The sequence below is a fragment of the Triturus cristatus genome, chromosome 6 (genome assembly GCF_964204655.1).
Source record: "Triturus cristatus chromosome 6, aTriCri1.1, whole genome shotgun sequence".
NCBI lineage: Eukaryota > Metazoa > Chordata > Amphibia > Caudata > Salamandridae > Triturus > Triturus cristatus.
Genome location: NC_140589.1, coordinates 168,207,618 through 168,351,796, shown reverse-complemented (window position 1 = coordinate 168,351,796; position 144,179 = coordinate 168,207,618). Strand labels below are relative to the sequence as shown.

Sequence of the window (144,179 nt, the reverse complement as noted above, 5' to 3'; positions counted from 1 at the left end):
CGGAGACGTAGGAATTCCCCGAAGGGAATATTGTCTCTTTGTGCCGTAGGGTGATTGCTTTCGTAATGCAATAGTGTGTTCTTGTCGGTTGGCTTGGAGTATAGTTCAACTGCCAATCCATTTTCACTGTTTTTAATGGAAATATCTAAAAAGTTGATTTTCGTATTGCTCCATTGTGATGTAAATTTAAGATTTGGGTCACCTAAATTAAGCCAAGAAATAAATTCTTCCAAATCTTCACTGGTACCGCTCCAGATGAAAATAATATCGTCTATGAAATGGTACCAGCGACTCACATTTTTGAAAAAAGGCGCTAGTTCATTAAAAACATGTACCTGTTCAAATTTGCTGACGTAAAGCCATGCCAGACTTGGGGCGCAAGTTGCCCCCATGCTGGTACCGTTAATTTGTTGGAAAAGATCTCTTTTGTATAAAAACAAATTATTCTTCAGTACCATGCTAACGCAACTCATTATAAAATCAATGTTGCCGCCACCTAGGTCTTCTGTTTCTAAAATAGATCTGACAGTTCTGATGGTGTCATCTTGGGGATGTTTGTATATAGAGCTTCAATATCTAGGGTGACCAAAAGCTGGGTCACCCCATAAAAGCCCAACCCCTCAAACGTCGAGATAGCATGTGCCGAGTCTCTAAAGGTATGATCTTTGTTTTGAGCCAATACTGCTTACTATGGGTCGCATAGGGGGGGTCCCTCACATCCTTATGGATTTTAGGTAACCCGTATATCGCGGGTGTAATCGGATTTGTGTTGTATAAAAATTTAAATTCTTCTTCTTAGACCCATTCTTCCTGTCTAACTGTCTCTAAAAGCTCATAAACTTCTTTCTTCAGTTTATCATTGAGTGAGTGTGATACCTCTTTATACTGCTCTTGAACATTAAGAAGACTAGTCATTTTATCATTATAGTCCTTACTATCAAATATAACCACTCCCCCACCTTTATCAGCAGGTTTAATGGTGATACTTGAATCTTCTTTAAGACCTTTTAGTGCTATCCTGTGATTTTTTGAAAAATTGTGTGTTTTGTGCGGACAGGCCAGCAAATATTTCATTTCAATGTCTACGGTTCTTTCAAAAGTTTCTATGTTTTTACTAACCTGGCCAAGAGTGGGAGTGAATGAAGATTTGCCAAGCAGACCCGAAATATTAGTACTGGGGCAACTCTCCCTGCCTTAAAAAAAATCCTTTAGTCTAATCTTTCTAAATAATAATTTGAGATCTTTCTCAAATTCAAATGGGTTAAGGGATTCTGTAGGAGCAAAACTACATCCTCTCTCAAGAACTTCTTTCTCAGCTATAGAAAGATTTTTGGAAGATAGATAAAATAATGGAATTTTATCTACCGTCAATATCTGCGGTTTCTAGTTTTTAGGAAATCCTGGGGGGGATAGTTTCTGGCTAGCCCACCTCTGTTTGAACTCCTGAAGTCCCCCTGATCTCATTTTTGGCGTTGCCCTAAAAAAGGCTCATGTTCCGGATTAAATCCCAGTCTGCCCAGAGCTTCATGTTGTTGGTCTTCCTCATCACTACTTTAGAAGGAGGTATCTGAGAAAGTGATCCTCTTTTTGCCTCCTCTAGAATAAATGGGCTTCAGATAATTGTTTTTTTCCCATCTTTCATCCCTTTTGGAGTTATAATATTCATTTCCTAGATATGGGTACATTATCTCTGCGCTGAATTTGTCAATGACTTTTCTAAGTTTATTTTTTTTTTATTGACCAGATATTCTCCGTAGCCCTCTGTTTCTTGTTTCATCTCGTCCAGTCTCTTTCTGATATCATCCACTGTCGTAGTATCTTTTATTTTGCTCTCTAGTTCTTCTATGGCTTTCCTTTCTATTATTATAATCTCCTGTGCCGTCTCAATGATAAGAATAAGCCAATCATGGCTACAGCGGTTAGCAATGTGTGACCATGTTTCAATTTTTTTTTTATGTTCGATAAATCATCCAGGCTCATTTTTTATATGGGGCCCAATCGGTATCACACCTGCTTTAAGATACTCGATGAGAAATTCCGCATGTAGTTCAGTGCGGATTAGTTTTTTCTTAAGGTTAAAAAGTTTAACCAGTTGTTCTTGATTCGACTGGTTCGTAATGTTAGTGGTCCAGTTTCGGGAGTTTTGATTGATAAGTTTGTTGAATTGATCCTCTGAGAAACTGAACGTTTTGAAATTGTCTATGTTTCAACAGATGAATATAAGTTAGGACCTCATATATTACAGAGGATCCCACAGAGACTCAAAACTGCCTCTTCAAGCCACTGGGTTGTGCCAGAAATTGTAAAAAACTAGAGGAACCCCTTTCTACCAAAGGAATAGGGTATTATACAAACGTATCGCTAAAGAAATTTCCTTTGGATTAAATAGGCAGACTCTAAATATTATTAACTCCATGTATTCAAGAACATCTGAATCACACTCATTCAAATTCACATCATGAATCTGGGGAAGATATAACCATATACCCAAGGTTAACAGTCTAGACAATGTTATTATAAAAAATAGAAATCTATATATTATTTAAAACCGATCCTACAATACATAGGTCAGAAAGTGTTATGGATAGTCAATTATATTGTTTTTTCTACTAACATCTGGAATTAATTCAGAGTAGTACACATCTAAACGCTTTCTGAACAAGCACATAAAAAATACATAACAAATTCAAAATTAAAAAGCGAGTACATGCAATAGACAAACAAATATGTCATCAAATGGCACACATCTGATTTCTTAATTTTAATGAGCTGGAACCCGGTACTGTCATGTCAATAAGTACTCAGTAGTCCCAGTCTCTTCACAGATTGTGTTTTTCTTTAGGGACGTCAACGTGTTTAGATGAAAACCTTATAATACAATCTTTATCAAGACTTTTAATTGTAACTCTCATGGACAAACCAATTCGAACCATTAAAAACCTGAGTGGTAAAATACAATAATCAATAGATGTGTCTAAAAATATAATATCATCAACTGACAATACAGTAAAATATTCTTTCATAACACACAAGAATAGTTACTGATGTTACACACTATATCCTGACATGGCCTCTCATTATTTAACACCTAAACTTATCTAGACAGTAAGGGAATTTACACAATAAAGAAAGTCCATGTATACTCCACGATTTGTGCATAATAAACAGCTAATGGTGAGAAAGTCACCAGAATCAAAATGTACCTTGGTATATCCGTTATTAATCCCCTCACTCCAATTTACACATCCTCAGATTACACTACGCGTATTTCTTTCTTCACATTATGTTTATACACACATCAACCACCTAGATGCCCACTTACAGGGTTTATTTAGTTTATTCATTTACTTCACAAAATTCTCACCTCTTACTGATTGGAGGTGACCACTGTTAGACCTGCCAGCCCTTTGGCTGTCCCCTCCTCATTGTTTCTTCCTTTACCCTCAAATTTTTCTGTCCACTAGTTTTTTTTGGTGTTGACTTAGAGGCTCTGGGTGCCCCATCATCACTAATTGATTATGTGGCGCAAGGCGCTTCCCTAAAATGGAGGGAGGGAGAGAGCTCCTCCACAAAATGGTGGCCTAAACTGTCACCTTAGAACCTGGGCCATAGGCTGGCATGAGGTGTTCCAGAACCTTCTGGGCCACTCTAGCCAGTCAGGGCCCAGGCTATATATAGAGGTGAGGTGCGACGGCCATTTTGGGTGGTGAACTGAGGTAGTCAGGAGTAAGGCACCTGAGTGGGGAGGTAGGAGCACCAGAGGGGGGGAACTGACTGTTCTTAGGGCCTGCTTTTTCTCCCCCCTCGGTTGACACCACCTCCTACCTCGTGACCTAGCCCTGCCTTCAGCCTCTGACCCTGGAATCACGTCAACTTTTTGTGCTCCCCGCCTAGTCAGGACCCCTGAAGAGAACTGGGGAAGAGAGTGACCATTTCTGACCTTATCCACCATTTTCCTGACTGTGCCTGGGTCCCCCCTATCTTGTTCCGCCACTGGCGTGAGGCCTGCCGCATTCCAACCAACCTGTCCTGAGCCTGGGCGTCGCTGTGAGGAGGCAGGGGGCGCTAGGCGCCGAACACTTCGCCACCCTCGAACTGCCGGCCACCCCTTAATTTGTGCCACCCCCATCGGGGCTGTCCCAGAGAATAGCTCACCGCTGCGGCCCAGGGCCGGAAAGATCGCCCCCATAGTCATCGGGCCCGTGGAGAAGCCCAGGGCCCCATCACTGCAGTCGGAAGGCAGGAATGTCCACTGGAACCCTGCGAAGGCCTCACCAGGCCTGGAGCCATCCTGTAAGGGCCACGCAAGGCCGTGAGGCGGATTCCCCCCATCACGTGACGGGGGCGGACTGCGAGACGCCGCCCCTGCCGCCGGGTGATTTGCCGACTGGGCCGCGCCCCGCAGGTCGCACTGCATCGGCGGCTGCAGGTGCGGGCCCTGGAAGTCTGAGGGAAACTCCGGAGCCGTCTGGAGTCCTGCGGAGCCCCCACCACCTCGCCGGATCGCGCAGAGCGGAGCGCTGACTGAGAGGAGGCCCGTGAGGGGCGAAAACCAGCGCAGGGGCCGAGAGAAGGCTGAGGAGAAAGGTAACCCCTGGGGAAGGCGGGCGGAAGGCCGTAGAGAGGCCCAGAGTTCGCCTCTCCCCTGGGAAGGCCCAGTGAGCCACAATATTTACCCCTGACCTGGGACCCACCTCACCAGCATCTCCTGCCTCTGTAGAGCTCCAGGACAAGGGAGTTTGGGGCCCGAGGACCTCGCCTCAGACGGAGAGTCCCATTAAGGCCTTAGGTACTTGCCGGGGATAGCACTAATGAGGTACTGAGTACACCGCTAAGCGGAAGGGCCACTTTTAAGGCGCTATGAAATTACCAAGTGCAGTGCTACGTTAATTACTTTATTTAAGGCACTATGAAATTACTATGTGTAGTGCTACGTAAATGACTCTATTTAAGGCGCTATGAAATTGCTATGTGCAGCGCTATGTTAATGACTCTATTTAAGGCGCTATGAAATTGCTATGTGCAGCGCTATGTTTAATGACTCTATTTAAAGCGTTATTGAATTTGCTGTGCTGTGTTTGACCACCAGGTGGCGCGCTTGATTTCACTTCAGGACTAAGGTACTTAAGTTCTGCCAATTTAACCACAACGAAATGTTTTGACCCTAATGTGGTGTAGATAAAAACTGATTGGTTTCATTTGAAAGAAAAGAGAAACCTGATAAAAGGAAAGATAAAGCTTTTCTAACTTTTATAATACCTTGGTGCAGTGTCGTTTTTAGTGGTGATACGCTGGAGTGCTGAGGTGAGTGTGATGCAAGCACGACATGTTACTCCGGAACGAGGCCTTTCCACCTGAGCCAAGCTACCCTAGGGCTTTAGGTCCAACAAGTTGGTGTTCAGCGGTGGTATTCTGAGCTTGTGCTTGCGTCCATTCATCAGCAATTCAGTGTGTGCCACGCACCCTACACCTGATTTTTGTTTTTATTGGAGTTTTCTCCAGGTTGTCTCCCTGATTGGATTCTTTTTGGATTTTCTGAAATTATCCCTGTCCTGTGGTGTGGCTTTCTTTTGAAAGAAGGTTCTTCTTACCTTGAGAGTTCTTTTCCGCATTGTTTAGGGCCCCACCTGTCAGGATGGAGTTTGAGCTGGATAGTCTAGAAGAGTACACTGTAACCCAGCTAAAGGAATTCTGCCAGGAGAGGGGGGTATTTTTCAAGCGGGGGTAAAGAGAGAGGAGCTCCAGACTAGCTTGAGAGCCTGGGTAATGGCCCACCCTAGCGGGGGTCGGGAGGAGGGACCGGGACCGGACACCACGGAAGGGGCAGAGTCACTTCTTCCCCCTGAGAGCAGCAATATGGTTGCAGGACCCAGGGCGCCTTCAAGCGCCGGTAGTAGCGCTTCAGGGGGAAGCCTGTCTTCGGCTGATTTAGCCGACAGGAGGGAGGAGAGGCAATTCAGGATGGAATTAGCCCGCTTGGAGAAGAAGAGGGAAGAGCGGAGGTCCCTTCATGAGCTCCATTTGAAAGAATTGGATCTCAAGGCCCTTCAGTTTGGGGCCCCCAGTAGTCCTGTTGGTGGCAGCGTACAGAAAGAAGTCACCAGGGAGCCCAGACCCCACTTACCAAAGGACGTAGTTGCCAGCTACGGTGTTGGGGACAACATCGCCAAGTGGTTGGCTGCCTATGAGGTATCCTTATGAGCCCATGGGATCCCGGAAGCTCAGTGGGGGGGGGGGTGGTCTGTATAGGTACATGCCTCCGGTGGGGAGGGATGCCCTTTTAGCCCTAGAACAATGGGAGCAGACCAATTACCCCACCATGAGGGTCGCCTTGAGTAGGAAGTTTGGGCTGACCCCTGAGAAGTACAGGCAGAGATTCCGGGGTAGCCAAAAGCTGGCCAGCCAGAATTGGGTGGACTTCCTGGACTACGCCAAAAAGGCTTTGGAGGGCTGGGTGCAGGGCAGTGAGGTAAAAGACTACGAGGGGTTGTATAACCTGTTTTTGAGGGAGCACCTCCTCGAGAAAAGTTTTCCGGAGCTGCGTCAACACCTGGTGGACAGCAAGCTGACTAATCCTAGGAAGCTAGCAGAGGAGGCGGACATCTGGGCTAGTACCCGGGTGTCTTCTAAAGGAACTGGGAGGGATTCCCAAAGGACTGGACAGGGCGCTTCCCAGAAGAAAGAGGGGGGAGACAAAAAGAATGAGTTCCCTACAGGCCCCCAAAAGAGTTCGCAGGGAAAGGGATCAGGATTCCCTCCTAAGGTTGGCCCCCACAAACCCCCTTATCCTGACCGTGGTCAGCAGCCTAGGGTTGTCCGTTGCTATGAGTGTGGCGAGATTGGGCACTACAAGGGGGATACCAAGTGTCCCAAGAGACCACACCCTCCCACAGGAGGAAAGACCCCCGGGGTGGCGAGTGTAGTGCTCGGGGAGGAATTGCCCCTAGATAAGGAGGTGAGTGGGCAGGGCTAACATTAGTGTCCCTGGGAGACTGCGAGATGGTTCCTAAGACCCATGTGCCCTCGAATACTACCAAGTACAGGCAATGGGTCACCATCAATGGCCAGAGCGTGGAGGCTCTGAGGGACACAGGAGCCAGCATGACTAGGTAAGGAGTCAGCTGGTGTCCCCAGAGCAGGTGGTTCCCAACGTAGTCCACCCGGTTGTGATGGCTGACAACCGAGAGGGTCACTATCCGGTGGCTCAGATTCCCTTTGAGTGGGGAGGGGTTGCGGGTCCTCTTCGAGTTGCGGTAAGCCCTGCCATGCCGGTCGACTGTCTGTTGGGAAATGACCTTGAACATACGGCCTGGAAGGAGGTCGAGTTCAAGGCTCATGTGGAGATGTTGGGGTCGCCTGAGTGGACTTGTGCCAACACGCGCTCCGTGACTGCCCAGAGGGGGAGTTCACAGAGGTTGGAGCCTGGGACAAAGGCCCAACCAGCTGCCAAAAAGGGTAAACGGGGACAGGGGAAGCCTGCCCCGGCATCTGCACCTCGTAAGGTGGATGGGGCAACTGAGGTGGTCCCGGAGTCCACAGAGGGGGATGTGACTTCCCTGGAGGGTTTACCTACCCCTGCAGAATGGCAGGTGGAGGGAGGACCTACCAGGGAGGAGTTTTGTCGGGCCCAGAAGGAGTGCCCCACCCTTGAGGGCTTACGGCGGCAGGCCGAAGCCCAGGCAGCGGGTAACGATTTGGGGAACTTCCACATATATTGGGAAGATGGTCTCCTCTATAGCGAACCCAAGGCTCCGGGGCATGGATCATCCCTGGCCTTGGTGGTTCCCCAGCGTTACCGAGCCTTCCTTTTGGAATTGGCTCACGAGATACCCTTGGCAGGACACTTGGGACAGGACAAGACCTTTGCTCGGCTTGTCCCTCACTTCTACTGGCCTCAGATGAGGATTACGTCCGACACTTTTTGTAGGACATGTGTCACCTGCCAAGCTAGTGGGAAAACAGGGGTGAAGCTGAAGGCTCCCCTGGAACCACTGCCTGTCGTTGGCATCCCATTTGAGAGGGTGGGCATCGACATTGTTGGGCCATTGGATCCACCAACGTCTGCCGGTCACAGGTTTATCCTGTTTCTGGTGGATCACGCCACCCGGTACCCAGAGGCTATTCCTCTGAGGACCATTACCGCACCTGCGGTGGCATGGGCCCTGATGGGGATTTTCACCCGGATGGGGTTCCCCAAGGAAGTTGTGTCTGACAGAGGTGCCATCTTCATGTCGGCATACATGCAGGCTATGTGGAAGGAGTGTGGAGTCAGCTACCGGTTCTCCACCCCTTATCACCCTCAGACCAATGGTCTGGTGGAGAAGTTTAATAAAACCTTGAAGGGCATGATCTGGAGTCTGCCCGAGAGCCTGCGGAGGAAATGGGACGTCCTCCTGCCTTGTTTGCTGTTCTCCTACAGGGAGGTACCGCAGAAGGGAGTGGGCTTCAGCCCCTTCGAGCTGTTGTACGGGCACCCTGTACGAGGACCCCTCAGCCTGGTGAAGGATGGATGGGAAAAGACTCCAAGAAAACTTCCCCCGGATGTGGTGAGCTACATGCTGGCCTTTCGTAGCCAAATGGCTAGGTTGTGGAAGCAAGCTTCCGAAAACCTAGAAGCCAGCCAGACGGTCATGAAGGAGTGGTATGACCAAAATGCTCACCCGGTGGAGCTGGCGCCTGGCCAGAAGGTGTGGCTCATGGAGCCTGGAGAGCTTAGCGCCCTCCAGGATCGCTGGTCAGGCCCCTTTGAGGTGATTGAGAAGAGGGGCAAGGTCACCTATGTGGTGGATCTTAAGACCCCCAGGCAGCCCCATCGGGTGCTCCATGTCAACCACCTCAAGCCCCACCAAGAGAGATCAGAAGTCACTTTGATGATGGTGACTGATGGGTCAGAGGAAGAGGAAAGTGAACCTCTCCCTGATCTTTTCGCGTCCCAAGAGAAGGATGGGTCGGTGGAGGGAGTGATCCTCTCACCATCTCTAACTCCCGAACAGTGGAAGGACTGCCGCCAGGTTCTGGAGCAGTACGCTTCACTGGTCTCACTTATCCCGGGAAGGACTCATCTTTGTACCCATGATGTGGACATAGGGGATAGCCCACCTGTGAAGTCCAAGTCCTACCGCTTGTCGGATAAGGTGAAGGCTAGCATCCATGGTGAAGTCACCAAGATGCTGGAGCTGGGAGTGATTGAACCTTCAAGCAGTCCCTGGTCCAGTCCGGTCGTACTGGTACCTAAAGCTGCCCCACCGGGCACTACCCCAGAACTCAGGTTCTGTGTGGATTACTGAACTCTGTGACGAAGACCGATGTTCATCCTATCCCGAGGGCGGATGAGCTCATTGACCGGCTGGGAGCTGCCCAATATCTGAGTACCTTTGACCTTACATCCGGGTACTGGCAGATCTCCCTGACAGATGGAGCAAAGGAAAGGTCAGCCTTCTCCACCCCTGAGGTTCACTACCAGTTCTGCGTGATGCCCTTTGGGCTCAAGAACGCCCCTGCCACTTTTCAGCGGCTGGTGAACCAGGTCCTCTCCGGGATGGAGGCTTTCTCGGCTGCTTACCTGGATGACATCGCCGTCTTCAGCAGCAGCTGGGAGGACCATTTGTGTCACCTTCAGGCTGTCCTTCAGGCCCTGCAGCAGACGGGTCTGATGATTAAGGCTAGCAAATGCCAGATCGGGCAGGGGCCGGTAGTGTACCTCGGTCACTTGGTGGGTCGGGGCAAGGTGCAACCCCTCCAGGCTAAGATCGAAACCATCATGGCCTGGGAACCCCCCAAGACTCAGACGGAGGTCCGAGCGTTTCTGGGCCTCACCGGTTACTACAGACGCTTCGTCAAGGGGTATGGAACTATCGTGGCTCCCTTGACTGAGCTTACATCCAAGAAGCACCCTCGACGGGTAATCTGGACCGAGGTGTGTCAACGAGCCTTTGACACCTTGAAACAAGCAATGTGTGCGGCGCCTGTCCTCAGGGCCCCTGACTTCTCCAAAGAGTTCATCGTCCAAACGGATGCGTCGGAGCATGGCATCGGGGCAGTGCTGTCGCAGCTCAATGAAGAGGGTCTGGACCAACCGGTGGTTTTGCTATCCAGGAGACTACTCCCCCAGGAACAGAGGTGGAGTGCGATTGAGAGGGAGGCTTTTGCGGTGGTGTGGGCTCTGAAGAAGTTGCGGCCATACCTGTTTGGCTCGCACTTCCTGGTTCAGACCGACCACCGGCCCCTCAGGTGGCTGATGCAAATGAGGGGCGAGAATCCTAAGTTGTTGAGGTGGTCCATCTCCCTACAGGGAATGGACTTTAGGGTGGAACATCGCCCAGGACTGGACCACGCCAATGCTGACGGTCTCTCCAGGTATTTCCGCCTTAGTGAAGAGAACTCCAAGGGATTGGGTAGCTCTCCCCACTTTCAGCTGGGGGGGACGTGTGTAACACCTGCCAGCCCTTTGGCTGTCCCCTCCTCATTTTTTCTTCCTTTACCCTCTAATTTTTCTGTCCACTAGTTTTTTTTGGTGTTGACTTAGAGGCTCTGGGTGCGCCATCATCACTAATTGATGGTGTGGCGTAAGGCGCTTCCCTAAAATGGAGGGAGGGAGAGAGCTCTCCACAAAATGGTGGCCTAAACTGTCACCTTAGAACCTGGGCCATAGGCTGGCATGAGGAGTTCCAGAACGTTCTGGGCCACTCTAGCCAGTCAGGGCCCAGGCTATATATAGAGGTGAGGTGCGACGGCCATTTTGGGTGGTGAACTGAGGTAGTCAGGAGTAAGGCACCTGAGTGGGGAGGTAGGAGCGCCAGAGGGGGGGAACTGACTGTTCTTAGGGCCTGCTTTTTCTCCCCCCTCGGTTGACACCACCCCCTACCTCGTGACCTAGCCCTGCCTTCAGCCTCTGACCCTGGGATCACGTCAACTTTTTGTGCTCCCCGCCTAGTCAGGACCCCTGAAGAGAACTGGGGAAGAGAGTGACCATTTCTGACCTTATCCACCATTTTCCTGACTGTGCCTGGGCCCCCCCTATCTTGTTCCGCCACTGACGTGTGGTCTGCCGCACTCCAACCAACCTGTCCTGAGCCTGGGCGTCGCTGTGAGGAGACAGGGGGCGCTAGGCGCCGAACACTTCGCCACCCCCGAACTGCCGGCCACCCCTTAATTTGTACCACCCCCGTCGGGGCTGTCCCAGAGAATAGCTCACCGCTGCGGCCCAGGGCCGGAAAGATCGCCCCCATAGTCATCGGGGCCCGTGGAGAAGCCCAGGGCCCCATCGCTGTAGTCGGAAGGCAGGAAAGCCCACTGGAACCCTGCGAAGGCCTAACCAGGCCTGGAGCCATCCTGTGAGGGCCGCACAAGGCCGTGAAGCGGATTCCCCCATCACGTGACAGGGGCGGACTGCGAGACGCCGCCCCCGCCTCCGGGTGATTTGCCGACTGGGCCGCGCCCCGCAGGTTGCGCTGCATCGGCGGCTGCGGGCCCTGGAAGTCTGAGGGAAACTCCGGAGCCGTCTGGAGTCCTGCGGAGCCCCCACCACCTCGCCGGACCGCGCCAAGTGGAGCGCTGACTGAGAGGAGGCCCGTGAGGGGCGAAAACTAGCGCAGGGGCCGAGAGAAGGCTGAGGAGAAAGGTAACCCCTGGGGGAGGCTGGCGGAAGGCCGTAGAGAGGCCCAGAGTTCGCCCCTCCCCTGGGGAGGCCCAGTGAGCCACAACATTTCCCCCTGACCTGGGACCCACCTCACCAGCATCTCCTGCCTCTGTAGGGCTCCAGGACAAGGGAGTTTGGGGCCCGAGGACCTCGCCTCAGACGGAGAGTCCCGTTAAGGCCTTAGGTACTTGCCGGGGATAGCACTAATGAGGTACTGAGTACACCGCTAAGCGGAAGGGCCACTTTTAAGGCGCTATGAAATTACCAAGTGCAGTGCTATGTTAATGACTCTATTTAAGGCGCTATGAAATTACCAAGTACAGTGCTATGTTAATGACTCTATTTAAGGCGCTATGAAATTACCAAGTGCAGTGCTATGTTAATGACTTTATTTAAGGCACTATGAAATTACTATGTGTAGTGCTACGTAAATGACTCTATTTAAGGCACTATGAAATTGCTATGTGCAGCGCTATGTTAATGACTCTATTTAAGGCGCTATGAAATTGCTATGTGGAGCGCTATGTTTAATGACTCTATTTAAAGCGTTATTGAATTTGCTGTGCTGTGTTTGACCACCAGGTGGCGCGCTTGATTTCACATCAGGGCTAAGGTACTTAAGTACTGCCAATTTAACCACAACGAAATGTTTTGACCCTAATGTGGTGTAGATAAAAACTGATTGGTTTCATTTTAAAGAAAAGAGAAACCTGATAAAAGGAAAGAAAGCTTTTCTAACTTTTATAATACCTTGGTGTAGTGTCGATTTTAGTGGTGATACGCTGGAGTGCTGAGGTGAATGTGATGCAAGCACGACATGTTACTCCGGAACAAGGCCTTTCCACCTGAGCCAAGCTACCCTAGGACTTTAGGTCCAACAACCACACAAATATAAAAGTGCATGATATTGCAGAGGGCGATTGGGGCAAATACCTCAGTGCTCCTCTCTAGTATCCTGATCACAAATTAAGAATTAATCTGGAAAACAGTTACATCTGAATTATCCTAAATTGCAAAGGCTTCGCTGTCTGGATAACCTGAAGGAAGACTCTACCTGCTTGCCTTAAACCCAGGACCTCAGAAGTTACTCCAAGGCTCTGATGGTTGACCTCCTGTTTATACTACTAGGGCAAAACAAGATTCCAGAGGTCTCTTTCCTGCAACTGACTTGCTCCAACTGGAAATGCCCTGGACCATACTTCTGGCCTCTGTTAGATAGAGTCCTAACCACCAAGTGGTGCCCCCCAAGTCCTAGATGCTTAGCTGGTGTTAGAGGGTACTCTGCCTGTTCCCAAAACTGCAAGAAGTGGGAATTAGAAACTTTTTGATAACTTTGTACCTGGAAAACAGATGGAGACCGGGATTGCCACATAAGCCGCAGTCGTTAAATTGACGGTTGGCATCAGCTAACTGGTTTGCTTTGCTGAAGGAGATCTGATCTCCAGAAAAGCTTCTAAGTCTGAATGTAGATTACTTCATCTGGACTGATGTCAAGCAGCAGCCGATCGATTTCACTGTCTTCCCGGGCACGTTCTGAGATGTCCTTCTTTTGTTGACAACCGTACTAGGACCCTACTCTTCAGCAGTCTCCTGCTGTAGAGCTCTGCTTCAGATCCACCCTGCAGCTTGTCCCACTGACTACTTTTCGGCGACCACTTATTGTCCATAAAAGTTTCTAAGTCAGAAGGTAAACTTTCCACCGTTATGAACTGGTTCCCTTGATCCTACCAGCGCTCCATCACAGTCAGCTTTAACTTTTGACTTTGACCAGATACCAGCAGTTTTACGCTTTTTGCTTTTTGGCACTTTTTTTTATTCTGAATTTAAAAATTCATATGTTTTGTTCTACTTTTTTGACTTTTGTCACTTTGGTGTCATTTTATTTTTAAAATTATTCTGAATTTTTCAGTATTGGTTTTCAATTGTTCTTGTGTTGTGTTTTCAATTTATTACAGTTTGAGTACCGAATACATTATTTACGCATTGCCTTTAAGTTAAGCCTGGCAGCTTTGTGCAGGTTACATTAGTGACTTTTGTGGTTCACCCTAAAAAGGACTGTGAATATTATTTAAGGTGGCTTCTCACTTTCCTCAACTTATACTCTAATGTTATACACCCATGGAGTAGGGATTTAGAAAACTGATATTTCTCAGCTGTGATGGACAGGTTCTTGGACAAACAACAGGAAAACGGGGCAGAGTAGTCTGCCCAGTTGCTGCAGACTTCTATAGTAATCAATATAGTATACATATCATACACCCAGTCTGTAGTGGGCTACGCATTCTAATCACATCTCTTTTCATACACCAAGCTTCTGGGTGCACAATGATACCCGCTGCCGGTGGCTTCTATTTCATGCCTGAAGCAACTCATTCCACTGTTCAAGTACTGTCATGACACTTGTGACTTAAAAAGGCTGACTGACTTTTTACCAAAGCTCGTACTAGAAAAGCCTATAGCTTTTGGCTTACTGATTGGCACATACAAATAAAAGCATGAACAAAGTCGTGTTGCATGCGTTAGTACATAATGTATACGCACATTGTCCATAATTGTCATGTATGAAACCAAAAGAAGGCAGAATGTGACCCAAATGTTATTTGCAAGACTTTTGTTAAGCCTGCACGTAACAATATTTAACCTGCAAGCCACAACTTAAATCAAAAATGTATAGGAAAAATACAGACAGTATAAAGCCGACTAGTTACCGCGCCACATGTTATGATGAATGCAAAGCAGATGAGAGAGCATGTAAAGGAGGAAACCCTGAGGAAAACGATTAATTTCTGTGACATAGCTATCAACTTTAAGCAACATCAGAAATAGTGTTTCCAACTAAAAAGAAAACACCCCAACAGTGCCATTCCACATGCAACAAAACCACAGCCCGCACCCTTCATGAACTCTGTGGGGTCTGGACATACAATATGATAGAGTCCAGAAAACTGATGGACTTCAACTGAAGCACTAAGAAGCAATTGCCAAGTAAACAGGAAGAATGGAGCGAAGAGCAGGAGGCCATTCTGTGCCCATATATATACTGGACCCAGGAGCTGATGATCTCACCTTAGCCAGGATGGTGAGTTCGTATTCCGTCTGAACGTTGGTGCATTTAGTTCTGTGCATATCATTGTATCTGTCTTTGCTTACAATGTAAATTTGTGTCATTCAAATATAGAGTCTGATAGGTGTAGTGCCTAGGCTAATACTTGAGGGACATCAGTGTTGGTAGGTGTGGAAAATGGGAATAAAGGCACCACTGCCTAAAAAGAGTCATATGCTGCACATGCCTATGTTTCCTACATGAATTCTGGCCAATCACATCAAATATTGACACATACAAATACAAGAGAGCCCGGCTAGCTTTGTGTCAGAACTGAAAGATCCCAATCCGCAAATAAGCACTATTCAAATTCCACATGTACACATACAAAGCCTTTCACATCATTGGCCCCACATACTTCAACAACTGTATGAACTTCCACAAACCTATCCAAGACCTCCACTCAGTCAGAATCCTATTCGCACACATACTCAGCTTCAGCAGTTGTGCCTTCTTCTACCTCGCTCCTAAGCCCTAGAGCGACCAACCATTGCACTTTAGAGCCTCCCCCTCTGATCTTGCATTCTGCAAGAAACTGAAGACTCTGTGACTCTTCACTTAGACCTGACTCTGGTCTGGCTTATACAGCTCCTGCTTCAGCACCAGGATATCCTCCAGGGTGACTTGTGCACTATACAAATAGGCATAACTAACTACTACTAATGTACCCTGATTTGTGCTAGAACAGAATGCGCCCTCCAACAACTCCTGATAGCAGCGGCCATTGTTTACCTTCAACCTCACTCACTCACTTGTACTTTGAGGTTATGACAATTCTACCCTTACACCTTGAAACATTGGTGATATGAATGGACAATTAAAGTGACAGGTTGTGCATAAATTGCACAACAGATGCTGTCAAACGGAGTCAATTTGCTTAAAAAACTATATGTATACATGCTATTGATGATAATGACAAACTTCTTGATACACAATAATTGTGTCACTAGTAGAGAGCAATGTAGTGGGACACAGAGACACCTAGCACAAAAGTATGGAGACTTCACAAATGTCCTGGTGACATCTAAGGGGAACTTGGCAAACAAACACAGTAAGGAGCACAGGAGGGAAAGAAAGTAAAATAAATTGCTTTATCTCTTGACAGCTTTACAAATCAAGCAAGAACAGCTAAGCACAATATGATTCTCTGGTCTAGACATATCACTCATGATTGTGGGTGTTAAGAGATGCTAGGTATGGGGTTTAGCCTAAGAGCACTGAAGTTTAGAAAGACGGGATGCATTGCATCTTAACAAGTTCATGATATGAAGAACTGTGCTGTTGTCTGATTTGGGAATGCATAGAAATTTAAAATTCATGTTAAATACAAATAGTATGTACGAGATGGGTAAAGATAATTTATGCCCTAAGACGACCCGCTTTCATCCATGTAAGTAGTTTTTAGGTTTTTGCCATCTAATCCTTAGTCAATGATCTTGGCGCCTCATTTGTTTGCATTCTCAAAGTAGGTGTTAATTATGTGTAGATTTGCTATATCTGAGTTCTGTCAAATTCAGACTATCTACAAGGGAACTTGCACTTTGACCTTACCATTTATATAATCATTTATTTCAGGGTTGTGCTCCGATATGTGGATCTGATTTTTAGCTTTATTGTTAAAGTAGAAGAAAGCGGGGTTAACGGCGGACTCCAATGACTGCACCTCCTTACTGTGTTCCCAGTGTGTTTAAAATAGTATAGTTGATGATGGTGTGCATACTAGCACCCCTGCATCCGCCGTTAGTAGATGCCAACTGCCAGGCAGATCAATGAATTTCCAAGAGGGGGTTGGGGTGGTGCACCACCAATTTGCTTGTAAGTATATTACACCAAGTGGTCAGTAGTTGGTACACAAAAAGTCTTTATTTTAAATTAATTGTCCAAACAAAGCCTCAGCCAACGCGTTTCGTTCAGATTGAACTTCGTCAGGGCTGGAAAAATATAGAAAAATATCACATAAATGGACGCACCTTACATAACATTTAAAAAATACATTAAAAAACACCATTAAAAAGTTAACACATACTAAGAGAATATGCACAGGACAGATCGTGGATACACCCTAGGCTGTGAGTATATAAACATTGCCAAACAAAGCGATATTATGTAGAAAGACACATAACAGTACAAATGAAAACAAATCATTAGTAACAGGGGAGGCTTGAGTATGCCGTTGTGATTCCAGAATGAATATATTTTTGGAAAACCCTTATTTCTACAGAGTGTCTTTTAATCAAAAATTGTCCCCAGTTTGAGCATAAATCCCATGTAAGTGGTTTGTATCTTGCTGCCCCATCCAGCCATGTGAGGTATAGAATATTTTGCCAGAAATTGGAGGGAGAGGGATGGGGGAGGGACATGCATGTGTCTGCGTCGTTTAAAACTGGGAATGGCCCAAGCTGACAATGAACTATTATGTATAGAAATAGCGAAGAGCAAGTTAATTCGGGAAACGAAAGCAGGAAAAAACTTTCAAGAAACCGTCTCCCGTGGGGAGACACGTACCATGCGTAGAAGTGCGAGTGCAATCCAATAATATGACCGAAGTCTATGTAGACCAGTGTCCGTCTCGCGAAGAACTGTGAATCACGTTGTATTTTATAAGGTAAGCAGTCCTGATTGTATTTTCAGTGCCACCTTGATAAGGGCACTGTACACGTTTCTGTCAAAACAAATGAGAACGGAAGGTAAGTATAAATATTTGTTATTATATTTATTAAAATTAAATATCACTAGGTCATGAAACTAGATCCGAACATAGTGTCAGTCCAAAAACGTGGATCTCCATTCAAATGTTTCTGACTGAGAGAGTTAAAAAGCGGTCTATGTACATCATGCTGGTGAACGCTACATGGAAGTTATAAATTCAAAGTTCCCAATCTACAACCAGTAACCGAAGATAAGAAACACGTAAATAAAAATGCCAATAGGACTGACAATAATACGTTTGAGGCTGAAAACACAAAATAAGTTCGGCCCGCATGTGAAGTAAAAAGACCCCTGTCCATGCAAACAAGGCATCCGCCCTGTGGACACAAGCGTGAGCAGAGCCGTACCTCCGCACAAGGAAAGAGAAAGCAAATGACAAGTCCCATTAATCAGTCCACAACAAGTGGTTGCTCACTTCTCGGAATTGTCCTAAGTACAGGTCTCTGCTATGAACACACGAAACCCAATCCAGCAACCTGCGAAATCCAAGCAGCTCGCAAAAGAAAAAGATCTTCGCAAAGCATAAAGAACGCATGTAAATGCGCCCAAAGATCGAATCAAGGCCATACCTTTAATGAGGCAACCCCCTGTCACATGACGGCAAGGTCAAATAGTTGCCAAGACTTTGCAAAAGTAGCTAATGCTTCAAGCCCACAGAATCGCATAGGTGCCAAGAGTTAAACCGCATACCTGTAACGAAAAGGTAGTCCGTGCTCTCCCCTCCGAGTGTCCCGTAATGTGACCTAGGGCAGACGCCGGGTTTTAACAGCAAGCGTGCGTATGCAAAATTCGGCGTACGTCAGGGCGCGTCACAGGTTGAGAATGGGCGTGTGGCAAGCGGCCAATGCTGACCCTGCTTTTACGGTTTCCTAGGAAACCCGGTTGTATACCATAAGGGTTGACAGAGGCCGGGCCGGCGTGAAGGTTCAGAAGAATACGTCAAGGACGTCAAAGCTTGTCACGAGTTGTCAGTAGGTGTGTCAGGTGTCTGGCCAATGTGTGCGAATCAGACGCCACGTCAGAGGCTCAAAACGCGCCAGTTTTGAAAGGCAAATATGCAACGTCAAGGGCTTAGAACGAGCCAGGATGTAAAGGAAATAACGCATGTGTGATCAGGACGATGCGGGGCGTCATGAGTTGGAAATGAATGTGTCAAGGGTACGGTCAATAATAACAGAGTAAAACGATGTCGGAGATACAAATTGTACCCAGTGAAGATGCAAATAATGCATGGTCATTCAAAACGGTTGGTAAACTGTTGTGAACCGCATGGGGGTCCTCACACGAGAAGGACAGGTGTGTCAAGACATCTTGCAAATATATGCATAAGTAAATAACGCAATGTCGGAGGTGTAAAATATGCCCAATTAGAAAGCAAAATTGTGCCTATTCAGACAAAGCGGTAGGTGAGCAGTTGTAAACCGAGTGGGAGTCCTCACAAGAGAAGAACGGGTGTGTTGAGGTGTCATGCATGTAATCGCATAAATAGATGTAGCAATGCGTCCATGAGTAGTGGACGCATTGTTGGACTACAGCCTATTGGCTCCCTCCGTAGACAATGTCATGGTTCTGAAATATGCAGTCAAGTGATCAGAGTACAATGGATCACTTTAAACCGAGGATCTCAAAAGACATTATTCTAGTTCTGAATAACGCAGAAAGCTGATCAGAGTATATAGGATCACTGATAACTAAGAACCTCTTTAACACGAGCAAACTGAGAAAACGGAGGTCGACCATAGACATCTGGAGATATGAGGGGATGGTGTCACATGGCCACTCATGGGCTGAGTCTGACGAAAAGTATAAACAAAAAAAAAAAAAAAACACGTTAGACGGTTCAAAGAGCGAAAAGATAGGTAGAATATACCCAAATGATATGTTGGGAAAGTATTTTTAGTCATATTGAGCTGCAGAAATACACTTGCCAGATGATATCAAGTTGGTATGGTGCACACATGTACAAATTCTAAGGTCTTCTCATAGTTCCAAAAATTGAGCGCATGCAGTTCAAGTGTATCTCTCATCTACGAGGGTAAGTTCATGTGAGGAAATAGTGAAATTCATGATCTGAGTTGTGCCCCATGGTGACCGACCGTAATCTACATATCCATTTGGATTCAGTCTGCCTCAATGTGAGGTCTCTATTACCTCCTCGTTTGTTCACAGGAATGTGGTCTATACCACAGAAAAGAAAAGACCTGTCACCCAAGTGTACCCTATTGTAATGTTCCGTCATGGGGTATCGTGTGTCATTGTTGATGAGGGCTCGTCGGTGTTCTTGAATACGGGTTTTCAGACACCGTGCCGTGCTCCCCACATAGACCTTACCGCACGGGCACTCAATTATGTATATTACATATTTGGTATTGCAATTGATGAAGTGCCTAATATGATGTATCTTACCAGTGTTGAAACTAAATTCTTTGCATTTATTACGTCCCAAAGTACATACATTGCAAGAGGTACATGTGTAAAAACCGACCGGCGGCTTAGGTAACCAGATGTTATTTGTCTTCTGTGTGGTCACATAACTCGGACATAAGGAGCTTCTGAGTGTGCGTCCTCTTCTATACACCAAAGAGGGTTTATCACTAATGATGGGGCGCAATCTCGGAATGTCTACCAGTAAATGCCAATGCTTTCTAAAGGCTTTGAAAATTTTGTCACTATGTGCAGTGTAGTTCGTGAAAAAACTGATTCTTTCCCCTGTTTTGTGACTTGTGCACGGGTTCCTGGCAGCCCCTCTATCAGTTTGCAGAAGAGTCTGAGATCTGGGAAGTTTTAAGACTCTACGTTCAGCTCTGTCCAGTATACTGGGATTATATCCCCTGTGTGTAAACCGCTGTTTGATATCATTGATGTTCTCCCTGAATCCTTGTTCCTCACTACATAACCGTCTGGTTCTTACCATCTCCCCATACGGAATGTTGGAAATGACGGAGCTGGCATGCGCACTTGAAGCATGCAAGATACTATTGCATGCTGTCTTTTTTCTGAACATTGTGCTGTGTATTAGGCCCTCTTTAATATAAAAATGGATATCCAGAAAGTCAATATTTTCTTTGCTGTGTGACATTGTTAGTTGTACATTAAAGGAGTTATTGTTGAGGTATGCTAGATATTCCTTGAGCTGGATTTCTGAGCCTGACCATAGACACACAATGTCATCTATGTACCTCCCCCAGAACACGATGTAGTTCGTCCAGGGGGAGGCATTCTTGCTCCATGCATGCTCCCTCTCATACCACCCCATGAAGAGGCCTGCATAAGAGGGAGCAAACCTGGTACCCATGGCCGTACCTTGGAGTTGGTGGTACCACCTTTCATCATGTTTGAAAAAGTTGTTCGTGAGAATAAGCTCAATCATTTCCATAATCATGAGGTTATAAGAATAATGGTCAGCCCCTTCCTTGTCCAGGTAATGGCCAAGTGGTCAGTAGTTGGTACACAAAAAGTCTTTATTTTAAATTAATTGTCCAAACAAAGCCTCAGCCAACGCGTTTCGTTCAGATTGAACTTCGTCAGGGCTGGAAAAATATAGAAAAATATCACATAAATGGACGCACCTTACATAACATTTGTTTTTTCATGTATTTTTTAAATGTACTTTTTGTGTACCAACTACTGACCACTTGGTGTAATATACTTACAAGCAAATTGGTGGTGCACCACCCCAACCCCCTCTTGGAAATTCATTGATCTGCCTGGCAGTTGGCATCTACTAACGGCGGATGCAGGGGTGCTAGTATGCACACCATCATCAACTATACTATTTTAAACACACTGGGAACACAGTAAGGAGGTGCAGTCATTGGAGTGCGCCGTTAACCCCGCTTTCTTCTCAAATCTATTTTGGACTGATCTGCACTCCATTACGCATCCCCTCATATCTCAAAACATGCCCAAACTCATCGACAGAAGAGAAGAGATCGCACAGGACCTATTTGGGAAAGGATTTAGTGCAGTAACCTCTGCACCCATTGTGGAACAGCAAAATACAGGATTACGCTCATGTTTTGTTAAACTTGAAAGGATAAAGAAACAAGAACTTGCCCGCTGGTGGGACGGTGTGACTCTCCAACAATACATCGACAACAACAAAATCCCCAGGGGGCTGCGAATCCTCATCTTTCCCACGTTTGAGGATTTAAGTGGTACATTATTGGGAGAGTGGGAACAAAATTTGGAAAAATCCTCACAGACCATGATGAGGATACTAATTAAACATGCAAGTGAACAGGGGCAGAAATTGCAGGAAGAAATTGAAGAGTTAGAAAAAGCAATTGAAGCTATGGAATGTAAGGAGTTAGTGGAAAAGAAATATGCTATCCTTAATAAAGTAATAGAGGATCATCAGCAATATCTGAGAGACAAGAAGATGCGCAAAATCAAAAGAGACGACAAGGACTATAGGGATGGTAGGATATATACTTTTGCGAAAAGGTATGACAATACCGAGACTGTGGCAGATAGAAAAAGCGTTAGAGAAGACAGTATGGATAATAGATCTAACAGTACAACTTCACTCACTTCCACCGAAAGCAACAGCTCAGTCCCATTGAATAGTGAGATCCCTTTAGGGGAAGGAGCAACCAACTTCCAGAAGGAACTAGAAAGATTGAGGGAGGGCGACAGACAACAGAGAAAGGGTCCCAGAAAACAAGGAGAGGCGGGAGGCGCAACAGGAAGAGCAGACAGTCACAACATGCGACTACGCTCCAAGAAGGATTAAGAACAGAGGGGGCCCTGGTCCCGCTGAACCAAACTAGACTTTCCACCACGGGGGTTAATACTAGTTTGAAAGTTGCCCAGAATTCATTAATGGATCTTCAAATTATCAATCTCTCACACAGGGAATTAGATGCGAATGAATGTACTGTTCTTAAGAAAGGACTAGGCTTTTGTCCAACTCAATATGGTGATTTGGTGGATGTCCATGTTGATTTATACAAATTTCTTCGTTTGTTAAAATTAAAAGAGTTTTTTTCACAGCAAACAGCCTATACTGTTCCTCATGTCTCAAATGTCTCTGCTACTGATAAAACCATTGAGGATATTAGACATGTACAAACTTTATTATCACTAGAGAATGATGAAATGCCTGACATACAAACCATTTTGAATGATTTAGATATTGCTGAGGATTGCAACCGTGACACAGGTTTGAAATGCAGATCTAAGTTCGTACCACAAGGGGGGTATCATCCCAACATAGATAGATTTGGAGAAATGATCACTGAGGAACTATACAAATTGGAGATCACTAGCCCACATAGACAACATCGCTACAATCTGACCAGATCAGAGAGGGAGGCCTTGAATAGATTACAGAAGGACGACAAAATTGTGATTAGGGAGGCTGACAAGGGGGGCAATGTGGTGGTAATGGACATCAAGGATTATATGGAGGAAATAGCACGACAACTAGGGGATCAACAATGCTATGAGCCCATTGAGTACAACCCCATAAAAGATTTACAGGCTACTATTAATGGCCGATTGACAGAATGGAAGAATGAATGCCTGCTAACTGACAATGAATTCAGATACCTTTTCATCTACCAGGCACGCTTACCCTGTATATATATCCTTCCTAAGGTCCACAAGGGTGGGGATTTCCCCCCGGGCCGACCAATCATCTCGGGGGTGGGATCTCCAACGGAACGAATATCTGAATTTGTTGACATCACATTGCAAAAACATGTCGTCAATCTTCCCTCCTACCTTAAGGATAGTAAGGACATTCTGGTCAAATTGAATGGCTTTGTATGGTCCGATGACCTTATGTTTGTCACATTAGATGTGGTAGGACTATATACCTGTATACAAAGGGAATTGGGCCTATTGGCAGTCCGCCATTACCTGGACAAGGAAGGGGCTGACCATTATTCTTATAACCTCATGATTATGGAAATGATTGAGCTTATTCTCACGAACAACTTTTTCAAACATGATGAAAGGTGGTACCACTAACTCCAAGGTACGGCCATGGGTACCAGGTTTGCTCCCTCTTATGCAGGCCTCTTCATGGGGTGGTATGAGAGGGAGCATGCATGGAGCAAGAATGCCTCCCCCTGGACGAACTACATCGTGTTCTGGGGGAGGTACATAGATGACATTGTGTGTCTATGGTCAGGCTCAGAAATCCAGCTCAAGGAATATCTAGCATACCTCAACAATAACTCCTTTAATGTACAACTAACAATGTCACACAGCAAAGAAAATATTGACTTTCTGGATATCCATTTTTATATTAAAGAGGGCCTAATACACAGCACAATGTTCAGAAAAAAGACAGCATGCAATAGTATCTTGCATGCTTCAAGTGCGCATGCCAGCTCCGTCATTTCCAACATTCCGTATGGGGAGATGGTAAGAACCAGACGGTTATGTAGTGAGGAACAAGGATTCAGGGAGAACATCAATGATATCAAACAGCGGTTTACACACAGGGGATATAATCCCAGTATACTGGACAGAGCTGAACGTAGAGTCTTAAAACTTCCCAGATCTCAGACTCTTCTGCAAACTGATAGAGGGGCTGCCAGGAACCCGTGCACAAGTCACAAAACAGGGGAAAGAATCAGTTTTTTCACGAACTACACTGCACATAGTGACAAAATTTTCAAAGCCTTTAGAAAGCATTGGCATTTACTGGTAGACATTCCGAGATTGCGCCCCATCATTAGTGATAAACCCTCTTTGGTGTATAGAAGAGGACGCACACTCAGAAGCTCCTTATGTCCGAGTTATGTGACCACACAGAAGACAAATAACATCTGGTTACCTAAGCCGCCGGTCGGTTTTTACACATGTACCTCTTGCAATGTATGTACTTTGGGACGTAATAAATGCAAAGAATTTAGTTTCAACACTGGTAAGATACATCATATTAGGCACTTCATCAATTACAATACCAAATATGTAATATACATACTTGAGTGCCCGTGCGGTAAGGTCTATGTGGGGAGCACGGCACGGTGTCTGAAAACCCGTATTCAAGAACACCGACGAGCCCTCATCAACAATGACACACGATACCCCATGACGGAACATTACAATAGGGTACACTTGGGTGACAGGTCTTTTCTTTTCTGTGGTATAGACCACATTCCTGTGAACAAACGAGGAGGTAATAGAGACCTCACATTGAGGCAGACTGAATCCAAATGGATATGTAGATTACGGTCGGTCACCATGGGGCACAACTCAGATCATGAATTTCACTATTTCCTCACATGAACTTACCCTCGTAGATGAGAGATACACTTGAACTGCATGCGCTCAATTTTTGGAACTATGAGAAGACCTTAGAATTTGTACATGTGTGCACCATACCAACTTGATATCATCTGGCAAGAGTATTTCTGCAGCTCAATATGACTAAAAATACTTTCCCAACATATCATTTGGGTATATTCTACCTATCTTTTCGCTCTTTGAACCGTCTAACGTGTTTTTTTTTTTTTTTTTGTTTATACTTTTCGTCAGACTCAGCCCATGAGTGGCCATGTGACACCATCCCCTCAGATCTCCAGATGTCTATGGTCGACCTCCGTTTTCTCAGTTTGCTCGTGTTAAAGAGGTTCTTAGTTATCAGTGATCCTATATACTCTGATCAGCTTTCTGCGTTATTCAGAACTAGAATAATGTCTTTTGAGATCCTCGGTTTAAAGTGATCCATTGTACTCTGATCACTTGACTGCATATTTCAGAACCATGACATTGTCTACGGAGGGAGCCAATAGGCTGTAGTCCAACAATGCGTCCACTACTCATGGACGCATTGCTACATCTATTTATGCGATTACATGCATGACACCTCAACACACCCGTTCTTCTCTTGTGAGGACTCCCACTCGGTTTACAAGTGCTCACCTACCGCTTTGTCTGAATAGGCACAATTTTGCTTTCTAATTGGGCATATTTTACACCTCCGACATTGCGTTATTTACTTATGCATATATTTGCAAGACGTCTTGACACACCTGTCCTTCTCGTGTGAGGACCCCCATGCGGTTCACAACAGTTTACCAACCGTTTTGAATGAACATGCATTATTTGCATCTTCACTGGGTACAATTTGTATCTCCGACATCGTTTTACTCTGTTATTATTGGCCGTACCCTTGACACATTCATTTCCAACTCGTGACGCCCCGCATCGTCCTGATCACACATGCGTTATTTCCTTTACATCCTGGCTCGTTCTAAGCCCTTGACGTTGCATATTTGCCTTTCAAAACTGGCGCGTTTTGAGCCTCTGACGTGGCGTCTGATTCGCACACATTGGCCAGACACCTGACACACCTACTGACAACTCGTGACAAGCTTTGACGTCCTTGACGTATTCTTCTGAACCTTCACGCCGGCCCAGCCTCTGTCAACCCTTATGGTATACAACCGGGTTTCCTAGGAAACCGTAAAAGCAGGGTCAGCATTGGCCGCTTGCCACACGCCCATTCTCAACCTGTGACGCGCCCTGACGTACGCCGAATTTTGCATACGCACGCTTGCTGTTAAAACCCGGCGTCTGCCCTAGGTCACATTACGGGACACTCGGAGGGGAGAGCACGGACTACCTTTTCGTTACAGGTATGCGGTTTAACTCTTGGCACCTATGCGATTCTGTGGGCTTGAAGCATTAGCTACTTTTACAAAGTCTTGGCAACTATTTGACCTTGCCGTCATGTGACAGGGGGTTGCCTCATTAAAGGTATGGCCTTGATTCGATCTTTGGGCGCATTTACATGCGTTCTTTATGCTTTGCGAAGATCTTTTTCTTTTGCGAGCTGCTTGGATTTCGCAGGTTGCTGGATTGGGTTTCGTGTGTTCATAGCAGAGACCTGTACTTAGGACAATTCCGAGAAGTGAGCAACCACTTGTTGTGGACTGATTAATGGGACTTGTCATTTGCTTTCTCTTTCCTTGTGCGGAGGTACGGCTCTGCTCACGCTTGTGTCCACAGGGCGGATGCCTTGTTTGCATGGACAGGGGTCTTTTTACTTCACATGCGGGCCGAACTTATTTTGTGTTTTCAGCCTCAAACGTATTATTGTCAGTCCTATTGGCATTTTTATTTACGTGTTTCTTATCTTCGGTTACTGGTTGTAGATTGGGAACTTTGAATTTATAACTTCCATGTAGCGTTCACCAGCATGATGTACATAGACCGCTTTTTAACTCTCTCAGTCAGAAACATTTGAATGGAGATCCACGTTTTTGGACTGACACTATGTTCGGATCTAGTTTCATGACCTAGTGATATTTAATTTTAATAAATATAATAACAAATATTTATACTTACCTTCCGTTCTCATTTGTTTTGACAGAAACGTGTACAGTGCCCTTATCAAAGTGGCACTGAAAATACAATCAGGACTGCTTACCTTATAAAATACAACGTGATTCACAGTTCTTCGAGAGACGGACACTGGTCTACATAGACTTCGGTCATATTATTGGATTGCACTCGCACTTCTACGCATGGTACGTGTCTCCCCACGGGAGACGGTTTCTTGAAAGTTTTTTCCTGCTTTCGTTTCCCGAATTAACTTGCTCTTCGCTATTTCTATACATAATAGTTCATTGTCAGCTTGGGCCATTCCCAGTTTTAAACGACGCAGACACATGCATGTCCCTCCCCCATCCCTCCCCCTCCAATTTCTGGCAAAATATTCTATACCTCACATGGCTGGATGGGGCAGCAAGATACAAACCACTTATATAGGATTTATGCTCAAACTGGGGACAATTTTTGATTAAAAGACACTCTGTAGAAATAAGGGTTTTCCAAAAATATATTCATTCTGGAATCACAACGGCATACTCAAGCCTCCCCTGTTACTAATGATTTGTTTTCATTTGTACTGTTATGTGTCTTTCTACATAATATCGCTTTGTTTGGCAATGTTTATATACTCACAGCCTAGGGTGTATCCACGATCTGTCCTGTGCATATTCTCTTAGTATGTGTTAACTTTTTAATGGTGTTTTTTAATGTATTTTTTAAATGTTATGTAAGGTGCGTCCATTTATGTGATATTTTTCTATATTTTTCCAGCCCTGACGAAGTTCAATCTGAACGAAACGCGTTGGCTGAGGCTTTGTTTGGACAATTAATTTAAAATAAAGACTTTTTGTGTACCAACTACTGACCACTTGGTGTAATATACTTACAAGCAAATTGGTGGTGCACCACCCCAACCCCCTCTTGGAAATTTATTGTTAAAGTAATTAATAAAGCCATACAGGTGCACATAATGAACAGGAGTTAGAGTTCAGCAGCTCATGTCCTTGTGTACTGATTTAGACTCAGGGTTTGTCTGAAAGGTTTTTAACAAAGCCTGTTTGCTTTTCTTGGCAACAAGGGATAAAGCAGTAAATATGGGTTTGGTCACCCGTGTGCAGATCATGCAGTTTTATTAGGCCATAGGAAAAAGCTTCTTATAAAAGGTTGTGTGTCAGCTTCTAAACACACTTCAGAAATGTCAATTCAGCGAAAACTGCTGAACAGTACATCCGAAGCACACCCTGGCAGCACTGATTCAGCATGGTCTTGTCATATGACATTTAGAGTATCCAGATGAGGGGAATTGTTTGAGGAAGGTACTGTGAGGAAGAAGATTTATAACACACATTAGAGACACTGGGGGTTGGTGACCCACAAACATGGTGAGTCGACATAAAATTAAAAAACATACAAATAAAAATAAAAATTTGAAAAATTAAAAAAAAGTTTCACTTACCATCTTAGCCTGCAGCACGTCCTAGGTGTTCTCCGGCCCAGGCTCCAGACTCCTCGAGCGGGTGGTCCCACAGCTCCTTTTCAATCCAGGAACTGCTCTCATGCTGCATTAGAGAAGTGTCTGGATTGGCTGGAGCAAACAGCCTCAATGCTCCAAATAGCACGGAAGGCCTGTGCCTGTTCTCCAACATGGCTGTCTAAGACAGTCGGGTTGGAGAGTTCGAATTGCGCATGTTGGTTTGGCCAAAGCAATTTAGATGGCCAAACCGACATGCACAATTCATACTGAAGGTGCCACTCGTCATTGCTGCCAATCAGCAGCAATAATGCACTTGCCCCGCCCTGCCCTCTCTGTTCGGCAGAAAGGCAGAATATAAAATTATAATAAAATCCTTTTATTACCATTTTATTTTTCCCGTCGTCTGATTAACAAGATTGTTAGAAACATTACCTATTATTTGGCTTGAATTCACCTTACAATGCGTGTTCAGGTTAGAGTTCTGCAAAGATTATATATAATTAATAGGTTGTCTCAGTACATTTGAATACAGTACAAATTACTTGCTTAAATAAGGAATTTCCACTAACCTGAAAATGAAGTCTGAGTTCCTCCTTGTTGTACATTACTCCGTTATTTCAAAGTTAAAATCACTCCGCTCATTTATGAAATAATGTAGCAATTTTTAATTTCCTTATGACTTGTGATTTATAATAGGCCTGTGGAATTTCACAGACTATAAGATAACCAAATGAGAACTAAAACATCTGTTAAACAATCGGTGTTTTCTTTTGTCGAGTTCCCCTTAGTGTTAAATACTTGCATGCTTTCCTCTATCATAAACAGATCTGCAGGACCAGAGGGCGACACAGTGGATTCAAAACTGGGCCATATATAATTTAAGAAAAGGCTTTCACTTGGTCTTTTTATGAGCAGATGTAACAAAATACTCTGCAAGGGGAATGCTCAGAAAGAGCCTGAAACTTGTGCATATGGGAACAAACCCGATAATAGGTTAAAATAAGTCAACAGTGCAATTGTGCCAAGTAAGTAATAGTGGGTCTTCAATCAAGAGAACTCCAAAGCAAAAATAAATAATGTGCACCTGCAAATGGATCAAAATGGAGTGCCCTAGAAAAAATAGCTCTGAATAAAAAGAGAGCAGAGAGTAGTGCAAGTCAACAGAGAATCCCCCCTATAACACTCTTATTAATTGTTGGACCAAATCCTTTACGCAGTGTCACCCCAGATATTCATCTTTGTTAGACCTGGCACCATTGGCGTGGGTCTCCCTTCCATTTTTTATGTTGCCTCATGTGTTTTTGCTGGTGTTAGATGCTTTGGGCACTGTGCCACTGCTGTCCAGTGCCACTGTGCTCCCTACTGTAAATGAATGTATTGATTAGTGATTCCACGATTGACTGATTTGGTTTACTTGTCACACCCTAGTATAGTGCACTGAGTGTGCCCAGGGCTTGTAACTCCAAATGCTGCTGGTGGGCTTTCAGCACTGGTTGTGCCACCCACAGAAGCAGCCTTGTAAAATGTGTCTACGGTCTTCCATTGCAGAGCCTGTGTGCAGTCTGTTACTGTCATGCTGACTGGGCAAGTGCACCCACTTGCCAGTCCCTAAACCTTCCCTTTTCTTCATATCAGACACCCCTATGGTAGGCCCAAGGGCAGGGTGCATTGTAAGTATAAGGTAGGACATGCCCTGATGTGTGTGGCATGTCCTAATAGTGAATTACAGCCATTTTCGTTTTTCACTATTGCAAGGCTACCTGTTCTCCATAGGCCAAAATGGGCTGTTAGATTATTACATGTTTATAATCTTAACTGACTCAGAGACCATGGTAGAAATTCAAGTTTAGTATGTCTGAACTCAGAATGATAAAATAAATCTTTTAGTGAAGGTGGTTTTAACATTCTGTGTTTGAAAATACCACTTTTAGAAAGTAGGTATTTTCTTGCCTAACCTTTCAAGCCTACCTCTGCTAGGTTGTGTATTCCTTTGTCTGGTTTCTGTGAGTGACAGGGCTGGGGGATTCCAAGAGACAGGATGAGTCAGCCCAGTGGTGAATAGAGAGATCTGCATCTAGATGGGAGGGAGGGGTTACACCTGAACCTTGAATAGGGCTGTGCCTGCCTTCCACAATGCTGGCTCCACCTCCTGGGGAGCGGCTGATGTCTCTGTCCTGCACAGTGAATGGAGAGAAGGAATCCTGTCAGCAAAGTGCTCCAGGGCTGTACTTGCCTTCCACAATGCTGGCTCCTCCTCCTGTGGGGCGTCTGATGTTTCTGCCCTACACTGTGAAAGGAAAAGAGAAGTCTGGTAAACAGAGTGCTCAGGAACTGGTTTAGACCAGGCAAAGGCCCCTCTCCCCTCAGAGAACAAAGGATTTTGTTGTATAAGTAGTGGGACCCTGATCCCAAGAATTTAAATCACTTTTGGAACACGAAGAAACCTTTACTGAGGAGCGGAACCTGAAGAAACTGAGGAGAGACTATCCCTAAGCTGAAGTGCTGCTTGGGGGATTGGCCTGCAGTGGTTTGCCTGACTGCCAAAGGAAGGAGAAGAGACTGTGTATGCTTATTTCAACTTGTAAGGATCTCCAAGGGCTTGGAACAGAGCTTGCCTCCTGCTGAAGTCTCAGGGACAACAGACTTCAACCCCCAGCTCCCCAGAGTTCTTTGGAAGTGCCTGCTGCTGTTTTGGGCCTTCTGAGGGACTGCGTGTCCCATCGCTGCTGCTGCAGTCGCACTTCTAAACAAGGGTGTCGCCGCTGGAGTTGTCGCACTGCACCGCATCGAGAGAAGCGTCTCGCAATGAAGGGGAAGCGTGTTGCCGTCGCTGCTGCCTGCCGTCGTACTTCTAAACAAGGGTGTCACCGCTGGAGTTGTCACACTGCACCGCATCGAGAGAAGGGTCTAGCAACGAGGAAGAAGCATGTCGCCGTCGCTGTTGCTGCCATCGCACTTCTGAACAAGGGTGTCGCCGCTGGAACTGTCGCATTCCACCGCATCGGGGAAAGCGCCTCACATCCCAAGAGAAGCGCGCAGCATTCGGAGCTGCTACCATCGCATTTCTGAACAAGGATGTTGCCGCTGTAGTTGTCGCATTGTGCGGAAGCTTCACGCAAACTGGAAGAAGAGTGTCGCAGCTGAAGCTGTTGCCATCGCACTTCTAAACAAGGGTGTCGCCGCTGCAGTCTACACATCGAACCGAGAACTTCTCGCATCCCCGGAGAAGCGTGCCACATCTGGAAGATCTTCACGTCTTTATTTCTTTGCACCAGAACTTTGCCGCATTTCCATCGCTGCGACATTGCTTGTCGTGGAAGCGCAACGCATCATAAGGTACATTGACGCAAAGTCTCGCATCTTAAGAACTGAACTGAACTAAGCTAAAAACTACCATCTTAAGGTAATAGTATTGTGTATTTTGGTTGTTTATGGTCTTGTGGTAAATCTATATAAAGTATACTTATTTTTTATATAAAAACTGTGTGGTGTCCATTTATAGTGTTGTCACTGGATTACTGTATGTGATCACAAATGCTTTACACACTGCCTCTGAGATAAGCCTGTCTGCTCGTGCCAAGCTACCAAGGGGGTGAGCAGGGGTTATTGTTGGAGTGTACCCCCTTACCCTGACTAGAGGCAAGGGACCCTATTTGTCACAAGTACCTACCTGTGCCAACTAAAGACCCCCAAATCTAACAATCTTCATTTGCTGAGCATGTTTTGGCTGACATTTAGGCCTTGCTGCACTTTACTCCTGCTAACTAATGGTAAAGTGCTTGTTCTCTCCTTTCTAAACATGATAAAATTGCCCTACATGATTGGTGCATTTATTTTACTTATAAGTCCCTAGGATATGGTACTACAGGTACCCAGGACCTTTACATTTTAATGCTACTGGCTGCAGTACTCATGGTGCCACCAACGAAAGGTGCTTGTGAAACAAGACTCAGACATTCTACTGTAGCCTATAGCGCAGTTTTAAACTGCCATGTTGACCTTGCAAAAAACCTTATACCAGGCCCAAACCTTCCTTTTTAAACATGTAAGTCTCCCCTAAGCCAGGCCCTAAAGGTGCAAAGGGCATGGTGCATGGTGTTTAAAAAGAATGACATGTGTACCTAAGTTTTACATGTCATGGAAGTGAAAAACTACTTTTCACTATTGTACAGCTATCTTTCACATACACTAACACTTGGTTACCTTATTACACTTAATAAGTGATAACTTCAGTTTGGGAACAGATAGAAATATATGTCTTCCTCTCATTTGAAGTGTCATTTAAAATCATTTTTAATTGAAAAGTTGGATTATAAGTTACTATTCAGAAAATGCCACCTTTAGAAAGTTAGGATTTTTCTACCTAAACTAAATGTGCCTTTCTGCCAGCATCCAGGATCATATGACTGTGAATGGCTCTCCTGTGGCGTGTTTTGTTGCATTCCTTCTAGACATGGGGGAAAAAGGTGCTGTGGAGGAGCTGTGCCCTGCCATGGTCGCACTGCAAAGGGCCCTGCCTGCAGCACACACAAAGGAACACAATAGCAGGCCTGACCATGCCTTTGTCCCCCTAGGCAGAATAGAGACAAACTCAGGGGAAAGGGAAGAACTGCCTAGAACCAGTTTGGGTGTAAACCAGGTATCCCCCCACACAAAGACTGTCGCTAGGTATAATTGTAGTACCTTCAAAACCTCTCATCAGAACGCTCCTGGACCTGTGGAAGATTGCGCACAAGGACTGCCCTACTGTCTGAAGAAGAAAAACGGGATCTACTTTACTTGACCCCAGGATCTCCAGAAGTACTTCCTAGGTTTAGTTGGCTTACTCCCTGCTCAGGCAACAGGGCCACAAAAATCATCCCGAAGCCTGTCCTAAAACAGCAAGCTGATCAGCACCAACAGGACCTGCCTGGACTTGCCTGAACCATGCTGCTGGCTTCTGATTGAGTGTGTCCTGATCCCCAAGAGTTGTTCCCCAGGTACTGGACCTTCGGCAGGCATCAGAGCGTAGTCCTACTGCCCCTAAACCATGTTAGAGGTGCAAATCCAGAAGTTTGGAACTCTTCACAAACAGGCTCTTCGCTTCAGAAATGGTCACCACTTCTATCACCAACGTCAAGTTCCAACAGTGAGCTCCTCTTTGCGCTAAACAGCAACAGCTTACATCTCCTGGAAAAGCAAAGCTCCAGCACCAACTGCTCCTTGTGCCGGCAACAACCTCCTCATGGTCCTCGCCAATGCAAAGCTCCTACTGAGGCTCCTTGCATGGACTTGGCCTTTGAGAAGGTAAAACCTCCACCAGGACAAACCTGCTCCCTGTTTCTGACTCACAGTCCATCGCAGCTGGCTTGAACTTGTACCTTTGACCCAGTCTAGCGTAACCATGCAATTGTACTTTGTGCTTTTTGGCACTATTTTCACCCTAACAAGCATTGTGTTTAAAATTTTAGTTTGGCTTCTATCCCTCCCAACTAATAACCCGAAGTCTTACATTGACAATAACTCAATCCATTTATACTGTGTTGACCAATATGCGTTATAAAAAACTGACATTTTTAAAGCACATAGCATTCTGTAAGCATCGGATTTATGAAAACAGACATTGCACCAAAATAAAATCATTACCCCTGCTTTTTTTCAAGAGACGTGTATGGTTATAATACACAATGAATTTCTGTGCAGGCATGAATTATTCTGGTAACCTATGCACCAGCAGTAGAAGAACGACTTTAAAATACTTTACATTAAGTCATGTTTTTGCACATCTTCTTTCTGCACCATTCTTCCTGCACGTATCATGCTGAAGGAAGCTTCGCATAATAGACAATGGAAAAATTCACAGCCTTTTCCCTTAAAAATGTGCATCTTATTAGCTGAGGAAAAATACAGAGACCAGCCTCGACCGGCAGTTTTAAATTACAGGGAAAGAAACTCATGCACATTTATTTGTCATGCAAGTTTTAAAGGCCTACACTTAGCAACACAAAAATAAAATCAAGTATATTTATAATGTGTTAATTAGCTTTCTCATAATTGTAATTTGCATTGTCACAAATCACATTTGTCCTTTGAACTTTCCAGTATAAGATCTTTTACTATTTTGCTTTACTATTCGAGTTTCCACCTTCTTTAAATTTAAAAAAAGATAATCTTCTGTTTCCAATCATCAACTACTCCTTTGTTTCCATCCTCGTGTAAATTCTACTAATGCAAATTCAAACAAGAGCCTCTCCGACTAGACCCCTCCCTCTGTCAGATTGCTAATCACCAGGAGGGCGGTTTAGGGCCTGGTCTTATTTATATAGTCTGCTCACAGAATGGCCGCCAAGATTTCCATCTGTTTGCAAAGAGTTTCTCATTAAATGTGGAACCGCTGGAGGACTCACTCAGCCTCCAAGATTTGCCTCCATGTAGTAATGTCCACACAGAGTCTTGGCATGGCCACTATTTTTTGGAGGACAACTGTACTTTCCTACAAGTATGTCTTTGTTACCTGATTGGCAGCATGCATTTTGGGAAGAGGACGTAACACATTTTGAGCAATTGTGCAGGCCCTGAAAGAAAATTAGATTTTATATTCGTGCATGCAGATACCAAGTCAAGTTAGTAACACAGCCATCTTACTGGACCAAGTGCCATGCTTCCATGAGGAATGCAAAGGGTGGTGCTGCCCCGGATAATATCACATTTTACCTCTTTTTACCTTGGCTGTGAGCCATATATTTTGTGGTTGGACTATTCCTGTGCCCCCTGGCTGGTGGTGTCATTTCCAGTTGCCTGGAATTGCACACTACTGACTCCATGCAAAACTCTCGCAGACTAGCAGACACACACTAACAAAAGGAATTGACGCACCCTTTATAATGCAACAAGACATATAAAAGACTGCACTCCCACCCCTGACAGAGGTGCATTCACACTAAAGAGTGCTCTCACTCACATTAATGACTAGCAGACCCTTCCTACAGCACACTCACACCCAGTGCACCTTTTGCTGTCATCAAATGAATAGACCCTCACACCACCTAGTCTAGTATTCTTACACTGCTAACACTCACATTTTCACAGAGAAACAGTCACACACTTCACAGTACAGATGTCACAGAATGAGCAACACTTGCATCTCAAAGTTGCAGTCACACACTACAAACAGGAATCTCACACCGCTCACAAAAAAGCAGTCACTCACTTCCATCAGTACTCTCAAACCCCACAGAGTAGCAGTCATACTACAGACAGCCCTCTTGCACCCCCTCACAGAGATGAAGCCAGATCCAGCTGTTAGCACTCCCATGCCCCTAGCAAACTAGCAGTCTCCCTCCTCAAACAGCACTTTCACACCCCTCATAGACTAGCAGTCATACACTACCAATTGCGCTCTCGTGCAACACACACAGAAATCTCTCAAATGTACACAGTACAGGAACAAATAGTATATGCAGTTTGTATTGAAATACAGTGCAACTCCCTCACACTTACATGCCTGTTTATCCAATCTAGGATGAAGAATGTTTTTTTTTGTCCTCATCTCACCAAATGTGGGTCTGCAATTCTTCAAAAGATGCCCATCCAACCTGTGCGCCCCGCGGCTGCTGCATTCGCTGTGGTCTGTGCCGGTAACCTGACCCGCCCCTTTGTTGGTGGCTTGGTATAATACTAGGACCAAGAGGAGCCAAAGGTAGTTATAGTAACCCCAGACCTCTACCCCACGTTGTAAAGGCCTGCCAAATGTTAACACAGTTCTCCTTTCCTCCTCCCTGGTCTAATGGAGCCATTTTGGATGCAGCTTTAACCCAGTCTTCAGGTTTAGGAGGCAAAGGTCTCTCCAATTCAAACAAATTTTCCTCTGTGCTAACAATACACGATATAACAATAAGCCTCTGTGTATATCACTCATCTTTTTACTTAACATGCCATCATCCCCAAACAAAACAAGAGTCAAATTTAAAGTAATCTTCCCTCCAAAGATACCTCCCAGGGCCTCCTCCACTCCACTCCAAATGGGAAAAGTCTGGGACACTCGTAAAAAAATATGAAGGTCGTTGGCTTTGATGAGATCACACTTTGGGCATTTAGGAGTGGAATATGGAGTAAACTTGGCTATCTTAGCAGGAGTGTAGTATGATCTATTGATGACAAAGAAATGATTCTTCTTGAGATTCGCCGGCTTAACACACCTATATAGCAACTTCAAAGAAGGTTCGTATAGATCGTCGATGTTACATTCCAGAGGTACCTGGTTCCATACTAAACATTGTGAGGGGCATTCCATATCCTCTTCCTCCAAAAACTTCTTATACCATTTGGAGATTTCCTTGCTCTTAAGATTAATGTCTTGGATGGATTGCTCCATCTCCCAGTACCCATGAATTTCTTTCTTCTCTGCTGCGAACCAGGAAGTTAATTGCATGTATTTAAATCTAGAGAGGCTGTTTCCAATCGTAGCTCTTAAAACCTCCCATGGGTGGACCCCCTCCGATGAAACCACCTCTGACCATATAACAATACCTGCTCTTTTGATTGGTGTTGCTAGGCTGTCCTTCAGGCATTCTGGGGTCCCAGGGGATTTCCAAATTGGGGCAAACTTGGAGTAATACCCTATCTCCCATCTTCTTCTAACCTTATACCACAGCCTAAGAGCAGCCTCCAGTACTTTCAACCGCACTTTTTTGAAGTACCTTGGTGCTCCAAATTTATATAAAAGCCTTACCCACCATCCAGCCTTGTCATTTCAGCCAAACGTCTGCCCCAAGATGACTCATCTGGTTTGACAAGTAGCATCTCGATATTTTTAAATTGAAAAGAAATGCAATACCTATCCGGAAGAGCCAGGCCTCCCTTGATAAGCCTACGCCTCAGTTTCTTTCAAGCCAATCTGGCACCTTTATAAGCCCAGATAAAACTTATGATTTTACTCTGAATTTTACTAATGTCCGATTTTGGAAAAGTAAGGGGGATGGCATTAAAAGGATATGTTAGTTTAGGAAGAATAATCATTATAATTAAGTTGACCCTACCATATATTGTTATAGGGAGATTCTTCCACCTGGCTAATACGCGATCGACTTCTTTTGTGGTCCTATTTAGATTTATCTGAGGAATTTTCTTTATATCCTTGGTAATTATTATGCCCAGGTATTTAAGTTCTTGACTTATTCTGCCCCCCCCCCCCAGTTGTCGATGTTCCAACTCATCACCTCAGTTTTTTTAGTGTTTGCTAGATATCCCGACAGTGATCCCATTCATTTGTGTTCAAAGAAATACATCCCCATGATAGATCATTAGACTGATCCTAATCCCTTCAGTGGTGGCACTGAAATAAAGAGACTCAGTATGCTCAGAAATAGGATCATCGAACTATAACCTGGTCTCACTATAGCGATACAATCCAGGGGTTCCACTAGTGCCTGGCATGGGTGCATTGGTGTGTACGCTGAACAAAATGAAGTGAGTGATGTAGACCACTAAATAAATTAAATGTAAATTTGCGACCGAAAAGGGCACAGCCTTCGGCCCCCTGGTATTCTCAGGAATTGAGAACGCAAAAGGCAATCTGCAAGAAACTCGAACGTGCCTGGAGGAGCAATTATAACGAAGCCGAGCGGAAAGTGTATAGAGCCAGTCTTCATACCTACAAACAGACAATCGCTTCTGCTAAACAAATTTATTTTGCTGCTCAGATCTCAGAATCAAAAAACTCAGCAAAAGAACTGTTCAAGACTGTCAAACTTTTGGCCTCACCTAAATCAAGCCCTGTCCAACCTAGTCAACAACTCTGTGAAGAGCTAGCCAACTTTTTCTTGACTAAAGTTGAACGCATTTTTGAGCCCTTTAACAAGGGATCTAATGACACTTTGGAGTTGTGGACAGAACTCCCAGGGTCTGAGCTTGCTGCCAGCCCAACTTTCGATAAATTTCGGACCATCCCCTTTCCAGACATTCAAACTGGCATGAGGGAAATTAACTCTGGCTCCCCTTTTGATCCCTGCCCCAGCAGAGTGGCAAAACTTGCATCCGTTCCGATTGGAATGAAGCTTACGAGCATTTTTAACCTTATGTTCGAAACTGGTCGATTTCCGAAGCAATGGAAGCTTGCTTCCATCCTACCTCTTCTAAAAAAAACCAACCTGCCTCCAGATGACCCCAATAGCTTCCGACCGATCGCCAGACTCCCCTTTCCGGCCAAATTGGTTGAAAAATCCATGAATAAACAACTGAGTCTCTACCTAGCCGAAACTCAAGCATTTGACCCCACACAATACGGTTTTAGGCCAGGTCACAGTACTGAATCTGCCTTGATCAAAGCAACGGAAGAAATTAGAGAGGCGGTGGACCAGGGAGGGAAAGCAGCGCTGATCCTGCTTGACCTGTCGGCAGCGTTCGACACCGTCCACCACTCTATTCTTCTGAATCGCCTAAAAACGTGCGGAATAGTCGGAAAAGCATGGGACCTCATTAGATCTTTTCTCACAGATAGAGAACAAGTGGTTACCTTGGGGGAGTTCCATTCTAGACCTTTTGCCACACCTTGTGGCGTCCCTCAGGGGTCTTCACTTAGCCCCACGCTCTTTAATATTTACGTGAGTGCTCTGGCCCCGGTGATCAGTGCGTTTGGATTTGGAATTACTTCCTATGCAGATGACACCCAAATTGTGGTTTCTCTGACACCTGAGGGCGAGCTAGACACGGTGAAGCGCTTACAGGACTGTATGCTAGCAGTGGGGAGCTGGATGGCGAAGAATTGTCTCAAACTAAATTCAGATAAAACTGAGGTTATTCTGTTCGGAAATGTTACCAACTTCTGGACCCCTTCCTGCTGGCCGGACTCACTTGGCACGCTTCCACTCCCGGTCGTCAAAGCAAAAAACCTTGGCATAATCCTGGACGACAAATTGACCTTTGACTCTCATATTAAAGAGGTGACGTCCAAAACCATGTATACCATTAGGATGCTGAGGAAAGTGCTACCCCTACTTCCATCGGACAGTAGACACACAGTGGTCAGGGGGCTGGTACTGGCCAGACTGGATTACTGTAACGGTCTGTATTTAAATGCGCAAAGTAGAGCATTGAACAAGCTTCAAATTTTACAGAATGCTGCTGTCCGCCTCCTCACGGGCGCTTCTCGGTTCGCCTCGGCGTCTGCAGGAAGAAAAAGTCTGCACTGGTTACCAGTCAATAGCCGCATCCAGTTCAAGGCCTTGACCCTGACCTTTAAGGCTCTGCATGGCTTAGGCCCAGATTTCCTGAAGAATAGAATACACTGGTATATGCCAGGCAGAAACCTACGCTCCAAAGAAGCAAATTTGGCGAAGGTTCCGCGAATTAAGAAAGCTCGTTGGGGAGGCAGAAGTTTTGTCTACGGGGCCGCCAAGGCATGGAACGAACTTCCTCTGTACCTTAGGTCGGCAACGGATCTGCTGTCTTTCAGAAGGGAACTTAAGACGTGGCTGTTCCGTAATGAATAACTCTGATTTCCTCCTCCATCTGCCTTTGACTCAGCCTTCCTAGGATCTGCTAGACAGCGCCAGGACGCCTCCGGGTAATTGTCGCGCTATATAAAAACCAATAACATAACATAACATAACATACTTGTATAGCGCACTACTCACCCGCAAGGGTCTCAAGGCGCTTGTACAAATACCGCTGTGGAACCCATCCTGGCTTTCCCTGTGAGGCATCCACTCCTGGGCACCCCCAAGGTGGAGGCCAGGCATCCTTAGCGTTGTGGAGATTAAGCAAGCTATTGCCCAGAGTTGCAGAGTGGGACTCCATGATTGGAATAGGCACCGAGGCGAGAATCATCAGGTCAGTGGAAATTTTTTTTTTTTTTTTGAGCCCAAGACCCGCCGAGGCGGGGAATTGAACCCTGGTCCCGGGCTAGATCTCTGCATCAGGGTCTGCCGCTCTAATCATTGAGCCACACTTCTCCACTAGTGAAAATCTGAGGGGGGCCTCATTTCCTTGAAAGGAATCCCCACTTGTTGTCCTGCAGGTTTAAAAAATGCTGATAAGCAATGGAACCTGGCAACACTAAGCTTGTGTATGTGGGCAGATGCCATTCCAGACTTCCATGAAGAGGCAGTATGATGATGTAGTTGCTATGTCCATTTTATACAGTGACTGAGGGTGCCTGCACATGGGACCCTGAATTGTCAAAATGATCAGTTTTATAAATCAGAAAAAGCTGGTCATGCATGACACCGCTGTATGCCTCTACCACGTAATCTAACATGGATGTGACTATATCCGAGCAGATCAGAGCCAAGAGGCGGCGGCATCAAGCTGTAGCAGAAAAAAATTACGTTTAGAGAATTGTGGCTGCCAATGAATGGTAAGTGGAAGTTGTTAAACCTAGCTTAAACCCTGCCTATGCTGTGGATAAGGTCACATGCAAAAACAACAGTTGATGGACAGAATGCAGAACAATGTCATACATTCACACCAATACAAAGTTCTGGGCCTAAATCCATCGTTTTTTTGCTTACCATGCTGTTCCAGTTTGAACCTAGCCATATGCAAGTCAGTCTTGACCCTGTGCCTCATGGGAACAGTCCAGCCCGAACTGCCAAGCCAGGTCCTCCCTGGACTGGAAACAAGCATCCTAGGACCGGTTTCGGGGTTTCACCCCTCTTCAGTCAGGATAGCTTAATTCCAGTGGCATGGAGAGCATGGGACCCACGTCTGGGCATACCCTTCCCACTCGCGGTGACAAATGCAAAAACAACAGTTAATGGACAGAATACAGAACAATGTCATACATTCACCCCAGTACAAAGATCTGGGCCTAAATCCATCGTTTTTTTGCTCACCATGGCGTTCCAGTTTGAACCTAGCCATATGCAAATCAGTCTTAACCCTGTGCCTCATGGGAACAGTCCAGCCCGAACTGCCAAGCCAGGTCCTCCCTGGACTGGAAACAAGCATCCTAGGACCGGTTTCGGGGTTTCACCCCTCTTCAGCCAGGATAGCTTGGTTCCAGTGGCATGGAGAGCACGGAACCCACGTCTGGGCATACCCTTCCCACTCGGGGTGACAAATGCAAAAACAATAGTTGATGGACAGAATGCAGAACAATGTCATACATTCACCCCAGTACAAAGATCTGAGCCTAAATCCATCGTCTTTTTGCTCACCATGCCATTCCAGTTTGAATTTAGCCATATGCAAATCAGTCTTGACCCTGTGCCTAATGGGAATAGTCTGAACTGGGATGGCGGAGTGAGCTAAAGAATGATGATGGATTAAACCCAGATCAGTTGACTGGGGGTGAGTGCTTGCATTTTTCAACACTCCGCCCATTATCCCCTTTGGTTTTGCTTTCTTCGCCCTAAGTTGGCAGGGTATGCCCAGACGTGAGTCCCTTGCTCACTTTGCCACTGGATTCAAGCTGGACTGGCTGATGACGGATGATTAGCCAGAAACTGGTCCCAGGATGCTTGTTTCCACTTCAGGGAAGACATGGATTGGCAGTTCGGACTGGACTGTTCCCATGAGGCACAGGGTCAGACTGATTTGCATACGGCCATGTCTGAACTGAGGTGGGGGAGTGAGCTAAAGAATGATGATGGATTAAACCCAGATCAGTTGACTGGGGGTGAGTGCTTGCATTGTTCAACACTCCGTCCATCATCCCATTTGGTTTTGCTTTGTTCGCCCTAAGTTGGCAGGGTATGCCCAGACATGGGTCCCTTGCTCACTTTGCCACTAGTTTGAAGCTAGCCTGGCAGATGACGGCTGATTAGCCAGAAACAGGTCCCAGGATGCTTGTTTCTGGTCCAGGGAAGACATGGCTTGGCATTTCGGGCTGGACTGTTCCCATGAGGCACAGGGTCAGACTGATTTGCATATGGCCATGTCTGAACTGGGGTGGCAGAGTGAGCTAAAGAATGATGATGGATTAAACCCAGATCAGTTGACTGGGGGTGAGTGCTTGCATTGTTCAACACTCCGTCCATCATTCCCTTTGGTTTTGCTTTGTTCGCCCTAAGTTGGCCCCTTGCTCACTTTGCCACTGGATTCAAGCTAGCCTGGCAGAGGACGGCTGATTAGCCAGAAACCGGTCCCAGGATGCTTGTTTCGGTCCAAGGAAGACATGGCTTGGCAGTTCAGGCTGGACTGTTCCCATGAGGCACAGGATCAGATTGATTTGCATATGGCCATATCAGAAGTGGGGTGGCGAAGTGAGCTAAAGAATTATGATGAATTAAACCCAGATCAGTTGACCCGGGGTGAGTGCTTGCATTGTTCAACACTCTGTCCATCAGTCCCTTTGGTTTTGCTTTGTTCACCCTAAGTTGGCAGGGTATGCCCAGGCGTGGGTCTCTTGCTTCACTTTGCCACTGGATTCTCTTTGCCACTGGATTCAAGCTAGCCTGGCTGATGACGGCTGATTAGTCAGAAACCGGTCCCAGGATGCTTGTTTCCGGTCCAGGGAAGACATGGCTTGGCAGTTTGGTCTGGCCTGTTCCCATGAGGCACAGGGTCAGACTGATTTGCATATGGCCATGTCTGAACTGGGGTGGCGGAGTGAGCTAAAGAATGATGATGGATTAAACCCAGATCAGTTGACTGGGGGTGAGTGCTTGCATTGTTCAACACTCCGTCCATCATCCCCTTTGGTTTTGCTTTGTTCGCCCTAAGTTGGAAGGGTATGCCCAGACGTGGGTCCCTTGCTCACTTTGCCACTGGATTCAAGCTAGCCTGGCTGATGACGGCTGATTAGCCAAAAACCGGTCCCAGGATGCTTGTTTTCGTTCCAGGGAAGACATGGCTTGGCAGTTCAGGCTGGACTGTTCCCATGAGGCACAGGGTCAGACTGATTTGCATATGGCCATGTATGAACTGGGGTGGCGGAGTGAGCTAAAGAATGATGATGGATTAAACCCAGATCAGTTGACTGGGGGTGAGTGATTGCATTGTTCAACACTCCGTCCACCAGCCCCTTTGGTTTTGCTTTGTGGATAAGGTCACAGCAGGGCCTCCAGTGCATTTAAAGACATTGCATCAGAGTTCGTTTCACTCTGGGTCCCTGCCTATGTATATAGTGACAGGGGTTGGTAGTATTATAAACAGACAATCATTATGTAATGATGAACATCACAGTATTTCCCACTTACCCATCACATTTAACGCTACACTGGTAGCTTGTTAGAAGAAATTAAGCCATTAGTTGAGAGGGTCAGAAGTCACCTCAAATAATAATCACAATCCTTGTCAGTGTGAACCACAAATGTCAATAGATTAACCTACGCTTAACTCACTGATAGCTTTGCACAAAGCAGTACAGGCTCAACTTAGAGGCATTGTGTAAAGTATTTCTGCAGTACTCAAACTGTAATAAAGTGAAAACATAACACAACCTGTGTCCCGATGAAGCCCTCTAAATTCATACTTAGAAACATTTCTGGAAGTAAGATCCCCTTCAATGGAACAAATCAGAAAGTTGAGGCTGACCGGCAATTTGAGATAGATGGCTAATCCTTCAATCGCGATCCAGGTCTCCATCGGTTCTTCAGGTATAAATTGGGAAAAAGGTTCCAAGTCCGACTTCTGAAATGGTGGGGACAGACAGAGAACACTCTAACACCAGTAAAGGATCCAGGAACTGGGGAAACCACTTGGCAGCTCGGACTTACCCCAACTGTGCCCAGCAGCAGGGTCCAGGGCACTTTGGGACAGCCAATGTCGTGATAAACTCATCACCGCATTCACAAGCTGGTGCTAACAGCCCATAACACCAGTTCAACCATGATAGCAGTCACAAAAAACATCGCCACAGATGATCCTGGCAACTATCGATAATGAGATGCAGAGTAGGTGTTCCCAAACAAAAAGCCGCGACAAAACCACTCCACAACATTCCCAATGACCAGACAGATCTGCGAAAAGACCAAGAAACATGCGATAAGGCGCGTTAGCTGCAGGAAATTAACACCTGCTCCGACCTGGTGCAAAGTCGGACAGCAGCCTGCACCACAAAAGGGAGCCCAGCCCAGACCCACACTTGAAGAACAACAGATGCCATGGAGCCACTGAACATGTGGGCCAGACACCCAAGAGGGCCACAACACCCACCACCAACACCCCCATGACCACCCCCACCCCCCCAGACACCCACTGCCCCCGACCAACACTGAGGCAGCACAGCCAAAGACTGCAACCCTCCAAAAATGTACCAACCTCAGAGACCCAACACCAGAGAATGTCATTGCCCACTACATGCTCAAAGGGGCAACCCTCTTCCTCATCCTAACCACCATTGCCCACAGCCTGACGGTACCAACACACAGGACAACCAACATTCCACCTCAGACAAAGCTGATGGCATCTGGTACCCTCCAACCAACATCTGCCTGAGACAGAGGAGTCACACAGCCAGGCCAATACAAGTCCCTCACAACGGCCATGGATGACACCATCAGCTTGGTATCCCACCATCTATACTTCGCACACACTACGCATGAACAGCCTGAGACAAAGCAAGGCATGTACGCCACAGCTGGCTGCCTGCACGTGTCAGGGGGCAATTGACTGCACACATATCCCACTAGTGGCCCCTGGCAACACTGCACACAATAAGCGCAACAGAAAATGCACGTATCCCACCAATGTTCAGGCAATAGTGGACCACCGGGAATCCCCGCCAACGCCGCCGCAAACCACCCAGGCAGTGTGCATGATTCCCACACCTTCTGACAGTCCATCATCAACCTGCGCCACCAGGATGGCACCTATGGAAATGCACTGCTCGTTGGCCAATACCAAATGCACACACCACACACCTCAACTCCACAATCATGCAACACACAACACAGGAAATGCACACGTCACAAGCTTACATACAACATGCACACCCACCAGACACGACAGCACAACTCACTGTGGGAACCTGTGCCAGCCATGTACATTACCCATCAACCGCATGGCACCTCGGCCACACCATAGCAGATAGTGAGAAGAGGGGTGCACCAGGTATGTGCGAAAGAAGCAAGTGACCCATGAATGAGTATGTACGCAATGCCAACTGTGGCGTGGATGTGCTGGACAGACTGGAGTATGCAGACCACACTCATATCCATGTCAACATACACCGCTGGTGTATGGAGTGTATTGGACAGTGGGCGCAATCATGTCACCCCAGCCAGGGGGAAGATCGCGGAAATGTAGCCTGTTACGTCCCCCCCTGTAAGCGTGTGTGGAGTGGGCTGGCCCTGCATCCACCAGGCCAGCGTAGGGGTGTGAATAAAAAGCATGTAGCCCTGGGCGGGGTCCTCTTCCGGAATGCCCAATGTTTCTGCCAGGGCGGCGCCTCTCACCCCGCCACGAGGCCGCCGCCGTCGTCCTGAGCGGAGTTTCTGGCGATCTTGTGCGCCTGCTGTACCAGGGGCCGCTGGTCCCCAAACCCGTCTTGCCCACCCTAGCGCAGCCAGGCCTCACTGCTCACCTGCCGACACGGGCGTGTGTCAAGGAGGGCCCACCACGTGCCGATGCAACCTCCAAGCCCGAGGCCTGCAACCTTGGCTGCCTGCTCAGACCATCACAGCCTCCTCAAGCAAGGCCCTTAGTCCTCCTTTCTTGTTGATATACTCCACCAGCATACACAGTGGACAAGTGGGTCACACATTTGGAACTGAGCCTTGATTTATTCATTTCAGAGTGTGTACCATTGTACTCAAGTAGAGGAGTAAGAGGAAGACGCAGTTCAGTCCGGAGGAAGAAAGGATCTTCATTACGGAGGTGATCGAACACAACCAACAACTGCTCTTGTGCCACTAACTCTGTGCATCGCAAGCCAACAACACGTGGCTGTGGGCCCCTGCTGAGCCATGGCTCTGGACCGCACTGCGGACAAGTAGGTCACACATGTGGAACTGAGACACGATTTATTTATGGCACATTCTATGCAATTGTACACGCATCATCGCAGACTGCATCCCCTTTCAGCACTGGTGCCACTAACTCTGTGCCCCGTAATCCATGTACACTCCCTGGTTGAACTTTGGTGGTGCATGAGACTATGGCCTGGGTGTTGTCATCATCATCATCATGTAGCCGATACTGATTTGCTGTCAAGTATGTGTCTGTAGCATTAATCTCATACATGTAGTCTGTGTGTGCTTGATTCTGCCCTCTGCATCAGGCTCTGGAAGAACACCTTCCACTGTCCCCTGAAACACTCCGCGTCATTCACCTTGGACATCGACAAGGACACGCTCAGCTCTGGTGTCCCTATCTCACTGCACCATAAGTCGCCGTCCTGTGGAGGTGTGCCTGTGCCGGCCGCACTGCATCCGGGGCCACTAACTCTGTGCACCACAACTCATCAATCAATCAATCAATCAAAGTACTTGTAAAGCGTGCTACTTACCCGTGAGGGTCTCAAGGCGCTGAGGAGGGGGTGCCGCTACTGCTCGAAGAGCCAGGTCTTGAGGAGTCTTCTGAAGGCGAGTAGGTCTTGGGTCTGCCGTAGGTGGGTAGGGAGGGTGTTCCAGGTCTTGGCGTCGAGGTAGGAGAAGGATCTGCCGCCGGAGGTCGTTAGTTGGATGCGGGGGACAGCGGCGTGGGCAAGGCTGGCGGGGCGGAGCTGGCGGGTGGGGGTGTAGAAGCTGACCTCATGGACCTGTTCTGATTGAGTGCTATGCTGTGGACAGCGCATGCAACAATGTTACCTCATCCAGTGGGAAAGACCTGGGACTATGGTGAGGAAGATGTGGCTAGTGTGCGGATGGGAGAAGGCACTGACAATGGGAGGGACCGGAGGCAACAACCCGAAGTCAGGAATGGAGACTGGAGGTGGTAGCCCAGCTACACACCCGGATCTATTACTGGGTATTGCGCTGTGGACTGCGGATGCAACCTCAGGCATTGTGGAGGAACTGGGACGAAGATGGGTGAGATGTGGCAGGTGTAACACACCCTACTGCAGCTGCAGCAGGGATATTCCAAAGGGACACAATTCGAGACAATATCTCACATGAGCACGCTCAGCCCTGGTGCCCCTACCTCAGTGCCCTGCAACTCACGGAACCACCTGACTGGATATTGGGTGACCTCTGTACTTGCTCCGGCTCCACCCATGTTGCTTAGCAGTTGATGCTGTTATGCTGGTGTTTTCTGTTTCCATTGCACTGGTGTCCACTGTTCAAGTTGTTGCCAGAACCAAGCAATCCGTGCAGGCTGGCTTATACTCACCCCACACACATCCAGCACAGGCGTCACTGTACATGTGGCCCTGCCAATAAAGGGGCCAGGCACACGTGACTGTAGCCAGTTCAACATGATATATGCGTATATCCATGTGGTCTTGTTGTATGCATGAGGGCCCTGGGCCCTACGACATTACATTGTGCTGTGTACAGCGGATGCAGTCATGTCACCGCAGGCAGCGGGTATGACCTTGGACATGTAGCTTTGTTGCCAGCCACTTAATTCGTAAGAGGAGTGGACTGGGCCGCGGTACAGAGGACCAGCGGCTTGGTGTGAATGATCATTCTGTGGTTCTGGGGGTGGTTCATTGCAGGACATGTGCACATGCATGTGTATCTGTCGCAGTGTGGGTCTCCTTTGTGGGGTGTAGGTGGTCCCAGATGTGACTTGAACACCCACGTATGTGATATAGATCGACTTCCATGAGCTCTAACCTCACACGCACCTTTTCGGCCACCTCCTTTTATCATTCTGACACCTGCCTTTAGAAGGCGATGTGTGCCTGGGTGAAGTGTTGGGAGCCAGCCGTGGTGGCGGGTGCTTCCTGCTGTGTGGTCTGTGCAGGGGCTGGGATCTTCTCTATGTGGCTTGGCTGCCCTGCTCCTGGGGGTGGGTTGCCTGAGAAGCCCATGAGCTGTTGTAGGGCGCCGGAGGTGTGGTGGTCGTCTCCGGCATCACTGATGGGTTGTCTGGCTGACCTGCTGTAGGTGTTCTTTGTCCCTCTGCAATGTGAAGGGGAGATGCATGTTGACATTGTGTTGACATATGTGTTTGTGCATTGTTTTTGTTTACATGCAGACTGTGTGACAATGTACAGTGTGACTGGCGGTGCTGGCAATTTGGGGGGAGAGTGGACATTGGGACTACATGACAGATGTGAGATTGTACCTGTGCATATGCATCTCACAGCTCCCTGCTCTGTCCAATGTGATTGGCCTGTTTCTGCGCATGGGCAGACCCAGTTGTGTCCCCTGATCTGCAGTGTTGGTGTTGCACTTGGTGCCACATTGTCATGGGATGTGCTGTGGTTGCTATGTGTGTGTGCTGCAGTGTGCCACAGGAATGAGGGACATGCTCACCCTGTTGTTGTTGTCAGGTCCTCTCAAGCTGTGTCCGTACTCCCACCTCCTTGCACAGTCTCCACACTGATGACTGGCCTCCATTTCGTCCTGCTCCTCCTGTGGCGCAGGACTCCCACCTCCTGTCGCTGTTGCTTCCTTCCTGTTGACAGAGGGTTTGTGCCTGGTTTATGTTTTAAGGTCATGCCAGCGCCTCTTGGCCTCATCCATTGTCCTCCTCGATACTCCGGCTGCATTCCAGGTCGTCTGATTGTGGGTCAGTTGCTGGTTGTGTTCTGTCACCTCTGTGACGCTTGTCTTGTTTTCCTGCGGACTGCACCCCGTCTTCCTCTCCCTCTTCTCCTTGGCCTTCCCTGAGCCAGTTGTTCCTTGCTGGTGGTCTGTGGGGCTTTTGGGGTTTGCGTTGGCCTCTGTGCTCAGTCGTGGTGCATCTATGTTGCTACGCACTTTAGATTGTTTCTGGAGTGTTGTTTTTGTAGCGTTTATAGTGCATTTTCCCACCAGACGCGTGGGATTTGCATCGCACTTGGCCTCATCGTAGCTTTTTTTGTGTTCGTGTTTCGCATTTTTGCGGCATGGCGTTGATTTTAACGCGGCCGTTATCTGGTATCTATTGCATGGTAGCGCCGTGTTGTGAATACTTGGCTAACACGGCGTAAATTTCCCGCGATAGACTGCGATGTTGTAGGTTGCGTTAAGTTACTTTTGCGATGGTTATCACACGTTCTTGAGAATATGCCCCCCAGTGTTTTGATATGGGAGAGACAGATATTGTCACAGTGAATAACGGCTCTGGAGGTTTTTCACTGCTAGGACACGTAAAATGTTAAATATGCTTGCCCTACTTATTACTTATTACTTATTAAATACCATGCATCCTACCCTATGAGCATACAGGGTCTACCTTAGGGGTGACTTCTAAGAGTTAACAAGGAAGGGGTAGGCTTGGTAAAAAGATTTGCATTGCCAGGTCGAAATGGCAATGCACACACAGGCTGCGGTGGCAGGCCTGAGACATGTTTAAGGGGCTACATAAGTGGTTGGCACAATCAGTGCTGCAGGCCCACTTGTAGCATTTAATTTACAGGCACTGGGTACAAGTAATACCATATATTAGGGATTTACAAGAAAATTAAATGTGCTAGTGAGCAGTATGTCCATTTAAAATGTTTACAGAGGAGAACACTTCCACTTTATCACTAGTTAGCCATAGTAAAGTGTGCACATTCCTATGGCCAGCAGAAATGGTTTCAGCAAAGGAAGGAAAAAATCCATGGGTATTCCACGCAAGAGATGTTAATTTTTAATACTTTGGGTTTAATAATGAGGCTGGTGGTCCACAGACTGCCAGACTTGCGGGGGCGTGCTGGTGGCGGTCTTCCAACCGCCCTAATACAATTAAGGTGCTCGGACTGCCATTGCCCCATCACAGTGTTGCAGCAGTCATGAGGCTGCAATATGCTTGGTGGGACCGCCACAGTCCCCCAAGCATATTACGAGTTTCCTCTCCACCACAGTTTTCATGGCATTCCTCCTCCATGAAAACCATGGCGGAGAGGAAGCAAAGGAAGCCGTACAGTTCCCCCTTGTGCCTCGGGTGTTGGTGCCTGCAGGGGGCCAGAACATGTGCACCCCAGTTTGCATGCACCCGTTTCTGCACAGCATGGACTTTACAGTCCATGCTCTGCAGAAACACTTTTTGCCATTCCTACTGCAGTTCCCAATTTCTGAGGCAAACACCTTGTGAACGTCAAAAAAATGCCTGCCAGATATGAGAAACACTCGTAATCTGGTGGACAGCCGTACCACAGGTTTGGCAGTGCGGCGGCGGGCCGAACCCGGCACCGCACCGTTAATCTTGTAATCAAGCCGTTTTTGTTGCTAAATCACTATATTTAGTTCATTTTTAATAAACATGTTACACACTCAGTTGCGTGTTCCTTAATCTGTGCCTTAGACGAGATGTGTAGTTGTCCACGAGTCAGCTGCATCCCTCATGCAAACCAAATCATACTTCAGCTTTGCACGGTTCACCTTTGATTGTAGGGAAATGTACCCTTATAACTCTAGACTCTAGGAAAAGGTCCTTCAGCATGGAATTTTGGAGCTCTGTTTTGACTGACATTCCCACGTTTCTGCATTGTCACATGGGTATGTATCTGCAAAAATTGCAATGTGCACCGTGGCACTTGATGACACATCATCGTGTCTAAGAATTTCGAGAATTCAGTTGACTGTATTTCTAATTAAAACCATAGTGATCAATGTAGATTTGCCAGTAGTTAGAAAACTGTCAGTTGCACGACTTTCTGAGTTTTCATATCATTTGCATTTCTTGAGCTTCAACAGTACATATGGGCATTACATTATATCTGTCTTTCAGTTCCCTCCTTTGCACATGCATGTCTCATTGTGCACTTCTGTGGTTTGAACCAAGGCTCTCTTTGTGAAGCGATCCCTCTCTGTGATAGTTAAATGCAGTTTTCCTCTTACCCAGGGACTCTCTCACACTCACATGAGAAGGTAATTAACTGCTCCTGGTCTTTAACTTTCCCTCTGCGTCAGTGGACTTCAAACATTTTAATACCACACCACCTCATAGACAGAAAAATCCTCAGGGACCCCCAGAGTGAGAAACAATATTTTCACAATTATACTTTAACATTAACACTTTTAAATATATCTAACAATTCAAATATTGCAGTTATGTTCAGTTACCTCTTTTTGAAATGCAATCAAATACATCATTGCCATCATACTATGGGCAGCCTGGTCTCCCTAAAGTGTGAAAGGTCCACAGTGTGACGAGAGGGACTTTAAGGGGTACTTAGACCTCCCTCTCCTCCCTGACACCTACTCCAATGCAGGACATGATTGACAAACTATATTATGCACCCCCCCCCCCGTCCGATCAATTCAAGCCTGCAAACAAGTTTAAAGACTTTGGGCCATATGTAGGTAGCATCACATTTACCGATTCATAAATACCGAATTTTACCGATTCGGTATTTATGAATCGGTAAATGTGATGTAGGTAATAATTCGGTAAATTTTACCGAATCGGAAAAATTCGGTAATTATGAATCGGTATTTACCGATTCGGTAATGAGGCATACCTTCCCATTGATTCCTATGGGCCTGGAGGCCCATAGGTATCAATGGGAAGCCAGTCACCATTACCGATTCGGTAAATACCGATTCGGTAATGGGGGGAGCATATTCAAGGGTGGCAGGGTGTCACATTGACACCCTGTTGCACCCCTGAATCTTGCATGTGTGCACATGTGGTGCACATACATGCCCTAAGGGCATGTATGTCTGCCACATGGCACTCTTAAATCTGCAAAATATTACTTTTTGCAAGGTATTCCTTATTTATCACCAACCTGTATTTGGTGGTAAATAACTAATTCTTAATAATAATTTTCACTCTTTAGAGTGCTCCCTACATATGATTTCAGGATTCGGTATTTTCCGAATCGGTATTTTACCGATTCGGTAATTTACCGAATCCTGAAATTATGCCTCCTACATCTCAAATAGCTAAATACCGGTCGGTAACGGGATATTTACCGAATTTCAGCCGTTACCGACCGGTATTTTGCTACCTACATGAGGCCCCTAGTCTCTGCACTTTACCATCTTGCCTAAATGTGCTTTCATCTCTACCTGGCCACTTCTGTGAACAGCCTCGAGGCTGCAGCCTCATTGGTTTCAACGCTCCTCGCGCTGAGATGCTTTCAGCTGGTTGAGCTCGTGCAGACAGGTACCTGCCACGCAGCTTCCAGACGTCACCTCTTAGAGAAAACAAAGATTATCCATTCACTGATGTGCTTTGGTGCCTCGTCATGGGTATAACGCGCTATATAAATGCAAATGCAATACATTACCTGTAGAATAAAAGTGAATCTAACCTAGTATTTTTTCCACATCCCCAGCACTTCCTGATGACTCAAGAGACTGTCAAATGGGCGACGGAATATGCACAATACGCAAGACCTGCACTGTAGTACAACAACTCGTTGGAACCTGCCACAATGCAATAGTAAGGTGCTGTGGATAGAAATTAAGCGACAGAAGCAGCCTTGAACGCCCAGGATACGAATGTGCGAATCAATAGAAAACTGTTCTGAAATCAATCATTAAAGGTGGTGGAAAGCATGCTGGCTGTTTCTATTTCTTGGTAAAAGTTTGCTTAACAGGTTATTATTTACTTATGCTACAACCTCTGTAGGTGCTAGTACAGCGACTTACACTTACAACAAGGCACTTTCAATATTGTGTACTGTGATAACATGATAATACGATGACCATTAATTAATCGTCACATGTCGATGTGCTATACTACAGAGAACCAGTAACTATGATTATGTCTCTGTCAGTGCACCTGCAGGCACAAACCCATTGCAGGCGATCACCTCACTCACCTTCCTAAAGCAGGTATGGGCCAATGGGGGCCTCTTCAGTATCATGTGCCTTGTGTTTGCCTCATCACCGAGTCCGTGAGGCGGTGAGCGGTTTTATTTATTTATTTTTCCCTATTCCATTGTTTGTCACTTCCACTTCCCCCACCGCGCTTACCTGCATGGGCTGCCACTGTTTAAAGTGCTGTAACAGGATAAACCCCACGCATTGCCGTCATTGTGCGGCTCGGAACCAGTGCATCTTTTTAAAGGGTGATACATCACAGCTGCTGCCAGGATTGAGGACCTTGCATCTCCAGCAGCGCAGCTCGATGATGCATCGCCTACATTAGAGAGGTTCAACAACGCACATCGGATCTTAGCTGGTTTTAGAGAGGACTCCACCTGTTTCCAAAACTGCAAGAAGTGGGAATTAGGAACTTTTTGACAACTGTGTACTTGAAAAACCGATGAAGACCGGGAGTGCCATCTAAGCCACATTCGTTAAATTGATGGTTGGCCTCAGCTTACTGGTTTGCTCCACTGAAGGAGATGGACTGGTGTCAGTACAACAGCAGATCTATGTCACAGTCTTCCCGGGCACGCACTGAGATTTCCTGCTTTTGTCGACAACCATACTGTAGTGACCTGGGGAAGGGCACTAGGACCCTGCAATGGACAGTGGGGACAGTAGGGAACCGGACACCACATCCGGTCAGGGGTGTGGGGATGGGCATTGTGGAGAGACAGGGACGAGGAGAAGATGTGTACATGACCGGCTGGCTACAAGAAGGAAATAATAAAGAGATCACGACTCCCTACCTGTGTCCAGTGTGCTTTGTGGGGGCCGTGGATGTGACAACTGGCGACGAAGGCGGGATCGTCATCTGGCGACCACCACCGACTGAGGAGACCGACATGTGCACCGGAGTCCTTTTCCCTGGAGAGGCTAAACGACGGAGCCAGGAGCCCACCCTGGTCCGCTGGCCAAAAGAAGAGGACTAGTAGCGGCACCGAAGGAAAAGGAACTGGAGCCCGGAGCCCACCCTAGTCCGAGCGACAGGAGACGCAGAGACGCGGGATCCCACTTGACCGCCGGAGAAAGCGGTAAGGCAATGAGGCTGAATGAAGCAGAGGCAAATTCAAGCGCCCGCAAAATAGAGCAAGATAAAGGAAAGCGCCAAGTAAGGACAAGCGCATAAAAGCGTCAGCAAACGATCGTGCCTGCAGCCCCAATAACAGAAAGACGCGCGAAGTTCAAACGAACTAGCGCGAGAGCGGGCGCCCATTTTGAAAACAGCCAGATTGGACCAATAAGAAGAAAGGAACAAGCGGCGGCCATTTTAGGAGGTCAGGCAAAGCTCGAGGGACAGAAATCTCGCGATACTATGGCAGCCATCTTTAAGGCAGGCAACTAAGCCAATAGGAGCAACGAACAGCGTGGGTGCCATCTTGAAGTCAGGCAGCCATTGAAACAGATAGGAAAACAGAGAAATAGAGTGAAAAGACACAACAAGAAGAGGAAAACAGTGGAAATAAAGCAAGATACAGAGGAAACAAAGGGACAAACAAAGAATTGAAGAAAGAAAAAGAAAACAAAAAAGGGTAAGGAGAGTGCCAAAGAAGGAAAATGAGCGACAATGACGAGAAGCAGAGCATGCAAGCAGTATTCCGCAGGCCTTTACCATTTTGCCTTTCGGAGCTGCAAGCAGGCATCAGGTGGGAAAGATGGATCAGAAAATGTGAGCACTACATGAGCGCCATGGACGTCCCAGATAGCAAACAACTGCACCTGCTTCTAAATCTCACAGGGGATGAAATAGAAGATCTGCTTTTAACATTCCCTGCTGATCAAACAGCGGATTAGAAAGGAGTGATACAGTGTCTCACACAGAAATTTGACCCTCAACGACATGTTGATTTTGAGAGGTACACATTCAACACCGCATGCCAACAAGGAGAAGAGAGCCTAGACGACTTTGCAACGAGACTGAGAAAACTGGTCACATACTGCGAGTTTGAAAAATTTGACCATGAGCAAGCAAGGTTGTGTATTATCGAATGTTGTCAATCAGTGGAGTTCCTGGCACGCATTCTGAAGGAACCAACGACGCTGGAAAAGATATGGATGATGGCTCGCACGGAAGCACGGGCCACGGCGCATGCCAAGCAGATGGAGATGGGAAAAGAGAAGAGTGGCGTTAGCACATCGCGTCAATGGGGATTTATAAAAAAAAAAAAGAATTCCAGGCGCTGGTCCCACCAAAAAAGTGCGAACAAACATGCTAGCGATGTGGCCCCGAATTCCCACACGTCGGTGCCTGCCCAGCAATGGGCCAGAAGTGCAGGAAGTGCAACAGGGACAATCACTTCTCAAGCACGTGCATGACCAGACAATTGAGAAGTGAGAGAGGCAGAACAATGAGACCACGGATGACCAGCGACAGGTACGCACGATACATGGAAACGGCCAATCGTAGCTCCTCTGATGAGTCAGAAGAGACAGCAGCACCTGAGAGAGAGGCAAGACTATATCTAATGTCACACGCGCCCAAGGAAGATAAAAGAACAGAGCACATTCATCTCGTGGAGAAGCAGCGAATAAAGAAAACTGCCACAGTGGACATTGACGTAGGGAGCCACCAAGCTAAGTTTGTGCTTGACAGTGGAGCCACATACAACATCATGTGCATGTCAGAATACAAGAAAGTGAAACCACAGCTATCACCGTTGACCGTGGATGTGTTCACGTGGGGCTCTAAAAGCCCAGTAGAAAACATGGGAAAATTCACGGAGATTCTGACATACAAAGGCAGGTCCTACCAAGAAGAAATACACGTGCTCAAGGGTGATATCCCAGCACCATGCCTGCTAAGCAATGTGACGCGCAGGTGATGGGGCTACTAGCAATGATGTACCACATGTCAGAGATGGATAATATTCTACAAGAATACCCAGCCACACTGAAGGGTCTCGGTAAACTGAAAGGAAAACAGATAACATTACATATCAATGAAGCAGTTAAGCCGGTGGCCCAACATCATAGACGAGTACCAATCCACCTACAACTACAAGTTGAAGAAGAAATAACCAGCTTACTGGCACAAGACATAATTGAACCTGCTGAAAGGCCAACACCCTGGGTGTCTCAGATTGTGGCAGTTCCAAAGAAGAACACCTCAAAGATCCGCATCTGTGTAGATATGAGGATCACAAACACCGCAATAGCAAGGGAACGTCACCCGGGGCCACACCTAAATTACATGATCAGCTGTCTCACTAGGGCCTGCTGATTCTCGAAGCAGGACTTGTGCAAAGGGTACCATCAATTAGAACTAGATCACCAGTCCCGGTACATCACGGCATTCTCCACACACCTAGGTCTGTTTAGATACAAGCGACTGAGCTTCGGAATCTCATCGGCAGCAGAGATATTCCAGGAGACAATAAGGCAGGTGATAAGGCCGGTACAGAACAGCCTAAATTATAGTGATGACATTTTGGTTTTTGGAAAAACAGATAAAGAACATGACACAGCTTTGCGTCAAGTGTGCACACCACTGGAGCAAGCGGGCCTAACATTGAATGGAGAAAAATGCGAGCTGGGGGAGAGGGGAATTGGTCTTCTTCGGACACATATTCTCCAAGCAAGGGATGAGGCCAGACCCCAGCAAAGTAGAAACGCTGAAGAACGCAAATCCTCCGACGGATGTCGCAGAAGTGAGATCGTTTCTAGACCTTGCCAGCTACTGTGCTCGATATATATTGGACTTCGCCACGGTGAGCACGCCGCTAAGAGAACTGACCAAACAATGACAGAAGTTTATCTGGTCTCAGGATTGGAACAAGGCCTTCGGGGAAATCAGACAAGCAGTGATGACTGTGGAACATCTCGCTTACCTTGACCCGCAACTCTGCACTGAACTGTCGATGCCAGCCCGGTGGGACTAGGGGCAATACTAGCGCAGCATCTGCCAGGGAGTGACTCACCATGGCAAATTGTTGCGTATGCAAGTAAAAGCGTAACAGAAGGTATACTCGCAACCAGAAAAGGAAAGCCTAGCAGTGGTATGGGCGTGTGAACACTATCACATGTTCATCTACGGGAAGTCATTCACCATCATAACTGACCAACACGCACTGGTAATGATCTATGGCAGCCCGTCAGCCAAAATGCCGCCCAGGATTGAGCGCTGGGGCATAAGGCTAATGGACTATGACTTCACGATTGTGTATAAGCCAGGGAAAGGTTACAACCCGGCAGACTACATGTCGAGACACCCACTGCCGCAGGCACAAGAGACGACGTCGATGGCAGAAGAGTACCTAAAATTCATACTAAAGCAAAACACCCCGGCCCGATAACACTCGCAGAGCTAGCAAGGGAGACTAAGGAAGATGCCACGCTGCAAATTGCCATGGAGACAATGAGAAGGCAGAGGTGGAGACACGTCAATAAAAACTGCACATGGGGAGAAGGAGTATGCAAGGAAGAAGTGCTGGCTCTGAAGAAGGTACTGGAAGAACTGTCTGAGACAGACACAGGAATAATGATGCGAGGGAAAAGGATAGTAATACCAAGTTCACTCAGGCGGCAACTGGTCAATCTGGCTCATGAGTCACACCGAGGCATAGTAGCAATGAAGAAACTGCTAAGAGTGAAGGTATGGTTCCCTGGCCTTGACCGCATGGTGGAAAACACCATCACGACATGCCACCTCTGTCAAGTGACAGGATCACCAGCCAAGCATGAACCACTACAAATGTCCGAACTTCCAAGAGCAGCTTGGACAACATTAGCAGCTGATTTCGTTTGGCCGCTGGACACAGGCAATTATCTGTTTGTGGTCATTGATGGGTATTCACGATTTCCTATAGTGCGCCATGTGTCATCAACTTCAGCAGCAGCAACCTTACCAATACTAGATGACATATTTGCAGCCTGGGGCTCACCAGAAACATTGAAAACAGACAATGGTCCTCCATTCTCCGGAGAGGAATTCCGCAGATTAATGGCCTACCTAGGGATAAATAATAGAAAGATAACTCCGCTGTTGCCTCAGGCAAATGGAATGGTGGAGAGGTTCATGGGGAACATCGAAAAGGTAGTTCAAAGAGCGAAAATGGCGCAGATATCACTTGGCCAAGCTCTGTGTCAGATGCTATGTGACTACAGAAACACGCCCCATAGCTCCACAGGGAGATGCCCGGCGGAGCTAGTACTGGGAAGAAAAAGCAGGACGAGACTACCACAAGTATAATCAATCGTGGCACCAGAACACAGCAGCATTGCAGCAAAAGACAGAGGCGAAAGAAAAGATGAAAAAATACGCAGACGCCAAGCGACACGCTATCCCGTCACACCTAAAGGAAGGGGATACAGTGGTAGTGCGTCAATGACAACAAAGGAAATCTGACAGCATGTTCTCCAAGGACCCTCTAACAGTAACAAAAGTGAAGAGCCCAATGATCATGGCAGACTCAGAACACCAGAGGATAACACAGAACAGCTCACACTTCAAAGGACTGAAGGAGAAGAATGAAGAAGACCAAGATGAGGAAACAGCAGAACAAGAAGGGTCGGAGCACAACAGACAGGAAACACACAATAGTGAGGGACTAGCAGAAGAACAACAGATGGAGGCCGGCCCAAGAAGAGCATGCAGACGGCCCAAACGACTAATAGAAGAAATGTAATGGTTGGAAGCACACCGGCATGTGCCCGGGCAGATTTGCATCTATTTCTATCTACCAATCTCTGTGTTTCGAATTTCTTGTCATTTCTTTGTGACAAAAGGGGGAGATGTAGTGACCTGGGGAAGGGCACTAGGACCCTGCAATGGACAGTGGGAACAGTAGGGAACCGGACACCACATCCGGTCAGGGGTGTGGGGATGGGCATTGTGGAGAGACAGGGACGAGGAGAAGATGTGTACATGACCAGCTGGCTACACAAAGGAAATAATAAAGAGATCACGACTCCCGTGGACGTGACACGTACTAGGACCCTACTCTTCAGCAGTCTCCTGCTGTTGAGCTCTGCTTCAGATCCACCCTGCAGCTTGCCCCACTGACTACTCGTCGACGACCACTTATTCTCCATAAAAGTTTTAAAGTCAGAAGGTAAACTATCCACTGTGATGAACTGGTTCCCTTTATCCTACCAGTGCTCCATCACCATCAGCCTTAACTTTTGACTTTGAGCAGATACCAGCAGTTTTACGCTTTGTGCTTTTTGCCACTATTTTTTATTCTGAATTCAAAAATGAATATGTTTTGTTCTAATTATTTGATTTTTATCACTTTGCTGTCATTTTAGATGTAAAAATATTCTGAATTTTTCGATATTGGTTTACAATTGTTTTTGTGTTGTGTTTTCACTTCATTTCAGTTTGAGAAATGGGATACATTATTTACACATTGCTTCTAAGTTAAGCCTAGAAGGTTTTTGCAGGTTAATTTAGTGAATTTTGTGGTTCACCCTACAAAGGACTGTGATTATTATTTAAGGTGGCTTCTCACTTTTTACTTCTCTCAACTCCAATTTTTCACACCCATGGAGTGGGGATTGAGTAAACTGATTTTTCTTAGCTGTGATGGACAGGTTCTTGAACGAACAACAAGAAAATGGGGCAGTGTAGTCTTCCCAGTTGCTGCAGTCTTCTCTAGTAATCAATATAGTATGCATAACATACACCCAGCCAATAGTGGACTACGTAATCTAATCACCACTCTTTTCATACAGCAAGCTTCTGGCTACACATCCTTCAAATTATACCCACTATCAGTGGCTTCTATTTCATGCCTGAAGCAACTCATTCCATTGTTCAACTACTGTCATGTCACTTGTGACTTAAAAATTCTGGCTGGCTTTTTACTAAAGCTCCTATTAAGGAAAGCCAATAGATTTTGCTTTACTGATTAACATACAAATACATATTTACAGAAGACCATAGCGACCCATAAGTCCTTGCGAACTGGGTGTTCCTAAGCAAAAAAACTGTGTTCACAAGGAACTCATTTACCAAAGTGATACAATCTCTGCAAGAAGGTGTAGCTTGCTTTAATAAATCAAAAAGACAAAGACAAATATACAATAGGACCTTAATTAAATTCAGACTAACACATTTATATAGATTTGAATTCAGGAAACCCACACCACAAGGTCTCAAAGCCGTCCTCATTTCAGCCTAAATGAGTATAGTTTATTTTGCATTTATAATAAGCATAAATATCAAAGACAGCTTTCCAAAAATGTATTCTAAATATTTACACTAAAAGCAGTTCATACGTGATTCAGTGAACCCCATTGAAGTGACCATAACCTAACAGTGCTGTACAAAATACGTGAAAGAAGGGGGAATGGGTTATTGGTAGTAACAAAAAAGGGGTTCTCTTCACAATTATAATATAATAATTTGTATGTATATTTGTTCAGCTCTCTCTTTATCCTAGTCGACGACGTTTGGACTCTCTCATGATACAGGGTCTCTTTAGGGCAGGAATTCTGGGGTCAAGGAGTAGCACAGAAGTTTTGCTAAGCGTGGATGTCTTCTGGGGCGAAATCTGGTAATTTCAAGTGGTCCAGAGAAGAGGGTCCAGGATTACACTGCCAGTGACTTAAGGGTTCTGGCAACAGAGGTGCCGGTTCCGAGGACGAAGTGGGTGAGTCCGGTAATCTTGTGGTTACTTCAAGGGATCCGAAATATTTTAGGTGGTTAGTAATCCAGTTACTATGTTCAACCATCAAAAATCAATTAGATCTGACGGCGCAGCGCTTCATGGATCCAATGTGGTTTTGGAAGTGAGTAAGTCAATTACTGTATTCCAACCTTCACAATTATTTAGTTGTGAAAGCGCGGTGCTTCAGAGGTACATCCGATCATGTGATCGGATGTACCTCTGCTGCGCTTTCACAACCTCTGCCGCGCTTTTACTACTAAATAATTGTGAAGGTTGGAACACAGTAATTTGCAAGGAGGGAGGTTGAGAGGCAATATTAGCATGCAGAACGATGTAAAGAATACAGGTACAAAAACAATCAAAAGTTGTTGGTTGCAGTCTTGGTGTGCCTTTACTTCAAATGCGCTTGATTTGCATCTGTGTAGACAGCCTACGTCCAAACAACGGCTTCTTCAGGGCTGTAATGGCATGCAATATACAGGTATTTTAGACATCTATGTTGCAAAGACAACAGTATTTAGTGTGTGATTGGAGAGATATGGTGGGAGAGAGAGCAAAGAAAAGGAGTGGAAAAAAGAGATGGTTTGGGAATTGGACACTCATGGTCCAAGAAGAGAAGGATCGCAAAGGAAACCTACTTTAGTGAATATGTGGTGGAAAGAGAGAGCGCGAATGGAAGTGAGGGTGAGGGAGGAAGAAGGAAAAGGAGAAGTATCCAAGCCATATAAATGAGGTTTATGGTTAAAAACCAACGTTAAAAAACACACCCAAATGCCAGTGTGTGAAATAATATCTGAGGAGTATCATAGTTTGCCAGCTTACCGATTAAAAGCACTATGTATGCTGTGCCAAGATAATGAGCATCAATGGTGCGTCCAGTGTGGGACGATTGGTAGTGAAGAGGCCTATTGTTGGAGAAAAGAGGGCGTAAGTAGAAATTATGGTTGCCACTAATGTGCCAGTGGTAAACCAAAGGTAAAACATGGACAGTAGACATGCCTCAGGCTCAAGGGACTGCCTGTATGTCTTTAGTTGGAAGATCCCAGGTTGAAACATGAAGACACAAGGCCAAGGCATTTTCAAATCAGAACAATAATCTGTGGGAATGGTTAAGACCTAAAGTCAGCTGGGGCAGAATGGGCGAGCCACATGGAAAACAGTGAAAATAATAAAGATGCACCTTTTAACGCTAACATAGCCGGATGGTATTAAAACTATGCTATGTTTCAAAGGGTCTGAGGTGTCAAGGGCATAGTGATAGGGGTTAATGCTGAGCCGAGCCATTGCCCAAAATTGACACATCGATATCAGAAACCATTAATTTAATGTGAGGCAATATCAGACAGTGTTGCAGCCATGCTAGCAACGTTATGTCCGCGAATGTCCTAAAGGTCTAAGGCGTCACAGGCAGATTGGAAGGCGGTCATGTTAAGCAGAACCGCTATCCGATCTAGTATTTGAAGTCAATATGAGTGCATTGTTCTGATGCGTTAATACGGAGAGGCCCCCAGACCAACGGGCAAGCACCTGTATTTTTATAATGATGACAAATACGATAACTGTGATTGTGCACGATAAAAAAAGAATATGCTGCAAGCACCCCTATTATTCACATATTGTTGAGAAAAAAATAATAAATCGGTGATTCCGTGTGAAAAAAACAAAGAGTATGAGGCAAGTGAGTTCTGTGTGTTTTGATGTAAAGAGCTCCCGATCTGCCCCCAAACTTACTTGTATAGTTACGCAGTGTAGCGTGGAAATGTCCATCTCCAGCTGGCGACCAAGTCTCTATGGGATAGCCAATGAACGGAACCCTTCCCGTTAGCTCCCACCATATAACATTTTAGGTGTGTTCCTACTTCCGGTTAATGGAAGACTAGACCGATAACCACCCAAGTTGGCAATGAAAGAGGGTGGTTTCTGGTTTGGGAATCAATTCCGCGCAACTATGAGTGTAAGGTGTTTAGAGAAATTAATTATCAGCCTAAGCGCAGCAAGAGGTTAGGAAACGTATTTTTGGACTATGCTTAGGAAGCTGGCCAAACTGGGTCTGGTGTGGGGATAGAAAAAGTTACTGCGTAAAAAATATTATTCTAAGGTATATTTAGAGAATCGAACTCAGAAACTTCAGTATACGAAAGTGACGCTCTGCTTACTGTGCTAAGCAAGCTGCACAGACAAAAGTAAAGCATTAATCTTGAAAGAGACTCAGCTGAAGTGGAAAAATGCGCTAGAGAGCTTTTAATGTGAATATCATCAAGTCACTCATTAAGAGTGACTGTGAAGACGCGAAGTCAGGAGTAGTGTCAAAAAGCAGTATAACGACGTTGTCAGGGCTGTATGGCTGTATCGATCCCGAAAGAAGTCATAGAGGAGGCAAGTATCAGTGATATAGGGAGTGACAGAGTGCTTATAAATGGTAGTGGAAGAGGGAGAAGGAAAAGTCAAGGTGCCTTAAGTATAGGACCTCATCCGTAAAACAAGGGCTAATCTACGTACATAGGCATTTCACATTACGAAGTATAGAGGGAAATTCCCAGGCAGAAAGCTTGAAAAGACACACTATGAGTTAGAACAAATGTAAAGTGTAGCCCATATGTTAGAACATGTACAAATTCAAATTGAGCAAAAAGCTGTATTAAAATGATTAAAAATATTTTTTATTTTTGAGACAATTACAACCCACAACATACAATCCTATAAATGGGGCAAAATTTCATCCCCACCCTACAAGTTAATCTCATTACTGTTATGATCTAAAATACTACACAGAGAGACAAAGACAGACAGTTCAATTTGTCATTATTTTAACACATCCGTTGTAAAATTTCGAAAATGCTAATCTTTGGAACAATCAGACTGTACTGTATCTCAAAGACGAGGCCGTTAGTAAGGATTGTGTTCATGAACAGCGTCGACGTGTTTCGATGGTTCTATCTATGGTCCATCTTTATCAAGACAGTAATAACGTCCTTCTTGTTGTGGGCACTGGTTGGTTGCCGTGGTTACTCACTCCTATTAACAGTAAATCAGGATGGACAAATCAATTGACACCTTATAACTACATTTTTCATCCATTGTGTAACTTATTGTTCATCAATTATATCTAAATAAAACCCTTCTTTATTTTTATCAATTCTCATACTGGCGTAAATATAGCCTTTGTTATCAAACAACATATCATTTCTGTATGTATTACACCATCTTCCTATTATGTTCTATCAGATGGGCTTTAGAAATGGGCTTAACAAACATGGCCGCAGCCCTTAAAACCCGGACTACCCCAAAGAAAGAGCAGCGGGATTACCTTATGTCATAACGGGCTGTTTCCTCATGATCGATGGGTCATTGCCATTAAAAATGGTTAAAGTCTACAAAGATATAAGGATAAAAAGGTAAGTATGTCAAATTGACCATACTTGTCTTATGTTGTGTAATGAAAATTTAAGAAAAAAGACTGGGATTATCCCAGTTATTACCTCTATAAGTGCAGACGGTAGTCTAGTAAAAGTTTTCTTTTAAAAAAAAAACGGAGGTGCCCTCATCCAATTTGTGCTTGCATGTGTCATTAAACCTAAACATTACAAAAGAAATATCGATTGTGGTATCATTGTTTGTGGAGAATGTCAAATATATTTCTACACGAAATATTCTTTGTTTGGGTTATTTCCTTTTATTGCTAATCTCCATATTAGATATTTTGTACTTAGTTATATGCGGCTATTCCGCGTACCTATTATTGCTCATTATCTATTTCTTCTATGCATACATATAAACATTTGTTCTCTAACTCAATATTTTTATTTATCTAAGTTTGGGAGAAAAGTTCTCGGCCTTCCCTGTTGGTTGTGCACCAACTAAGTTGCTGGCCGTATAGTCTCCAAATATCTACAAAAAGACGTGATGGTCCCACAGACTGCCCGCTCGAAACTACTGGGGCATCACGACCCACCTATCGGTAATGGAAAAAAACTTTTTTTATGATAGGTTGGTCTTGGGTTTGGCCCCTTGTTATTTAGAGTAAAGAGAAAGTCATTTAAAACTCACGAGTGTCTTTTACTGGCAGTGGGCTTCCCACTTGCTCACGTGTTCTGCGGGAGGTGTACCCAGCGGACTAGTTGCGCTAACTCGTGAGTACGCGGTGAGTGTCCTTTTCCCAAGACCTATACGATGCATAGAGATAGGAAGTTTTAAATGACAATCACGTCTTTTTGTAGATATTTGGAGACTATACGGCCAGCAACTTAGTTGGTGCACAACCAACAGGGGAGGCCGAGAACTTTTTCTCCCAAACTTAGATAAATAAAAATATTGAGTTAGAGAACAAATGTATATATGTATGCATAGAAGAAATAGATAATGAGCAATAATAGGTACGCGGAATAGCCGCATATAACTAAATACAAAATATCTAATATGGAGATTAGCAATAAAAGGAAATAACCCAAACAAAGAATATTTTGTGTAGAAATATATTTGACATTCTCCACAAACAATGATACCACAATCGATTTTTCTTTTGTAATGTTTAGGTTTAATGACACATGCAAGCACAAATTGGATGAGGGCACCTCCGTTTTGTTTTAAAAGAAAACTTTTACTAGACTACCGTCTGCACATATAGAGGTAATAACTGGGATAATCCCAGTCTTTTTTCTTAAATTGTCATTACACAACATAAGACAAGTATTGTCAATTTGACATACTTACCTTTTTATCCTTATATCTTTGTAGACTTTAACCATTTTTAATGGCAATGACCCATCGATCATGAGGAAACAGCCCGTGATGACATAAGGTAATCCCGCTGCTCTTTCTTTGGGGTAGTCCGGGTTTTAAGTGCTGCGGCCATGTTTATTAAGCCCATTTCTAAAGCCCATCTGATAGAACATAATAGGAAGATGGTGTAATACATACAGAAATGATATGTTGTTTGATAACAAAGGCTATATTTACGCCAGTATGAGAATTGATAAAAATAAAGAAGGGTTTTATTTAGATATAATTGATGAACAATAAGTTACACAATGGATGAAAAATGTAGTTATAAGGTGTCAATTGATTTGTCCATCCTGATTTACTGTTAATGGGAGTGAGTAACCACGGCAACCAACCAGTGCCCACAACAAGAGGGACGTTATTACTGTCTTGATAAAGATGGACCATAGATAGAACCATCGAAACGCGTCGACGCTGTTCATGAACACAATCCGTACTAACGGCCTCGTCTTTGAGATACAGTACAGTCTGATTGTTCCAAAGATTAGCATTTTCGAAATTTTATAACGGATGTGTTAAAATAATGACAAATTTAACTGTCTGTCTTTGTCTCTCTGTGTAGTATTTTAGATCATAACAGTAATGAGATTAACTTGTAGGGTGGGGATGAAATTTTGCCACATTTATAGGATTGTATGTTGTGGGTTGTAATTGTCTCTTTTTAATGAATTATTGCATACTTTACTAAGAAAGTATTTTTACATTGTTTTTTGTAAATACAAAAATAAAAAATATTTTTAATCATTTTAATACAGCTTTTTGCTCAATTTGAATTTGTACATGTTCTAACATATGGGCTACACTTTACATTTGTTCTAACTCATAGTGTGTCTTTTCAAGCTTTCTGCCTGGGAAATTTCCTCTATACTTGGTACAAGTACCCTATTTCCCCTGGCTTTGACAAGGGGTCCCTCTCATTCTCACTTTCAAACATTTCACATTACGTACAGAGAAATCTGTCATTACTTATCCATATGCAGTGCGAATGTCCTTTAAGCCCAGGACAAATACCGGGATGTGAGAGAAGCGTTAGAGGTCAAAACAATAGCACCAGCAGGAGGCAACACTCCCCACCCCCCACCATAGCATGCATGTTCTACGCATAAATAAAACACACCACACAAATTTTGTTCGGGTAAAAAACTGCTGCAGGTTTATTACATACACCGTTATGTAATATGGTTGGTTATCTTACGGGCGATCCAAGGGCAGGCAACCATCTGGGCCGCCTGTCCGCCTGATGAGCCAAGCAGCACTGGGGCGAACCCCATCTGTGCTGCCCCTTCGGTGATCCTCTTCCCGGATCACGGTCCCTTATTACTCACGCCTCTTTCAGGGCGGAGGATAGCAAGGTAAGCCCCCGGTTGTTCAGGCCCACAACCGCCCGAAGGAATAACGGGGCACCGACACGGTTTTCCAGGAACCTCCCATGAGGCTCCTGGGCTCTGGCACCCCATATGGTGCCGCGAAGAGGTACCCTTCGGTACCCATTTGCTTCCAGATCGCCCTTTAACTCCGCCACAGCTCTGGAGGCGGCCACCATCGTCGCCAGAGCCCCCCACCAAAATAGCTATAGTCTTGCCCGCTAACTCTCCTGTCTAGAGCCTCCTGCAAATCTAGATGAAAGGGAACATCCCTACTGGTTATCGATGCCCCATCTATATCCAAATAGCCCTAGACGTTAGCTTGGATCAGCTAGTGTCTGAAGAAACAAAAACACCCTTTATGCCTGTGAAGTTGTGCCAAGCACTATACAACTAACGCCGCAAAGTTCCACTGCGTCACATGACTCAGCCCCGTCCCACTCAGGGCGGGACAGTTTCAGACACCCTGGCTCACGATGCACCACCACTTATTTGCTGATCACACTGGCTGCCGCCCTTCTAGCACCGTGTGTGGCTGGACACATGTGTCTCCCATCTCTGGGACAGCGGCTCACTTGTTAGGAGACCGTTCCTACCCCGCTTGCCGTCTAGGCTATTAGGGCTGGAAGGATTAAACTTAGCCTTGGCACCATCCCTTTACTTGCTAAATCAATGCGCACAGGGATGTCCATAACCGGCGTATGATCACTGAGCACGGCTAAACCCCAGCACTTGCCCTGCATCCACCCAGCTGTAACGCCAGAGACACACATCTTAAACCTCTTTACTGGCTTATGCCACTTGGCACCCTTCTGGTTGCAGCTTTGTGTATTTGTAAAGCGTGCATGCCCCCGGGGTACGATGTCTCATCCTGTGCTTTGTGTGATCTTGGCCCACTTTGGTGTGAGCAGAGCCCCGTGAAGTATACTTGGCTTCTAGGCCGATAATACACAAGAGTTGGGTGAGAAAGATGAAACCATACTTGCCGAGCCCCGGCCAAAACTGACAACCATTTTACCATTTGTCATCAGTAGCACATACATCAAGAAGACACTGATAAGGGCCACACGCATAACTCCTGGTGGCCAAAGGACCTTGTTGGCCAAGCAGCAAAATCTTCGCTCAATGCAATAATACGAAACAGACTTCATGGCGCACGCCACCCACGCACCAAGCAGGAACCGAGGTTTACACCGAACATCTCAACTCCAAAGGAAAGGCACCACAAACCCAATCCCCTGGTCAAGTCACTCACCAAGGCACCGCAGAAGGATCCACCTCTGAACAACACCTTCGATGAATTTCAATCTCAACCGCAAATGGGACCATTACACTAAGCAACACCACCAATCAACGGAAATCAACCATACCCCCCTGTAAAACAGGTAAAGTGTGTGTGAAACCCAGCCGTGGCCAGTCGAAACCATGGACGTAGTTTGCCTGGGGCAGTGTAGAGACGTGACCGGTACCTGGCAACCTGTCCCATCCATCTGAAAATCGATAATCATTAACCGAATGCCTGGTGACCTAGAAAAGGCATAACGGTGACAGCTCCCCGCGGTGCAAAGGCTCATGCTATAAGAGGAAACCTCAAATAAGGTGCATTCCTTACCTGCATTTGCAACAATCTGGCATGGCTGACCCGTACGCTGGCGTTTCGTGCTAAGCTTAGTGTGCTGCCGGCTGGTGTTTAGCTGCATCTGACATTGCCTCCAGCTATAAACTACAAAACCACAGTACACCTACAACAAGCCAGTACCATTGGCTTTAACAATGTGTGTTAGATGAATAAGATAACTGAAGCCACAATTCTGGCTTGCTGCGTAGCATATTGATAATGCTTCCATTCTGAACTGGGGGACTATCATCTTTACGTGTTGAACGTTGCAATCAATGTCTCCCTTCAACGCATAGCAAGCTCAACCGCAAATGGGACCATACCCCTAATCAACACCACCCATCAGCTGACATCCACCCTACCCCCTGTAAAACAGGTAAAATGTGTGTAAGACCCAGCCACAGCCAAAAAGGGGGGGGGGGTGGTTGATGTGATGAAGGGCATGGATTAAACATCCAAGCTGGACCTCTTTGCTCAGCATGGTGTGCTGCATAGTTCTGTCTCTTCTACCCTTGGGTCCAGATATATAATCAACCGTAACATGACCCCTACAGCAAGTCAGGACCCTTGACTTTCAATGGGTGATAGTTGCATAAGGAATTAAGCAACCACCTATGGCTTTGTTGTAAGAATATGGACCATGACCTGTGCAAGGGTCAGCAGACAACACTGGCCCCCGCTAAACTGCCATAGTGAGCGCACCATGCGCACAAGAGAGGCCCTATGAGTCACACGGATGCAGCAGGACCCGGCCAGTTTTAGAAGACACCAGCAGCGCAAAAGAAGCCATGGTTAAGCTTCTGCAGTGCTACTCCAACCAGATGCACCCAAATGTTGGGTGCAAAACCGAACATGAGAGACTATAATTACCACCAATTAACTACCTACCCTCAGCACGCTGCTCGGGGGTTCCCCCTAGCTGAGATCCCCAAGACATTGGCCAATGACCCATGCGCGTGTCTGTAGTCAACGGCGTCCTTCGCTACATATCCAGAGGGCGGGCACCATGCGCACCAGGAGGGCCCTCACATGAAACGGGTGGTGGTATAGCACCAAGCATCCCTCGCCCTGCGAGCCAACGTAACTATCCATGGTACATTAGCAGCAGTTTTCAGCTTATACCACCCAAATTAAAGAGGGTGAACATGAACGAAGTTCACATCTACGCACCATTTGCAGGAACATATCGTATATTATGTAAATGAGCCCTTCTAAAACAAAATATAAATTAAATAAACAAGCAGTTTCATTAAAAAAACACTGGACAGCAGAGCCAGTGGACGGCATCGCTCTAATCTGTTCTCAGCTGGCATTGTATTAGTAAAAACAGTGGAGCACTCGAATGCCATTCATAAATAATATGTTCCCCAGTGCTTTACCTCCTTCAGGTATAATAACAGTAAAACAGTGCAGCACTGCCACCCGGTGGCCTACACAGCCTATGGCACAAGTGCTGTGCTCGACCCATCGGTAAGTAAAATGAACTTGAGTGTTGTTTTTGCCCGACCCCGTTAAAAAAGTGCTGAAGGATGAACATGGTGAAAGAGGGCCAGTCTGCGAGCTAGAGCTCGACACGCCATGTAAATAACCAGTGGATGTGGTGCCCATGGTGATGGTTGCCAGGCCTGTCTGGAACAGCACCTTGCATCCCTGTTGATCCCACATACATGGAATACCGACCGATCTGCCTATATGCAGGCTGCTATGCAGTTTCCATCTCAAAATACTTTCGGAATCTTTATTCGCGCAGTATTCTATTTTCTTAAAAATTAACGACCCCCTACAAAGGCGGAGGGGTGGCATTCTTGACATGTTAATTAACGCTGCTCTATATATGCACGAGACCACCTGATGACCAGTAATATGTTGTAAGTCTGTACCCGCATGTATAAAACAATTACGGCTCGCACACGCCAACTTAAACGTGCCTGAATTACTGGGCTGCATTCGTTGTGAGCTAGGAAATCTGAGTGCCATTAATGTAACCGAAACACAAGTCTATTCGCCGTGCTTCGACAACATACCTACGCAATGGTGTTGCAAGTGAATCCAAGCTATTGGGCAGAGTCTGCACAGGGGTTTTCATATTTACTCAATTACCTTGGACAGTCTGGGCTGATTGACACTTTGAGGCAGCAAAATTGGACCTCCAGTCACGCACTTGCTCAGCAAGCCTGTCCTCAAGCTCCCAGTAGGGGATGAGATGCTGTAGAATCTCGGATCATTCTGTGCCGGACCAAACCCCTAACCCCCCCCCCACCCTTCAGTCCGCAAGTAAAATATCCCCACAAACTGTGGTACTCCGCACCAGAGAGGCTGTGGACGTAGCAGGATGAAATTACAGGAGTGCTACGCGGTTGGTAGGTTTAACCACCAATGAAAGTGAACTGTTTATTTAAGATTGCGCCTGATTATCCACTGGAACACGTGTTTGTACCAGAACGGGAAAACTACAGGCCAGAAAGAAAAGCGTTTATAATGGTGCTGCCATAAAAGACCATAAAACCCCGCACCAGCACCCCCCGGAGCTCGAGCAGCGAACACGCCCTGAAAGGACTTGCACAGGCGCACTGTAAGCATGCAGGACACCCAGGCCCGGACTGGCGATGCCGGGCACCGGGCAATCCCCCGGTAGGCTGCCAGGGGTGGGGGCCGGTTTTGTTGCTGGGATGGGCGGGGGGCCTATTTTTGTGCACTTAGTACTGTTCAGTAGTCACTTTACTCACTACTGTACTCTGCTGCATCTCACTCTCTCCTCGGCTCGCTCCGTGGGGAAAAAAGCACAATTTAATCGATCTCTGCTGCATTGAGCAGCATTGCCATGATTTTCGGAGGTGGGTCGGGTCTCGTGTGCGCGCGCGATGCGCAGATGACTCCACCGCCGCGTCTACGGGACCTGCTCTTAGGTTTCAGTTCACCCACCTTAGGGGGGTGGGGCGGGCGCCGTGGCTGTTGGTGGTGACACATGCGCATTGGGGCTCGCACAATTAAAAGTGCGCGTGACCCCCTGATTCCAGAACCCAGAGGCTGAGACCGTGACAACGAGAGGCCCTCTCTCGCAGTTGCCACCCCTTAATTTAATTATTATTATTTCTAGTTATATCTCCCCCTGGCCCTGCCTGTGCCTGTGTCCCAGTGCCGCCCGCCGCCAGGTGCGTGGTGTTTGCATTTTTGCAAATTGCATTTGTAATCAGATAATGCACAGCAGAAGGTGTGCAGTAGGAGCGTGGGGTTAATGGGTAGGACCGAAGTATATGTAGGCAGGGAGCTGAATAAACATCGGCCATAAAACTGCTTGTTTCGCGCTGACCCGTTTAATAAGATTTTGTGTGTTTTCAACTAGATCAATATTCTTAGAAGCAGTTCCGTGTTACAGTTTGGAGAGGCATTATTCTAGTGCAGCACTTTTGAAGTCAGTACTAGTTTGTTACACTAGGCATTCTTGCCTTTTTTTGTTGTACAAGAATGCAGTTGTGTTGATGACATTACCTCTTTTGATACAGTATTACCTGTGGGCGTTACTTCGGCTGAAGTTCACTGTTTCAAGTTGAGCCAATTTTTGAAATTACAAAACGTTTTTAAACATGTTTGGGCGGGAGACATACATATTTAGGGACTGCAAAAGAACAGTTCATCCTACTTAATTGATCTAAAAAATTATTGAAAAATATTAAATGATATGACCCGTGATACAGTTTGTAAATTTTAACGCTTCACTACATGTTTCCTAGAAATTACAAATATGGCCCAACTAAGAGACACAGAGTTCCATTTAATGTACCATTCAGTCCGATTACAGTAATGCCTCATTGTCTCCATTTCAAATGATCCATGGAACGTGGTGATTCGACTGTTGTGTGAGTACAAATAATTGATTTTCAATGGCACCTGCTTTGCTGTATTGAACGAATGCTCTCGTTAAGCAAAATTATAGCATTGCAGCCTCACAAGCAACTTACTCAATACTAGGCAACCGCTGGATGGGCAGAGCTGAAGACCAGAGTGCCACCACAGTGGGACAGGAAGCGTGCATATATGTTTGTAGTATTAGCTCCATAATCCATTGTCATTGATGGGGGGCAGGCAGGCAGCTTATTGGAGAGATAATTTCACATCGTGTCTGCGCGTTTTTATTGTTTGCCATTGCCTTTGTAACATGACATTTCATCAGGAATGCTGTTTATGTGCTGCCGGAGTGAACAACATAGCGCTAAAACGAGGTGGCTTTTTCTGCACAGCCCGGATAGTGCACCCATTGTTCACTCACGAGTTGACTAGTGCCCCATACAACGTGGTGATTTTATGGAGTGATGCAATGCAAGGCAATTTTTTTTAATGAGATTCCATTACGGGGTACATTATACTAAAGTTCCACTTTGGAAGTAGATGTCTGCATCCTATACAGCACCAAGTTTCCTTACTCTAAGTCTCTGATAAAGATGTGAGAGAAAGTTTGGTCTGTGAGATATATTATGTTAATTTAAAAGGGGTGTCGAGGAACTTCATATGCATGTAGGCTGGAGTTGGGGGATATCATCTCTCAGGTGTTGGCTGCAGTCCGAGATGAATGATTTGAAACACTTGGTGGAAGGGTCTGAGATAAAAAGCTACTGATTGCAATCAGTAGATGAGAATGTTGTGGTCACAGTGTTGAAGGTGACGGAGACGTGGGGGCAGGAGGAGGGCTCAGGTCTGCTTCTTCCAGTAGGTTGTCCCGTACTTAGATCAATGTAGTATTCTTTGTCTAAAGTGGAAGCCAGATCGGCTTGTGTTTAGGATTAGTGGTCTTGAAGATGTGCAAGAATTATTTGTTTCCTGGAGTTTGGCATTCTAAGAGAGTCCTGCAATGTGGCAATCATTATTAGAGTAAGTTCGGATTGATCAGCGATACTTTAAGGCTGTGGGACTTTAATGTCAATAGTAACTTTACTAATACTTGTCAGGATTCAATAGTTTTAAGCCTCGGCTACAGGCTCTTTTGGAGTCTAATTGTCTCCTATACATTCTAGAGACAGGGTAGAGTTTGGGTCAGCTTCTTTCTTGTGACTGGAAGTTTTTGTTTTCGAGCTCACTTCTTTCCTCTTGTTTCAGTAGTTTTTGTCTGGTCTTCTGTTTGTCCTACCTGCAAGCATTCAGTCTCACAGCGTTCTGTTTGGTTGATGTGTTGTTCCACTGCTGACATCAGACCTTTTATTGCAGTGCACATGAGGGTCTATTTTGATTCTCTCTCCTCTCTCCTCTCTCCTCTCTCCCCCCTCTCTCTCTCCCCTCTCTTCTTCTTAGCCCCAGTGCCTGCACTTTTCTTTTAACATTCCCTCTCCTTTTTCACTATGCTTCCTCTTTACCTGCCCCGCCCCACCTAGTTTTCTATTGCCCACCACACTATTGGTGGCTGGCCATAGTAAAAAAAAAATGTTTTACCATTTTAAGATGGCCTCCCGCAGAAGCATTCACATCCGGCATCTTTAAATGGGTTTGTTTCAGGTGTACAAATCCAGTGCAAAGATGGCCACTGTGGATGTGCATGCATCCACGGTAACATTCTTCAAGCAGAATTTGTAAAAAAAAAAAAAAAATTCAAAAGTGTTTAAAGATGGCAAACCACGGTTGCAAGCACAACCAAGAAGGCCACCTTTGAAGGTATGAAGTAGTTTGTAATAAGATATTCCCATTCACCTGCCACTCACATTCTGAATTTCTGTAATCTATTCTGAAGCAAAACCCACAGACACACATCCCGGTTTAATTGATAGCAGCTGGTGTTAATCCTGACAACAGAAATGCTCTCTAGAAGCTCTTGAATTCCCCTTGGAGCTAGGTGTGTGCTATAGCAAAGTCATAAAATAAATATCAATAAATAGTCAGAAGCAACTTGATGCTTTAAAAGTTAATACAATCTAATATGTAATGAAAAATGTGTTGAAAAATGCTTTGTTTTGGCCTTTCTGTCTCCCAAATTTTCTCGGGGGGGGACAAGTTCAACCCCCCACTCCCCCAGTAGTGGTTGCTCACTGCGCTTGCTCACTACACACCATGTGGGGGGCTGGTCTCACTTATACTTTGTTCTCTCTGATTCACTACTCGTGTCTATTTTTGGTGCTCTCTGAAAGAATGTCTATGGTTACATATGACTGGGTGGGTAACCTGGTGCTCTTTAAGTTCATCATCTACTATTTACTGTGCTTTGAAAGTTGATAAAATTGAATATGTAATGAAAAATGTGCTGTAAAATTCACCATTTTGGTCTGTTGTTTTCGGAAATTTTCTTAGTAGCGGTCGGGCAAGCTTGCTGCGCTCGCTCGCTACGCGCCGGACGGGGGCTGGTCTGCAAAAATTTGCCAGGGCTGCTTTCAGTTCCCAGTCCGGCCCTGAGGACACCCAGGCCTCGGCCATGGCCTCGAAGGTAACGGAGTCCGTTCCAGGCCCCGCCACAACTCCATCGATGTCCCCCAGCTCGTACCTAAAAACAATTCAAGCGCCAGCCCCCGAGTGGCACGCATGTCTCCAAAGCTGCACCCATATTCCCATGATGCAGTCCATCACCCCATGGCCCCCCCAACAACACGTCGGACCTCCGGGATCCGCAAGGCCGCTGGCTATTCCATGACGCTCACACTGGGCCGGACACGCCCCCACAACCCCTATGCCTAGATCGACTTAAACTCCGAATTGTCTGAGTCAGTATCACACGGCTCACTGCGGGTAAGGCAAGGAGAGCGTAAACTGACGAATCCTAGTCCACGCTGGTGGGCATTACATTGAGGGACACCCTGCCTCACCTAATACACTACTCACTAGAACCTACATAAGTGCCAGTAGAGAGAAATAAAACCCGCAGGCATACTGATAACTTGGGGGACAAGCGGCGTGCGCTGCACAGTAACGTAGATTAAAGGCACCCTGCATTGCCCCGGGCACGCATGACGCTGATGCGAGGAAGGAGTTCTCCGAGCTGGGGAATGGGCAGTTTGCAACTGAGCACACTTTCACCGTGAAAGTGCTTTCACTACCTCCCAATAAAACCGATAACCAGAAGGGGGTAAGCACTGGTAATCCCACGTGCGCCTCTTCTACCCCACCCCCGGCCACGGAGCCTCCGCGTGGATCGAGTGAAGGCGCATAGGGATGGAGGAACAGGCGGGGCCCCTCATCTGGGAGGCTGCCTGGAGACCCGTGACGAGGTTGCTACCCTCGGCCCTGAGTCCCACCAACTCCCGCAAGGGAGGGACCGGGCACGGGAAGAGTGGCTTCCCTAATCCGTTTACACTCCTCACCCTGGACGCACCCGGGAGCCCCAGTGGGAACGGTGACATCACCCGCAGCAGTGTAGAACGGGCCGGTAGTCGGAGCAAGATAAGGTCACGCTGGCATGGAGGAGCCAGTCAGATGCTGAGCAGGGACGTTATCGGGCAGCGACGGGAAAGGGGCCGCTAAGTCACGGACCGGAATCCCAAAGTCTTGCGCTACCCCCCTCTTAAATGTAAATGTGTATGTGCTTATATAGCGCCGAATCACCCCTAGGGGTATCTCAGCGCTGTACTCATACCGCTGTAGGAACCCTTCCTGGCTTTCCGTGTGAAGTGTCCACTCCTGGGCACCCCCATGGTGAAGCCAGGCATCCCAGCGCTGTTGGGGCCGATGTGGAGATTAAGCAAGCTATTGCCCAGAGTTGCAGCGTGGGACCCATGATTAGAATAGGCACTGAGGCGAGAATATCAGGTCCGAGGAATTTATAGCCCGAGACCCTGCCGCGGCGGGAATCGAACCCTGGTCCCAGACCAGTGCTCTGCATCGAGGTCTGCCGCTCTAACCATTGAGCCACACTTCTCTTCACCTTCGCCGGGCACAAGAGGCATCAAGGGGCCTACCAGATGCTCCTGAGATACCCGTTGCTCTTCGTGATCACGGAAAAGATCACCACGGCGTCTAGGTCATGAACAGCATACTTCACAGACGGCGTGTCGGGCACGCAACACCGGAGTGCGGGGTCATACCGAAGCCCAAGACGATGGAGCAAGCCCCGGGCATTAAAACTCAGGGGCAGCCTGAACCGGTCGCCCCCAGCTTTCTGCACCCCCCCCCCACACAGCCCATGCTGCGGCCAGCACGACCTCCAGGCCTCCGCTAGGCCCAGACAATACACCCACGGAGTCCTACGAACTCCACAAGCTGTGCTTAAAGTCAGAGGGGGGGGACAACCTCACCTCACAACGCCACCCTGGACAAGCACGATACGATCCCATGAAGGCGACCCTCTGCGCTGGAAAGACCACTAAGACAACGTTGTGCCCTGCAGCACCGCCCGGCACCCCACACGAGGGCGCACGCCCAGACCCAGCCGACCACTGCAATTGTGGCTGGTGGAAGGAAATTATACATTAGCCCATACGGGGTCCACCCGTGACCTTCAGGCCACCTCATGGCTGTACTGACACCTCTAGATGAACCAGCTCAAGGGAGAACGCATCCATTCGGTACTATGCGCTTTACTTGTACCTCATTGCTTAGGGAGGCGATGAACGGCAACACCACTCACCTCCCTCTCGAGCTGCACGCTGGTGCCAGGGCTATATCCAGCTTGTGATGAGCTAACGTTCCTCTGCTTGCGGCTGCTGTTAGGGACGTGGACCCCCATACTGTCCTGCCCCCTCACGCTCCCTCGCCCCAACCCCTACAGGTACCGAACGAGCGGGGCTCCCGCGGGGGCCGGACGGGAACTTGTCACTGGGACGGGGTTCCACATGGGCAATGGCCCGCGTGGTGGGACCCCAAAAGATGGGGGGAGGAGGGTATGATAACTAACCGCGCAATCCCTCCTCGACGACTTCAGCAGCACTCCCCTGCAGGGCCCACAAGACGGCGTGTCCAGGGCACAAAAGAGGAAGGACAGAGGGTGGGGGAGGCCTATATACCCCCCCTGTTCCTCGCGCCCCAGAAAAACCGCGCCCTGCGTGCCGCACGCCCTGGCTGCCAGGGTAGGGGGACTCCTCCCCAAGGGGGTCCCCATACTTAGCAGGGGGTGGGCTGGTGCCTTGCTGGCACTAGAGGCCCACCCCTCTAGGGCACCCTGCGGGCGCCAGGGCAGCCGCATTCGTAGGGTCATGTAATAAAAGGCATATGAAGTCATATTGGTACAGACATGGTTAAGATTAAAAGAAACACAGGCGAATGTAACATACATACAAACATGGCTAGTGCAAGAACTGAGAAATGCATCAGTAGGGTTACAGTGTCACACATCCAGAGGTTCTTAGCTTGGATCAGCTAGTGTCTGAAGAAACAAAAACACCCTTTATGCCTGAGAAGTTTGTGCCAAGCACTCTACAACCATACAGTCCTGACAACGTCGTTATACTGCTTTTCAACACTCATCCCAACTTCGCGTCTTCACAGGCATTCTTAATGAGTGACTTAATGATATTCACATGAAAATCTCTCTAGCGCATTTTTCCAGTTCAGTTGAGTCTCTTTCAAGAGTGACGCTTTGCCTTTGTCTGTGCAGCCTGCTTAGCACAGTGGGCAGAGCGTCACTTTCGTAATCCGAAAGTCCAGAGTTCGATTCTCTAAATATACCTTAGAATAATATTACCTTTTACGCCGTAACTTTTTCTATCCCTACACCAGTCCCAGTTTGGCCAGCTTCCTAAGCATAGTCAAAACATACGTTCCCTTACCTCTTGTTGCACTTAAGCTGATAATTCATTTCTCTAAACACCTTACACCCTTCATTGCCAACTTGGGTGGTTATTGGCACTGCTGCTCAAACCCCTGCAGTTCCTCCGTTGTAGGTGCTCCCCCTATCCCTCCTGTTGCCTCGTGTGCCCTCATTGTGCTCCTGTTTTTCTTCCTCATTCCTGATTATTTCTCACTGTTTTATTTCACTGTTTATTGTGCCCGTGTTGAGCCCCGCCCCCTGATCCTGCCCACTCCCGCCCCCTACCTCTGCTCCCACCCCCCTCCCCTTCTTATGGCGACTAAGGCAAGCCCGTCTGCGCCGGTCTGCGCCTGGACCGCGCCCAGCAGCAGACCCCCTGGCCCCTGCGACCCCCACAAGTCCCGACACTGCCAACACCCTCCACGTACTCAACGCCGGCTGAAATTCCACCTGCTTCCAGGCCACCCCAAAGCTCGCCCACGGACCCTTCACCTGCCGAAACTGCAGCTTCACCAGCCAGTGCACACCTGCACGTCCTACCGATCCCAACACTGCAGGCCACAACCATCTCAGCTGCATACAACTCAACACCCGCTCAGTCCACAAGCACGCTGTCGAACTCTGAGATCTGCTTGACTCCTACACCCCGGACGTCGCCTTCCTGGCAGAGACATGGATGAACACCACCTCGGCCCCTGCCATAGCCATCCCGGACAGCTACAAGATCACCCGCAGGGACTGAAACAGCAAACCAGGAGGAGGAATCGCCATCGTCCACAGGAACACCATAAGAATCTCAACCAACACCGAACACTCCCTCAGCATGGCTGAACACCTACACTTCCAGATCCACGTCAATCACAACACGACCTCCAGAACTCCAAGCACACCTGCTGAAGACTCGATAAGCAGTGGCGCAATGACCAGACACCAGACAACCACACAGCCATCAGGAACGCCAGATGCAAACACCACGAACTCATCCAATCCGCCGAAATAATCTCCTGCAAGGAACGCATCGACAACAACGCACACAACAGCAAAGAGCTCTTCAACATCGTGAAAGAACTCGCCACGCCCAGCTCCAGCTCCAGCTCCAATGACGTCCCGCCGTCACAAGAACTCTGCGACTCCCTGGCCACCTTCTTCCACCGCGTGCTCGCAGATATCCACAACAGCTTCGACATCCAGATGCCGACACCCCCAACTCAACACCCACCAAACACACTGACCTGCTGCTCGCCTGGCAAAACGTCATCTACGAAGACACCATCAAAATCATGAACACCATCCACTCCGGCTCACCTTCCGACCCCTGCCCCCGCCACATCTTCAGCAAGGCAAGCTCCCTCATCGCACCCCAACTCCGAAAGATCATCAACAGCTCCTTCGAGACCGCCACCTTCCCAGAGAGCTGGAAACATGCCGAGATCAAGGCCCTACTCAAAAAACCAAAGCCGGACCCAAAGGACCTCAAGAACTTTCGACCCATCTCCCTGCTCCCGTTCCCGGTGAACGTTATTGAGAAGACTGCCAACAGACAACTGACCCACTTCCTGGAGGAGAACAATGTCCTGGACTCCTCCCAATCAGGCTTCCACAGTAATCACAGCACCGAAACCGCCCTCATCGCCGCCACTGACAACATCAGGACCCTACTGTACAACGGCAAAACCGTGGCCCTCATCCTCCTGGACCTCTTGGCCGCCGCCACCACACCCTGCGCACATGCCTCCACGACGCAGGGACACCAGACAAAACCCTGAACTGGATCACCTCCTTCCTCACCGGCAGAACCCAGAGAGTCCGCCTCCCCCCTTTCCAATCCGAAGCCACAACGATCACCTGCGGCATACCACAAGGATCATCCCTCAGCCCGACCATTTTCAACATCTACATGGCACCGCTCGCAAACATCGTCCGAGCACACCACCTCAACATCGTCTCGTATGCCGATGACACCCAGCTGATCCTCTCCCTCACCAAGGACCCAGCCACCAACAAATCCAACCACCACGAGGGAATGAAGGCCGTCGCAGACTGGATGAAGACTAGCCGGCTGAAACTGAACTCAGACAAGACAGAGGTCCTCATCCTTGGCTCAACCCACTCCGCATGGGATGACTCCTGGTGGCCGGGCCATGCTGGAAGCTGCCCTGACAGCCACCAACCACGCACGCAACCTGGGGTTCATTCTGGACTCAACGCTCTCTATGACCCAGCAAGTCAGTGCTGTTCCCTCCTCCTGCTACAACACCCTCCGCATGCATGCAAGATCTACAGATGGATCCCCACCGAAACCAGAAGGACAGTCACCCAAGCACTCGTCAGCAGTAGGCTGGACTACGGCAACGCCCTCTATGCAGGAACCATGGCTACACTCCAGAAGAGACTCCAACGCATACAAAATGCCTCTGCACGCCTCATCCTCGGACTCCCTCGCTATAGCCACATCTCCACCCACCTGACAGATCTGCATTGGCTCCCGGTCAACAAGAGGATCACCTTCAAGCTCCTCACCCACGCTCACAACGCACTCCACAATGCCGGACCAGCATACCTCAACAAACAACTGTCCTTCTACACCCCGAACCGCCAGCTTCGCTCTGCCGACCTCGCCACCGTCCCACGCATCCGCCAAATGACCACCGGCGGCAGGTCATTCTCCCACCTCGCCGCCAAGACATGGAACAACCTCCCCGCCCACATGCGTCAGACCCAGGACCTGACGACCTTTAGGAGACTTCTCAAGACCTGGCTGTTCCACCAGTAGCTGCTTCCCCCACCCCCTTAGCGCCTTGAGACCCTCACGAGTGAGTAGCGCGCTTTACAAATGATTGATTGATTGATTGATTGATTGGTCTAGTCTTCCATTGACCGGAAGTAGGAACACGTCTAATACGTTAAATGGCGGGAGCCAACGGGAAGGGTTCAGTTCATTGACTATTCCATAGAGACTTGGTCGCCAGCCGGTCACTGACTTGTCCACGCTACACTGCGTAACTATACAAGTACATTTTGGGGCAGATTGGGAGCTCTTCTTTACATCAAAACTCGCAGAACTCACTTGCCTCATACTCTTTGGTATTTTTGCGCACAATCACCGATACATTATTTTTTTCAGGTGCTTGCTGCATATTATTTTTTATGGCGCGCATTCACCATTATCGTATTAGGCATCATTTAAAAAATACAGGTGCTTGCCCGTTTGTTTGGGGGCCTCTCCGTATTAACGCATCAGAACAATGGACTCACACTGACTTCAAATACTAGATTGGATAGTGGTTCGGCTTAACATGACCTCCTTTCAATCTGCCTGTGACACCTTAGACCTTTAGGACATGCGCCGATATAACGTTGCTAGCATGGCTGTAACACTCTCTGATACTGTCTTATATTAAACTAATGATTTCTGATACCGACATGTCAATTTCGGGCAATGGCTCGGCTCAGTATGATCCTCTATCACTATGCCCTTGACGCCTCAGACCCTTTGAAACATAGTGTTAGAATCCGGGTTCTCTGGTTGGCACAGGTAGGTACTTGTGACAAGCAGGGAACCTTTCCTCTAGTCAGGGTAAGGGGTTACACTCCTAAAATAACCCCTGCTCACCCTCTAGGTAGCTTGGCGCGAGCCGCCAAGGCTTATCTCAGGGCGTTATAGGTTAAGCATTTGTGAACACATACAGTAACCAAGTGACAACACTACAAATGGACATCACACAGGTTTTTATATTAAAAATAAGGATTCTTTATATAGAGTTATCACAAGACCATTAAACGACAAAAATACACAATACTGTTACTTTAGATGGTAGAAGTTTGCTTAGTTCTCTTAAGTTCTTAAATGCGACACTTTAAGTCAATGTACCTTAAATGCGACACGCAGGGCAACAAAAGTGTTGCAACAATGCTGATGCGATGAAGTTCTTGGTGCAAAAGAAATAAAGACGTGAAGATCTTCCAGATGTGATACGCTTCTCCGATGTTGCGAGAAGGCTCGACTCGATGCGTCAGCTACAGCGGCGTCACCCCTTTACGCGATGCGACGACAGCGGCCTTGGCAGCGGCACTCTTCTCCGACGTTTGCGAGACGCTTCCGCTCAATGCGATGCTGCAGCGGCGTCACCCCTTTACGCGATGCGACGACAGCAGCTCCAACGGTGGCACGCTTCTCTGTGGATGCGAGGCGCTTTTCTGGATGCGGTGCAATGCGACAACTACGATGGCTGCGATGGCGACACACTTCCTCCCCGATGCGAGACTCTTCTCTTGATGCGGTGCAATGCGACAGCTGCGATGGCGACACGCTTTTTCGGCGTTGCGAGACACTTCCGGAATGATGCGAGAAGCTTCCGCTCGATGCGATGCTGCAGCGGCGACACCACTTGCGAGATGCGACGGCAACAGCTCCGACGGCGGCACGCTTCTCCTCCTCGAGTCGCGCTTCCAGCTCCTTGCAACACGCAGTCCCTCAGAAGGCCCAACAACAGCAGCAGGCACTTCCAAAAGACTTTGGGGAGCTGGGGGTGAAGTCCACTGGTCCTGGGACTTCGTTCAGGGGGCAAGCTCAGTTCAAGCCCTTGGAGATCTTTAAAGCACAAGTTGAATAAAAGTCTTTGTAGTCTTTTTCTCCTCTCCTTTCAGCAGCAAGGCAACCACTGCAGGCCAATCCCCCAGGTCAGGGACAGTACTCCTCCTTACAGCTTTCCCAGTTCCTTCTCCTCAGGCAGAGGTTCTTCTTGTCAAGCAGGATCTAATTTCTTGGGAGCAGGGTCCCAATACTTATACCCCTAATTCCTTTGTTCCTCTGGGGTAGAGGGGCCTTTGCCCAGTCCAAACCAGTTCTTGAGCACTTTGTTGATATGACTCTGCCTTTCTATTCAGGGTGCAGGGCAGAGACATTAGCCGCTCCACAGGAGGTGGAGCCAGCATTGTGGTGGAAGAGCACCGCCCTATTCAGAGTCCAGGTGCACTCCTCCCGCCCATCTCGATGTCAATCTCTCTGTTCACCACCAGGCTACCTAGCCCTGCCCCTCTAGGTTTCCCCAGCCCTGTCACTCACACAAACCAGACAGGCAGATACACATCATACCAGAGGCGGGCTGAAATGGTTAGGCAAGCAAATACCAACTTTCTAAAAGTGGTATTTGCAAACACAGAATATTAAAATAAACTTTAATAAAAGATGTATTTTATTATTCTGAGTTCAGGCATACTAAACTCGATTTTCTACCATGTTCCCTGGGTCTGTTAGGATCATAGGATGTAACAATTCTAACAGCCCATTCTGGCCTATGGGAACAGGTAGCCTTACAATAGTGAAAAACGAAAATGGCTGCAATTCACTATTAGGACATGCCACACACATCAGGGTTTGTCCTACCTTATGCTTACAAAGAACCCTGCCCTTGGGCCTACCATAGGGGTGACTAATATGAAGTTAAGGGAAGGTTTAGGGACTGGGAAGGGGGTGCCCTTGCCCAGTCAGCATGACAGTACCAGACTGCACGCAGGTTCTGCAATGGCAGACCTTAGACATATTTTACCAGGCTGCTTCTGTGGGTGGCACAACCATTGCTGCAAGCCCACCAGCAGCATTTGTATTTACAAGCCCTGGGCACTCCTGGTGCACTTTACTGGGGTCTGACAGTAAACCAAATAAGTCAATCATGGAATCCAACCAACATATACATTTTAAATAGGGAGCACTTGCACTGTGGGACTGGTTGGCAGTGGCACAGTGCTCTGAGCAGCCAACACCAGCAAAACACATGAGGCACAGCGACAAAAGTGGAAGGGAGACTCACGCCAAGGTGCCAGGTCTAACACATAGCATAGTTTTAATACCATCTGGATATGCTAGCGTTAATAGGCGCATCTTTATTATTTTCACTGTTTTCCATGAGGCTCGTCCATTCTGCTCCAGCTGACTTTAGCTCTTAACCATTCCCACAGATTATCGTTCTGATTTGAAAATACCTTGGCCTTGTGTCTACAAGTTTCAGCCTGGGATCTTCCAACTTAAGACATACAGGCAGTCCCTTGAGCCTGAGGTATGTCTATTGTCCATGTTTTACCTTTGGTTTACCACTGGCACATTAGTGGCAACCATAATTTCTACTTACGCACTCTTTTCTCCAACAATAGGCCTCTTCACTACCAATCGTCCCACACTGGACGCACCACGGATACTCATTACCTTGGCACAATATACATAGTGCTTTTCATCGGTAAGCTGCCAAACTATGATACTCCTCACATATTGTTTCACACACCGGCACTTGGGTGTGTTTTTTAACGTAGGGTTTTAACCATAAACCTTATTTCTATGGCTTGGATACTTCCCCTTTTCCTTCTTCCTCTCTCACTCTCACTTCCATTCGCGCTCTCTCTTTCCACCATGTATTCACTAAAGTAGGTTTTCCTTTGCGATCCTTCTCTTCTTGGACCATGATTGTCCAATTCCCAAACCCTCTCTTTTTTCCATTCCTTTTCTTTGCTCTCTCTCCCACCTTATCTCTCCAATCACACACTAAATACTGTTGTCTTTGCACCATGGATATCTAAAATACCTGTATATTGTAGGCCATTACAGCCCTGAAGAAGCCCATGTTTGGGCAAAACGCGTTGGCTGTATCTGCAGATGCAAATCAAGCGCATTTGAAATAAAGACACACAAAGACTACAACCAACGACTTTTGATTGTTTTTCTACCTGTATGCTTTACATCGTTCTGCATGCTAATGTTGCCTCTCATCCTCCCTCCTTGCAAGTTTATATTTGTGGTCAAGTGGCAGCTGGCCATTTGAGGTGGGCAATATCTACACTTCACGTGACTAGCCTAGGTAATGCAGTTCTCTATAACCCTGCTGCCTTTTCATCTATTGGAACACAGTAATTGACTTACTCACCTCCAAAACCACATCAGATCCCGTGAAGTATCCATGAAGCGCTGCGCCATCAGATCTAATTGATTTGTGATGGTTGAACATAGTCACTGAATCACTCACCACCTAATCTATTTCGGATCCCTTGAAGTAACCACGAGTTTACCACACTCACCCACTTCGTCCTCGGAACCGGCACCTCTGTTGCCATAAGCCTATCTAGAAGTTCTTGGCATTGTAATCCTGGACCTTCTTATCTGGACTACTTGAAATTACCAGATTTCGCCCCAGAAGGCGTCCACGCTTAGCACAACTTCTGTGCTACTCCATGTCCTCAGATTTCCTGTCCTCAAGAGACCCCGTATCAAGAAACGTCTTTGGCTAGTATATAGAGAGAGCCGAACAAATATATATATACAGATTATTATATTATAATTGTGAAGAGCTACACTTTTTTATTACTACCAATAACCCATTCCCCCTTATTTCACATATTTTGTAAAGCACTGTTAGGTTATGGTCACTTCAATGGGGTTCACTGAATCACGTATAAACGGCTTATAGTGAAAATATTTAGAATACATTTTTGGAAAGCTGTCTTTGATATTTATGCTTATTATAAATGCTAAATAAACTACACTCATTTCGGCTGAAGTGAGTACGGCTTTGAGACATTGTCATGTGGGTTTTCTGAATTCAAATCTATACAAATTTGTTCAACTGAATTTAATTAAGGTCCTATTGTATATTTGTCTTTGTCTTTTTGATTTATTCAAGCAAGCTACACCTTCTTGCAGAGATTTATCACTTTTGGTAAATTAGTTCCTTGTTAACACTGTTTTTTTGCTGATTAACATACAAATACAGGCATGAACAAAGTTGTGTTGCATGTGTTAGTACATAATGTATACGCACATTATCCATAATTGTCATGTATGAAACCAAAAGAAGGCAGAATGTGATCTAAATGCTATTTGCATGACTTTTGTTAAGCCTGCACGTAACAGTATTTAACCTGCAAGCCACAAAATGAATCAAAAATGTATAGGAAAAATACAGACAGTATAAAGCTAACTAGTTACTGCGCCACACATTATGACCAATGCAAAGCAGATGAGAAAGCATGTGGAGGAGGAAGCCCTGAGGAGAAAGATTAATTTCAGTGACATTGCTATCAACTTCAAGCAACAGCATCAGAAGTGGCGTTTCCAACTAAAAAGAAGATACCCCAACAGTGCCATTCCACATGCAACAAAACCACAGTCCACAGCCTTCATGAACTCTGTGGGGTCTGGACATACAATATGATAGAGTCCAGAAAACTGACGGACTTCAACTGAAGCACTAAGAAGCAATTGCCAAGTAAACAGGAAGAACAGGAGAGAAGAGCAGGAGGCCATTCTGTGCCCATATATATACTGGACACAGGAGCTGATGATCTCACCTTAGCCAGGATGGTGAGTTCTTAATCCGTCTGAACTTTGACACATTTAGTTCTTTTCATTTCATTGTGTCTCCCTTTGCTTGAAACTATAAATATGTGTCGGGGTGTGGCCAAGAGCCTAAGATGGCGGACTTACTCTAGAGACGCACCGGGTCCCATCCTCGGTTATCCTGAGAATCGTGGCGTGATGCAGCTGGTAACTCACCCCACTGGTCTGGAGAGTGTGGGGGGATCCTTGCTGGCTCTGGAGAGGGGTCCCCATCTCTGTGGGCACCCCGGGACGAAGCTCTGTACCGCGGCCTGCCACGTGCCGGGAGCGCGTGCTGGCCTGGGTGTCGGAGGCCCTCGATAGACAGAAGGAGGTGCAGCACCTGGCGGGAGGCAGAGGTGTGTGCCTGGGCTGCGCTACTGCTCTATCCACGGCTGCAGCAAGAAGGGTTGGGGAACGGCCGCGACTGGGCCAGCGGTGTCGCCGAAGGGCCCTCGATGGGTCACGAGGAGAGGCCCCCCTATCCGCAATGGCATGGGCGGTGCCGGAGTACTGTGGTGGTTGTTGGCTCGAAAATCGCCCTGCCAGTCTGAGGGGCGCAGAGGTCTCCTCGCCAGCTGTGGAGAGGAGTCCCGGTCCATAATGTGACAAGTGGTAGCGAAGCGTTGAGGAAACCGGAGGCGGACAAAAACAGACACGGCTTCTGGCGGTGTCTGTTTTTGTGTACTGAGACTGCCCTACTAATTCGCCCACAGGCACGATAAGAAGAGTAGAGCAGCGGCCATCACCGGCCCAATTAATACAGAGGGGGGCTCCCGCTGGGCCAGGTAGTCCCCTCTTTCCTCCATGCAGACATGAGGGCAGCGGAATGGCGCGGCGGAGACTGGGTCTCAGACAGACGCGGGTAGGAGCAGCGGAGCCTGGTGTCTGGGTCAAGGCGCTCACAAGCACACGTGGGGCATCCCCCGGGGCCATTGAACACTGCGGCAGCCTGACACGGTGAGGAGGACTCTCAGTGGTGACGACTGCAATTGGAGGCCCCCAGGAACAGTAGATGCCATCTCAAGAAGCCTGCGTCTCCGAGGTCCAAGATGCGACAGGTGAGCCTGCGGCAGGGAGGCCGGACTGAGGAGGATAGAGGGGGTCTGGGTGTTGATCAGGCCTAGGCCCCCCCAGAGAGAGGTGATACAGCGGACAGGCTGTGGGAGAGCACCTAGGTGACAGAGTGCAGTCCTCAGGTGCTGGGGGGCAGTGCGGGGGTCGGTTCAGACCTAAGCTGCATCAAGTCCTTCTTTGCGCATAGAAGTCTTTATCACTGTGGGAGCAGCCGTTTGAGGTGGGGAGGGGTCTGGGGGCTGGTTGTGCCTAGTCTCTCCCCACTCAATCTACTCCATGCTGATCCCAGGATACAGTGGAGATGCTGGGGTCTGAGCATGGTTGGTCCAGCTGGACACTCCTTGCTGTGGTGGTGGGGTGGCGAACTGAAATGGTCTGCCCTCCCCGGTCACTCCTTTCAGCATGCTGACGCTGAGTGGGGTGCAGCCTGGTCCTACTCCATAGAATAGTTGAGGAGACATGGTCCCCTCTGTGCGATTGGACACTGGGATGGTGTACGAATCATAAGCTTCTGGAAGGTGCAGTAAACATGGCCTGTCTCGGAATTAGTTGAAGTGCAGCAACATCCCTAGACTACCACCGCTCGCATTCCGCCCCCTATTCTGAGCACACAGCAGTTAGCCATGGGCCGCCTCCACTCCAACGCCCACCAAGATGCCCCCTCTCGGGGTCTGACTGAGGGAACGCCCAAGAACTCTGGATCATCCTCAGGGGCAAATTAGCCTGTCCTCTCAGACAAATTAGACTCAGTGCTAGCAGTGGTGGAGAAAATAGGCATTACGCTGGAACAGAAACGTACCTCCCTGGAGGACAGGATAGACACCATTACCTCCGACTTCACGCTCTTACGAGCGGCCCAGCACAATTTGGCAGACAAGGTTTGCAGAAATGAGGCGGCGCTAGCGGATCTCCAGCCCAGATCCCATAATTTTGGGCCCACACTGCAAGACCCGGTGGATCGGGTGTGCACCTTACAGGAGAAAGTTGATGACGCCAAAGGGAGGTCGCGCCACAATAGGGTGATTGGTCTACTGGAGGGGACGGAGGCCCAGGACCCAGAGGGATACACAGAATCCAGGCTGAGAGTATTGCTTCCCCCGGGTTTGCTCTCACCACAGTTTGTGATGGAACGGGCCCACAGAGTTCCTGCCCACAGATCCCCCACCCCCGGGAAGCCTACCCTAACCCTTTTCAGTTTCGCCTATTGAACTTTCGGGACAGCGATGTGATACTGCGGGAACTAGGAAAAAACCCTGATCCCAGGATGCAAAATTTTATTGTGTGTTTCTTACTGGAGTACACTGCACAAGTACAGAGTATTCTGTAGTCAAGCAACAACTCAGGGAATTAGATCTCCAATGCTCTCTCCTTTTCCCTGCCCGCCTCCATGTTATACGGAACAGCAACACCCAATACTTCGATTCTCCAGCGGAAACCTGGGACTCGCTAGAAGAGACCGGGCTGACTATTGCACCTAGGCCACCGGATGACCTCCAGTTACACAAGAGAACCCGTTGCTGCTGGTGCAGGAAGAGAGACAAAGACACAAGACTGCACATTGCGGGCCCGGACCTGGTCCAGATCAGAGCGGAGCGCCAGGAAGCATTAGAGGTGGCAGGGTCCCTCCAGCCCGCGAGTTCACCATCGCCGACAAGATCCACTGTGTCCCCGTCGAGGTCCCGGAGAGACGCTGACTCCTTGGCGGAGTGGTCAACAGATGCTGGTTCGCCTCGACTGCCAGATGTCACCCCCCAAACCTCGGATGATATTAGTTGAGAGCAGGTCACACACCACCCCAGAAGTCCAACAACGATGTTGACTTAACTACCATGACTAGTCATAACTGTTTGGGTCGATCTCCCTTTTGGGGGTCCGCTCTTATGATGTTATATTGACAATTGATTTTAAATTTGTTTTTTCCCTTGGAAATGTCGCCAAGTGTAGAGACCTGTTGCCGCTGCATATGCTCGTTTAGCTGTTCTCCACTACATGAGTGGAATTTGATAGTCTCGCACCATCTCAATGACTAACCTTAACATCATTACTTGGAATGTCAGGGGCATACACACTCCGGCTAGACGGTACTCCATATATGCATACTTACAACGTACAGCGGTCAGTATCACTCTATTGTAGGAAACACACCTGAGGAGTCCTGAAGCAGTCCGATTACGCAGTCGCTGGCAAGGTCAGATCTATAGCACTAACTACTCTTCCATGGCCAGAGGGACTCTCATCTGGGTAAAAGCTGGGGTTCCATGGGAGGAAGGAGAGGTGGTTGTGGACCCTGCTGGACAGTACGCGCTTTCATGGTCCGTGGACGCCCGCCGCTTCTTCTTACGGAAGCAGTCATTTTACTCTAATCATTCTGGCCCCGCACCCAGCACGAGTGATCTGTCTATTTTGTTGCCTCAACTAACCCGAGGGCTAAGGTTGCAAGGCCTTCCGAAATACTGAGTACTCTTATGCGGTAAGCCAATATGCTTTTCTCTAACCCCTGATTATCCAGAACTAATTAGCTGACCTTTTTGGTCATGATATACCATGTTGGTATGTCGCATTCTCACAGGCTCTGTTTTTATTGTGTCCTTGCAGACATCCGATTTCTACCAGCTGTTTGCCTGTCCTGATTTTCAGGTACCCCTGACTTTTTTGCCTTTTTATCCTTACCGTCTTGTCTAACTTTCTCTTCAATTTTGTTCCTTGAGTAAATTATACTCGACTGAGAGCTCTGGGTAGCTATATAAAAATGCTACTGTTGTCGATATCACACATTTTTGTACCCCATGTTACCCTATGTGTCCCTGAAGTTTCTACCGTTGTGTTTGCGATACTATATGCAATTTTCAATCTATGAAAGTAATGTGTCTATTCTTCCTTATTTCTACTGCGTGTGCACACGTATTAAAAACTTTCTGTATCAGTGTTGGAAACGGGTAGCGTGGTGCAGAGCGGGTGGGCCAAACTCTGGAGAAAATGTACAAAGCATCCACACAGTACACAGAGGCGACACACAAGGCACACTCCAAAAAGAGACGCTACACCAGTTTGTGTAAGAATAACTTTTGTATTGTCAAAACACCAGGTATTAATAGCAATCTCTATACTGCGCCAACTGGCGCTCGGTCGAAAGTTACAGGGGGGAATTATATACAGGGCAGGGCCAATCGGGCCCCTGCCAGAACCATTGCGACATACAGATAGAATGAGTGTACGTGAGGTATAAAGGTACAGTCCATCGGCCACAATCCTGCAATAAAATACATCAGGGCATAACATTAAGCATTAGGCCGGAACACCTGTAATAAAACATGACATCACCATAAGTGTAAACGGCATGAACACCCCCGAGGCATGAAAGCTGTAAGGGGAAAATATTAGGCAATCACCTGTGGACTTGAACATAGCAGGCAGGAAGCATTCCTCATTAGGGTAAAACGCCAGGCAAAATCACATTAGGCATTAACAGATGCATAAGGCCTGACTTTCGAGCCTGAACCTTTGGACCCAAAAATTAGGCAGAGCTCCTGCGGCAGAACACCAACACTGTGGCCCTAGGGAAAGGAACCCCTTCACATTATAACCACAGGCATTTTGGGAGACATCATGGCATAAAAACAATTTGTATCTCATTAGGCGCAAAAGCATTAATTCAGGTACGTTAGGCATGAACCCAAAACATCATGGCATTCCACATAAAGATGCCCAAGGTCGTTTCAGCTGCCCACTGTCTTGCAGGGCAGCTGTGTAAAGGAAGTCAGGTCAGTACACGGAACATGGGAGCCCCTCCTCTGGGACTCTCAATTCAAAGTTAGGCCCCAAATGTGGTATAGGGGAGCCCCTCTCCAGGGGCTCTCGAGTTAGCAGTGGCGTGGCCCCCTAAAAGACTGGCCCACCTAGAGCAGCCTGCCAAGGTATATCAACAACGGGGGTGGGCACCGGCAATGTGCCCCGACACACCCCACAACCGCCGGACGTAAGAGCCTCACTCACCGGGACTCTCTCCGAGGTCCTCCGCCTTCTCTGAGTTCCTCCTGCGGGCCTTCAGGGGCTTCCATGCGGTGGGGGCAGGCACCGACAATGTGCCTCGAAGCCCCCCCTCTCCTCCGTACCCTCCAGGCAGCTGCTGGTAGTGCGGGGCTCTCCTCTACACACGAGAGCTCCGCCACACCGGCGCAGGGAACATGCAGGACTCTCCTGGCGGCCTCTGCTGGACTTCACCCAGGCCCCCTCCTGGGACCCGGGGCTTTGACAAAAGATCCCGCTTCCACGCGGGCTTCAGGCACGGGAGTATGCAGCGCTCTCTGCATCTCCTGCGCGCCCCGCCTCCAGAAGTGCTTCGCCGGCCAGCCCCACTCACCGGGCTCCTTCCTTGGCCTTAGGCAGCAGCTACCACACCCGCGGGGCTCTCCTCGAGTCACGGGAGCCCCGCCAGCAGCGGCGCCCCTCCCGTCTTCACCCGGGCCCCCTCCTGGGACCCGGGGCTTCAATAGGATGGGCACGAGGCTCCAGACGACTCCTGGGGCCTCCCTCTTCGCGCCTCCGGTGCGGTTTCACTTGGGGGGCAATGACCAGCGGGGTGGGCTCCCGCTTTGGTCTCTCTCCACGGGCTCAGGACCCGGGAACCACTCCTGGCGCGGCTTCCAGGGGGCGCGGCCAATGACGCGGCCGGCGCCCCAGTTGCTAAGCAACGCTTGCTGGCGCGTCTCAGGCCTCAGACGGCCCTCGTTGAAGCCACAGCGGCCCTCCCTTGGCCTCGGGGGCCGCGGCGGCGCACTGGCCACAGCGCTCCCTTTCTCGGCGAACGCCGGCGGTGATCCTGGGCCCCCGCTTCTGGTGCGCTGAGATCCGGGCCGGCGGCGGTGAGTGCCGGCAGTTCCTCTGTCTCACACTCAGGGGTAGGCGCCCTCCGTAGTTTCCAGCACACTCGCGGGGTGGGAACCCGCTTACTTTGAAAATACGCACACCGCCGCCATGACGCGGGGTGGGCTCCCGCTACGATGTAAATAATCCTGAAGGTGCCAGCACCATAGGGTGGGCTCCCACTGGCTTCAATATGCCACAATTATTGCTGCAGCACAGGGGAAGCGGAATGCAGCGCCCACCAGGGACTAGGGAGCAGGCAGCTGGGATTGCAGCCCTCACCAGCAGGGCACAGTCAATTCAAGTGTAGCGCCCACCGAATATAGCGCTCTCCTTCTGCAGGCAGCTTGAACACAGCGCTCTTTTTCCGCCGGGACTGCAGTCAGGGTCCCACGAGGCGCTTGCTGCTTCCTGCACCCTTGGTTGAGGGTCTCTTGAGGGGGGGAGTTGAGTTGATGGCTGAAGGCAGAGTAATCAGTCTCTGCAGGTCGTCCCTGGGTTCCCCTCCCGCCGGGCTAGATCAGTGGGTTAGTTCAGGATCCCTCACTCAACTTAAAAGGCAGCGCCTAAGCCCTGTCACTTCCAGCGGCATAGGTCCCTGACTAGACCCTACCGCCTAAAACTCCTGCGTCGGTTCCTCCAGGTCAGCATCGCCCCAACTATAGTTTTCCCCCGCCCTGGGGACAGTGGAGGGGTGTAGGTAAGTTCAGGGCCCAGCACACAGGCCCATGTGGCGGTAAGACCTGGCAGCAGGTCCCGTCTCTCTCAGGTCCACCCTCTGACTGAGCACATGGCAGCCCAGCTCCGCCCTTTATACGCCCCTCACCCCACCTACCAGACAGTGCCAGAAGCTTCTAGAAGCGTCTGGGGGAACTGGTTCTAACTGGCCTAGGGGCAGGGGTAGAGCACTCTGGGTGCCAGGCTTCCATCCAAAAGCTGGGGTTGCTGGGAAATAACCACTAGACTGTTAACCCAGCTCAGTCAGACGGCACATCCACACATCCATGGCATCCATTTTAAAAGCTTTAGGTGTAAATGGGAAAACTCAGTCTGCGTACATCTTTGAACAGTATTCAATATTTGCATTTACATAACATGCGATTTCCCTTAAAAGCGAAAAATTTCAGGGAAAAAGGGCCAAGTCCAACACAACCCCCTTCCAGCCAAAAGCCAGGGTAGACCGATCAATGCCTTGATGGGCTTCCCTGCGTGGGGCGAGAAAAGGTGGACGCAGGCCCGCAACTGCAGGAGCACCCGCAGGTTCTCCTCCACTCTGGAACCCGATGGTTCCCTCTTTCAACCCTTCCTCGACCGACTGAGCCACCACCCGGGGGTTCCCTAGTTGGTTGTGGCCAGGACTGGCCCCTGGGCCATCCAGATGTCTCTGGCCCTTGCGGTCTCATAGAGTGGGGGGCAGTAACCCCAGGCCCGTAGTACCCGTTGACCACTCTCCTCCTCCTCCTCCTTGCAGTCCCAAACTGCCACTGGTGCTCCCACCTGGGGTCCGCACCCTCAGGCTGACCAGCCGTTAAGGGCGAGGCTCTCCTCCCCCTACCTCACCTTCTGGGGTTCCTCACCCTATGCGAGGCACCCTCAGACCACCACTCTCTCCCCAGTCCAAGGCCTTGCCCTGCAACTGGTTCCCCAACCTAGCATCTAAACCCTTAGGCTGCACCGGTGCCAGGGGCGAGTCCTCCCTCCCCCTGCACCCCTTCCCAGAGTTCCGCACCCTCCCAATGGGAGTAGTACCCCTGGAAGACACTTCTGGGGGGACACTGCTAACAGATGTCCCACCCGCCAGGTCAGGCAGTACCCATCCCTGGCCTCCCAACCCAGGATCTAAACCCTGTGGCTGAGCCGGTGCCCGGAGTGAGACCTTCCTCCCTCTGCACCCCCTTCCAGAGTTCCGCACCCTCCCACCTGGAAAAGTACCCCTGGAAGTCAATTCTGGGGGGACACTGTTAACAGATGCCCCACCCGCCAGGTCAGGCAACCCCTGAACCTGGCATCCCAGCCCAGGATCTAAACCCTGCGACTGGGCCGACCCCAGAACCTCAGGAGCTCTGATTACAGTCACCCCTGGTTCTCCTGACACTAGGGTAGGGGCTCCCCTTCACTGGGCGGCACATCAGGACAGCCTAGGCTCCCAACCTGGGGCTCCCTTATGGAACTCTCCAAGCCCTGAGACTGCGGTTGGGGCACCTCGGGACACCTCCCCGTTTCACTCCTTCCTGTAGATAGGACGTGAGGCCCTACCACCCTCTCACTTCCCTGGGACCTAGCTGGGCTATTTGCCACCTCTCCCACCTCGCTGGGTTGGAAGATCCCTGCACCATCCCCTTCAGGGTCACTCCCCAATGCCTCCTCAGACACCCTGGCACTCGCCCAGAGGTCTGCCTCCCGTGCAAGCTCCCTGGGGTCGGAGAACCCGCACTGTAACAGGTGGTGACGCAACCTTGGGAAACAATTCCTGAGCATGTGCTCCTTGATGACTACCTGGCACAGCCCTTCCCAATCACTCACTGCACTTCTCACCACCCAATCCTCCAATGCAGTCCAACACACCTCCGCAAACTCCCCCCAGGACTGGTGGGACAGTTTTCCCCTGCCCCTGAACTCTACCCTGTCCCCCTCTTCCTGGGAATCAGGCACCGTCTCCCGGGCTCTGGGAGTGGGACACCCTACATTGGATCCACTCTCGCTGCCACCACTGGATCCCACCCTTACTGGTGAATCCAGACCACAAAAACCACTCTCAGGGGACAACCTACCTTCCCGAGCTGGTCTCTCCCTGGCAAAGGCCCTCTCTGCCTCCGCCATCCTTTCCTGCGCTAGGACCTTCTCAGTCTCTAGCCTCCTCTCCTCCACACTCAGCCACGCTAGCTCCACTCTGAGCCTTTCCAGCGCCAGCTGATGCTCCCTTTCTTCCCTCCTATCCACCCACTCTTCTGGGGACAGGGAAAGGGACTGGGCAGTGCCCCCGGGACTGGACCCAGCGCGGGACTCCCTAACTCTGGTGTCCTCACTCGCTACTAGCGTCTCCACCCGATCATCTTCTTCCTCCTCGTCAGTGTCACCACCCTCCGGGGTTATGGACTGGGCACCCTCACTCTCGGAGTCCTCCCTTCTCTGGAGGTCCTCCTCCGGGCCTCCACTAAATCCACCCTTTAAATATGCGGAGGGGTAATCTGACAGGTCCCCACCGATCTCTAAGGGTTCCCCCCTCTTGAGGGCCTCATAGAGAAATAGCTTCCGGCGTGTGTTGCCTACTGGGGGTATCCCTCTCTCCCTGCAGAAATACATCACTTCCTGCTCCGTGTACTCCATAAGGCAAACCTCCTCGTAGGTCAACCCCATCCTGGCAAGGTACACCCGGGACACACCACCCCCAGTGCAACAGGGGAACACAATTTAAAACATAAATCCAGGAGGAAAGCAAAATCCAGAAAAAACAATAATCCCCCAAACCCTGAGATTACTTCAAGGCTCAGTTTGCAGTACAACCCGTTGTCGCTGCGGTACTGCGCAAACACAAGTCCTATCCCACCGCTGAACACCAATGTTGGAAACGGGTAGCGTGGTGCAGAGCGGGTGGGCCAAACTCTGGAGGAAATGTGCAAAGCATCCACGCAGTACACACAGGCGACACACAAGGCACACTCCAAAAAGAGACGCTACACCAGTTTGTGTAAGAATAACTTTTGTATTGTCAAAACACCAGGTATTAATAGAAATTTCTATACTGCGCCAACTGGCGCTCGGTCAAAAGTTACAGGAGGGAATTATATACAGGGCAGGGCCAATCGGGCCCCTGCCAGAACCATTGCGACATACAGATAGAATGAGTGTACGTGAGGTATAAAGGTACAGTCCATCGGCCTCAATCCTGCAATAAAATACATCAGGGCATAACATTAATCATTAGGCCGAAACACCTGTAATAAAACATGACATCACCATAAGTGTAAACGGCATGAACACCCCCGAGGCATGAAAGCTGTAAGGGGAAAACATTAGGCAATCACCTGTGGACTTAAAAATAGCAGGCAGGAAGCATTCCTCATTAGGGTAAAACGCCAGGCAACATCACATTAGGCATTAATAGATGCATAAGGACTGACTTTCGAGCCTGAGCCTTTGGACCCAAAAATTAGGCAGAGCTCCTGCGGCAGAACACCAACACTGTGGCCCTAGGGAAAGGAACCCCTTCGCATTATAACTACAGGCATTTTGGGAGACATAATGGCATAAAAACAATTTGCATCTCATTAGGTGCAAAAGCATTAATTCAGGTACGTTAGGCATGAACCCAAAACATCATGGCATTCCACATAAACATGCCCAAGGTCGTTGCAGCTGCCCACTGTCCTGCAGGGCAGCTGTGTAAAGGAAGTCAAGCCAGTACACGGAACATGGGAGCCCCTCCTCTGGGACTCTCAATTCAAAGTCAGGCCCTAAATGTGGTATAGGGGAGCCCCTCTCCAGGGGCTCTCGAGTTAGCAGTGGCGTGGCCCCCTAAAAGACTCGCCCACCTAGAGCAGCCTGCCAAGGTATATCAACAACGGGGGTGGGCACCGGCAATGTGCCCCGACACCCCCCCCCCAAACCGCCGGACGTAAGAGCCCCACTCACCGGGACTCTCTCCGAGGTCCTCCGCCTTCTCTGGGTTCCTCCTGCGGGCCCTCAGGGGCTTCCATGCGGTGGGGGCAGGCACCGACAATGTGCCTCGAAGCCCCCCCCTCTCCTCCGTACCCTCCAGGCAGCTGCTGGTATTGTGGGGCTCTCTTCTACACACGAGAGCTCCGCCACACCTCCTGCGTGCCCCGCCTCCAGAAGCGCTTCGCCGGCCAGCCCCACTCACCGGGCTCCTTCCTTGGCCTTAGGCAGCAGCTACCAACCCCGCGGAGCTCTCCTCGAGTCACGGGAGCCCCGCCAGCAGCGGCGCCCCTTCCGTCTTCACCCGGGCCCCCTCCTGCGACCCGGGGCTTCAATAGGACTAGGCTTCAGACGACTTCCGGGGCCTCCCTCTTTGCGCCTCCGGTGCGGTTTCGCTTGAGGGGCAATGATCAACGGGGTGGGCTCCCGCTTCGGTCTCTCTCCACGGGCTCAGGACCCGAGAACCACTCCTGGCGCGGCTTCCAGGGGGCGCGGCCAATGACGCGGCCGGCGCCCCGGTTGCTAAGCAACGCTTGCTCGCGCGTCTCAGGCCTCGGACGGCCCTCGTTGATGCCGCGGCGGCCCTCCCTTGGCCTCGGGGGCCGCGGCGGCGCACTGGGCACAGCGCTCCCTTTCTCGGCGAACGCCGGCGGCGGCGGTGATCCTGGGCGCCTGCTTCTGGTGCGCTGAGATCCGGGCCGGCGGCGGTGAGTGCCGGCAGTTCCTCTGTCTCACGCTCAGGGGTAGGCTCCCTCCGTAGTTTCCAGCACACACGCGGGGTGGGCACCCGCCTACTTTGAAAATACGCACAGCGCCGCCATGACGTGGGGTGGGCTCCCGCTACGATGTAAATAATCCTGAAGGTGCCAGCACCATGGGGTGGGCTCCCACTGGCTTCAATATGCCACAATTATCGCTGCAGCACAGGGGAAGTGGAATGCAGCGCCCACCAGGCACTAGGGAGCAGGCAGCTGGGATTGCAGCACTCACCAGAAGGGCACAGTCAATTCAAGTGTAGCGCCCACCGAATATAGCGCTCTCCTTCTGCAGGCAGCTTGAACATAGCGCTCTCTTTCCGCCGGGACTGCAGTCAGGGTCCCACGAGGCGCTTGCTGGTTCCTGCACCCTTGGTTGAGGGTCTCTTGAGGGGGGGAGTTGAGTTGGTGGCTGAAGGCAGAGTAATCAGTCTCTGCAGGTCGTCCCTGGGTTCCCCTCCCGCCGGGCTAGATCAATGGGTTAGTTCAGGATCCCTCACTCAACTTAAAAGGCAGCGCCTAAGCCCTGTCACTTCCAGCGGCATAGGTCCCTGACTAGGCCCTACCGCCTAAAACTCCTGCGTCGGTTCCTCCAGGTCAGCATCGCCCCAACTATAGTTTTCCCTCGCCCTGGGGACAGTAGAGGGGTGTAGGTAAGCTCAGGGCCCAGCACACAGGCCCATGTGGCGGTAACCACTGGCAGCAGGTCCCCTCTCTCTCAGGTCCACCCTCTGACTGAGCACATGGCAGCCCAGCTCCGCCCTTTATACGCCCCTCACCCCACCTACCAGACAGTGCCAGAAGCTTCTAGAAGCGTCTGGGGGAGCTGGTTCTAACTGGCCTAGGGGCAGGGGTAGAGCACTCTGGGTGCCAGGCTTCCATCCAAAAGCTGGGGTTGCTGGGAAATAACCACTAGACTGTTAACCCAGCTCAGTCAGACGGCACATCCACACATCCATGGCATCCATTTTAAAAGCTTTAGGTGTAAATGGGAAAACTCAGTCTGCGTACATCTTTGAACAGTATTCAATATTTGCATTTACATAACATGCGATTTCCCTTAAAAGCGAAAAATTTCAGGGAAAAAGGGCCAAGTCCAACACAACCCCCTACCGCCTAAAACTCCTGCGTCGGTTCCTCCAGGTCAGCATCGCCCCAACTATAGTTTTCCCCCGCCCTGGGGACAGTGGAGGGGTGTAGGTAAGTTCAGGGCCCAGCACACAGGCCCATGTGGCGGTAAGACCTGGCAGCAGGTCCCGTCTCTCTCAGGTCCACCCTCTGACTGAGCACATGGCAGCCCAGCTCCGCCCTTTATAAGCTTTAGGTGTAAATGGGAAAACTCAGTCTGCGTACATCTTTGAACAGTATTCAATATTTGCATTTACATAACATGCGATTTCCCTTAAAAGCGAAACATTTCAGGGAAAAAAGGGCCAAGTCCAACAATCAGTTTATTGTAACTATCAACCCGTGCACTTGTGACCACATTATGCAATTCATGTGTTTTCATTATGTTTTATGATACTTATTGTTCCCTGTTATGTAAATACATTGATTTGTGTTCACTGTTTGTTGTAGGCATGTCCCACCACTACTGTCTTTTGGTTCCGTGCGCCCTGAGGAAGGTGCGACCCACAGTGGGGTCTAACACCGAAACGCGCGTCGGCGCTGAAAATATGACGTGGACTTTTTTGATCAAATCCTGTTTGTCCTCCCGATTTGGTCCATTATGCTAATGATATCAATCTGATCTATTACTGTATGACCTCTTAACAGACTCTTATTGAATCACTGCTTTAATCTCTTTATCATCCACACTGACAATTTTTGTAAGAAGAGGATAACATCCTCTGAGCAATTGTTCTCCCCGGGAGATTTGTCCACGCCTACTTATCTATTATTGTTGTACTATGGAATGCCTGACTTGAATGGACGTATGAGTATGTATGGTCATGAATACGAATGCTTGACATGGTGAGTGCGTGTGGCTCGGGATGTGTTTTGTGTAGTATTTTATTATATTTATGTAAAAATCAGAAATGGTGAATAAACAAATGATAAAATAAGAATAAAAAACTTTTTTGATACTAAACAATTAATGTTGAGTGTTTTGGTCACATGTCCAGGCATGGGTTGTTAGTTAACTTTTAATCAGTGACTTGTTGCACTATTTGATTCACTCAGATAGAGAGTCTTTTTTTTAATTGTATTGCTTATTTCCCCTGTTCTCTCTACCTTATTCCTATCAGGGGCCTCCTTTTTTGAGTGGACAGTATGTGCCGCTCTGGGGTAGGTTAAACGGCCAACCTATCTTGCTGGGCTCCATCTATGCCCTTAATACTGACCAAAGCCTTCCTCTGTAGCCTGTCAATGCTGTTGCCTCAATGTAAACAAGTTCAATGGCTGCTGAGGGGTGATTTTAACTGTTTTGGATGTCTCTCTTGATCCCTCCTTCCCTCCTCTGAATCGTACCACAGCTTCTTCAAATGCACAATCTCTACATATTTGGATGGGGCATTGGTCACTGACTGTCATCTGGCATGAGCACCAACCTCACATTAAGGTTTACTCCTTTTACTCGCCAGTCCACAATTTACACGTGCGGCTAGACCGCATATTGACTTCAGCGGCCCAAGTCCCCCTGATTCAGACCACAGAATATCTAGGTCGGACACACTCAGACTATAAACCACAAATAATGCACCTGACATGGGAGGCAGGTTCACCCCCAACTCCAGTTTGGCGTCTACAGGTGGCAGTGCTGGAATACCCGGTGTTCCGGAGCTCACTGAAGTCTGCGGTGATCGGATATTTTTAGCTCAATACAGGCTCTGAGGAGTCCGTTTTGATGGAGTGGAAAGACTTTAAAGTGGTGACCAGAGGGCATTGTTTAGGGCAGACGTGGAGCATTGTAAACAACCCTGTCCGCTATCGAGGGACAATTGCTCCGACAAGAGACACTGGCCATTGTCTGACTCCAAAAGCAACTGGATGACACCCATGCGGAGAGGGAAGCATTACTAGAAAGGTTGCGTTGTCAAAATTATATGGCGCACTCACCCCGCTCACACTCAACAGCAGACAAGACAGGTAAACTACTGGCCTACTTAATAAGACAAGAACACCCTCAGTGCCCTATACAGCTGTTGGTGGATGAGCGAGGGCACATGAAATGTACACCGAAAGACATTCATACAGTCATGACAGAACACTACACCAGGTTATATGTGTCCCAACTGTCTGGGAATGGCCAATAAATGGAGTCATTTCTGTCCACAGTGGAACCGCCCACACTGTCGATCGATCAATTCCTTGCCCTGGACTCCACATTGACAGAGGACGAAATCTCGGATGCGCTGTGGTCACTGGCGTACGGAAAGACGCCAGAACCTGACGGGCTCCCCACTGAATTCTTCAAGACATATGCAGAGACACTAGTGCCCAGTCTGCACTCCCTATGTACAGCTGCAATGAATGCCTGACCATACCACCCTCACAGTGTACGGATAATCTGTTGAAACCGGGTAAAGATCCAACCTCCCCTGGATCATATAGACCGATAGCGATATTAAATGTCAACTGTAAAATCTTAGCAAAGATTTTAGCTAACCGGCTTGTACCCCTCAGTCCCAACCTGGTGCACCCCAACCAGAATGGGTTTGTCCCTCACCCTAATACTGCACTGACCCTCTGCCGCTACTTTAGGGTAGCCGAGTATGCCCCCATCAATTGGCCTCGTCGGGTTGCATGGTACTGGACCTCTAGAAGGCCTTTGATTCGCTAGACTGGAATTTCCTTTTTGCCACCCTGGCCCGGTATGGCGTGGTGCCTCACTTTCTTAGTATGGTTAAGCCGCTATATAAACGCCCAACTGTGTGGGTTCGGACTGGCCCCTATATATCGGACCCCAATCAGGTGAGACGGGGGATTCGGCAAGGATGCCCGTTGTCCTCGCTCCTCTTTGTGCTGGCTGTTGAACCACTTGCGGCACACATCCATGCGCATGTTCACATGGGATTAACCTTGGGGGATGGCATACACCTTATCTCGTTATATACTGACAACTTGCTGTTGTATGTACGTGACCTTCATAGCATCCCGCCTTCTTTAGATCAGGCTCTAACACACTTCGCCTTTGCTTCGGGACTTACGGTCAATGCTGCAAAATCTATTCTCTTCCCGTTTCTTCAGGAGACCCCAGATCCAGGATACTCCCTAGGGGAAGTCTTGGTGACATGGTGTACTGATCCTTTTAGATATTTAGGGGTATGCATATACCGTACAAAGGAGAATTTGTTTGAAGGCAACATAATCAGTCACTACAGCCTTCCAGTCACAAATGAGCTTCTGGAAGACCCTCCCATTTTGATTTCCGGTAGGGTTGCCATTGTAAAAATGGTAGCCCTCTCCCACCTCCTCTACTACTTCACTACCTTGCCTTTTAGCATCTCCCCTCCCTTTTTCGCAAATAAGAAAGGACAATGAGGGACTTTATATGGGGAACGTCAAGGCACAGAGTATCTATTGGGAAACTGTATCAGCCAGCAGAACAAGGGGGGTTGGAGGTACCCAACTTTGGGCACTACCATGTAGCCTCTCAGCTTCAGTGGATTGCCCGGTGGCTATCTTCCTGACATTCAGCAGACACAGCTTCATTGGAAACCCTGATGCGACATCATACCTTACGGCATATCTTTTATCCATGCACCTCTGGGTGCGCTTTTACCCACCGTAGCCTACAAGTGCTTCAGTAGATGCCTCTTCCTTATGAGGACTACCACCCCATATGCCCCCGCCATCCCACTACTAGGAACACCACGAGGTGAAATATGTACCACGGCATCCAAACTACGACACTGGGACACGGAAGGCATTCAGGACATGGGGACCTTTATCGGGATGGCTCACTCATTCCATACCAGGAGCTCATGTCTGAAGAGAATATGTACCCGGGACAGTTTTTATTACACTGAGCACTTATAGCCTCGCTGGCATCTAAGTGGGGCGTGCTTGCCCAGGAACCACCCACACACCATACGATACAGTACCTGAATGTGATGGGAAATGGGGGCACTCGACTCGATGTTTTGAATCCTCACTCCGTCAAGACACAGAGACGGACCTGACTCCCCTGAAGCAACACTGAAAGGAGGCTCTGGGGAGGGCATTCACTGACAGGGAGTGGGTTGCAGCCCGGAATGGTCCGATGCATATCCCACGCAATCGACGTGTAACAAATTCAATTTTCATACTGCATCGGGCAGATCTCGCCCTATCCCAAATCAATAGGTACTTACTCAGATCAGATGCTGAATGCCCTAGATGCCGCTTATTAGACGCAGATATACTCCACATGCTATGGCATTGCCCTTCCTTAAGCGAATATTGGGACAATGTGACGACCTCATTGGCTGCCTGTACATACTGCAACATCCCGTTTCAATGGGAAGTTCACATACTGCACCACCCGTTTTCTTGATCTGGGGCTAATTACGGCAATGCGCCTGATCACCAAAAGATGGAAATCCCAGATGGCACCTCACAAAATAGCCTGGTGCTGTTCCATGCTTAACTGGGCTAGCGCAGAGGGGGTGGCGCTGCACCAAGAGGACCTGCTTGGCATCCGTAAGTTTCCTCTGCCAACTCACTGGGATGCTATGGTGTCATACTTGCAGGGCATGGACACTACCACAGCGGAATCCCAGGACAGCGACCAAGACTAGTACCCAGCGCTTAACTCTTAGAAGTACACATGCGTACAGCAGGCCTCATTCAAATAAACATATGACCCTACACTACGAAGCTGCTGCCATTAGGCTCTGACAGGTCTGCCCCTTACCAGCACACGCAGCAATGGGTTTCAGGTGACTACCCGGCCCCTCCTTTTGTTTAGTTGTCCTCATTTTGTTGTGCCACATGTCCACAGTTTGATTATGCAATGCACCATGTCTAGGATGCTTAATGAGTGTCATACAATAAGGTCTAAGTGGCATTGCCACGGTTATTGCAGTGACAGTATACTTTTTATTGCGGAAATCTGCTCGCTGGCTTACCTGGCAATACAATGGTTTGTACCCCGAACTGCATTTCTTTGAATTTGTCAAACATGGTGTCACTACACTGTTCATGTTGTATGAAAATAAGTAAGTGTCAATTTAAACAAAAAAAACTGTAAATGTGCCATTCAAAAATACTGTCTGGCAGGTGTAGTGCCAAGGCTAATACTTGAGCGACATTAGGGTTGGTAGGTGTGGAAAATGTGCATTAATGCACCACTGCACATGCTTATATTTCCTACATGAATTCTGACCAATCGCTTCAAATATATACACATACAAATACATTCTACAGAGTAAGAGAGCCCGGCTAGCTTTGTGTCAGAGCTGAAAGATCCCAATCCGCAAATAAGCACTGTTCAAATTCCACATGTACACATACAAAGCCTTTCACAACATTGGCCCCACATAATTCAACAACTGTAAGAACTTCCACAAACCTATCCAAGACCTCCACTCAGAATCCTATTCGCACACATACTTAGTTCCAACAGTTGTGCCTTCTTCTACCTCGCTCCTAAGGCCTGGAGCGACCGGCCCATGCACTTCAGAGCCTCCCCCTCTGATCTTGCATTCAGCAAGAAACTGAAGACTCTGTGACTCTTCACCTAGAACTGACTCTGGTCTGGCTCATACAGCTCCTGCTTCGGCACCAGGATATTCTCCAGGGTGACTTGTGCACTATACAAATAGGCATAATTTACCAAAGGTACTAATGTACCCTGATTTGTGCTAGAACAGAATGCGCCCTCCAACAACTCCTGATAGCAGCGGCCATTATATGCCTTGAACCACACTCACTCACTTGTACCTTGAGGGTATGACAATTCTACCCTTACACCTTGAAACATTGGTGATATCAAAGGTGATTAAAGTGACACTACACACATACATAAATTGCACAACAGATGCTGTCAAACTGAGACAATTCACTTCAAACATTATATGTATAGGTGCTATTGATGATAATGACAAACTTCTTGATACACAATAATTGTGTCACCAGTAGCGAGCAATGCAGTTGGACACAGAGACACCTAGCACAAAAGTATGGAGACTTCACAAATGTCCTGGTAACATCTAATGGGGAACTTGGCAAACAAACACTGTAAGGAGCACAGGAGGGGAAGAAAGTATGATACATTATTTTCTCACTTGACGGCTATATAAATCAAGCAAGAACAGCTAAGCACAATATGATTCTCTGGTCTTGCCATATAATTTATGATTTGGGGTGTTGGGAGATTCTAGGCATGGGATTTAGCTTAAGAGCACAGCAGTTTAAAAAGACAGGATGCGTTGCATCTTAATAAGTTCATGATATGGAGAACTGTGCTCTTGTTTGACTTGGGAATGCATAGAAATTAAAATTCGAGCTAAATACAAATAGTATGTACGAGAAGGGGAAAAGATAATTGAAGCCCTAAGGGGACCCGCTTTCATCCATGTAAGTAGTTTTCTGGTTTTTGCCATCTAATACTTAGTCAATGATCTTAGAGTCACATTATTTTACATTCTCAAAGTAGGTGTTAATTATGTGTAGATTTGCTATATCTGAGTTCTGTCAAATTTAGACTATCTACAAGGGAACTTGTACTTTGACTTTACCATTTGTATAATCATTTATTTCAGGCTTGTACTCCGATGATATGAGGCTCTGATTTTCAACTTTATTGTTAAAGTAATGAAAAGAGGCATAGCCATACAGGTGTACAGATGCTCTCAAAATGAACAGGAGTTAGAGTTCAGCAGCTCTTGTCCTTGTGTACTGATTTAGACTCAGGGTTTGTCTGAAAAGTTTTTAACAAAGCCTGTTTACTTTTCTTGAAACAAGGGATAAAGCAGTAAATATGGGTTCGGTCACCTGTGGGTAGCGCATGCAGTTTTATTAGGCCATAAGAAAAAGCTACTTATTAAAGGTTGTGTGTCAGCTTCTAAACACACTTCAGAAATGTCAATTCAGCGTATACTGCTGAACTGTACATCCCACGCCCACCCTGACAGCCCTGCTTCAGCAAGGTCTTGACATATGGGGTTTAGTGTCCAGATGAGAGGAATTGTTTTGAGGAAGGAACTGTGAGGAAGGAGATTTATAACACACATCAAAGACAGTGGCGGTTGGTGCCCCACAAAAATGCTGAGTCGAAATAAAATTAAAAGACATACAAATTAACATTAAAATTTGAAAAATGAAAAAAAAAGTTCCACTTATCATCTTAGCCTGCAGCACGTCCTGGGTGTTCTCCGGCCCAGGCTCCAGACTCCTCGAGCGAGAGGTCCCACAGCTCCTTTTCAATCCAGACACTGCTCTCATGCTGCATTAGAGAAGTGTCTGGATTGGCTGGAGCAGGCTGCCTCAATGCTCCAAAGAGCACTGAAGGCCTGTGCCTGTTCTCCAACATGGCTGTCTAAGACAGTCGGGTTGGAGAGTTTGAATTGCGCATGTCGGTTTGGCCGAAGCAATCTACCTGGCCAAACTGGCATGCACAATTCATACTGAAGGGGCCACTCGTCATTACTGCCAATCAGCAGCAATGATGCGCTTGCCCCACCCTGCCCTCTCCGTTCGGCGGAAAGGCAGAAAATAAAATTATAATAAAATCCTTGTATTACCATTTTATTTTTCCCGCTTTCTGCAGCAGTTTGGGATGGGCTCCTCCATCCCCGCCTAGAGGAACCGTAGCTGATTAGAGACGTTCAAAAATTCACCGTTTGATTTACAAGATTGTTAGAAACATTACCTATTATTTGGCTTAATTTGCCTTACAATGCGTGTTCAGGTTAGAGTCCCGCAAAGATTATCTATAATGAATAGGTTGTCTCAGTGCATTTGATTACAGTAGAATTTACTTGCTTAAATAAGGAATTTCCACTAACCTGAAAATGAAGTCTGAGTTCCTCTTTGTTGTACACTACCCGGTTAGTTCAAAGTTAGATTCAGTCCAATCATTTAAGAAATTCTGTCGCATTTTTCAATTTTCTTTTGACTTGTGAATTTATAAATGTCCTGTGGAATTTCACAGACTTTAAGATGACCAAATGAGAACTAAAACATCTGTTAAACAATCAGTGTTTTCTTTTGTCGTGTTCCGCTTAGTGTTAAATACTTGCATGCTTTCCTCTATCATAAACGGATCTGCAGGACCAGAGGGCGACACAGTGGATTCAAAACTGGGCCATAAATAATTTAAGAAAAGGCTTTCACTTGGTCTTTTTATGAGCAGCTGTAACAAAATACTCTGCAAGGGGAATGCTCAGAAAGAGCCTGAAACTTGTGCATATGGGCACAAACCGGATAATAGGTTAAAATAAGTAAAAGTGCAATTGTGCCAAGTAAGTAATAGTGGGTCTTCAATCAAGAGGAATCCAAAGCAGTAATAAATAATGTGCACCTGCAAATGGATCACAATGGAGTGCCCAAGCAAAAATAGCTCTGAATAAAAAGAGAGCAGAGAGTAGTGCAAGTCAACAGAGAATCCCCCCCCATAACACTTTTATTATTTGATGGACCAAATCCTTTCTGCAGTGTCACCCCAGATGTTCGCCTTCATTTGCTGCGCCTGTTTTTGTTGGCTATTAGGCCTTGCTGCACTTTACTCCTGCTAACTAGTGTTAAAGTGCTTGTGCTCTCCTTTCTAAACATGATAAAATTGGCTTACATGATTGGTGCATTTCTTTTAGTTATAAGTCCCTAGGATATGGTTCTACAGGTACCCAAGACCTGTACATTTTTATGCTACTAGTGTGCTGCGGCACTCATGATGGCACCAACAAAAAGTGCTTGTGAAACAAGACTCAGGCATTCTACTGTACCCTATAGCGCAGTTTTAAACTGCCATGTCTACCTGGCAATAAACCTTATGCCAGGCCTAAACCTTCCTTTTTAATCATGTAAGTCACCCCTAAGGCAGGCCCTTAAGGTGCAAAGGGCATGGTGCATGGTGTTTAAAATGTATAACATGTGTACATAAGTTTTACATGTTATGGCAGTGAACAACTACTAAAGTTGTTTTTCACTATTGTAAGGCTATCTTTCCCATACACCAAAACTTGGTTACCTTATTACACTTAATAAGTGAAAACTTCAATTTGGGAACATGTAGAAATATATGTCTTCCTCTCATTTGAAGTGTAATTGAAAAGTTGGATTATAAGTTACTATTCAGGAAATGTCACTTTTAAATAGTTTGCATTTTTCTACCTAAACTAAATGTGTCTCTACCAGAGTCCAGAATCATGTAACTGTGAATGACTCTCCTCTGGCGTGGCGTGTTTTGTTGTGTTCCTTCCAGACACGGGGGGGAAAGGGGCTGTAGAGGAATTGTGCACTGCAAAGGACCCTGCCTGCAGCACACACAAAGGGACCCGATAGCAGCCCTGCCCATTCCTTTGTCCCCCTAGACAGGTTAGAGACAAACTCAGGGGAAAGGGAAGAACTGCCTACAACCAGTTTGGGAGAAGGCCAGGTTCCCCCCCCCCAAAAAATTGGCGCTAAGTATAATTGTAGTACCTTTAATACCTCTCATCAGAATGCTCGTGGACCTGCGGAAGATTGAGAGCAGAAGAAGAAAAACTGGATCTACTTTACTTGACCACAGGATCTCTAGAAGTTATTCCTAGGGTTATTTGGCTTACTTCCTGCTCAGGCAATAGGGCCATAAATAGCATCCAGAAGCCTTCCCTAAAACAGCAAGCTGATCAGCACCAACAGGACCTGCCTGGACTTGCCTGAACCGTGCTGCTGGCTTCTGATTGAGTGTGTCCTGATCCCCAAGAGTTGTCCCCCAGGTGCTGGACCTTCGGCAGGCATCAGAGTGTAGTCCTACTGCCCCTAAACCAAGTTAGAGGTGCAAATCCAGAAGTTTGGAACTCTTCACAAATGGACTCTTCGCTTCAGAAATGGTCACCACTTCTATCGCCAACGTCAATTTCCAACAGTGAGCTCCTCTTTGCGCTAAACAGCAACAGCTTACATCTCCTGGCAAAGCAAAGCTCCAGCGCCAACTGCTCCTGGTGTCGGCAACAACCTCCTCATGGTCCTCGCCAATGCAAAGCTCCTACTGAGGCTCCTTGCATGGCCTTGGTCTTTGAGAAGGTAAAACCTCCACCAGGACAAACCTGCTCCCTGTTTCTGACTCACAGTCCATTGCAGCTGGCCTTGTGCCTTTGACCTAGTCTAGAGTAACCATGCAATTGTACTTTGTGCTTTTTGGCACTATTTTCACCCTAACAAGCATTGTGTTTAAAATTTTAGTTTGGCTTCTATCCCTCTCAACTAATAACCCGATGTCTTACATTGACAATAACTCAATCCATTTATACTGTGTTGACCAATATGCGTTAAAAAAAACATTGACATTTTAAAAGCACACAGCATTCTGTAAGCATCGGATTTATGAAATCAGAGATTGCACCAAAATAAAATCATTACCCTTGTTTTATTTCAAGAGACGTGTATGGTTATAATACACAATGAATTTCTGTGCAGGCATTAATTATTCTGGTAACCTATGCACCAGCAGTAGAAGAACGACTTTAAAATACTTTGCATTAATTCGTGTTTTTGCACATCTTCTTTCTGCACCATTCTTCCTGCACGTATCATGCTGAAGGAAGCTTCGCATAATAGACAATGAAATATTCACTTCTGCCCAAAGGCTGCAGCCTTTTCCCTTAAAAATGTGCATCTTATTAGCTGAGGAAAAATACAGAGACCAGCCTCGACCGGCAGTTTTAAATTACAGGGAAAGAAACTCGTGCACATGTATTTGTCATGCAAGTTTTAAAGGCCCACACTTAACAACACAAAAATAATATCAAGTACATTTCTAATTTGTTAATTCGCTTTCTCATAATTGTAATTTGCATTCGCACCATCACATTTGTCCTTTGAACTTTCCAGTATAAGATCTTTTACTATTTTGCTTTATTATTCGAGTTTTCACTTTCTGTACATTTAAAAGAAGATAATCTTCAATTTCCAATCATCAACTACTCCTTTGTTTCTCTCCTCGTGTAAATTCTACTAATGCAAATCCAAACAAGAGCCTCTCCGACTAGACCCCTCCCTCTGTCAGATTGCTAGTCACCAGGAGGGCGGTTTAGGGCCTGGCCTTATCTATATAGTCTGCTCACAGAATGGCCGCCAAGATTTCCATCTGTTTGCAAAGAGTTTCTCATTAAATGTGGAACCGCTGGAGGACTCACTCAGCCTCCAAGATGTGCCTCCATGTGGTAATGTCCACACAGAGGCTTGGCATGGCCACTATTTATTTGGGGACAACTGTACTTTCCTACAATTATGTCTTTGTTACCTGATTGGCAAGGTAGGCATTGCAAGCATTTTGAGAAGAACACAAGACATTTTAAGCAATTGTGCAGGCCCTGAAAGAAAAGTTCATATTCGTCCATGCAGATACCAAGTCAAGTTAGTAACACAGCCCTCTTACTGGACCAAGTGTCAAGCTTTCATGAGGAGGGCAAAGGCTGGTGCTAGGATTTTACAGCCCCTGATAATGTCACATTTTATCTCTTTTTCCCTTGGCTGTGAGCCATATTTGCTGTGGTTGGGATACTCCTGTGCCCTCTGGCTAGTGGTGTCAATTCCAGCTGTTCTAGAATAGCACACTACTGAGTCCATGCAAACCTCTCGCAGACTAGCAGACGCACACTAACAACAGGAGTGGCACACTCTTCACAATGTAACAGACATATTAAAGACTGCTCTCCCACCCCTGACAGAGTTCCATCCACACTAAAGAGTTCTCTGACTCACATTAATGACCAGTAAACCCATACTAAAGCACACTCACCCCCAGTGCACCTTTTGCCATCACCAAATGAATAGACCCCGGCACCACTTAGTCTAGTAGTCTCACACTATTGATAACACTCACATTTTCACAGAGACAGTCACACACTTCACAGTACAGATGTCACTTGCAGAGTAAATGTGACAGAAGAAGCATCACCCGCATCTCAAAGTTGCAGTCACACACTACAAACAGGATTCTCACACCCCTCACAAAATAGCACTCACACACTTCCATCAGTGCTCTCAAACCCCGCAGAGTAGCAGTCATACTACAGACAGCCCTCTTGCACCCTCTCACAGCGATGAAGTCAGATCCATCTGTTAGCACTCTCATGCCCCTAGTGCATTATCAGTCTCCCTCCTCAAACAGCACTTTCACACCCCTCATAGACTAGCAGTCATACACTACCAATGGCGCTCTCATGCCACATATGAATGTGGGAGCGTCACATTGCTCCCTTCCCGGAAGCACTGCTCATATTGCCCATTGCAATGAATGAACCACAATTAAATTCATTGTTTTTCCTTTATTCAAATTACTCATGCCCCTAGTGCACTATCAGTTCAACAAACTAGGAATGAGGCCATTATACGCATGACAGGTATGAGGGGAGTTTTACAAGGCTGGTTTTGAGGGGCACCATAGAACCATTGAACCTAAGTAGTGGGGTTAACAGTTTAATGTTTTATTACAAATTGGAGTTCTGAAAAAAGGAGGGAGAGTTATTTTATTTATGTTGATCAGCTAGAGGGAAGACGCCGATTTAAGCATTTTTTAAGAAAACGAATACATAATGAGTGACTTCTGAGCCAGTACAATTTATGTTCGTGTAAACATACAGTTTAATTTCTGTTATTTACATTTGTAGTGAATCCCTGACGAAGGGCAAAAAATATGGCCCGAAATGAATTGGAAACTATTCACTATCGAGGATGAATTATGTATAGTTCCTGCTTTAGAAGAAAGAGGTCCGGATGGACACGCCTACTGCATTAGAATTAAAGATACATAAAATGGTTTTTCATGTGACAGAATGAAACCCAAAGATTGATATTTCTAAACTTAGGGTTTTGACTGTGGATGAAATTTTGCTCATTTTGACTTGATGTTTTTTTTTATTTTTTTTATTTGATTGAATTGGTATTTTCATAGGACAGATTTATTGATTATTGATTTATGTACTAACATTCTATGTTGAGTCGCGTCGCGTTCTACGTTGTTTTTGAAGACTTCTGGGATGTAGGAAGTCGGATGCCCCGTGGCATGTGAAGTCACATGGTGTATTGTTTGTTGCCCTGTAGGTACACGGGGAAAACATGTGACGATTGGAGTTGCACGACGCATTGTCTGGGTTCTAATCGGTAACATCGCTGTGTGTTATTGTTAGGGACATTTCTGTGTGAAAGAGGTGTATGGGTAGCGAAGGCCACCTGTGAAATTTTGGTCTTAATTAAAAGGAGTCCATTGTGAGCTCTGATTACGCTTATCACTGGAAAGGTAACAGGTGTTCCCTAAGCTTGATAGAAGGGTAAAGTAGAGGGAAGTGCTACTTTATCAACAAATGTCACAATTCTGTAGTAGGGCAGAGGTAAGCGCTACTCTCGGGAAAGGCAGGATTCTGTGTGAATGAACTATATTTTCCGTATGAATGTGCATAAATGAAATAGCATTCGGCTTAATTGTGAAACTCTGGTCTTAATTCTCAGGAGCAGTGTAGTCTTCAACAGGTGTTTTATCTCCAGAGAAACGGTTAGCTAATGCTTGCTAGAAGGGTAAGGTAGAGGGAAGTGCTACTTTATCGGCGAATGTAATAATTCCGTAGTAGGGCAGAGGTAAGCGCTGTTCTCGGGAAATACGGAATTCTTGTGAGAAAGGTCAAAACTATCTCTTTTGTTAGCGAAACGGACAATGGTGGTGTTTTTATGTTGTTACTAACGGAATTTTGATTAAAGAAAACTCAGAAAAAGATTGTCGTAAGATTTTGGAAAGGGAGGGCTAGCAGCAGGAGGAAAACTGACGTCCCAAAGGGCCGCGCTGGCACTGGACGAGACAGTGGGTGTGTAATGAGCCCTGTTTGTAAAGAAGGGGTCAGTAGCAGGAGTTAAACGGACTGAAACTGTCAATTGTGGCAGGATTGGAGAAAATAAATTGCATTAAAATATTGCAGAAATGGAATTGTTTAAAGGTTTAAAGAAGCTGTTTGGAGGTAAAGTGAAAAAAGTCGTTTTATTTGGTGATGCCCCTGAAGGAACAACTGTACATTTTATGTCTACCAATTTGGGACAAAATTCATGTATGTGGGTTCACCAATGGTGCAAGATTACTGAAAAAGAGGGTCCTTTGAGGTTTGCAAAAGATGGTACTTTTGAATTGCAAGTTATTGACAAATTAAGGGAAGAGTTATGTGAAAGAAAGACACCATCTAGAGCTGCACAATTTGAGGCCTTAAGCATGTGGGAAAAAGCAGCAAGAGACAAAGCAAGTGAGGATAAAAAGGTAAAGCACCAGATGCAGGAGAAGGGAATTAATGATGATAAAGAGCTTCAAATAAATAATGATTCAGAGGATGAAATAATGGATGCATTGTTAACTGAGTGTCCACCACTTTATGTGGTTCCCATTAAAAATACGGATATAAGTGTACCAGTAAGTACTACAGTGGCTACTGCTTCTGTTGAACAGAGAGAAACACAAATTGAGAGAAATGTGCAGACATTTCAGATTGACCTGCTACCTGCTGACAGTGATACCTCCAGGTGTTACCGCTTTAAATGTGACTGAGACAGTGCCTAGACAAATTGTGACTGTCCAAATGAATATGGGCCCTACTCAAAAGGTTCAAAGAGTTGTAGAAGGAGTAAATATGTCAGGGTTTATTTCAGAAACTCAGAATGCACAGATTATTGAACAGAAACTACCCCAGACAGTCCAAGCATTGAACGATGGGGAAATAATTGTGTTTACAGCACCCACAGCCCAGGATAAAATGAATATATTTGAAGATGGGATTTTTCAAACCTGCTTTGAGGAAGCAGCAGTAATTAAAAAGATAGAAAGCATGGGGGAACAAATTAACCAAGAACTAGAAAAAGAGAAACAGCTTAGTGTTTTAAATTCAACATTTGAGCATGAATAAATTAACAGTCCTTGCTATTTAAATCATGAAAATATGAACCAGTGTCAGGAAAAAGAATTAATTTCCCTGAGTAAGGAAACAAATACACTTGCAGTAACTACACATGGTAGACTGACAGATGTGGCTCAAAAATATAAAATTAATGTTTCAGGAAGTTTTCCATTTCAGAAAAGCTTCAGGGTACATATGAAAGAAGAGGCAAATGAGACAATGCGTTCTTCAGGAATGTAATTGCACATTGCAGAAACAAAATATATTTTTAAATGCAATGGGTTTGAGAAATTAGGAGACAAGTGCACAAGAAAACATGAGAAGAAAAAGGAAACTGGATAAGAAAAAGAAACCACCAGATTTAGTTGAGGAAAATAATAAGCAGAATGAGGGAGAAGCTTTTGCTTGCTCATTGAGAGAAATGGTGGGAGAAGTGCATGTTCATGTGCCACGGAACAAAAGTGAACTTGCAGAATTTCTGAACACATTCCCGAAATTGAGAGACAAACTTATGCTGTGGTACCCACAAATTGATGGATTTATCGACATTTTAAAGGAGTTGTGTAATAATTTGGAAATTATTTTTGACACTGTCATGCAAACTGAATTATGGTTTGAATCTAAAGTTGCGGTGCAAAGGCCAGGTGAGGAGACAGTGAAAAATGTTTGCATGAATGCACCATCAGTTTCTCTTGTTGTTGAGAAAAATGAAGCAGCGATTACTTTTCTGAAGGGCAGAGTGCCAGGAAAATATGTTAATTGGGTACAGATTACAAGAAAAAAACAGGAGCTAAAATTGGTTCATGAGTTTTGTGAAAGTGTGTGTTTAATGTTTCAGCAACACAGTGATAGAGTATGTCCTGATGCCATTAGCATAAGATTTTTTGTGACTCAGTTGGTTATTGGTTTAATATTTTCTTATCAGATCAGTGTGCACATACAGCAAAAGCTGATAGAATGGCACCTGAAGGATGAAGGTTACTATTGTGCTGGACAGGGAATGAAGCCAAAAGAGTTTGAAGGAAAACCTATGATGGTACAGAGAAGGTTTGCACAAAACATTCCTAGAGTTGAAAGTGAAAAGGTGTCACGCCCCGGCACTAGGAATGCAAGTTTATTTAAAATAAAATACACCGATGTGCAGTGAGAGGGAGGACTGTGCTCTCTCAGTGCCTGTTCAAAAACATGAATGCGTTCAAAGGTCTGTGACGTATTTACCAATGACCCTTGATCCCAACGTCACAGAAATGCCCAGCTGCCTTACTTTAGGACTCCTAAATGCCTTCTGTGAATACCGAAAGTCTTAAAGTTAGGATTTTTCTCAGTTTAGGAGTAGTAAAGTTAAGACTCCTAACTTTACCACTCCTAAACTGAGAAAAATCCTAACATTAAGACTTTCGGTATTCACAGAAGGCATTTGGGAATCCTAAAGTTAGGAGTCCTAACTTTGCTACTCCTAAACTGAGAAAAATCCTAACTTTAAGACTTTCGGTATTCACAGAAGGAATTTAGGAGTCCTAAAGTTAGGACTACTAACTTCTGTGAATACTGAAATGAGTAAGTGCCTTCTGTGAATACCAACATGAGTAAGTGCCTTCTGTGAATACCAAAATGGTAGTAAGTTTAGGATTTTGTCTTAAGTTAGTTCTGTGAATTGGGCCCAATACCAGCACAAGTACATGAGAGAATAAACGAAAACAGTGAAATGACTGTCAAAGAAATTCTTGATAAAGAAGCTCCGCATGAAAAGACGAGAGAAATTCCACCTGAAATCACAGAAATAGATGGTGAGGTACCAGATACAGAAAGAGAGGGAAAGATTGCTGCGGAAGACCCCCGAGGAGTTGTAGGGAAACCATACATCCAGGTAGAAGAAGGGACAGTTATCAGCAGGAAGATTGCGTGGAAGAAACACGAGGAGGGACAGAAGTAGATAAGAAAAAGGAAGTGGTGGAAAGAAAGACTACTGAAAGTAAAAGTCAAGGTGGAACCGAATCTGAGGGCAGTGACGACGAAGTACCAGAAGGTTGAGTTCTGAGGAAAAGAGCATGGAGAACTGAGAGAAGTGAAAAGGGAAATAAGTTGAAAAGGCCAGCAAAAGAAGAAGTTTGGCCAAACAAGATAAAGAGATTGAGATACCGACTGACACGAGTAAAGTCATCCAGAGCTGAACAAGTGAATGAGGTGTCTAGCCAAGAGAAATCAAAAGACGTTGAACAGACGCCGTCAGAGGACAGAAAACAGACCAGAAAGCCTAACCAGAAGTATAAGTCACCAGAATGGTCATATGTGACACTTCCTGAAGTACAAGAGGAAGCAGACAGCCAAGGGGATCTAGGGGTGACTATATCAGAAGTGGTTGAGGAAGACGAAGAATCGGAAATCCTGAGAGTTATCTTGTCCAACATTGGGGAAGAGACGGATGTTCAGGAAATTCTGAATCAAGATTGTGAGAGCAAAGTGAAAGACAATCAAATGCCAAATTGAGGAGACAAAAGTGCTCCAGAAGAGAATTGTGAAATATACAGAAAAATAGACATATCCAAAAAGAACCAAGTAGGCGCCTAGAGCCTTGGGTTTAGACAAAACTAGTTGTGTGTGGACGAGACTAAGTCAAAAGACACTGATCATTTTCTGAAATGGCAAGCACAGAAAGTAGAAAATCTACATGTGTGTTCCTTCGAAGATGGTGCAAGGTGTGTTGCTGTTGTACAGGATTACTAATGCTTCTGTGGAGTGCGTTAGCTTAGATAGTATCATTTAAAGTAACGTTTGAGAAAATAGAAGGTCATACTGAAAATAAAACTGGTGTAGAGAAGATTCATGATATTAATCCAACTAGAGGAATAGATAGAACTTATTTACATAAAGATAGGTCCATAACTGATTTTTCTAACAATGTTTTAAAAAAATTATTGTATGAATATGTAAAAACAATGGATGTGAGAGACTGCTATGTATGCATGCAGTTGCCTGCATCGGTGCCTGAGGGTGTTACTTACCATCACCTCCCAGTAACATATGGAATAACATGTAGAGTGTTAACAAGTTTGTTTTACAAAACAGGGAAGCTAGAATATTATTTTTCTGATGTAGATAAAAAAAATTCACAAGTACCAGTAGTTCCTGAATTAAATAGAGTAAAACCTGGTAAAGTGTTAGGTGATTTTTTTCTAGAAACTAGAGAATTAACTTTAGAATCAGTATTTAAAAATAATCTCACTTGTAGTTTCAAGAAGGAAGAAAATACTTTTCTAGATATGGTAGAAGAAAGCAGAATAAAGATGAAAAAGAAGATACCTGAGAGGAAAGAAGAAAAGACAGTCTGGGATGTTGAAAGAGAAAAGCATTTGAAAGGAGAAACTAGTCCAGCTATGGCTTTAGATTGGCCACAGAAAGGGAAATTGTGTATTAGAAGAAATCAAACTGTATATGATAACTACTTTATAGGTGCGAGTGACTGTCATGATACTTATAGAATCATGGGTGGGTGGGGATTTAAAGGAGGAAATGATCCGGTATTCCCTGGAATATTTTTTATCTGCGAATACAAAGCTTATTTTCGATTACCTGACTATTGGTATGGCACATGTTACCTAGGCCTGGTTTTCCCTAAGATATTTCATGTTGAAAGGGGAAAAGATGGTGTACACGAGATTGGTAGACAACTAACACGTAGAAGAAGAGAATCTAGGGCTTTGGGAATATGAAGTAAAATAGCATTTCTTCTTTATAAGCATGACGATTTTGTCTTTGTGTGAGTGTCCAAGCTCATTGTGTACATAAATTTATCCTATAACACTGCAAAGAAATTGTTTTGAACCCGACAGAACGAATTGTTGCTTGTATCACCGATGCCCAGGTTCTGAGGGCATAATGCACTTCTGTTAACGGCCTCGAGGCCTGCAGCCTCATTGGTTTCCACGATCCTCGCGGTTAGATGCTTTCAGCTGGTTGAGCTTGTGCAGACAGGGACATGCCACGCAGCTTCCAGACGTCACCTCTTAGAGAATACAAAGATTATCCATCCACTGATGTGCTTCGGTGCCTTGTCATGGGTATAAAGCGCTATATAAATGCAAATGCAATACATTATCTGTGGACTAAAAGTGAATCTAACCTAGTATTTTTTCCTCCTCCCCAGCACTTCCTGATGACTCCAGAGCCTGTCGAATGGCCGGGGGCATGTGCACAGTACGCAATACCTGCTATGAAGTACAACACCTCATTGGAACCTGCCACAATGGAAAAATAAGGTGCTGTGGATAGAAATTAATAGACAGAAGCAGCCTCGAACGCCCAGGATACCAATGTGCGAATCAATAAAAAACTGTTCTGAAATCAATCATTAAAGGTGGTGGAAAGCATGCTGGCTTTTTCTCTTTCTTGGCAAAGTTCACTTAACAGGTTATTGTTTACTTATGCTATAACCTCTGTAGGCGCTAGTACAGCGACTTACACTTACAACAAGGCTCTTCAAATATTGTGTACTGTGATAACATGATAATATGATTACCATTAATTAATTGTAAAAGGACGACGTCCTATACTACAGAGAACCAGCCACTATAATTATGTCTTTCTCAGTGCATCTGCAGGAAACAAGCCCATTGAAGGTGACCACCCCACTAACCTTCGTAACTCAGGTATGGACCAATGTGGGCCTCTGCAGCATTGTGAAGAGGAGCAGGATCGTCTGGTCCATGAGATTATGTCTTACTGTGCTCTGGATGGTCACTGGAGGAATCATGCACATTGCTACAAAGCGCAGGGGGGTTTTACAGCTGTATTTTGTGCTCTGCACCTTATGGCATTCAATAAATCAATCAGGGTTTATAAAGTGCACTACTCACCCATGAGGGTCTCAAGGCACTGGGGGAGGCAGGTGGGCAGCTCAGTCGAAGAGCAAGGTCTTGAGGTCCTTCCTGAAGATGTACAGGTTAGGGGAGCATCTGATGCTGACCGGGAGCTCATGCCAGGTTTTGACTGCGATGTAGAAGGCTCTTCCTCCTGCTGTGTTGCTGCGGTGTGGGATGTCTCTGCTAGGGCAAGGTCGGCGGATCGGAGAGTTCTTTTGGGTGTGTGGAAACAGACTATCGTTGAGTATTTGGGTCCGATGTTGTTGATGGATTTGTAGGCGTGGGTGAGAAGCTTGTAGGTTATTCTCTTCTCGACCGGGGGCCAGTGTAGGTCTCGAAGGTGTTGCATCATGCGTTCGTGCCGTGGGGTCCCGAGGACGAGTCTGGCCGCGGCATTCTGGATGGTTTGGAGCTTGTGTAGAAGGGTCCTGTTAATTCTGGCATAGAGGGCATTTTCGTAGTCCAGCCTGCTGGTTATGAGTGCATGGGTGACGGTTTATCTGTGTTCATGGGGGATCCATTTAGAGGTCTTTCGGAGGATGCGGAGGCAGTTGAAGCTGGTGGAGGTGACAGAGTTGATCTGGCGTGTCATGGTGAGAGAGGAGTCAACGATGATGCTGAGATTCTGAGCGTGGTCTGTCAGGGGGGGACTCCATAGGGTGGAGGGCCACCATGTGTCATCCCAGGCGGAGGTTGAAGGTGCCAGGATGAGGACCTCAGTGTTGAGCTTCATCCAGGCCGCAACGTCCCTCATTCCTTCCTGAAAGCTGAGCCTGGTGACGTCGGGATCCTTTGTGAGGGAGAGGATGAGTTGGGTGTCATCGGCGTAAGATACTATGTTGAGCCCATGCTGTCTGACGATGGGGGCGAGGGGGGCCATGTAGATGTTGAAGAGTGTGGGGCTGAGCGATGATCCCTGTGGTACTCGGCAGTTGATCTCTGTGGGTTCAGAGATGAAAGGGGGGAGTCTGATCCTCTGGGTTCTGCCAGAGAGAAAGGATTGGATCCAGTTGAGGGCGGTTCCTTTTATCCTAGCGTTGTGCAGTCTGGCTGCGAGGGTGTGGTGTGAGACGGTGTTGAAGGCCGCGGAGAGGTCTAGTAGGATGAGGGCTGCGGTGTGTCCCTGGTCGTGTAGCATGCTGATGTCGTCAGTGGCGGCGAGGAGGGCGGTTTTGGTGCTACGGAATCCAGACTGGTAGGCATCTAGGATGGCATGCTCTTCGATAAATGCGGTCAGCTGGGCATTTACGACTCTTTTGGTGATTTTGGCGGCGAACAGGAGTAGAGAGATTGGCCGGTAGTTCTTCAGGTCCATAGGGTCGGCCGTGGGCTTCTTAAGGAGGGGCTTGACTTCTGTCTGCTTCCAGTCATCAGGGAAGGTGCCGGATTGGAGGGAGGCGTTGATGGTCCGTCCTAGTTTGGGGCCGATAGAGGTGGCGGCCTTCTGGTAGATGTGAGGTGGGCAGTGGTCCGTGGAGGCTCCAGATCGGGTTTTCCTCATGGTCGTGGTGATGAGTTCCACCGTGGCAGAGGTCCAGGTGGTGATGGTCAGCTGGTGGTCAGCGGAGGGGGAAGGGGTGGTGAAGGGCGTCTGGTCGCTGAAGTGGTCATAGAGGGTCTTGATCTTCTGATGGAAGTAGGTGCTGAGCTTGTTGCAGAGTTCCTGCGATGGTGTGACGTCCGTGGCCTTGCTGGTGGGTTTGGTGAATTGCTGTATGATTTTGAAGAATTCTCTGGCGTTCGTTGCATTGGTGTTGAGTTTGTTCTTGATGAAGGTCCGTTTGGTGTCCCTTATGAGCTGGTGGTAGTTATTCATGGCGCGCCTATGGTTGTTTAGGGCTTCTGTGGTTTTCCGGCTTCGCCATATTTTCTTGAGGTGTCTGTGGGTGCGCCTGGTGGCTTGGAGTTTGGTGGTGAACCAGGTGGCCTTCAAGGGTTGTTGTTTGGCAGGGTTGCGGAGGGGGGCGATCTTGTCAGCGCATTCGGAGATTCATCGATGGAGTTCTTTAGCTGAGGAGTTGGCGTCGGTTGTGGTGGAGGGGTGGTCTAGGAGGAGGGTAGAGTTGAGGTGTTCCTCAGTGATTTTGCTCCAGTTCCTTCGTGGCGGGCGTGAGGCCGGCTCGGGTGCGGTGGTGGTTTTGAAGGTGAAATGTACGTAATGGTGGTTGGTACAGGGCAGGCTGTGTGGTGTGGCTGAAGTGAACGTTTGATCCTCCTGTGGAGATGGGGTCGAGGGTGTGTCCTGCTCTGTTCGTGGAGGTGTTGACGAGCTGCTTCAGTCCGAGGTTTGAGAGGTTGTTGAGGAGGGCGGTGGAGTCGGGGTCGCTGCGGTTGTCGAGGTGGAAATTCAGGTCTCTGAGTAGGATGTAGTCCGTGGAGGTGATGGCATGGGGTTCGACAAGGTCGGTGATTGCTGTTGTGGCCAGGGAGTGGGGTCCTGGGGTTCTGTAGGTGAGGGTGCTGCGGAGCGTGATCCTGGGGGAGGTCTGGATCTGGAAGTGGAGGTGTTCTGTGCTGGAGTAGGGGTCACTCGTGCTGGAGGTGGAGAGTCGGAGGGAGGTCTTGTGTGTGATGGCGAGTGCTCCTCCGGGGCGGTGTGGGCGGTCCTTCCTCTGGATCTTGTAACCGTCGGGGATAGCGGTGGCAATGTCGGGAACAGAGGTGGCGTTGGTCCAGGTTTCTGTGAAAAAGGCGACGTCTGGCGTGAGGGTGTCGATCAGGTCCCAGATCTCTACGGAGTGTCTGTTGAGGGAGCACACATTGAGGAGGATGCATGTCAGGCCTTCGGTGTCCTGGGCATCCTGTGAGACTGCGGCAGACATGGGGGCGCTGTAGATGGTGAAGGAATGATGGCAGAGTCTGCAGGAGAAAGGGTCCGTGGGTGGTGTTCGATGAGGAGGTCTGGCAGTCTGGGTGTCTTCCGGGGTTGAGAGCGAGGAGGGGGGCGGCGTCATATCGGTGGTGCTCTGGGGAGCCATGGTTCCTGGCGCTGTCCGCGTTGGGGACGTGGACAGGCACAGACGGGCTTGCATTAGGCACGCCAGCGGCATGCCAGCGGCGCGCCAGCGGTGCGCCCGCTGCGCGACCACACAGCGGTTGACATTTTGCAGGGGAGGGGAGGGACGCTCCGCTAGGAGGTGGGAAACGGGCAAGGGCAGGGGTGAGGGGACACGGGTCAGCAGCGGCGGGAATCTGGGAGAAGGGAACGGTGAGGGGAGAGAGGGGTAGAGGGCACAGAGGATGATGGGTAGAGGAAAAACGCAGTGAAAGGGGCAACAATGCACAGAACAAGCAGGGGAATACCACAGTGAAAGGGGCAACAAATGAACAAAACGAGCAGGAGAATAACGCAGTGAAAGGGGCAAGAAAAGCACAATATGAGGAAGAGAATAACAATACAGCAGAGTCAACAGTTATCGCGATGCGGCAGGCGGGCCACAGCAGCCTCCAACACCCTGGCTGGGGGTTCAGCGGTGGCGACGGAGCGACTGGAGCTGCCGGGGAGAGTGCAGGCCTGTGACCGAGGTTTATATTACCTAAGGCATAGCACAACCGCTGGAGCACCTAGAACATCATCCACCTCTGCTTCAAAGCACTACATCACTTAAAAGAAAATACATGTTAATAAATTGAAATACACAAGGGAATTTACCCCTCAAAAACTGCAGTTACACCAGTGACTAATTACAAAATTACTAAATGCGAGAAATTATATCTGTAACATTCGGCTGACTACATTTTAACATTTTTACAAAAGCACAGTTTGCTCATTAATGGTGACATTTAATTTTCTGCTGTGTTTGTGCCCCCTAGAGTAGTTAAAAAACGTATCCTTTGATCGGACAGCAGAAGGCAGTAAATCTCCATCCAAAACAGAAAGCAATTACCCGACAGTTCCTGATGGTAGAGATGGGAATCCTTTCTCCGTGTGCTTGTCTTATAACCTGTTTTATCAACCACCATTCAAACTCTGTGTGCTGCAGACAGCGGAGCACGCAAGAGACTGAAATACCAGTGGCAGCTGGTGACATTTGGAAGTGGTGGGTGTAAAAGTTCAAGAGGAGTGACCTGTGGCAAGCTAGTACAGGGAGCGAGCCAGACTTAGGAGGGATTTGTGCGCCCCCTGAGAAAATTTTGAAAAAAAGAGTGGTCAAATTCTGCATTTTCAAGGAAATTTGAGGCAGCAAGAGACAGCAAGAAGGTTAATAAGGCAAATGTGAAAGTGTAGTTATGTAGACATCAATAAAGAGATTTCATTTGATAATGACGTACGTAGCTGCTTATTCGACATAACCTGTGGCGGTGCGTCCATTAGGGCGCTGGGGCCTTGACCCACTAGCCGTGCCCGCAGCTCCCTCGGCGGCTCTGTCTGAACTGACAATGCATGTCAGTCAGCATAACGCGTCATGCTGGCTGACATGCATTGTCAGACCAGGGGGTGGCGCGGAGAGCACAGCAGGCAGCAGCACACGTGCACATGTGGGTTTAGGTCAGAGACTTTTATCCGACCAGCTCAGTCATGCGCACTAGTGTTTGCTCTGGCTGGTGCCTGCGCATTAGGAGAGCGAGGGTTGATCAACGCCGCAACCCTTGGTCTCCTAATGGGTGGCAGGGTGGCAAGTATCCCTGCTAAGCCAATCCTGGCGCAATATTGGCTGAGAGGGGTTGCGAGTGACGCAGCTGTTCCTGTTCAGAAGTTGAACAGCGCCAACGCTGGACCCGGGCCCAGGTGCAGAGGCGTTGCGGACCCGGTCAGGAAAGTTTTCTTTTTCTTTTATTTTAATTTTAAACTCCCCCGCCCCCCACCCGACCCCCCTGCGAGTATTGCAAGCTGACTGGATGGTACAGGGGAACTGCAGTAAGAGCAGCTGAGCTGCGCGCTCTCACCTGGGTTGGGGAGGGGGATGAAGCTCGACTCAGTCCTATGGAGAGCAGGCTTTCGAAAACAGAACGCCGATAATTTTATTATGATCACCGGAGGGAGGGCAGGGGCTGCTGGGACAGGAGCGGGGGAGGAGGGGGGATTGTGTTTTCATCTATTCTGACTGCAAATTGTGCAGCGCTGAGAGCCAGGCGCGTGAGCAGCTAGGAAAGTTCTCACAACTGAGTGTTGTGGTCAGACTGAGAGAGCGGGGGCAGTGAGGACAGGCTGGCAGTGGATCCTCTCTGGGGGCAGGGCAGTGGGGTTGGGGTTAAGGTTAACACACCTGAGGCTAGACGGGACTAGGAGTGAAGCTCCTCTGTGAAGAAAGGCAGTGAGGCTGGGGTAAGTTTTCCTGAGGACAGGGGGGGCGGAGATGGAATGAAGTCCATCTGGGTCAAGGGCGGTGAAGCCACAGTAAGTCCCAGAGGGTAGGAGTACGATGCCTGGTTAAGGATGCAGCTGCAGCGGGGGCATGGGCAGCGAGGCTGGGCTAGAAACAGAGGTGTCCCCCAGGACAGGGGCAGTGAGGCCGGACAGGAATGAAGTCCATATCCGGACTGAGAACAGGGACAGCGAGACCGGGCTATGAACAGCTAGGTTACCCTTCCTCAGATCCAAACCTGGGTACATTAACAATGGCCCATCTGAACAATTTTCAGTTTAATATACTACCGCCAAAGGTGTGTACATGAGTGAATAAATCAACATTTTATTTTTAGCCAAAGTAATTAGCATAACGCATATTTTATGTAATGCCCCGGTACAGTGGCAGCGATGTCGCAATAGGAGTGAAGCTCCCCTCAGGACAGGTGCAGTGAGGCCTAGGAATATGGCTCCTGTGGGGAATTGGGGCAGTTAGACCAGGCAAAGGATAGCGCTTCCACAAAGGTCCAAGAATGAAGGGACCTCTTCTCCTGCCTACCGGGGCAGTGAGGCTGGACTGTGGGTAGAGGTCCCTCGCTGGACTGTGGCTCTGAGGCTTGGCTGTGAATGGGACGCTCCTCTGTGGGTGGGTGGAATGACGCCGCGCGGGACTGGACCTCCCATGAGAACGGGGCAGTAATCCTTGACTATAAATTGCGCCTCTCCTGCCCCCCACCCATGGCTATGAGATTAGGTCGTGGGAGCAGGCTACCCTCGGAGAGTCCTTTTTGTATGGGTTCTCGGCAATAGACCCTGGGAGACAGGATGCTGCTCCACTGAAGGGGCAGGTGCTGGTCGTTAAATGAAATACAGTGGACAGGGGTAGCCATACAGTGATTATGGTCCTAGAACAGAGAGATGAACGAGACTGCTAGGTCTAACTTTGAACACCTCGCTCATTCTGGGGCCAGGGAGCCTGGCCTGAGACGCTAAGAGAGGAAGCTAAGAAAGGCTGTTTCCAGTCTCTCTTGGGACCCCAGGCACAGACTTGGGGCCCAGGGTACATTACCTCTGGACGCAACTCTCTGTGACTCTACTTGGGCCAAAAGATGACCCGATCCTCCTGGTTATTGGGCTAAATTAGGGCATCTCTGTATAAACTTCTGCAGGGACAGGCTACACACCATAGGGGGACACTTCTTACCCTAGTAGAGAATACTTCCATTCTGTCTAGAGTGCGCAGGGGCTCAAGGCCTACACCGTGTACCACGTTCAGCTCACCTCACCCTGCCTGGTAGCACCGCGTATTTGGTCCGAGCACATCACAGTCCCATACTGACATCCTAATATACAAACACCCAGATTCACAGCACCCCTCGCTGTGTGTATCTGGAGATTAAAAAACACCCAGGATGGGGTCAATTGCCAGGTGTGTTTTTAGGCGCTCCCGGCTGAGTACAGCCACCAGTAAAGTGTTCACAGCAGCTTTTCAATTTGGTCGTCATACGTACATAACTATTCACACATACTTTCATTGGTATTTACAGGTTACTGTGTGCGGGTCACACTCAGCTCTACAATTATTGTAAAGATTGGACATTAATGTTAGCAGCTTACACTATTATTGGGTGTAGATTACTCTCAACATGGAATGGTGATTTGTAATTTGTACATATAAACATATGTTTGGCGCATGCTGGGGCGCGTGTGTATCGAAACTAGCCTGGATGTTTCCGTTCCAATACCTGAATGTATGTGCGTTATTGTATTTACCCACGTGCTGGCTCCTCTTTGCTAAATACACATATGCGCCTTTGAGGCACAGCTTGCAATGGTACAGCACAGCTTGCAATGGTGCAGCACATTGCGTGCTCAACACTCTTGTGTGCTGAAAGCGTACCGTGTCTTTTCCCAGTTGGCAATTTGGCATCTGGGTCCATGGCCTGGGGGTTGTCTTCATCATGTAGCTGATACTGACATGGTGGGATACAGGAGACTGTAGCATCCATCTCCTACATTATGCCTGTTTCTGCTTGCTCCTGCCCTCTGCATCATTCCCTGGATGGACACCTTCCACTGTCCCCCTTAACACTCCGTGACGTTCTCCTGGGACATCGACTAGGACCCGCTCAGCTCTTGTGGTCCTATCTCAGTGCACCACAAGTCACCTTGCGGGTGTGCCTGTGCCTGCCGCAGTTGCATTCTGTGCCACTAACTGTGCAGCTCAAGTCATGGACCCTTGCTGTTTGTACTTTGGACTTCTGATTGTCAGATCACTGTTGTAGTTGTTGGCAGCACCAGCCAACCCCTGAGGGGTTGCTTACACTACCCTACACCCATCCAGCACAGGCATAACTGGACGTGTGACCCTAGCAATAAAGGTGCCGGACGCACATGCCCGTACAACAAATTATCTCATTGTGTCCGTGTGATCATTATGTATTCATGTGGGCACCGGGCCATACCACATCACATTGTGCTGTGTACAGCGTGTGCAACCTTGTCATTTCAGGCCTTGGTGTAGACCTTTGACATGTGTCTGTGTCGGACCCCCCTGTGAGCGTAAGTGAGTTGGCCGGTGTACGGCAGTACGGTGTGGGATGTGGTCTTTCGACATGTGGCTATGGGCATGGTTGAGATTAGGCCTTGGAAAAGAGGCAACTGATGCGTGTGTGTCTGATGTGGTGCCGGTGCCACCCATCACGCAATGTGCGATTTTGCTTCGTGGCATGCCCATGGCATGTGGCCTCGTCCGAGGGGTACATGAGGGTGGACAAGCCCGCACGCGGTCCGGGAACATACATGCCAACTGTTCTGTGTGTCGCTATTTCCGCAGCATGAGCCAGAGGTCTACACTCAAGCGCAGGGTGAGTTTGGCCAGGCATGTACCCTAAATCTGTGTCTTCCCTGTCCTTACCATAGGCTTACATGCACGTGGCCGCACACCTTCAGCATACTACATCACAGTGTCGTTGTCAGGCTTGTTGACATGCTCAGACGGGCATGGCAATGGTGTGCCATGGGGTGCAGGTGATGCAACAGTGCTGCGCACGCTGGTGAATAGGCTCGGGGGAGGGTGGAGCAGCAGTGAGGCTATGTACTACACATTGATGCCGCTCATGTGCAACAGGCAGTACATGTCCTACAGGAATCACATAGTCACACATATCACACACCAATGAAACAGTGAGCCTGCCAACACATCATGCTGAACCAACTGTTGACTCATGTCTCTCTGCACTGTCTCAGATGACCAGGGATATGCACTCTGCGCTTGGATGATGACACCCCCCGTGCCCCGAACACACAGTCCCAGAGGCAGTACAATGCGGCCCACAAATGCACCAGGGGCATTGTGAAACGCACATTTTGCATATTGACATCACGTTTCAGGTGACTGGACATCACAGGTGGATGGCTCCTATACAGGTCAGACATTGTGTGTAAGATGATCTTTGCATGTTGTGTGTTGCACAACATATGTGTACGCAGCAAGGCACCATGGATACCAGTCCCAGAGGCACCGGATGATGAGGATGAGGATGAGGCAGGTGGACCACGCCCCACTGCAGCGGCAGCAGGAATGGCCCGCAGGGACGGCATCATTACAAATTTCTTTAGATGATCAAGTCACATTGTGACTGTCCTTGGCATTCATGGGACAGCACAGATTGACCACAGGCACATAATTTGCAAATAAATGCCTTACAAACCTACATTCACTAAGTGCATGTCACTCATCTGTACCGCACGTCACTCAGTCAGGTGTGAGTGCGACATGTGTTGATAGCGAGTTTGTGATGTGTTCATGGATGGTGGGTGTGTCACCTCTGTGAAGCGGTGCTGTTTGGGGTGTCACGTATTCGAACTGCCAGTCCTGTGTGTCACAGTTGGTAGGGTGTCCCACTCTTCGGCGTTTCACATGTGTCCAGGGTCATTCCATTTTGGCTGCCATTTCTGGCCTACAGGTGACATCAAGTCTCATTGTGGGTTGTTTATGTACCACCTTGATGCAGGGATGCGCCCTGTGACTCAAATCCCACAACATGTGCAACATGTACGTAAGCCGGAGTCACTGCCCCTACATTCGTCCACCCTGGCATGATTGATTGCTCATGGTCATGACACGTCTGTGTGCAGGAGGGGCTGCTTGTTTCTCTGCAATGCCGTTGGAAAATGCGGTTTCACTGCGTGTTCCAAGCATGTGTCTGCATAGGCGCAGTTTACATGCAGGCTGCGTGTCATTGTAGATTGTGACTGTGTAGAGATGCCTATGTGATGCGGGACGATGGTCATTTGTTCTACGTCACGGATATGGTAGTGTGCTCGTACATTGTCTTCTCGCCGTTTTTGTGCTCTGCTTTTATGTTGCATTTTCCCGCATGAGGCATGGGAATTGCAGACTTGTCGCTGGTTATGGCTGATTTTTGTATCACGGTTGGCCTCATCGCTACTTTTTTGGCGTTGGTGTTTCGCATTTTTACGGCGTGGCGTTGTGTTTATCACGGTCATTTGACACGATTTGACACGTTATAGTGTGACTATCGCATGGTGTCGCCAGATTGTGAATACCACGTTGACCTGGTGTTATATTCCTATGATGGACTGCGATATGCAAAGTTGCGCTAAGCTAAATTTGTGATGGTTATCACACGTTCTTGAGAATATACCCCTTTGCGTTAACAAGGCTGAGTACCTCACAGATTTCCTTATTTATTGATATACCTTATCAAATGAAATCTACTGAGGACATATACATGGGTACATGATGAAACAACTGTTCCTTTGGTGTGTGTTGAATTTATTTAATACATCATTTAGGGCATGGATGGCATTGGATTGAATTGCAAAATGTGTTTTTTGGTGGGGGGGAATTTCACTTTTTGGGTGTGTGTTAAATAAATGCCTTTGTTGTGTGTGTGTGTGTGTGTGTGTGTGGTGTGTTTGTTGTGTAACTTGCACACCTTGTTTAACCCTGTGGATTTCGTTTTTGCATTTTAATGTATTGAAAATTGTTTAGCATGCCTCCTTTGCCTGGCTATTATAGGCCTGTTTGAGTTCATTGTTTTCCAGGCCTCCTGCTTGTAAGTGCACAGAGTCAAATTCCACGCCCACCCTTCAATTCATATGGCATTGAAAGTGGCACCTCAAGCAGCACCAGAAAGTTCACCTCCCCAGTTTGGGCCTTCTTTTCGGTTAGCAGTAACGAGGAGAACATTGCTATCTGCTCAATTTGTCAACACGCTGTTAGGCGGGTTAAGCTTGGTACGAACTATGGTACCGGAGGCCCAACAAGTCATCTAAAAAAACACCACATCATCCAGTGGGAGGCTCACCTACTTCACGTACAAGAAAAAAGTAAAACTGCACCCATTGCTGTTGGTGGGGATGAAGAAGTAGAAGAAGATATGATCGCGGTGGAAGGTGAACAAGAGGGAGAGATTTCTAGCCCTGTCACCAGCAGTGTAGTGGTACCGCCCACATCCTCAGCAACATCTCAGTGGCACCGTAGTAAGAAGAGTCAGACTCAGAGTCAGAGTCAGGCTGAGACACCAAGGCAACCGAGTACTGCAATGAAAAAAACTGCGTCGTTGAGCCTAACTGGGTTCAAGAAGACAGCTGCACCACAAAGGAAAATAATCCAGCCTACCATTGACAGCATGCTTAGGTTGGAGGGGCAGTACGAACGCAACCACCCAACGGCACGTTTGCACAATGCGAATCTGGCTAAAATGTTCGCGCTGGACCTTCTCCCTTTTTAGGTCTTGCCTGAGCCAGCACTTACGCTGCTATGGCGAAGACATTTAGTAGCTGGGTTTTAAAAGTGCTACCTTGCCAGCCACCAGCTTGCTGTTACGCGCACAAGCAAGTGCGACATGCACAGCTGCCATCTGGCTTTCAGCGTGCGCGTGAAGCCCCTCCCCTACCCCCTCCATTCTCCCACTCCTTCCTCGTCCGCTTTATTTCCCTTTCACTTTCGCACCGGCTTTAAGCGCACGCGTTAATCCCCTCCCCTACCCCCTCCCTTCTCCCACGCCCTCCTCCTCAGCTTCAGTTTCCTTTCACATTCCATGTCCATGGGATTTCCATGTGCAGCCCCAATCAAAGACTGTCACAAGTCATTTGTTTCTCTGCCTGAGATGTATACACAGGGCTGGCTAGGAGCAGCACACCCCAGTGACAAACAAAGGTGAATTTATGCTCATTTGGGAACCCAGGTGATTATGCCCCGAGCACAACAACCTCTCTTTAAGCCCGGTCCAGGCTGAATCCTCAGTCTAACTGAATTGTTAATTACGTGTTTAGCATATTATTCAAGTGTACAAGTGGCATGGGTGCCCAGATGCGCTCTCCGGTTAACCTGCCATTGAAATGCAGAGCGCATGCTGCTCGAGCGGCGTTGCACACATTCTGACAGCAAGATTACATTTTATACTGTGACAATCCTGCCACAGCTTTCCACTTCGCAATTATCCTGACGGAAACCCTTCGCTCTCCGTAGTGCATGCCTGTTCTCGTGCCCAGCACGCACGAGGTCAAATATCATGTGGGCAGCATATAACACCGGCGTGTGTTTAGGCCAGGGCAATATTGCTTCTACTTCCACTAACACTAGCAACAAAAACAACAAAACAATTATAAAATGAACAGTCATGGTAGCGACACAAATTACCAGGTGTGCAGCGCCTGCCGCCACTCAAACTGCCTCAAGGTGCTTGAAGGATGCTAGCCTTCAATCAGTCATACTCGTTTTTACGACCTTGGAAAGGTGACGGGTTGAGTCTGTCCCTGACAGGAACCTCTGACCCATGGGCTCCACGAATATCTCTCACTGCTTCACGTGACATCACGCTACCTCGCTAACTAGGCTAAGATGTCCCACCAGGATGTAATTAAATCAGCTTTCAATCAGTTTATGCCTTTCTTTTAGAGAACAGCTCCTTAGATCTTGTGTATAAAATGGCAGGTTCCCAAACGCCTTGGTAGTCCATACCCATTTCTGTGATTCCCCTCTAAAACCGCCCCATACAGCGTCGTGTTCCATCCTTGCGGCCGCGTTTATTGACGCTGTACTCCATAGTTAAGTTGTCATTTATATGCAGCATATTACTGTTTGCTGAGTGGAATTGCTTTTATACATCACTATCCTTGCAGACTGCAGGAGCAGGGAGCGAAGCAGCGGCCGTGCAGTGAATTAGTATTGTACATAGTGCTGAGTAATAGAGAAGGGAGTTCATGGACCCAGTGTAACAGGCTGTGTCTATGAACTCACCTTCTCTGTACATAATCTGAAGGCAGTGAGAAGGGGCAGTCGGAAGTCTTTCCTGTGAGTGCCACGGACACATAGTGCAAGTACTAGTATTCTGCAACCACTTGTGCATGATCTGGTGCTCAATGGTGTCTGTGGCATTGATTGTGTGTGAGTGTGCAAGCTTGTGCATCGGTGTGTGAATTATGGAACTGACATATGTAAAGCCCTAGTTGAGGTTAACACAAGTCTTCCATTGGTAAGTGTCTTTATTTTACCTATGACTCCTCCCAGCTGATTATCTAGTTGTCAGCGACCACCCCCTGAAGTTGAGTGTGCCACTAAATTATGTGTAGGTGTGCATGAAAAAAGAGACATGGTGTGTGTGTGGGGGCATCCATAATCCAAAGCTGTCCGGTTTTAACTTTTGATTATAACTTTTATGTCTGTGGTGGAGTGTGTGTGTGTTGAGGGGGTGCCATACAGTGCGGCTAAAAATAACATCTTCTTATTTTGATTCCCTCCTGTGATTTTGCAGTCCGCTTTGCAGAGCACATCCTCGTGCTCTGTGAAGAAGCTGCACTGCTGGCGTATTTGCTCGGCTCTTGTAATTGTTTCTAATGTGTTCTTGTGACGCTAAGAGCAGGATTAGCAGAATGTGCATTATCCGAGCAGGCCTGACAATGACTGCATTTGAGTCCCCAAGACCGTGTCAATTGGAGGCTTTCCAGGTAAAGCCATGGGCAGCTCAGTGAACGCAAGGATTTGAGATTGGCCAGCCAAGAAATTTTGATCCACACGAAGAACTGTGTTTCACATTTGAGATGCTGTAATCCCCACTTAACTTTACACTAATCTGGATTTGGACAATTTGTTAGAAAGGGGCCGTGAAGGAACAAGCATTGGCATAGCCAATAGGTCTCTCTTTTGGGACCTTATAAGTATTTAGTTATGCAGCACAATATCCTTGGTGCAACAACATCAACTGTTGCATGGCTAAACACTTATAAGGTCCCAAAAGCGAGACCTATTGGCTATGCCAATGCTTGTTCTTTTGTGGAATGGGTGGGTTTCCTTGAATGTGTGTCAGCCATCTGCCCTAAATGGAAGGTTCCCAGCCGGTCCTATTTCGCCAGAGTTGCTGTTCCAGCACTACATCACGATGTGCTGGAATTGCTTAGACAAGCTTTGCAGCAGAGTGCTGTTCACAATATCTACCTGACAACAGACATGTGGACCAGTTGCCAAGCCACTGATTACATGTACACACGCCGTGCTTCTCTGGCGTTCTCTGGTGTTTTCTGCCGCTTCTGGTGTCAGGGGCTGATTCAAGGCGCCCGAGGTCCCTGGCCCAGGGTGGGCTGCGAGACCGGGGACGCCATCCTGCGAGGGTCTGCGGCGGTCTGCAGCAACCTGTTTGAATCTGAGGTGCTACGGGATTGGTCTGGACAGGAGAAAACCTGGCGGTTCACTACGGTCCCTCACTTGGACGTGGTGAGTGAACGCTTGAGCCCCCGGCCCCCCATCTGATCCTGGAATGAGTGGGCGCACATAGGAAAAGCTGGAAAGTGTATTTCATGTAAACCGCCTCCTTTTGGAGCGCTACTTTATGAGTCCTGGAAGCGCATTCAAGAAAGTTATTTATTTATTGACTCCTAAATTGTTGCCACTGGATTGTCTATACGCCAGTCTGAAACTGAGGGGAAAGAGGGGGGAAGGAGTGGTGGAGAACTACACTTCCCGCCAGAGGCCACGCAGTACATAATAATACTGGCAAATGTTCCATCTCTTACCCCCCAGGCTAATGAATCTTGGGAGACATTAAGGAACAGGGCACTTTGATGGCTCGTACCTAGGACTGGACTAACAGAAGCCCTGTTCACTGAGTTTAAAATGGTAAGAAGAGTCGGATGGGTAGGGACAAGGGAAAAAACACTTCCTGGCGACTGTATTGTTCTTACACTCAGAACGCCTACCTTGACACGGGAGATCTTACGAAGACTTGGTAGCATTATGTGACAAATGTATAAACGTACTTCCCTTGGGATATTCTACCCTCCAACAGATTAGATCCATCATCAGGCACGACAGCTGAGATTTACACATTCAACCAATCATCCACAATTTAGTGTACCACTATACAATAGATTTGATACACTTTCATCTTTGGAGGATATAGATTGACTTAATTATGTACATAGTCATATAGTGCAGCGCCAGTCTATTGTAAGCCATCCACATGGATTGATTCCAACCCCAACCCTAACGCTTTTTGATCTGAGGGATGATCAAAATACTCTGGACATCACACAAGATAACCGTGACCACTGTAGAGTGGGGCTACTGGCCGATGTCTATTTAGATGCTGAGAGAGTAGGTGATAGCACTGTACCCTGCAATAATGAGCATAGCCCACATCAGTTACCTATAACGACCCATCATGCACCTTTTTCAAACAACAATAGTCTCCTTTCTAATGCTTTTAATGACGTTCCTCCTTGTAATAACTATGATCCATCTTGCAGCAACTGTGGTGGTCAGGGTGCTCATGGGACTAACCAAGAAAATATTACCTCTGGGAACGTGGCTCATAAACCTACTGGTTATTATAATCTTTCTGGAAATGATATTGATGATAGGGAATAACATTACAGTTTTAAGTTAGAATGTTGCGGGGCTTCGCAGTAAACATAGCATTCCAGAATGGCTGGAGTTTACAACCGGCTTCGCGATTATGATGGTGCAAGAAACCTGGACCAATGATCCTATACATCTTAATGGTTTTAAGACCTTCCACTCCCGAGCCATTCCTTCCAGCCACAGCAGATCAAAGGGCGGCCTCTGTGTTTATGTATCTAATAAATAAGCCCCCAATAGTGTAACAGTAAATCCATCTAACCCGTTTTACCAAATTGTCCAGGTTGATTGCACGACCTCTATTTCATTGATATTAGTTAATTTTTATAATAATGCTTGTAACTTGGACATAATGGACACACTGTGCCAACTTGATGTGGAATTGGGAATTATTCTGGATAAGGGTTTAAAAGATAAAATCTTGCTTTGGGGGGCAACTTTAACATCCAACTTTGTCTATTGTTGGCTGATAAAGTCTGTGGCATGATCTCTCCATTGGGTGACGACGTCTCCCATTTTGTTCATTCAGGGTATGGGGAGAAACTTAATGAGCTGCTCTTTAAATACGACCTAGGTTTTAGTAACAAACTTGGAGGCAGCCCAGTGGTAGTACCCTGTACATTTGATGGTAACAGAGGTCGGAGTGTCATTGATTTCCTCTTATTTCCCAAACGTTACTCTGCACTAGTTCTTAACTTTATACTACATAACATCGTAATGAGTGATCATTTTCCACAGAGTATTGTATTGGATATCAGTGTTCAGAATAAGCTTGGCCAAGGGCAATCCACCCTTGCCGCGGAGAACATAGTACTCTTCGGTTCAGACGGCTTTGCCCAGCGCTGGTCCATGGTTGACCCATCCCGATTTTTACAGTAAATTCTTATAAAACAGAGTAGGGCTTTAGAGGTCTGTTTGGATGAGACTGCAGACGCTAGTATGGTCGTAGAGGCTTTTGGACACATCAGCGTGGAGATTAGTGCTGGGCTGACTATTAACCAGACTAGAGTGGTAATAAAAAATCAAGGGTGGTTTGACCATGCGTGCACTCTTGCACACAATAAATTAAAGAGGGCCTTGAAGGAGTTACCTAGGAATAATATAGAAGTACAAAATTGTAGGCGGGCTTATAAACTAGCTCTAATCCATCGCAAAAAGGTCCTTAAAGAGGAGGCTTGGGACAATCTGCAGGAAGCAAGCCAGAATAAAGATTCTAAGTTATTTTGGTGTGTTGTAAATTCTCCCTTTTGTTGTGACGCTGATAAACCCAGAATAGAGGCAGCAATTACAGAACAAGAATGGGTGGCCCATTTTGCGAAATGATATATGGGCTCGGCTGAAAAAGATAACTGTATGGCTGGGTTAAGAGATGTCTCCCCTGGGCCTACTCTTTTGTGTAAATATTTTGATTTTAACTTCACATTGGAAAGGTGATTCGGGCACTAGGAGACAGCAAGGGAGGAAAGGCACCTGGCCCTGATGGGATCCCGATTGACAGCTTTAAGGACAACACTGATCTCTGGGCCCCTCTCCTGACACTGGTCCTGAAATCTTTTCGGGAAGCTGGTTTTCCAGTGTCTTGGTCGGAATCACATATCGTGCCAATATTTAAAAGGGGAGACTGCAACAGCCCCGCACATTATAGACCCATCTCCTTGCTGGATTCACTGGTTAACGTGGTGGGTCGTATTGTCCTGGACAGACTACAGGAGTGGGCAGATTGTAACAATATTCTGTCCGACTTTCAATATGGCTTTCACCAGGGTGTTGGGACCACAGAGCAGGCCATCAATTTGAATTTGCTAGTGAGCAAGTACACACAAATAAAAGGGGGCAATCTTTTCCTGGCGTTTGTGGACTTGTCCTCTGCATTCGACTGTGTCGCACATGATAAACTCTGGTCTACTATGGCCTCAATGGGTGTTGACTGTGCCATCGTCAATTTTCTTAGATACTTGTATTCAATGAGTTCTGCCAAGATTCGATAGGGTATGAATGGCGAATGCACGAGCCCAGTTGACATTAAGAAGGGGGTCCGCCAGGGGTGCGTACTCACGCTGTTTTTATTTAATTTGTACATCAATGGCTTGGACAGTACCCTTGTGGACTCCTGTATTGACCTGCCTCAAATCGGTAATATATCAAGAAAACAAAGGTTCCGTTGGGTGAAACAATATCTTTCTAAATACGTTGCATAAGTCATACTACATCTAGCCTGTGTCGCTCTGTTTTCCCCGGTCGACATAAGGGTAAACGTCGCTGCCCAGCGTGTGGCTGGTCGCCCACTGGGTCACTCTGCTGCGCCCCTAGGGCTTTTAAAGTACATGCGAAACATCTCTGCCTGCTGTTGAACACAAGATCGGTAGGAAGACATGCCCAGTATATCTACGATCTTCTTGTCAGGGATAATCCCCTTTGCCTGCTCCTGACCGAAACTTGGCTGGGAGAGGCGTCCAATCCGGACATTTTTACTGCGATCCCTCCAACCTATAATATTTTCCGCCAAGATAGGGCGAAGGGTAGGGGGGGCGGAGTTGCTGTGGTGGTGAGGAAGAACATTTCCTGCTCTGTTCTTCCTGTTAACTCCATTGAGGGCTCTGAATCCCTTGGTTTCACGCGTAGACTGTCTCCAGTTCAAGCACTCAAGGGTCTGTTGGTCTACAGGCCTCCTGGCCCGGTGGGTTCCTTTTGGGAGGACCTACAGACTGCCATCTCGGAGCTGGCGTTGTCTGCACAGCACTGCTTACTGGCAGGTGATTTCAACTTTCATCTCGATGTCACGGACGATCCGAATGGGGTTAAACTGCTGGATATTACATCTCCGCTTGGCTTGGCACCGTTTGTGTCAGGGCCTACACATGAGAGAGGGCATACCCTCGATCAAGTGTTCTCTTCTGTCCCAATTGTTGACATCGAAATACGGCCGGTGCTCTGGTCGGATCACAGTTTGATTGAGTTTTCCGTGTTGGAAAATGGGCGGTTTGACATCTGCGCCCCCACGGTGCCTAGAACGGCCTCGAGAGCGTTGTACAGAGTGACGCCTGATATGTTGGAGCAGGCGCTCACGGAACATCCCTGTCCCCTCTCGGGGGATCCGGAAAGAGACACTGAGGCCCTGCAGCTATGGCTTACTGAGAGATTAGACGATCTTGCACCAAGGGTAACCCCCCGGTCCTCGGTGATACGGCAGTCGGCGCCGTGGTTTACGGAGGCGTTGCGTTTGGCTCGCAGTCAATGCAAGGTGGCTGAGCGGGCCTGGCGCCTTCATTATGACGGGGAGGCCAAACTCACCTATAGATCGGCGGTGAAGGCCTACCATCGTGACATTCTTGGTGCCAAGCGGGAATATCTTGCTAGGAGGATTGAGGCGGCGGCGAACTCCTGTAAGGAGATCTTCACGATTGTGAAGGAGTTCACGGCCCCCTCCCCCTATTCATCCCCGCCTGTATCATCGAATGCGTGGGCATGTGATCTTGCCACTTTTTTCACCGACAAGATCAAGGCAATTCAGGCCTCCTTCTCGGAGAGCGTGGCGGAGGGTTGCTGTGGCCTCGAGGCAGGACTTGGAACATCGTCCCTGCCTATGGCAGTACTGGCTGACTTTCCTCCTGCTTCCAGCGATATGTCCCGGGCTTTGCTGGCCAGTCTTAAATCTGGCTCCCCACTTGACCCCTGCCCTGCTAAATTTTTGGCCGGGATGGCGGCAGTGGTGAATCCCCTGGTCAACCCGATCCTCAATGCCTCCTTGAGGGAGGGGTGTGTCCCTCGCACCTGGAAAAGGGCGATGGTGATCCCCCTTCTGAAAAAGCCTGGCCTTGATGCCGAGGTCTTGGCCAATTACAGGCCAATTTCACTTCTCCCGGCCTTGGCTAAGATCACCGAGAAACATGTTCATGGTGTATTGTCGAGCTTTTTGGAAACTAATAATTTGCTCCATCCATCCCAATCCGGGTTCCGTCCTAATTTTAGTACGGAAACGGCGTTGGTGGAGGTCTCTGAGATCATCAGGGAGACCTTGGATGTGGGTGGCAAGGCCATGCTAGTCATGTTGGACCTGTCGGCGGCCTTTGACACCGTCCCCCATGAGGCGCTCCTCGCTAGGCTTCATGACATCGGCCTAAGGGGGACGGTGTTCAGATGGTTTTCATCTTTTCTAGAGGGCCGCCGCCAGACGGTCTGGGTGTCCCAGAGCTCCGCCGAGATGCCGTCATTGGGAGTGGGGGTCCCCCAGGGGTCTGTATTGAGCCCGACATTGTTCAACATCTTTATGTCCCCCCTGGCGGCCGCGGTGGAGGCTTACGGAGCCCAGATCGTGTCCTATGCCGACGACACGCAACTCCTTTTCACATGTGCTAAAGATCAGCCATTTGATTGGAAGAGAATACGGGACTGTCTGGATATGGTCTTTGGCTGGTTCCAACGGAACAGTCTTAAGGCCAACTCCAGTAAGTCGGAGGTGTTATTCTTCGGCTGTGTCATCGATCCCGAGTGGCGGCAGTGGTGGCCGGCCGCCATGTGTCCCCCGGCGCAGTCTTCCTTGGTGGCCAAAAATCTCGGCGTTAAGCTTGACAACCAGCTTTCTCTTAGATCGCATGTTCTTGGCCTGGCTGGCACCTGTTTCGGGGTTCTGAAAATGCTCCGCAGGTTTCTTCCACTACTATCTGCGGAGCATAGACGGATTACGGTGCAGGCGCTCATCGGATCCAGGCTGGACTATGCCAATGCCCTTTTTCTGGGTCTTCCCGACTATTTGGTCCAGCGTCTGCAGGTGACACAGAACTCTGCAGCGCGCGCAATCTTTGGCTTGCATAGACGCGCACGGGCTTCTGGTCTTCTGCAGACGCTGCACTGGCTCCCGATCCGAAAGCGGATTATGTTCAAATCCCTGACGCTGGTACATAAAGCTTTGTTCGGCTCAGGCGCAGGCTATCTCCAGAAGAGATTGGCTTTCTATCGTCCTGCCCGCTCACTGCGTTCGGAATCCCTTTTCACGGCTGTGGTTCCACGCGTGAGGAAGGCACGGATTGGGGGGCGCTCTTTCAGCCACAAGGCCTCCCAGCTGTGGAACTCGCTCCCACTGGCATTGCGCAGTACCTCCAATCTGCTTCAATTCAGAAAGATTTTGAAGACTTGGCTTTTTAATTCTTCTGTTTAGGTGGACTTTTTTTCCTTTTCTCTTTTGGGGCCTCTGCTTTTCTTGTTATGTTGTTATACATTGCAGCTGTATGTGGAAAGCGCCGGGACGCTCTTTTAGAGTAGCCGAGCGCTATATAAACGCATTTTAACATAACATAACATAACATTCAAAAAAATCCTTTCAGTGAGTCACAGGTAACACGTAAAACAAAAGCCAAATCTCCAATAATTTCAATTTTTTATATAAATTAATTTAAGTCATTCATGTATATATCCAACCATTATTTGGAAAGGCCATCAAAATACATAATAATAACAATTGGTGAAAAAGTGACAATTAGTGCTCAGTGAAAAAAGTGCATAACATGTACAATGTAATCTAACAGATCAAAATTTGCATTGGCCAGAAAATGAGAGTTTATAGTAGAACTGCGAACTGCAATAATTCAATTTAATGCAGACTCTAATTGCTGGTCCAGGGGATAATGTCGACGTTTCAACCCTATTACTGCACTACTATCAGGTCAGTGCGGGTCTTCATCAGGACAAGGACAACGTGATGATAGCCTGCAAAAGGTAAATTGACTAGAATCAGGTATGTTACCAGGGGAGCAATGACTCACATGACAGTGAGGTGGCACGACACTCACCTATGATGTGGGACGGGGTTTGAATCCTTCCATGGTTAACAACTCCTGAGTGCGATCACAAGATAGAGTCAATCCAAATATATCTGTAACCGGGTAGAAAGGAGTTGAAACTAATTCCAGATGGGCCCTATAAAGACTACGTTGTTTACCATTCAATGACTCAAGTGGCAAATATAGCTCACCTTGTCAAATTCGCCGTGATTATTGCTGGATCACGGGGGCATCATTACATCCGATGTTTATCGGGAATAGGTTCAGATAGGTCCAAAACAATCCAATCTGTAAATAGTTGAATTGAATTTAAAATTGGCACTTTCGAATGTTCAAATATTATAGTTAATTAAACTCTATAAGGAGTAGTTCCTGCATGCCCAAGTTAGTTCGTGCAAGTGACTAGAGTAGCCAATCTGCTCACCTATTTAAAGTAAGTTGAGGCGGTGTACCGTCACTCACACTGGTGCTCTGAACGATCTGTTAAATATCCAAAAATTCAAGTTAGAATTCAAATTAGGGCTAATCCGCGAGCAGGGAATATTTGCAACGCCGCACGGAGTTCAACCCATACAAGAGGCTTACCTTACTCGGGGAGTTTTAAGGACGGTGTAATAAAGTGAATCCACACCAGATGAAGATATACGGTAGGAGGTATTTATTACAGCCTCAACCAACAGCCAGCATATATCAACTGTCATGGTGTGGCCGACAGGAGGGATGATACTTCTTATCGGTTTCCCCACTCCAAATGGCCGCAACCAAACATCCGGTCTATTTTCTTTAGTTAATCTGGCTTGTTCTTCTCCTTTCACCACACTCAAGATAGCCGCCAACAATTCCCACAGCCTTCAGTCCTTTTTCAATTGCTCACTGACCTTCTTACGTCGTGAAGCATACAGAGACCACTTCGATCCTCAGTACATGCTCAAACAGCCTTCCACAAAGCCCCTACAACCGCAATTTCCCACTTTTCTCCGCTAGAACATGCTGCAAGACGTTACAGCCTCAACCAACAGCCAGCATATATCAACTGTCATGCATAGAACCCTGCATGAGAGAACCTCAGAGCAAGCTGGTTCCATGCCCAGTGTTCTGGCATGGAGCCATGTTACATCATTACAGACGGCAGGCGAAAGTCCTAGCTCGTCAGCAACCATACGCAGCAGCGCTCGAAATGAGCCTGCTCATATACCCAGTCCGCATGCGCCTGTGCGCCAATTGCGACTCGTTACCAAGCAGCCATCGACGTCCGAAGGCGTCCTACGTAAGAAGCATTGCCTGGTAATGGGCATGCCATGTATCCCGCTTAACGCGGAAAAGCCAATGTGGTCCGACTCAATTGTTGTGTCCACTGTTCAGCTACAAACTCACGACTTTGTATATTTCAAACTCATGACATTGCGTGTTTGTTAATGTGCAAAAACTCATTGGGATATAGTTTATCAAGTGTGCCGAATCTCGACACTCGCCAGACCGTCGTTACACTTCTATCCTCTATTCAGCGAAAAAGTAATAGATTTGAACATTTTAAAATACTGTATATGCGATATCGTAGTTCATGGAAATTCCCATACATTTCTTCACACGTTTCCAAACTGGACCAAATCAAGACAATGATACATAGTTATGTGACATCAAATTTGGGCGATCCAACAGTTAGGTTCCGTCCACTGCTACGCTGCAGAATCATGGCTTAGTACATTTCAAAATAATGACGTTACATGTGTATTAATGTGTAGGTATTGATGCAAATCATTGGGGTATAATATATCGAGTGTCCATATATTTACTCCACCAGAAACCTTGGCACTCGCCAAGACTTTGTTACACTTGTATCATCCATTTGGCAGAAAAGTCATAAAATTGAACATATGATATCGTAGTTCATGGAAATTTACTTACATTTACATACTCTCACAAATTATGCCTTGTAGAGCTTTCATTTATGATAACCACTCCTACCCGAATGGGTGAGACACAATGGATAACATGTAATTGGGGATTCATAGACCTAAAAAAACCCTGTTATCATGTTATATATACAAGGAGAGACTGATGGATAATAAGCATTACGGCAGATCTAAAGCTGTCCCATTTGTCTTGTTGTTTCCTCCATCTCATTTAACCCATGCTGTACCGAGTCAAGCAGATAAATCCATCTGCATTCTTTGTAATTCATACTCTTAGTAACGGAGCCTCCTCTACCATTTGGGATAATCCTCTCTAGTACCCACCATGTAAGATTGTTTGGAGCATGCTGATGTGTCATATAGTGTTCAACTAGCGGTGCCCCTTTTACCTTGCATTTTATTCTGCTCATGTGCTGCAGAATCCTCACTTGGACTTTCTGAGTAGTTTGTCCAACGTATATGAAGCCACAAGGGCACTGAATGGCATATATAACGTTCGCACTATTGCAATTGGTAAAGTGTGGAAGTGCATATGTTCTGTTGGCATGTTCAAATGAAGTACCCTCCCGACATAAGTCACAAGCCTTGCAATGTCCGCACTTATGATGTCCAATGATTGGTGGGAGACCAAGATGACTTCTAAGATCCGATGACTTGGATTCTTCGAAGTATGCACTGACAACTGTGTCTTTTATATTTTTGCCCCTCTTAAAAGCGAAGATAGGGTCCTGCGTTGTCTGTAATTCACCGGCGACCAAATTCCAGTATTTCTTCACTGTTCTTTTAATTTCACTACTTCTGGTGTTAAATGTAGTCAAACAGACAATCTTATCTGTCTCCTTGTGTCTCTGATTCATTTCCAACAGTTGTTCACGTGGACAATACCACGCCCGTTTTTTTGCCCGTTTCAACAGGCCAGTGGGATATCCCCTCTCCTTGAGGCGGGTAGTGAGTATCTCAGATTCCCTGACATAGTCAGTCCTCCTCGAACAATTCCTTCTTAGTCTGAGGTATTACCCATAAGGGAGGTTGTCCCTCAGGCTACGTGGATGGTGCGACTGATATTTCAACAGTGAATTTCTCTCCATCGGTTTGCGATATAGGTCACAATATCAAAGCCCATCTTCTACACGGAAAGTGACATCCAAAAAGTCTATGGCCTCGTTGTTACTGGTCATAGTAAACTGAATATCGTTAGATCTCGTGTTCAGCCAAGTAAAGAATTCATTCAATTCATCATTATTTCCAGACCACATAATTATGACGTCGTCGATGTATCTTTTCTATACCGCAATCGAATTGAGGTATGGATTAGTGTGGTTGTACAGATGTTCCTCCTCATAATAATCCATGTATATGTTTGCCAGACTCGGCGCATAGGTTGCGCCCATGGCTACTCCTTTGCATTGAAAATAGAACTGTTTCTTGAATACAAAGTAGTTCTTATTCATGGCAATCTCCAGTAGAGCGATTAGAAACTCAGTAGGAATCCAATGAGGTCTAGATCTTGCATCCAATGTGGTTCTAATGACTTTCAATGCAGTATCTTGAGGAATTGAGGTGTATAACGAGGACACATCCAATGTCACCAACAGTTGGGTTTGCATATCAAACGTCTGGCCTTCTAATATTTGTATAATATGCATCGTATCCCTCACAAATGATTTGGTCTTGGGTACAAAAGGTTGCAGAAAATGATCTATGAATTGGTTAAGTGGTTCCAGAATAGACCCACAACCGGATACGATGGGTCTTCCAGGTGGCTTGTCTGTACGCTTATGTATCTTAGGCAACGTGTATATTGTGGGAGTCCTGGGTTCTTTCTTGTTAAGAAATTCATACTCAGATTGACTCAGGAATCCTTCAGAAAGACCCCCCTTGGTGACTCTCTCTATCAGGGATGTAAGGACAGGAGTGGGGCCCTTGGAGTCGGTTGATAACTTTCACGCATTCCAAGTTGTAATTCCAGTTCTTCTATGTAGTCACTGGTGTTTTGTAACACCACTGCACCACCTTTATCCGCTGCCTTGATCACGATTGTTTTATCTTGACCCAGGGCGTGCAATGCCATTTTCTCTTCCTTCGTGATGTTATACTTTATATATTTCCTTTCATCAAGAATTTGCATCGTCTCTTGGAGTACGATCTTCTCGTATGCCAATATCCTCTCGCTCATCATGTATGCCCCTGGTGTAAATGTCGAAGGGGATCTGAAGCAAGTAGCTGCCGGAGTCAGATTGTAGATGTGTTTACTAAAGTAGTACTTTAATCTGATCTTTCGAAAGAAACGCTGAAGTTCAATTTTTACTCGGAATGAGTCAGGGATCACTGGTACAAAAGAGAGTCCCTTCGAAAGTACATCTCTCTCTGATCGGGAAATAATGTGGTCTGATAAATTGACTATGGGATCCACCGTGTTAATATTGTTGATATTCTGGTTATCGTTCTGATGCATTTCAGTCATCACACTTGATGGTTCTGTGACAACAGTGCATAATGGAAGAACAGCCAATTGGTTTGGTACGTTTTGCATGTCACAGGTGGAAGAAATATATGAGCTGTTGTGGTGCAGTTGGGTATCTACCATCTGTATGTCTGCTTCCGCGTGGAGATCTCCCCATGTGTCTCTGGTTGGTAAAAACGTACTCGCGATGTTGCTTGTTCGGTATTCCTGTCCCTGCCCCATCCTCCCCGTCTCTCGTAATTCTGTGACCTCCCTCACCCTCTGTTGTGTGGAC

The 144,179-nt window shown here is 47.3% G+C and overlaps 2 long non-coding RNA genes across 3 annotated transcripts; one reads left to right on the top strand and one right to left on the bottom strand.

Annotated features, from left to right (window-relative positions):
* Window positions 1–60,022: 60,022 nt before the first annotated feature.
* On the bottom strand, window positions 60,023–62,397 carry LOC146816585 (uncharacterized). The gene is made up of 3 exons (XR_014962467.1): window positions 62,324–62,397; window positions 61,415–61,497; window positions 60,023–61,050 (listed from the first exon to the last, which is right to left on the bottom strand). It is a non-coding gene; the product is annotated as an uncharacterized LOC146816585 (long non-coding RNA).
* An 8,468-nt stretch (window positions 62,398–70,865) lies between these two features.
* On the top strand, window positions 70,866–118,074 carry LOC146816584 (uncharacterized). Of its 2 annotated transcripts, none has more exons than XR_014962465.1 (3): window positions 70,866–70,984; window positions 90,043–90,084; window positions 117,864–118,074. It is a non-coding gene; the product is annotated as an uncharacterized LOC146816584 (long non-coding RNA). The 2 variants fall into 2 exon arrangements; XR_014962466.1 differs by lacking the exon at window positions 70,866–70,984 and adding an exon at window positions 71,385–71,505.
* The last annotated feature ends 26,105 nt before the right edge of the window (window positions 118,075–144,179 follow it).